Here is a 144,179-nt window from a genome sequence, read left to right on the forward strand (position 1 = left end):
CAATGGGAATTGAAACCCCCATTCTCATTTAATATGGCCATTAAAGAGATTTGTAACCTCCATGAGGTGGCACACACATGTGCTAAACTTGATGATGTGTAACACCATTATTGGCCACTTAATGCCAAGTCACAAATGATGTGGCATAAAGTCAAGTCAAACTTGACTCTTCCTCTTCCTCTCAAGTCAAGTCAAACTTGACTTAATCTCTTTTATGGTTGATCTAATCCAATCATTTAATTAAAGCAAATTTAATATAATAAATCTAATTCATTTAATTAAATTGATTCAATGAGTCATAATCTAAATTAGACACATTGAACACATGAATCAACTTGAGTCCAACTCAATTAGCCCAATCAGGATTACCCTTAATCTAATTTGATTCATCACATTAATCTAATCCTCATGGTTCATCATATGAACCTAATGTCTATCTAATTGTCCTTTGTGTGTGACCCTATAGGTTCTTGTAAAATTGGCAATGCCCCTAAACCCATTTAGGAGCATAGGTAATGAGCGGTATCTAGCAACACATCATTACTACCCAAGTTACAAGAATGTTGAGAACCAACATCACTTTGTGACTACTAATTGTGACTCCTCACAATATATGACAAGTGTCCTTCTATCCTAGACATCTAGATTGATCAATGTGAGGCATAGACTGTATCATCCTCTGACCAATCTAAATCTTTAACACCAAGTAGACTCACTAAATCAAATGAGCTCAATATCTCATATTGACTCATTTGGGCATGGCCATGCACTTCGTGGTCTCACTCTATCAAGAATATCGATGTCTCTCCCGTCATATAGGAGGGATAGATCCCATCTACATCAGTCACATCCCTCTGCATAATTCGTTACATACCCAATAATCGCCTTTATAATCCACCCAGTTACGGGTGACGTTTGACGAAACCAAAGTACATAACTCCTTATTTAGGGAACCATGGTGACTTCAGGTCTAAGGACTAGTAGTCATACTAATAGTCATATGAGAAAGTATATGACACTCATATAATGATCAATGATACTTTCTCATGGCGGGTCATTTAGTATACATTCTCCAATGCATACCCATGTGTCAACTTGATTTCTCTATATCCATGACTAGTGAGATCAAGTCATCGAGTTGACCTACATGCTAGTCTTATTGCATTAACATTGTCCCTGAATGTTAATACTCGACTAGGAATGATTAAGAGTAGTGTTCCCTATATCATCTCACTATCGATTCAACCAATTGACTGATATAGGTAAGAACCCTCTACTCAAGGACGTTATTATACTTAGTTTATTTGGCACCAATACAAGTAAGTATAATAATCAAAAACAAAAACCTTTATTTATATAAGAATATGATACAACAAGTCCATAATACAATCATCAAATGATTGGCTCTAGGGCTCTAACTAACAGAGGGAAGTACAAAACCAGCTTGGCAAGAGTATTAAGATACTTCGATCAGATCGAGTTGAAGAATACCTTAGCCATGAGTTTCGTGACTATCTAGCCGAGTGTGGGATTCTATCCAAGCTCACTCCTGCTGGAACACCATAGTGGAATGGTGTATGCTAAAGGAGGAATCGTATTCTATTAGATATGACACGGTCTATGATGAGTCACACAGATCTTCCAATATCTCATTGGGGCTATGCTCTGGACATAGCAGCCTTCATACTCAACCGTGTTCCATCCAAGGCTGTGATAAAGACACCATATAGGATATGGACTTAGAGATTCCCAGGTGTCTTTTATGAGGATTTGGGGTTGTGAGGCTTATGTTCAACGTCAAGTCTCAAACAAATTGGGACCCAAATCCGATAAATGCTATTTTATAGGATATCCCAAGGAAACGAAGGGATATTACTTCTACATTCCCAGTCAACACAAAGTAGTTGTGGCTAAGACTGGGGTTTTTTTAGAAAGGGACTTTGTTTCTAGAAAAACTAGTGGGAGTACGTTCAATCATGAAAAGTTCAAGATATGGACCTTAGCACTGAAGCCTTGATGGAAATTGAACTGGAACCACAAAGTGTTGTGGATGATGAGATTGTTCCACATGGAGTTGAGGAAAACAACCAGTTCAAGTAGACATACCTCTTTGCAGGTCTGATAGGGTACGTCGTCAGCCTGAGAGATACTCATTTCTCTTATCTAATCATGATGACGCTATGCTCATTGAGAATGAGCCTACCTCTTATCAGGAAGCTATGATGAGACCAAATTCTGAGAAATGGCTAGAGGCCATGAGATCCAAAATGGAATCCATGTACACCAACCAAATATGGACTTTGATTAATCCACCTGAAGGGGTAAAACCCATTGGGTGTAAGTAGGTCTTTAAGAGAAAGACTGACATGGATGGACTTATATATAAGGGTCGTCTGGTAGCTAAAGGTTTCAAGCAAATTCATGGTATTGACTATGATAAAACATTTTCACCAGTAGCGATGTTTAAGTCCATTCGGATCATGCTTCCTATTGTAGCATACCATGATTATGAGATCTAGCAGATGTATGTCCAAATTGCGTTTTTGAATGGAAACCTGCTCGAGGATGTGTACATGACACAACCTGAGGGTTTTGTAGATCTACAACATACTGGCAGAGTATGCAAGTTGCATAAGTCCGTTTATGGACTAAAGCAAGCTTCTCGGAGCTGGAATCTTCGATTCGATGATGCAATCATATAGTTTGGTTCCATCAAGAATGAAGATGAACCCTGTATCTACAAGAAGGTTGTAGGGAACATAGTTGTCTTCCTTATATTGTATGTGGATGACATACTACTTATTGGAAACGACATCCCTTTGCTGAAGTCTATAAAAACTTGGCTAGGGAATTGTTTCTCAATGGAGGACTTAGGTGAAGTAACCCGTATTCTAGGCATACAGATCTATAGAGATAGATCTAAGAGATTTCTAGGCCTAAGTCAGAGTACATATATTGACACGGTATTACTACAGTTTGCCATGCAAATCTCCAAGAAGGGATTTCTGCCGATGTCACATGGTGTGAGTCTTTCGAACACTCAAAGTCCCTCTTCTAGAGAAGAGAGAGACCGCATGGATCAGATTCCTTATGCTTCAGCTATAGGATCTATCATGTACGCCATGCTATGTACTAGTCAAGATGTCTTGTATGCTTTGAGCATAATGAGCAGATACCAGTCAGATCCAGGTGAAAGTCACTGGATTACGGTAGAATATTCTTAAGTACTTGAGAAGGACTAAAGAATATTTCTTGATATATGGAGGCGATGATGAGCTAACTGTAAAGGGTTATAGTGATTCCAGCTTCAAAACTGACCAAGATGAATATAGATCGCAGTCTGGGTTCATGTTTTGCTTGAATGGTGGTGCTGTGATCCGTAAGTTCATTACTGAGCTTGGGGTGGTTCCTAGCATAGCCGATCCAATAGAACTCTATTATGATAACAATAGAGCATTACACAGGCTAAGGAACCTCGCTCACACCAGCGGACCAAACACATACTGCGTCGCTTCCATCTCATTCGAAATATCATCGATAGAGGAGATGTGAAGATTTGTAGAGTACCCATAGAGGCTAACATTGCTGATCCCTTAACCAAGGCTTTGCCACAGGGAAAGCATGATGGTCACACTAGGTCATTGGGCCTTAGAACCTACACTGATTGGCACTAGTGCTAGTGGGAGATTGTTAGTTGGAGCCCTAGAGCCAATCATATGATGATTGTTGTTTGGACTCATTGTATCATATTCCTATGTATATAAAGGCATTTGTTTTGGTTATTATACTTACTTGTATTGGTGCCAAATAACTAAGTATAATAGCGTTCTTGAGTAGAAGGTTCTTACCTATATCAATTGATTGGTTGAATCGATAGTGAGATGATATAGAGAACACTACTCTTAATCATTACTAGTTAAGTATTAACATTCAGGGACAATGTTAATGCGACGAGACCTGCATGTAGGTCAACTCGATGACTTGATCTCATAAGTCATGGATATAGAGATATCAAGTTGACACATGAGTATGCATTGGAGAATGTATACTGAATGACTGGCCATGAGAAAGTATCATGGATCGTTATATGAGTGTCATATACTTTCTCATGTGGCTATTAGTATGACTATTAGTCCTTGGACCTGAAGTCACCATGGTTCCCTACATAAGGAGTTGCATACTTTGGCTTCGTCAAACGCCACCCGTAACTGGGTGGACTATAAAGGCGATTACTGGGTATGTAACAAATTATGTGGAGGGATGTGAGTGATGTAGATGGGATCTATCCCTCCTATATAACGGGAGTGACATCATTATTATTGATAAATTGAGACCACTAAGTGCCTGACCATGCCCAAATGAGTCAATATTAGATATTGAGCTCATTTGTTTATAGTGAGTCTACTTGGAGTTCAAGATTTAGATTGATTAGAGGATGACACGGTCTATGCCTCACATTGATCAATCTAGGTTTCAAGGATAGAAGGCCACTTGTCATATATTGTGAAGGGTCACAATTAGTAGTCACAAGGTGATGTTGGATCTCAACATTCTTGTAACTTGGGTAGTAATGATGTGTTGCTAGATACTACTCATTACTTATGCTTCTAAATGGTTTTAGGAGCATTGCCAACGTTACAAGAACCTATATGGTCACACACAAAGAGCAATTAGATGGAGATTAGGTTCATTTGATGTACCTAGAGGATTAGGTTCATGTGATGAACCAAATTGGATTAAGAGTAATCCAAATCAACCTAATTGAGTTGGACTCAATTTAGTTCATGTGTTAAATGAGTTTAATTTGGACTTGGATTCATTGAGTCAATTTAATTCAATGAATAGAGATTCATTTAATTAAAATTGACTTGAACCAATGGCTAGATTTGATCACCCATGGGAGAGAAGTGGTCAAGTTTGACATGAATTGAGAGGGAAGATGAAAGGTCAAGTTTGACTTGACCATTGCCACCTCATTTGTGAGTTGGCATTAGGTGGGCCAATAATGATGTTGCACATCATCAAGGTTGGCTTATGTGTGTCCCACCTCTTGAGGGAAATCAAGAGTTGTGACTCTTGGAATTCCATGGAGTTTAAAACTCCTCATGAAGTGGCCAGCCACAATTCAATGGTTGTGGGTTTCATTTTGTTTTATAACTCCATCTTCTTCCTCATCTCATCTTCTTCACTCCCTCTCCTCCACCTTGGCCGATACCTTCAAGGGTGCTAGCACACTCTAAGGTTTCTTCTCCACCTTTTTATTCTTGTGGAAACACATAGGGGGTGTTCACTTGACACCCTTGAGATCCGGCGAACCTTGGATGAGCGGGATAAGTAAAGGGCTTCGCATCAAAGGTATAAACTCCTAAACATGTAGATCTAAAGTAGATCTAGGATTAGAAAACTTGTACATGTAAAATTTTAATATTCGCACGGATCCGGTGGCATGGGATTTCGGGGTTTTCGCAATGCAAAAGCGATTTTTGCGGCTCAAAAATCCCAACAGTGGTATCAGCGTTAGGTTCGAAGTGTGTACATGTTTCAGTTTTGTTTTTATGAAAAACATTCAGATCTGTAAGTTTCTGTATATTTACAATTTTTATAGATTTTATGGGTATTTTTCTAGTATAGGCGAAGCAACAAGTGTTTGGACAGTCGTAGGCTTCGACTACCGAGAAAACCTTTTCGAAACGGCAAGATTTCACCCAAATCGTTTTGGGACAAGGGCTTAAGGTGTTGTAAGATCGTCGTAGGACACTCGTGATATTCATTTCACGAGAAGGGGCACTGCCCCTAACCCCGCAAGGGGTATTGTCTCGCTATCGCGCCTGAAAATCGCTAAACGGACCTCCGGAAAATTTTGACTCATAAAATTGTAAAAATAGTAGTAAAAATTACAAAAAGTTAAGGAAAATACATAATTTTGTATTATGTATAATTTTGTGATGGTCATGGCCCAATAACCCCAATTAGATTGGAAAAATTGTGTTGTAATTAATAATATGGTCTGCATGCCATTTTGTATGTTTGTGCGGGTTGTATATGATCGCGACCTGCGCATCGTGCCTTCGTTTATTTATATTCTTATTGTAAATAGTACTCGAGTTTCAAATTTGTAATGTACAAAAATTGAAGCGGTGGAAGGTCCACTCGAGGAGGAGTTACGAGGAAGGTGCGAGCAACACATGGCGGTCAAAGGGAGGAGCTTGGAGAAGCTGTTGACCGTCCGATCTTCCCATTGGCTTGAGAAGATCGTAGTAGGCTCATGACCTAACAAAATTTAATTAATTTCTTGTGTGTGTATGTGATGCATGCTAGTGTAGAGTAATTAATTAGTGCTTTAACGATTAGATTAGATCCTAATCGAGTATATGATGCACCATGATTAGATTAGATCTAAATTGAGTATATGAAACACATCAATGATTAGATTAGATCTAAATCGTGTCAAATCGAAATGCCTACCATACCGTGATACCCATCACTACCTCGATCACATGTTGTTGTTGAATCTGTCAAAGCAGAGCAACCCATATTATCTTGGTAGGGTGCGGAAGGACAATCTTGGTCCCACCTATCAATGCATGGGTGAGTACAAACTCAATTAGATTGAGTAAAACTAGTTAAACTCAATTGGATAGGGTTTAACTATAGGCATTTTCCAATGGTAGGTAGATAGGCCAAAATCACTTTTATATTAACTCTAGGGTGATTTAGCCAAAGCTAACTCAAGTTTTAATATACATGCGGATCTTGATCCTATAAACAAAAGTTGCATAGAGATGTAATTGATAATGAGTTACCTACCCATCATACTAAGTCTTGGGTGATTTAGCTAAAGCTAACTCAAGGCGTAGTATGATGTGGATCTTGTCCCGCAAGAATTATAGCTAGTTGGTTAGAATCTAGAAGGTGTGGTTTGACCACATTCATGACTTGATTCTACAAAAGTTCTATAATTCAGTGGGAGCATCATTTAGTTAAATGCCTAATTAAATGATTAGTGGAATATGATTATTTATTTTCTGCATTTTCTGTTGTAGATTGCCATGTCGTAAAACACGAACACCTTCTCCCTGCGTTCTGTCCTTGATAAGGACAAGCTCAATGGAGCTAACTTCTTGGACTGATATAGGAACCTGAGAATTATTCTCACACAGGTACGAAAACTGTACGTCCTGGAGCAATCCATTCTCGAGGCACCTCCTGCCACTGCCACGCGAGCTGACCGTGATGCTCATAAGAAGCATCAAGATGACGCATTAGATGTGTCCTGTCTCATGCTCGCGACCATGAAATCTAAGCTTCAGAAGCAACATGAGTTGATGGGTGCTTATTATATGGTTGAACATCTTCGTCAACTATATCAAGGACAAGCTAGGCACGAGAGATTCGAGATCTCTAAGGCACTATTTCAGTGCATGATGCAAGACGGGACTCCCGTAGGTTTATATGTACTCAAGATGATATGGTACATAGAAAACCTATAGAGGTTGGGATTCCTCCTTGGCCAAGAGCTGGCCATTGATTTGGTCTTGTAATCCTTGCCAGAGAGCTACAGTCAATTCGTTATGAACTACAACATGAATGAAATTGACATGCCACTGCCTGAGCTTCTGAGTATGTTGAGAACTACTGAGATCAACCTGAAGAAGGTTAAGCCCAACTTAATTTTGTTGGTGCAAAGGCAAAAAGGCAAGGGCAAGCCTAAAGGTAAGGGAAAATCCCAAGCCAAGGGCAAAGGAAAGGCACCGAAACCCAAAGGAGTGGTCGCCAAGGATGCTACCTGCTTCCACTGCGGTTAAACCGGGCACTGGATGAGGAATTGCAAAGTCTACCTAGAAGATCTTAAGAAGAAGAGAAGTGAGACTTCTACTTCAGGTATATATGTTATAGAAGTTAATCTCTCTATTTCTTTATCATGGGTATTAGATACTATTTGCTTCTCACATTTATACTAATGTGCAGGCGTTGAGAAATAGCAGGGTATTGACGAAGGGCGAGGTGGACCTATGAGTAGAAAATGGAGCACGGGTTGCTGCTGTTGCTGTAGGGACTTACTTTCTATCTCTGCCCTTTGGGCTTGTACTAGAACTAGATGAATGTTGTTATGTGTCTGCTCTTACTAAGAACATAATTTCAGTTTCTTGTTTAGACAAGAAATGTTTTTCATTTATAATAAAGAACAAATGTTGTTCAGTTTATTTAAATGATATGTTCTATTGTAGTGCACCTCTGATTAACGGACTCTATATTCTAGACTTAGAGAACCTCATCTATAACATAAATATGAAAAGGTTCGAATCAAATGAAATGAACCAAACCTATCTCTGGCACTGTCGCTTAGGTCATATAAATGACAAACGCTTATCCCAGCTCCATAAAGATGGTTTGCTGGACTCATTTGATTTTGAATCATATGAGATATGCGAGTCATGTCTACTAGGCAAGATGACCAAGACTCCCTTTAGTGGACACAGCGAAAGAGCGACTGACTTGTTAGGACTTATACATTGTGATGTATGCGGCCCTTTCAATGTCGCTGCTAGAGGTGGTTATAGGTACTTCATTACATTTACTGATGACTTCAACAGATATGGTTATGTGTATTTGATGACATATAAGTCAGAATCCTTTGAAAAGTTCAAAGAATTCAAGAGTGAAGTACAAAACCAACTTGGCAAGAGTATTAAGATACTTCGATCAGATAGAGATGGAGAATACCTTAGCCATGAGTTTCGTGACTATCTAGCTGAGTGTGGGATTCTATCCCAGCTCACTCCTCCTGGAACACCATAGTGGAATGGTGTATCCGAAAGGAGGAATCGTACCCTATTAGATATGGTATGGTCTATGATGAGTCACACAGATCTTCCTATATCTCTTTGGGGCTATGCTCTGGACAAAGCAGCCTTCATACTCAACCGTGTTCTATCCAAGGCTGTGTTAAAAACACCATATAGGATATGGACTGAGAGAGATGCCCAGGTGTCTTTTATGAGGATTTGGGGTTGTGAGGCTTACGTTCGACGTCAAGTCTCAAACAAATTGGGACCCAAATCCTATAAATGCTATTTTATAAGATATCCCAAGGAAATGAAGGGATATTACTTCTACATTCCTAGTCAACACAAAGTAGTTGTGGCTAAAATTGGGGTTTTTCTAGAAAGGGACTTTGTTTCTAGAAAAATTAGTGGGAGTACGTTCAATCTTGAAAAAGTTCAAGATATGGACCATAGCACTGAAGCCTTGATGGAAGTTGAACTGGAACCACAAAGTGTTGTGGATGATGAGATTGTTCCACATGGAGTGGAGGAACAACAACCAGTTAAAGTAGACATATCTCTTTGCAGGTCTGATAGGGTACGCCCTCAGCCTGAGAGATACTCATTTGTCTTGTCTGACCATGATGACACTATGCTCATTGAGAATGAGCCTACCTCTAATCAGGAAGCTGTGATGAGACCAGATTCTGAGAAATGGCTTGAGGCCATGAGATCCGAAATGGAATCCATGTACACCAAACAAATATGGACTTTAGTTGATCCACCTGAAGGAGTAAAACCCATTGGGTGTAAGTGGGTTTTTAAGAGAAAGACTGACATGGATGGACATATATATAAGGGTCGTCTGGTAGCTAAAGTTTTCAAGCAAATTCATGCTATTGACTATGATGAAACCTTTTCTCCAGTAGTGATGTTTAAGTTCATTCGGATCATGCTTGCTATTGTAGCATACCATGATTATGAGATATGGCAGATGGATGTCAAAACCGCATTTCTGAATGGAAACCTGCTCGAGGATGTGTACATGACACAACCTGAGGGTTTTGTAGATCCACAGCATACTGGCAGAGTATGCAAGTTGCATAAGTCCATTTATGGACTAAAGCAAGCTTCTCGGAGTTGAAATCTTTGATTTGATGATGCAATCAAACAGTTTGATTTCATAAAGAATGAAGATGAACCCTGTATCTACAAGAAGGTTGTTGGGAACACAGTTGTCTTCCTTATATTGTATGTGGATGATATACTACTCCTTGGGAACGACATCCCTTTGATGCAGTCTATAAAGACTTGGCTAGGGAATTGTTTCTCAATGAAGGACTTAGGTGAAGCAACCCGTATTCTAAGCATACAGATCTATAGAGATAGATCTAAGAGATTGCTATGCCTAAGTCAAATTACTACAGTTTTCCATGCAAAACTCCAATAAGGGATTTCAGCCGATGTCACATGTTGTGAGTCTTTCGAAAACTCAAAGTCCCTCTTCTAGAGAGGAGAGAGACCGCATGGATCAGATCTCTTATGCTTCAGCCATAGGATCTATCATGTATGCCATGCTATGTACTAGTCCAGATGTCTCGTATGCTTTGAGCATGACGATAAGATACCAGTCAGATCCAGGTGAAAGTCACTGGTTTGCTGTCAAGAATATTCTTAAGTATTGAGAAGAACTAAAAAATATTTCTTGACATATGGAGGTGATGATGAGCTAACTGTAAAGGGTTACAGTGATGCCAGCTTCCAAATTGACCAGCATGATTATAGATCATAGTCTGGGTTCGTGTTTTGCTTGAATGGTGGTGCTGTGAGCTGGAAGAGCTCGAAGCAGGACACAGTTGCAGATTCTATAACAGAAGCCAAGTATATTGCTGCATCAGAAGAAGCAAAGGAGGCAGTTTGGATCCGCAAGTTCATTACTGAGCTTGGGGTGGTTCCTAGCATAGCTGATCTGATAGAGCTCTATTGTGACAACAATGGAGCAATTGCGCAGGCTAAGGAACCTCGCTCACACCAGCGAACCAAACAAATACTACGTCGCTTCCATCTCATTCGAGAGATCATCGATAGAGGAGATGTGAAGATTTTCAGAGTACCCACAGAGGCTAACATTGCTGATCCCTTAATCAAGGCTTTGGCATAGAGAAAGCATGATGGTCACACTAGGTCATTGGGCCTTCGAGCCTACACTAATTGGCACTAGTGCTAGTGGGAGATTGTTAGTTAAAGCCCTAGAGTTAATCATATGATGATTGTTGTATGAAATCATTGTATCATATTACTATATATATAAAGGCATTTGTTTTGGTTTTTATACTTACTTGTATTTGTGTCAAATAACTAACTATAATAGCGTCCTTGAGTAGAAGGTTCTTACCTATATCAATCGATTGGTTGAATCGATAGTGAGATGATATAGAGAACACTACTCTTAATCATTCCTAGTCAAGTATTAACATTCAGGGACAATATTAATGCGACGAGACTAGCATGTAGGTCAACTCGATGACTTGATCTCACAAGTCATGGATATAAAGATATCAAGTTGACACATGGGTATGCATTGGAGAATGTATACTGAATGACCCGCCATGAGAAAGTATCATGGATCGTTATATGAGTGTCATATACTTTCTCGTATGGCTATTAGTATGACTATTAGTCCTTGGACCTGAAGTTACCATGGTTCCTACATAAGGAGTTGCATACTTTGGCTTCGTCAAACGTCACTCGTAGCTGGGTGGACTATAAAGGCGATTACTGGGTATGTAACAAATTATGTTGAGGGATGTGAGTAATGTAGATGGGATCTATCACTCCTATATAATGGGAGTGACATCATTATTCTTGATATAGTGAGACCACTAAGTGCATGGTCATGCCCAAATGAGTCAATATGAGATATTGAGCTCATTTGTTTATAGTGAGTCTACTTGGAGTTCAAGATTTAGATTGATTAGAGGATGACACGGTCTATGCCTCACATTGATCAATCTAGGTGTCAAGGATAGAAGGACACTTATCATATATTGTGAAGTCACAATTAGTAGTCACAAGGTGATGTTGGAGCTCAACATTCTTGTAACTTGGGTAGTAATGATTTGTTGATAGATACCGCTCATTACTTATACTTCTAAATGATTTTAGGAGCATTACCAACGTTATAAGAACCTATAGGGTCACAAACAAAGAGGAATTAGATGGATATTAGGTTCATTTGATGTACCTAGAGGATTAGGTTCATGTGATGAACCAAATTGGATTAAGAGTAATACAAATTAAACTAATTGAGTTGGACTCAATTTAGTTCATGTGTTAAATGAGTCTAATTTGGACTTGGATTCATTGAGTCAATTTAATTCAATGAATAGAGATTCATTAAATTAAAATTGACTTGAACCAATGGTTAGATTTGATCAACCATGGGAGAGAAGTGGTCAAGTTTGACTTGACTTGAGGAGGAAGATGAAAGGTCAAGTTTGACTTGACCATTGCCACCTCATTTGTGAGTTGGCATTAGGTGGGCCAATAATGATGTTCCACATCATCAAGGTTGGCTTATGTGTGTGCCACCTCATGAGGGAAATCAAGAGTTGTGACTCTTGGAATTCCATGGAGTTTAAAACTCCTCATGAAGTGGCCGACCGCAATTCAATGGTTGTGAGTTTCATTTTGTTTTGTAACTCCATCTTCTTCCTTATCTCATCTTCTTCTCTCCCTCTCCTCCACCTTGGCCGAAACCTTCATGGGTGCTAACACACTCTAAGGTTTCTTCTCCACCTTTTTGTTCGTGTGGACACACATAGAGGGGTGTTCACTTGACACCCTTGAGATCCGGCGAACCTTGGACGAGCGGGATAAGCAAAGGGCTTTGCATCAAAGGTATGAACTCCTAAACATGTAAATCTAACGTAGATCTAGGATTAGAAAACTTGTACATGTAAAATTTTAATATTCGTACGGATCCGGTGGCATGGGATTTCTGGGTTTCCGCAACGCAAAAGCGGTTTTTACGGCTCGAAAATCCCAACAGTGGTACCAGAGCGAGGTTCGAAGCGTGTACATGTTTCATTTTTGTTTTTATGAAAAACATTCAGATCTGTAAGTTTCTGTATATTTACAATATTTATAGATTTTATGGGTATTTTTCTCATATAGGCGAAGCAACAAGTGTTTGGACACTTGTAGGCTTCGACTACCGAGAAAACTTTCCGAAACGGCAAGATTTCGCCCAAATCGTATTGGGACAGCGGCTCTCTTTTATCCCTCTGTCGTCTTCGTCTGGCTCTCCCTATGTCATTTTCATCTTTGTCATCGCTAACCCCACCTATTGGTGCCATCACTGGAAGGAAGGGTCAACTTCAACCCCTTACGTGTTCTGCCCTAGACCTTCACTGTCGCCTGATGCTATCGCGTGGTTGTTGCCACTATGTCATCTCATCCAACACTAGGCCTCCAATCGGGAGCTGCTAACATCGCGACCATCTCCTTTCTGTGCTCGACGTTGGTCGGCCTTCACCGATCGACTCGAAGCCACGACGTCACCTCCCTTCTTCCATGTGATGCCGATCATCGAAATTTCTCCTGATTTCAATCGAGCTGGAACCGCTTCACTCGATTTCCATGTCTCTCTCCTCTGCCCTGGCCCGACACCACAATAGTCACCGCCGATCCTTCTTCCTCTTCTCTTAATTTCCACTGACCTGATGCCTAGTGTCGTCATCACCCCTCTACTAGTGTCGTCATCACCCCTCTACCCCGGTTCACCACCACAACATTAGACTTCATCAGAGAGGAAGCTACGTGTTTGATTTAGGGTAAAACACGTTTGGTATCAGATTAGTAGAGATCTGTTTGCATTATTTAGTATTGGGATATTTTGCTTAATTGGTTGGTCAACCACTGTAGATCCGGTCATAGTTTTTCGGTTGCAGGTTCTCCTAGCTCTAGCAACTATTTTTCAGCAGCGAGTTTGCTTTGACCGTGAGTCATCACTTGGGCAATCAATTTGGGTGTGGAATGTTAGGTATAAGCGAATTTGATTAGTAGTGAAATGATTATGGTTTTAGATGAATCAAATAATATAGTAATAAGAAGGATTTAATGAGGTTGATCTAATGTTGATTGTGGATGATATTAATTGAAGTTAATCATTAATTAGGATAATTAATGATCATTAGACTAGGGTTACCCTAATTTATTTTGGTGATTTTATTTAGTTATTTAATTCATATGAATTTAGCTAAATAAAATATATTGATGTAGGACCGATATGGGGGTAAGCATCATGACGTGGGATTTATTTTGACACAATCTATATTTAAGGCCGATATTGTTGGGTTCTTCGGGCCGCGAAAACCGCTTTTTTCGCGTCGCGGAAACCCCGAGTCACCCAAAGCCGTAGATCCGTGCAAAGATTCGTAAACAAAAACTTTTTCGAAAAACTTTTTCTTGTACGAGTTTGTAAAACTTTAGATCTACACTAGATGAAAGTTATACCTTCGAAGCGAAGCCCTTCGCGTTCCCGCTCGTCCAAATGATGCCGGATCTCAAGACCGTCAAGTGTCGGTCCTCTAGAAGTATCCACACGGACACACTAGATGGAGGTGACCAAAAAACCAAGGTGTGCTAGCACCTATGTGGTTCGGCCAAAGAAGGAGGAGAGGGAAAGGGAGAGCTTGAGAGGAAGAACACATGGAAGAAGAAGGAAGTACACCACTTAAATGGGAAAATCAATTTACACCCCAAAACCAAGTGGCCGGCCACTTTCCAAAACTCACAAATTAATTGCATTAATTGCAATTAATATGAAACCATTAAGAGAGTGGCTTTGTAACTTCCATGAGGTGGCACCCATGATGATGTGGAACATCATTATTGGTCCACCTAATGCCAACTCACCAATGAGGTGGCAAAAGGTCAAGTCAAAATTGACCTTTGGTCTTCCTTCTCAAGTCAAGTCAAACTTGACACAATCTCTACCATGGTGGATCTAATCCAACCATTTGATTCGAGCCAACTTAATATAATGAATCTAATTCATTAAATTAAATTGATTCAATGAGTCAAAATCTAAATTAGACTCATTTAACACATGAATCAACTTGAGTCAAACTCAAGTTAGCCCAATTAGGATTACTCTTAATCCAATTTGATTCATCAAATGAATCTAATCCTCTTGGTTCATCATATGAACCTAATCCCCATCTAATTGTCCTTAGTGTGTGACCCTATAGGTTCTTGTAACGTTGGCAATGCCCTAAACCCATTTAGGAGCATAAGTAATGAGCGGTATCTAGCAGCACATCATTACTACCCAAGTTACAAGAATGTCGAGATCCGACATCACCTTGTGACAACCAATTGTGACTACTCACAAAATAATGACAAGTGTCTTTCTATCCTAGACATCTAAATTGATCAATGTGAGGCATAGACCGTGTCATCCTCTAATCAATCTAAATCTTGAACTCCAAGTAGACTCACTCGATCAAATGAGCTCAACATCTAATGTTGACTCATTTGGGCATGGCCATGCACTTAGTGGTCTCACTCTATCAAGAATACCGATGTCGCTCCCGTCATATGGGAGGGATAGATCCCATCTACATCACTCACATCCCTCTACATAATTTGTTATATACCCAGTAATCGCCCACCCAGTTACGGGTGACGTTTGACGAAACCAAAGTACATAACTTCTTATGTAGGGATCCATGGTGACTTCAGGTCTAAGGACTAATAGTCATACTAATAGCCACATGAGAAAGTATATGACACTCATATAACGATCCATGATACTTTCTCATGGCGGGTAATTCAGTATACATTCTCTAATGCATACCCATGTGTCAGCTTGATATCTCTATATCCATGACTTATGAGATCAAGTCATCGAGCTGACCTACATGCTAGTCTTATTGTATTAACATTGTCCCAGAATGCTAATACTCGACTAGGAATGATTTAGAGTAGTGTTCCCTATATCATCTCACTATCGATTCAACTAATCGATTGATATAGGTATGAACCTTCTACTCAAGGACGCTATTATACTTAGTCTATTTGGCACTAATATAAATAAGTATAATAACCAAACAAATGCCTTTATTAATATACAAGAATATGATATCCATGAGTCCATACAATCATCAAATGATTGGCTCTAGGGCTCTAACTAACAATCTCCCACTAGCACTAGTGCCAATTAGTATAGGCTCTAAGGCCTAATGACCTAGTGTGACCATCATGCTTCCTCTGTGCCAAAGCCTTGGTCAAGGGATCTGCGATGTTAGCCTCTGTAGGTACTCTGCAAATCTTCACATCTCCTCTATCGATAATCTCTCGAATGAGATGGAAGCGCCGTAGTATGTGCTTGGTCCGCTGGTGTTCCTTTGCTTGTGCTATAGCTCCATTGTTGTCACAATAGAGCTCAACTGGTCAGCGATGCTAGGAACCACCCCAAGTTCAGTGATGAACTTGCGGATCCAAACTGCCTCTGATGCAGCAATATACTCACCTCGTTGTAGAATCAGCTACTGTGTCCTGCTTCGAACTCTTCCAGCTCACAGCACCACCATTTAAGCAAAACACGAACCCTGACTGCGATCGGTAATCATCCTGATCGGTTTGGAAGCTGGCATCACTGTAACCCTTTACAGTTAGCTCATCATTGCCTCCATATATCAAGAAATATTCTTTAGTCCTTCGTAAGTACTTAAGAATATTCTTGACCGCTATCCAGTGACTTTCACCTGGATCTGACTGGTATCTGCTCGTCATGCTCAAAGCATACGAGACATCAGGTCAAGTACATAACATGGCGTACATGATCGATCCTATGGCTGAGGCATAAGGGATCTGATCCATGCGGTCTCTCTCCTCTCTAGAAGAGGGATCTTGAGTCTTCGAAAGACTCACGCCATGTGACATCGGCAGAAATCCCTTCTTGGAGTTCTGCATGGCAAACCGAAGGAGTACCTTGTCAATGTATGTACTCTGACTTAGGCCAAGCAATCTCTTAGATCTATCTCTATAGATCTGTATCCCTAGAATGCGGGATGCCTCACCTAAGTCCTTCATTGAGAAGCAACTCCCTAGCCAGGTCTTGACAGACTGAAGCATAGGGATGTCCTTCCCAATGAGTAGTATGTCATCCACATACAATATGAGGAAGACAACTATGTCCCCTACAACCTTCTTGTAGACACAAGGCTCATCTTCGTTCTTGATGAAACCAAACTGTTTGATTGCATCATCGAATCTATGATTCCAGCTCCGAGAAGCTTGCTTTAGTCCATAAATGGACCTATGCAGCTTGCATACTCTGCTAGTATGCTGTGGATCTACAAAACCCTCAGGTTGTGTCATGTACACATCCTCGAGTAGGTTTCCATTCAGAAACGCGGTTTTGACATCCATCTGCCATATCTCATAGTCATGGTAGGCTGCAATAGCAAGCATGATCCGAATGGACTTAAACATCGCTACTGGAGAAAAGGTTTCATCATAGTCAATACCATGAATCTGCTTGAAACCTTTAGCTATCAAGCGACCCTTATAGATAGGTCCATCCATGTCAGTCTTTCTCTTAAAGACCCACTTACACCCAATGGGTTTTACCCCTTCAGGTGGATCAACCAAAGTCCATACTTGGTTGGTGTACATGATTCCATTTCGGATCTCATGGCTTCTAGCCATTTCTCGGAATCTGGTCTTATCACAGCTTCCTGATAGGTGGTAGGCTCATCCTCTATGAGTACAATGTCGTCATGGTCAGACAAGAGAAATGAGTATCTCTCAGGCTGACGACGTACCCTATCAGACCTGCGAAGAGGTATGTCTACTTGAACCGGTTGTTGTTCCTCAACTCCTTGTGGAACAACATCATCCACAACACTTTGTGGTTCCAGTTCAATTTCCATCGAGACATTAGTGCTACTGTTCGCATCTTAAACTTCTTCAAGATCGAACGCGCTCCCACTAGTCTTTCTAGAAACAAAGTCCCTTTCTAGAAAGACCCCAGTCTTTGCCACAACTACCTTGTGCTGACTGGTAATGTAGAAATAATATCCCTTAGTTTCCTTGGGATATCCGATGAAATAGCACTTGTCGGATTTGGGTCCTAATTTGTCTGAGACTTGACGTCGTACGTAAGCCTCACAACCCCAAATCCTCATGAAAGACACCTGGGCATCTCTCCCAGTCCATATCCTATATGGTGTCTTTATCACGGCCTTTGATTGAACTCGGTTGAGTATGAAAGCTGCCGTGTCTAGAGCATATCCCCATAGATATGTCGGAAGATCTGTGTGACTCATCATAGATCGTACCATATCTAATAAGGTACGATTCCTCCTTTCGGACACACCATTCCACTGTGGTGTTCCAGGAGGAGTGAGTTGGGATAGAATCCCACACTCAGCTAGGTAGTCACGAAACTCATGGCTAAGTTATTCTCCAACTCGATCTGATCGAAGTATCTTAATACTCTTGCCAAGTTGGTTCTGTACTTCATTCTTGAATTCTTTGAACTTTTCAAAGGATTCAGACTTATGTGTCATCAAGTACACATAACCATATCTACTGAAATCATCAGTAAATGTGATGAAGTACCTATAACCGCCTTTAGCAGCAACATTGAAAGGGCCACATACATCACTATGTATGAGTCCTAACAAATCAGTTGCTCTCTCGCTGTGCCCACTAAAGGGAGTCTTGGTCATCTTGCCTCGTAGGCATGACTCGCATATCTCATATGATTCAAAATCAAATGAGTCCAGCAAACCATCCTTATGGAGCTGGGATAAGCGCTTGTCATTTATATGACCTAAGCGACAGTGCCAGAGGTAGGTTTGGTTCATGTCATTTGACTTGAACCTCTTGGTACTAATGTTATAGATAGGGCTCTCAAGGTCTAGAATATAGAGTCCGTTTATTAGTGGTGCACTACAATAGAACATATCTTTTAAATAAACAGAACAACATTTGTCTTTTATTATAAAAGAGTATCCTTTCTTGTCTAAACAAGAAACTGAAACTATGTTCTTAGTAAGAGCAGGCATATAACAACAATCATCTAAATCTAGTACAAGCCCAGAGGGCAGAGATAGCTGATAAGTTCCTACAGCAACAGCAGCAACCCGTGCTCCATTGCCTACTCGTACGTCCACCTCGCCCTTTGCCAATGCTCTGCTATTTCTCAGCGCCTGCACATCAGTACAAATGTGAGAAGCACATCCAGTATCTAATACCCATGATGTAGAAATAGATAGATTGACTTCTATAACATATATACCTGAAGTGGAAGTCTCACTTCGCTTCTTCTTAAGATCCTCCAAGTATACCTTGCAGTTCCTCTTCCAGTGCCCGGTCTGACCGCAGTGGAAGCAGGTAGCATCTTTAGGCTTCAGAGCCTTGCCTTTGCCCTTGGTTTGGGACTTTCCCTTACCTTTGGACTTGCCCTTGCCCTTGTGCTTCTGGACCATCAGAATGGGCTTAACCTTCTTAAGGTTAATCTCAGCAGTTCGTAACATGCTAAGTAGCTCGGGCAGTGACTTGTCAATCTCGTTCATGTTATAGTTGAGAACGAATTGACTATAGCTATCCGGCAAGGACTGCAAGATCAAGTCAGTGGCCAGCTCTTGGCCAAGTGGGAACCCCAGTCTTTGTAGGTTCTCTATGTACCCAATCATCTTGAGTACATAAGGACCTACAGGAGCCCCGTCTGACATCTTGCACTGAAACAGTGCCTTCGAGATCTCAAATCTCTCATGCCTCGCTTCTCCCTGATATAGTTGGCGAAGATGCTCAACCATATCGAAAGCGCCCATCAACTTATGTTGCTTCTGAAGCTCTGAGTTCATGGTCGCGAGCATTAGACAGGACACATCTAATGCGTCGTCTTGATGCTTCTTGTAAGCATCTTTGTCGACTCGCGGGGCATTGGCAGGAGGAGCCTCCGGAATGGGCTGCTCCAGAACGTACAGCTTACGCTCCTGGGTGAGAACTATTCTCAAGTTCCTGTACCAGTCTAGGAAATTCGCTCCGTTGAGCTTGTCCTTCTCAAGGACAGATCGCAGGGAGAAGGAATTCGTGTTCGACGTCATGGTTATCTACAACAGAAAATTTGCAGAAATAAATATCATATTCTTTAAAAATCATTTAATTAGGGCTTTAATTAAATGATGCTCCCACTGAATTCTATAATTCTTGTGGGACAAGATCCACATCATACTAACCCTTGAGTTAGCTTTGGCTAATACGCCCAAGGTTTAGTATGATCGGTAGGTAACGATTACCAATTACATCTCTATGCAACTCTTGTTTATAGAATAAAATCCTCATTTATATTAAAACTCGAGTTAGCTTTGGCTAATACGCCCGAGAGTTAATATAAATGTGATTTTGACCTATCTTTCCAACTATTGGAAGAATGCCTATAGTTAACTCGATCCAACCGAGTAACTATGAATACTCAATCTAATTGAGTTTGTATTCACCCATGCGTTGATAGGCGGGACCAAGATTGTCCCTCCGTACCCTACCAAGATAATATGTATTGCTCTGCTTTGGCAAATTCAACAATACATGTGATCGAGGTAGTGATAGGTATCACGGCACGGTTAGGCATTTTAGAGTTGGTTCGATCTAGATCTAATCTAATCGAGAAGGATGCATCTTGTGCACGACTTAGATTTAATCTAATCGCAAGGGTGCATCATGTGCACGACTTAGATCTAATCTAATCGTTAAGGCACTAATTAATTAATTAATTATTAAACATGCATCAAATACATAACAATTAATTAATTAATCTATTTGTGATTTAGTCATGGCCCTACTACGATCTTCTCAAGCCAATGAGAAGATCGAATGGTCAACCTAGGGTCAACAGCTTCTCCAAGCTCCTCCCTTTGACCACCTTGTGTTGCTCGTGCCCGCCTCGGAACTCCGTCTCGTGTGGACTCCGCTCCAATTTGTACATTACAATTTGAAACTCGAGTTACATTCGAGTCTAAATCTAATTTACAACCAGAATATAAGAGAGAGGCACGACTCGCAGGTCGCGAAAATAAAATAAAATTACAAGCACGCACATCACATAACGGCACGCAGGCCGTATTATGAATTACAACACATTGTCCAATCAAATTGGGTCTTTGGGCCATGACTATCACAAATTTAATATATAATCCAAAATTATATATTTTCATAATTTTCTATAATTTTTAAAATTAATTTTTAAAATTTTTACGAGTAAAATCTCCCGGTCGCGGAACGGATCCCCTTGCGGGGCCCAGGGGCAACGCCCCTACCCGCGATCTAACCATCGCGAGGGTTCCTTTGCGATCCAACAGCGCCTAAACCCGCTGTCCCAAAACGATTTGGGCCGAGACATTGCCGTTTCGGGAAAATCTTCCCGGCGGGTTCGTTTTTAGCGATTTCGGGTGCAATCGCGGAGCAAATCCCCTTGCGGGGTTAGGGGCAGTACCCCTACCCACGATCTAACCATCGTGAGTTGCTCCTTTGCGATCTAATGGCACCCGACCCCGCTGTCCCAAACGAATTTGGGGCAAAACGAAGCCGTTTACAAGAAAAGTTTCCGGTAGCAGAAGCCTACAAGTGCCGAGACACTTGTGCTTCGCTTCTACGGAAAAATTACTCATAAAACTCTAAAAACTCAATTTTTACAGAAAATTACAGAAGGTATATTTTTCATAAAAATACAAACGAACTTGTACAAGTCTTTGCACGTGGCTCTGATACCACTGTTGGGTTCTTCGGGCCGCGAAAACCGCTTTTTTCGCGTCGCGGAAACCCCGAGTCACCCAAAGCCGTAGATCCGTGCAAAGATTCGTAAACAAAAACTTTTTCGAAAAACTTTTTCTTGTACGAGTTTGTAAAACTTTAGATCTACACTAGATGAAAGTTATACCTTCGAAGCGAAGCCCTTCGTGTTCCCGCTAGTCCAAATGATGCCGGATCTCAAGACCGTCAAGTGTCGGTCCTCTAGAAGTATCCACACGGACACACTAGATGGAGGTGACCAAAAAACCAAGGTGTGCTAGCACCTATATGGTTCTGCCAAAGAAGGAGGAGAGGGAAAGGGAGAGCTTGAGAGGAAGAACATAAGGAAGAAGAAGGAAGTACACCACTTGAATGGGAAAATCAATTTACACCCCAAAATCAAGTGGCCGGCCACTTTCAAAAACTCACAAATTAATTGCATTAATTGCAATTAATATGAAACCATTAAGAGAGTGGCTTTGTAACTTCCATGAGGTGGCACCCATGATGATGTGGAACATCATTATTGGTCCACCCAATGCCAACTCACCAATGAGGTTGCAAAAGGTCAAGTCAAAATTGACCTTTGGTCTTCCTTCTCAAGTCAAGTCAAACTTGACTCAATCTCTACCATGGTGGATCTAATCCAACCATTTGATTCGAGCCAACTTAATATAATGAATCTAATTCATTAAATTAAATTGATTCAATGAGTCAAAATCTAAATTAGACTCATTTAACACATGAATCAACTTGAGTCAAACTCAAGTTAGCCCAATTAGGATTACTCTTAATCCAATTTGATTCATCAAATGAATCTAATCCTCTTGGTTCATCATATGAACCTAATCCCCATCTAATTGTCCTTAGTGTGTGACCCTATAGGTTCATGTAACGTTGGCAATGCCCTAAACCCATTTAGGAGCATAAGTAATGAGCGGTATCTAGCAACACATCATTACTACCCAAGTTACAAGAATGTCGAGATCCGACATCACCTTGTGACTACCAATTGTGACTACTCACAAAATAATGACAAGTGTCCTTCTATCCTAGACATCTAGATTGATCAATGTGAGGCATAGACCGTGTCATCCTCTAATCAATCTAAATCTTGAACTCCAAGTAGACTCACTCGATCAAATGAGCTCAACATCTAATGTTGACTCATTTGGGCATGGCCATGCACTTAGTGGTCTCACTCTATCAAGAATACCGATGTCGCTCCCGTCATATGGGAGGGATAGATCCCATCTACATCACTCACATCCCTCTACATAATTTGTTATATACCCAGTAATCGCCTTTATAGTCCACCCAGTTACGGGTGACGTTTGACGAAACCAAAGTACATAACTCCTTATGTAGGGATCCATGGTGACTTCAGGTCTAAGGACTAATAGTCATACTAATAGCCACATGAGAAAGTATATGACACTCATATAACGATCCATGATACTTTCTCATGGCGGGTAATTCAGTATACATTCTCTAATGCATACCCATGTGTCAGCTTGATATCTCTATATCCATGACTTATGAGATCAAGTCATCGAGCTGACCTACATGCTAGTCTTATTGTATTAACATTGTCCCAGAATGCTAATACTCGACTAGGAATGATTTAGAGTAGTGTTCCCTATATCATCTCACTATCGATTCAACTAATCGATTGATATAGGTATGAACCTTCTACTCAAGGACGCTATTATACTTAGTCTATTTGGCACTAATATAAATAAGTATAATAACCAAACAAATGCCTTTATTAATATACAAGAATATGATATCCATGAGTCCATACAATCATCAAATGATTGCCTCTAGGCCTCTAACTAACAGATATTTCTTCCTTGACCTCTTTAGTTCCTTGAACTTAGTGCATGATTGTTATTGGTTGATGGATTAGGTTGCTTTAACTTATATCTATTCATTTTGTTATCTTTCTTGAGACTTACCTACTTGACCTTAGAGATATTCTAGTTATTTCATATATAGTCTTGGCTTTTGGATACCTATACAATATTGTGTAGAATGTGTATGGTAGGGGGGATAATTTGTTGACTACGTTAACTTACTGATTATGCATATGTTGTTGAGCGTACACATGTTGGGTATGAGTTTTAGGAGTTACCTTGTTGTCTGCCCATTTGCATGTTGTGAGTGTACACATATCCAATATTTATTATTGGAGGAACTATGTTGATTGTATCTTTGTTGTATGTACATGTGTATGTTATGTACTATTAGGGGAAATATGTCGATAGTACCTATATTGGTGATCATATGTCTGGTGTGATATTGAAGGTATCATGTTGATTATACCTAATTGTAGGATGCGTATCTGTATCCTGTATACATGTCTTTTGTTACTATTTACTATATTTGATATTTAGTAGACACTTGTTGGATCTACCCATACCCATAGATATAGGTGTTTGATGGATCATGTATTGGAGATATTTATGTTGATTGTGTTATTGCATTGATGATAACTGTTCTGTATCATGATCGTTACATCATGCCCATCATTGCATTGCATGCTGACAATCAAATGTCTCCCTTGTGGTTGAGTGGATTGTCAGTCATTTATAGCTATCCATTCAGTTACGGTGGGAGAGTGGTAGCTAGGAGAAGAGCTAGTCCTATCGTGCTCACTTGGCCGCTCAGTGTTATACTCTGTTCGCCTTGGCCACTCATGAGTAGTGGGTTTGGAGGGTACAGTAGTCAGGGGGCTAGAGATGTGAGTAGTCAGGGACCTTAATGCTATGTAGTTACATAACCACTTAGCGAACTATCGGCCTCGACCGCTTTATAGTAGTATTTGGAGGGTAGTACAGCTGTCACGGACCTAAGCCTCTTGGCCATACAGGGATCATGGTGTCTTGAGAGATAGAAGGGGTGACCATGTGGCATGCATGTGCATTTGATGCAAGGTGTATCTGTGGAGATATATCTACATACATATCTTGTAGTTACTAGGTACATGTGATTGTGATATGTTGCACTTGTTTGAGCTATGATTGTTGCATATGGTTGTCATGCTTCATACATGTCATTTATTATACATGTATATGTTGTCGATTATATTGCTCAAGTGTTATGAGCAAGATCTATTGCTGATCCCCGGTGAGTTTATTGATCATTATACCATATATATCGACTTCTAGATTGGGTATATGCATTTATTTTATCAGTTATGGTTATGTGCATTTATTTTATCATTTACAATCTTGACCTTATGTTTTAGATCCAAATTGGGTATGTATGTTTATTATGTCATGTGTGATCATGATCTTATACGTTAGATCCAGATTATGTGTATTCATTATGCCAGTTATGTTTAGATGCATTGATTGTGTCAGTATGATTATGTTCTTAGTTCCCTACTGAGACTATATACTTTGATCTTCATGTTTTATTTAGACTATATACTATCTTGTCTATTACCCGCTGAGTGACCCACACTCACCACAACATTTGTGTATTATCTTTATCCTCAAGTAGTAGTTAGATAATTGTGGAGTCATTTAGAGTATTCTGTCTGCTGGTCCCATATCACATACAAGGACGGTTTCCGGTTTTGTTTTCTTTTTACTTGCATTACGATTTGTGGTCTTGGTATTGTATAACTTGACTTTATTTTGGTGTTTTGCTATGTGGTGTTTTTGTATTTGTTAGTTGTGTTTAAGCCGTGCCAACATGCATTCTATCTTTTTGGTTTGTGTGGCTTTCCTATGTCTTTTGGTGTATTTTTGGTACAACTGTGTGGGCTGCTTATTATACAACTGCGTGGTTATGTTTCTTTCTATTCCATCCGTGTGGGCTGTGTATATAACTACATGGTTATGTATATTCTAGTCGTGTGGGCTGTTGATAGCTTGTGAGTAGTCTTGTGGCATTGTATACATATTTCATTTGTTACTGTTACAGGGGAAATGTTGTCTCTTTGTCGAGCAAGGACTCCTCTGGAGAGTCACAAAGGATGCCATTAGTCCTATGTTAAGTGTCGAGCAAGAGAACTTCCACGAAGCTATTGCAAAGGCTGACACAACCTTGCTTGGAGCATGGCTAGGTCATGCTAGTTTCATCAACAAGAAAACCAACCATAAAAATCTAGTTTGGAAAATTTGATAAAGAACAGCATCATGCTACAATCCAGGTAGAATGATGAAATCAAATGGTTAGAAGCCTTGAGGAATTGACCTCACATTGCATTAGAGTATCTCCTTCAACCTGAGATAACCCTTGATAAACATTATTATGCCATTGAATTATGGAATAATAGGACCTCGAAGAGCTTTAGGAGAAAGGTAGGGGCAACCATGAAGAAAAGGACAAAAGGGAGCAAGAAGAGCTTAACCCCACCACTCAAGCAAGGGTTCATAAGGCCGGCAATATCATTTCCTCAATAATTGGCCAATATCACTTGAAGAAATAATTCTGTTATGTCTACTGATTTTGTTATATTAAAGATGGATGAAGTTTCTCAAATTCCCAATATTAAAAAAAAGTCTTTCCAAGCCACTATCGAAGCCGTAACTAATGATGAATTCATTTTTGCGATTGGTGAAAGTAAAATTTCATTTGATCTATCTAAGGCTACTAATCAATCTTCTATTGAGGATAATTGTTGCAAGTTACATTGGTTGCAGTAGGTAAAAGTAGAAGAATTTCATGGATGACCTCCTAATGACTCTTTGAAGTTGAGCATATTTGATAAAAGACTAAGAGATTGAGCTAGAAAGTCCCTTGTCCCTCCATGAGCAAGGTTTAAAAGATATTATCACCCTTGGAGGACCAAAGGATGACAACAATAAATTATGGAAGTATCTTGTTCTGACACGAGTAATATTCAAAAGATCCTCCATTAATGGTCCTATTGAGAGAAAAGGGGAGCGCGACTACCTCTAACCATGCTCTCTCGATTGAAACTGACAAGGGGTTAAGCTAATGATCGAAAATAAATGCATCTTGGGAGAAAACCCAAGTTCTATTTCATTTTTATTTGAGTTTTTTTTATCTTACTTTTTTATTTAATTTTAGGGCTAGAGGGATCCATGAGCTATCCGTGGAAACTACCACTGGCATGGGGAGTTTTCCAATGAGTAACATGGGTAGGTTGTGTTAGTCCCTTGCAGCCAACAAGAGGGGGTGAATTGCCTAAAATTGAAATCGTAAACCTTTCTCGATCTTATTGCTTAATTATCACAACCACTGATATCAAAACGAAATAAGAAGCAAATTAATTAAAAGACAAAGACATAGAAATTTACTTAGTTTGTAATAAGAGGATTGCTAATCCAAAGCAAATAAATCTCACTATGACAATCTCATTTGGGTAGAGTAGCATTTTACAATGTTGACAGCTCACATAGTAGTAGAACAGACAAAGAACTTGTTTACAAGTGTTGTTTTGAACTACTAAAATCAGGGTTGTATTTATAGACCTAATCCGGGCGCCTGGATGGGCTCCGAGCGCTTGGACATCAATAAAAGTTTATCCGCGTCATAATTGATTGCGATAGCTTGGCAAGTGATAAGTCTTGTGGTCTGGGCGCTTGAACTAGGTCCGGGCGCCCAGACCGAGCTAAGCTAGCCCTCGACTAGGGCCCAAGCTAGGGGGACCCTGGTTAGCCCCAAGGGTCCGAGCGCTTGGAATAGCTCTGGGCGCCCAGACAAGAGTCAACTCCATGTTGACTTTTTGTCTGATTCTTCCGCTCCAGCTCTACTCACCTGGGTGATTTCAACCATTCGGAATGGGGCTCAGTCAAATTTATTTTCTGGCCTTCTTGAGCAACCTTCCACTCTAGCTTCTCGTCCCTCAAAATCGCCCCGCATTTCCTTCTCGTCGACCAGCATACTCTTTCGCAGCACCTCATCCCTCAGACTCTTCGAGCCCGTTGGCTCTCTTCTATGCTGTCCTTCTCTCTAGTTGCATCTTTCGCTTCACCTCATGTTCTCTTAAGTTCCTGCACACTTAGACACAAGGATCAAACTACAGTAGAACCTAACTTGACTTGGCTGATCACATTAAAACTACCACGGGATACTTACAATCTCTTCCTTTTTGATGTGAGCAAACCAAGTTAAGTTAGGGTAAACAGAAAAAAAAATAACAGCAAAAATAACAAGTACATGATTTGAAATGAAAAAGTTGTACAAAAATTAAAATGTACCCTCCCCCTAGACTTAACCTCTAATTCTCCCCCTTGGATCACATTAAAAATAGGGGTATGCTATGAAAATAACTTGAAGTAATTCAAAATAGAATCTAACGGATAAAATTATAGTCATTATCATCTAGAAAAATCATGAACTTTAAATTTTGAAAATTTAGATTTTTACAATTGATAAACTATTTTTAGAAAAAATAATTTAAAAAATATTTTTAATCATGGGAAAATTATGAAAATATTTATAATGGTTAAACAACCATATCCAAACCAGAAATAAAATTTTCATGAAAATTTGAAATTAATTTGAGTAGCAATAAATTCTTTTCTACATAAAGACATATTTTCTCTAAAAATTACTTTAATAATAATTTTTAAGCTAAAAAAATCTTGAAAATTTTTTTGAATATATATTATAGCAAATAGCTTTGAAAAAAATAGATTTTAAAAAATAAACTTTTGAGAATTTTTAATATTAAAAGGTAGAATTTGGATAAATAATTCATATAAAATTCAATAACGGTCAAAAAATTATAAAAATATTTTCTTGAATAAGAAACATGATAACTTTTCATAGAAAATGAAGTTTGCAAAAAGTACTCTGTGAATTATTTTTAAAATAAAAAATATAATTTTTGTTAAAAAATTCATAAAAAATAATTTAATAGTTAGATATTTTTCTTACAGATAAGTGATGAAATTTTTTTTCTCATAAAAATTAAAAAATAAATTAATTTTCAATAGAAATTATACGAAACAATTTATTTAGATAATTTTAATAAAATAAAAATTAAATTAATTTAAAAATATGACATGCAAAAAAAATTAGTTTAAGATTGATTTTGGAACCCAAAATAGGTTTCTTCTAACTGGATTAATCAAAACTTTCTATGAATATATTTACATGATAATTTTCTTATTTGGCCCTTGTGGTATCTAAATTGCCAATTTAGTTCTTGATGCTTTTTGAAATTTGAAATAGCAACATTCTAACATGCATATTTCTTTAGATTCTCTATTTCTACTTTTAATTTTTAGTTTATCGAAATCTTTCAATTGACAAGATATTGCTAAGGTTCCTTTTAAGTATTATTTTCTTTTAATAATTTTTATTTTTATTTTATAATTGACAGGAAGTTTTAGACAGGATTTTTATAAACTTGTACAATTTGTCAAGAGGTAGAGACCGTACCTGACTTACCTCGTCGATCCCTTTATCTAAAGCTCCCCATGAAGTGCTGCTTCCTTTTGATGTTGCTCCTGTTAGAGTGTATACTAAAAGCCTACCTTTATATAAACATTTATTTAGAAATAAAAGAATCACATTGGTCAATATTTACATTTATTTGTTAAATGTAATTGTTCAATTAATTTATATAGTAGATAACATGGTGTGTGGTGTCACACACAGAATATCATGTTGTCAGTTCTTTATAAATTATAAACAGTTGTTCACGACTAAGATGGAAAGGAACAAACCATTGAAATAGTCGTAGTGTAATTAGGTATTAGTTTATCTTGTCTAATAAATTACACTAGTACACTCTAAGTGTATTGAGTAGGACCATTTAAGGTAAGTTCTTTTTATACTGACTTGATAAAAGAATTAGACCTTAGTTATTATGGAAGTGTGTGCTCTTAATCCTAATATAATAACAAGCACATATATTTAGTATTTATTTCTTTGACTTATCAAAGGGTGAGATTTAGCTTGATAAATTAATAGGCCCGATAAGTTGGGAAATGATATTACTTATAGTGTGTGTTGTTGATTATAGAGTGAAACTATGTCCTAGTTATCTAGGTTGAGAATGTCCCCAAGAGGAGCTCATAAGGATTGTCATGTTAAAGGTTGAGTGGTACTACTCTCAGACTAAGATATTAATTAAGTGAGTTGTCAGTAACTCATTTAATTAGTGGACATTCGACATCTTAAACACAGGGAGACTAACACACTCATAATAAGAAGGAGCCCAAAATGTAATTTGGGATTGATGCGGTAGTTCAATAATAGTTCTTTAGTGAATGAATTATTATTGATGAAATTAAGTTGTGTGTTCGGGGCGAATACGGGAAGCTTAATTTCATCGGGAGACCAAAACCAATTCCTCCTCTCGGTCCCTATCGTAGCCTCTTGTATATAGAGATTTATACCCACCACATACCCACTTCTTACCCACCTTTATACCCATCCTATTGGGATTGGCCAAGCAAGCTTTGAACCTAAGCTTGGGTCGGCTAAGTAAATAGGATGAGTTGAGTTGGTGTGGTCGGCCCTAGCTTGAACCCAAGATTGGTGTGGGCGGCCACATCATATTAAAAAGGGATTTTTATTAAAATTATTTCTTATGTGGATATCATGGTTTTAAAAGAGAGTTTAAAATTAAAATTTTTCCTTTTATAACTTTCTACAAAGGATTAAGAAAAGATTTGAAATCTTTCCTTATTTGTATGTTAAAAGATGGATTTTAATTTTAAGAAAACTTTTCTTTTTTAACCATGTTCATGATTTAAAAGAGAGTTTAAAAATTAAATATTCTCTTTTATAAGTTTCTACAAAAGATTAAGAAAAGATTTGATATCTTTCCTTATTTGTAGATTGAAAGAGATTTTAATTTTTAGAGATAACTTTCTTTTTATCCACATGTTTAAAAGAAAGTTTTAATTTATAAAATTTCCTTTTAATAATCCTCCATGAAGGGAAAATTTATTGGAGAAATTTTTTATAAATTTCCGGAGACAAATTAGGAAGTTTTAATTAATTAAAACTCTCGTTTATAGCTTTAATGTGGTCGTCCATGTAATGTGAGAAGAGAAAATTATTTTTAATTAAATAAATTTTCCTTTTCATGGAAAAAGAATTAATGAAGTTTTTTATTTAAATTTCCTTATTTGCCAAGACTAAGGATTATAAAAGAGGGGGTAGAGGTGCCTTCAGGCTAACGACTCTATTCTATTCTTCCTCTCTTTTCCTCCATGGTGGCCGGCTCTAGCTTCTCCCTCTTCTCTTCTTCTTGTGGCCGGCGGCAACTTCTCTTGGAGCTTGGTTGGTGGCCGGATTTTACTTGAAGAAGAAGAAGAATAAGGAGACTTTGTTTCCTAGCATCCCTTGGAGCTTGGTGGTGGCCGAACCTCATCCTTTCATGGAGCTATTGTGGTGACCGAATATTGCTTGGAGAAGAAGGTGGCTTAGGTGGATTCTCATTTCGGTAGATCGTTACCCACACAACGTCCGGGATAAGAAGAGGAATACGGTAGAAGATCAAAAGGTTATTTGCTTACAAAGAAAGGTATAACTAGTAATTGTTTTCCGCATCATACTGGTTTTCTTTGTATAAGTTATTTTTGGAAATACCAAACATAAGAGGCATATGATTCTATAGTTTTTGGATTTGCTTCGAATTTTTGTTTTCTTTGTTTTTGAATTTGTGATTCGATTGTTCCTTTTGGTTAACCTAGAGTTATTTAAGGAAATTAAATATTAGCTTTCCTTAAAAGGCTTTGTCTAGGCGGTGGTGGTTGCTCCCATATCCAAGAAGGCCATGTTCCTCGCCATGCAGTCCTGGAAGCCAATTTTGGAAATTAATATTTAATGGAATTAATAACATAGGTGGATTTGGATCAATAGTGTTAAGTTCCGCTTGCGATCCAAATCTAAACCATCAAGAACAGATAAGTTAAATTTGGAATCAATGATGTTAAGTTCTGTCTGCGATTCCTAATTTAACTTTTAATGAACACACAATAGGTTATTTAAGGAAAGGTTTGACACTTGTACCAAAAACTTTTTGTACAGTGGAACCAGTACGTTTTTTTAGGACTAACCAACAATTGGTATCAGAGCTAGGGTTTGCCTCTGTGTGTTTGGTTTCCAAATTAAGTTATGCATATATCATACATAATTTAGGCAAGATAATAGTAGGATGTGCTAACTTTATGGTTGTAGTCTCCAACTATTATGACTTATAGATATTGTGTGTGATTGGACCCTTGGACATGTCAAGGGTATTATTTTGTGTGTGCATGATTGTATGTAACTAATACAGCAGGAGCTGTATTAGCCCTAGAATTTTAGAATTTTATTTTCGATCTAGATTACATGTACATTTCCTTGTGGAATATAGGATCGATATATGTAAAATTTTATTTTTGTCGCGGATCATATTCTTACGAGGCGTGGTACTTTTGGAGCACCAGAGGCGCAGCAGAATAAGAAGCAAGATGGATGCGACGACTTGACCCGATGGAGGTGGCTAAAGATGGAAACAGCTAAGGTTGGAGCACACAGAAGACAGTGATGGAAAAAGGCCATAATAGTTGGAAAATAAATTTCCATATTTATTGCTTTTATTTACTGTGATGTGTGTGTATGCATGTGATGTATGCTAGGATAGTTTAAAATTCCTCACTTTAAATAACTAAGTGGGAGAGAGATTTATTTTAATAAATTCCACGGTCTCCATTACTGGTTTGTAAGTGATGCAAACAAACTTGCGCGTTGGCTTTGAGTACCTTCCTCCATATCGGATGAGTTTGTTTGCGGATCACTAGATCAAACCTCCATTTTGGATGACTATAGGAAATTAATTAAGAGCGTGTGATCTTCCCCATCGGAAGGGGCACAATCTTATTAATGGACTTAGTGTCAAGAGGTATACACTTAGGCATGTCTAATAGTATCCTCCCCATCGGAGTCACTACTATTATTTGTGTGACCAAAGAAAACCAACTATTAATTTGTCATAAAGAGAGCTTGACAAGATAATAAAATTAAAAATCCCTCTTACAAATGTTGAGATTTTGTATACATCCACACTATCGTGGCATACAAATATTCATGGTGTATAAGGTAATTTTATTTATCAGTTTGACAAGGAAATAAAATTAATGGGAAAAACCCCTCTAACAAATGTTTGGTTTTGTATACGTCCACACTATCGTGGCATACAAAATTCACGGTGTTTGAGGTAATTTTATTTGTCACAAAAACTTATTGACAAGATAATTAATGGGTAAAACCCTCCTCTAACAAATGTTTGAATTTGTATACGTCCACACTATCGTGGCATGCAAAATTCACGGTGTTTGATGTGTTGGTGAATTTAAATGATATTGTTTTGAGGAATCCATATTATTTAAAATTCAAAGTTTTTGACCAAATATTTGATAGATCAACTATTAATTTTATTTGTCATAAAGTTAGGATGATGAGATAATAAAATTAATGGATAAAATCTCCTCTTTGATTTTGTATACGTCCACTCTATCGTGACATACAAAATTCATGGGGATTTTAAGATGTTGGTCTTGACCAATTTTTTTGTGATTCTTAGGATTTAAAATGTCTGTCAATCCCCTAGTTGTTATACTATAGAATAGACTTAGTAGTCCCAATTGTATTGATTGGAAATAGGACTTGGACATTAAGGTAGACTGTCCTCTTAGAACTAAGAACAATATAGGTTTATTTCATTCATTAGTTAATACATGATTAGTGGAGTTATCTACCGGTACCTGGTGTGTAGATACTGGAGTCACTGATCATGTCTTCAATTCATTGCAAAGGTTCCAGGAAACCCGATAACTATATGAAAGGAAGTCACCGTCTACATGGGCACTGCTGCAAAAGTGGTAGCGTTGCAGTGGGAGATGCTTATTCTCTGATAGGAATAAAATATGGATTTTAAGAAATTATCTTTACGTACCAAGTTTAGAAAGAAATTGATTTCGGTTTCTAAACTATCGAAGAATAGATATTCTATCTATTTTGATAACAAACTTGTTTTCAAGAAAGTAGGAAAGATATCTATTCTGGTACGTTGGTTGATAATTTTTAAATCCAATAACTCCCACAATGCAATAAATGGAAATTAGTAACACATTTTCTAACTTTAATAAGAGAAAGAAACCTTTGGAAATGAATTAATCACATCCTTGGCAGTCTAAGGCTAAGTTATATTAACTTGAGTAGGATTCAAAGGATAAAAACCAATGAACTCTTAGGTTCATTGGTAGTGGAAACCTTTCCAATCCTGCGGGTCTTACTTGGAAGGAAAATTAACCAAGAAGCCTTTAAAGTCTAAGGGGTATAGAGCCGAGGATGCGTTGGAATTGGTTCATTCTGATTTGTGTGGTCCTATGACTATCCAGACAAGAGGTAGGTTCGAATATTTTATCTATTTTATAGTCAACTATTTGAGATATAGATACATTTACTTGATGCACCGCAAGATTAAGTGCTTTGATTAGTTCAAAGAGTACAAGGCTGATGCGGAGAAACGTCAAAGTAAAAGTATCAAGTCACTATGTTATATCATAGTGGCGAGTACCTTTTGGGAGAATTTAGGAGTCACTTATCAGAAGAAGGAAATCAATCCCAACTAACTGCACCTGGTACACCCGAACAGAATGGTGTAGTGGAAAGAAGGTATGAGGCTCTTATGGAATAATTAGATCGATGATGAGTTATTCAGAAAATTACCAAATTCATTTTAAGGATATACACTAGAAACGGAAGTGAACATAGTACCTTCTAAGTCAGAACTCTCTACTCCCATAGAATTACAGAATGGGCGTAAGCCTAGTCTGAAGCATATTCAGATTTGGATGGTCTAGCACATGAGAGACACTGATAAGTTGGGCAAGAGTTCACTTGTTTGTGAGTTATCCTATAGAAACGAAAGGATATTTATAGTCCACAAAATCGGATGGTCATTGTTAGCACCAATGCCCGATTTCAGAAAAGGACTATACAATGAACCACAAGCCCATAAGTAAAATTGTTCTTAAAAAAATGACACGTCTAATCTAGTACCAACTGTACAAGATGTGATATCACAAGAAAACTGCAACACGTAACACAAATGACACACAATTGTAAAAAGTGTCTCGTCGTAGTGGGAGGGTTGTTAGGCAACCTAAAAGATTCATGTTTTGAGAGAGTCTTTGGACTTGATCCCTGGTGGACATGAACCTGATTCCCGGACATATGACGAAGCACTCCAAGATAAAGATACGACATCTTTGCAAAGAGCAATAAATATAGAATTAGAATATATGTATTCTAACAAAGTCTGGGAACTTGTAGAACCACCAAATGGTGTAAAAGCCATTAGGTCTACAATAGAAAAGGAAGGACAGACAGGAAGGTGTATACTTTCAAAGCAAGGCTTGTTGAAAAAGAGAAACTTTTTACCGGTAGTCATGTTAAAGTCTATCTGGATTCCTTTATCTATTGTTGCTCATATGAATTATGAGATTTGGCAAGTGGATATCAAGACAGTTTTCCTTAACGAAAGTCTTGAAGAAAACATCCATATAAAGCAGCCAGAAGGGTTCATTGCAAAGGACAAAGAAACATCTTGTGTGCAAGCTCAATCAGTCTATGGATTGAAGCAAAGCTTTAAGGTCTTGGAACATGCGGTTTAATGAAGTAATCCAGACCTTTGGATTTATTCAGTGTCCGGATGAGTCTTGTGTATATAAGAAGTGTGATGGAAGCGTAGTGGTATTTCTTGTACTATACGTAGATAACATTTTTGGTAGTTGGAAATAATATCAAAGTGTTGTTAGAAGTAGAGGTATGGTTGTCCAAGCAATCCGATATAAAGGACTTAGGAGAATGAGCACACATTCTTGGCATCAAAGTTATAAGGGATCACAAGAAAAGAATGTTGTGCCTATCTCAAACTTCATATATAGATACGATCCTTGCTCCATTTAGCATGCAAGACTCCAAGAAAGGTTTTCTATCTTTTAGGCATAGAGTAGCTTCATCTAAAGAATGTCTCCGAAGACATCAAATGAGATAGAGGTCATGAAGGTAGTTCCTTATGCTTCGGCAGTCGGAAGCCTAATGTATGCTATGTTGTGCACGAGACCGGATATCTATTTTGCCCAAGGCATAGTTAGCAGATATCGAAGTAACTCAGGAACGGGACACTAGGCTGCAGTAAAGCATATATTAAAAGTACCTTAGTGGGACTAGATGTAACGCCCGCCCTTCTTACCCAACCAAAGGCGGCGCTACGTTCTTTATACTACTTACGTACATGCTTTGGTTATACTATAGCAGCGGAAGAAAAAAAAACTTTTAAACTATTCATTTTATTTAAATAAGCATGATATCACAGATAAAATATGCATATATTGATTCTATAACTAATCATATTAATCTGTCCGAATCGTTCTTTGCCGAGCCACCACCACACACATCCTTATCCGCTCCTCCTGTTGCTCCTCTAGTTCATCCAGTTCTTTTATCTGCGGTACAAGGAAAGTAAGCTGTGAGCACTCATGGCTCAGTAAGTTCCTTTCCTACTCACTAAAACCGAAAATCATCGTATATTAATATCATGCGTAATATCATAAGCATATAACATACAAAGGTATCATATTCATATCATCATGGCATCATATCAAATCATTAGCTAATTCAAGCACATATGCAGGCAATGCATCATGAATTTGAAAACTTATACTTGTAAGTACTTGAAATTAATATCATTATCATTTGGGGATCCCGGTTTGTACCACATACATCATACGTAGGTCCAAGGTAGCAAGTCTTGAACCCTACCATACATACATACTAGGCCCGAGTCTTACTCCATCGACCTAGGGCATCAGAAGCCCATTACTGACGAGGCCCGAGTCTTATTCCATCGACCCCGGGGCGTTTACGGAGCCCACCCTTGGTACAAACCATACAAAGTAATTTATCATGCATAACTATCATATCATATCCTTAACAATCTTTCATGCATTTCATTTTTCATTCTTCTCATTATGTATAGCATTTCATATGCTATTACATATCATGGCATTCACATAATTTCATTCTTCTCATTATGTATAGCATTTCATATGCTATCACATATCATGGCATTTACATATATTTCATTCTTCTCATTATGTATAGCATTTCATATGCTATCACATATCATGGCATTACATAAATTTCACATAAAAACATATAAAAAGCCTTGTACCACAGGTGAGGGGAAGCTTACCTTCTTCGCTTAAGTTTCCTAGAATTGAGAACTTGCTTGGACCTTTCTTCTTGCTTGCTAGGTTCGGCACCAATGGAGGGAAAGGAGTGGTTAGGTCTTTTGGTGGAGAGGGGAGGAAGAAGAAGCTTCTCCCTCTTGTGTTGCTCGGCAACAACAAGGAAGAAAGAAGAGGGAGGGAGTGAGGAGGAAGAGGAGCTTCCTTCCTCTTGTGTTGCATGGCAACAAGAAGAAGAAGAGAGGGGGGTCTCGGCACAAGAGGGAGGAGGAGAGGGAGAGGAGTGGAGGATGAATTTGAAGTCACCCCTCCATGCCTATTTATACTAAAATGAGGGGAGGAAATTTGACTTGATTCATCCTCCCTATTTATTCCTCTTCTTTATGATAGGAATATTCTAGAGATATGCCTTGTGAGTTCTCTCTTAATCTCTCTCTTTTCTCTCCTTTAATAAAATTTTCTATCTCTCCTCTTACAATATCCTCTCTTATCCCAATTGGTTAACACATGCATGCATCCACAAGAGAACCAAGGTTCAAAACTTGGTTATGCATATTTTTACTTCTTTTTCTTTTTAAGTAGAAAGAATCCTTTCTTATTCTTAACTACTTAATCCTTCCTCTCTTTACTAATAATTCTCCTATCCCCTTTGGTATCCTATACATGTTCCCTACAAGAGATCCAAGGTTCAATCTCTCTTCTAACATTTTATTTTCTTTTACACATAATAATTCATATATATTATGCATTATGCATAAATATTTCATACATGTACATATTATCTCTTATTTCTTTCTTTTGTCCACATTAATTCCATACATTTTAAATCATGTATAGATGATTATATTCTCAACTTTATTTTTCTTTCATAAAGTTTTAATCATCTAAATCCATCTTAATATTTAACATAGAGTATTTACATCCTCTTTTCATTCGTACTCCCATTACCCTTCTAGGCTTTCTAGGGGTGTTACACTAGAGACTATATGCTAGTTTACAAGGCAGATAATTTGATCCCTATGGGTTACATGGATTTTTGACTTCCAATTAGATAGGGACAATAGTAAGTCGACCTCAGGGTTTTGTGTTTACTTGGAAGTAAAGCCATAACTGTGGAGGAGTGTTAAGCATGTGTGTTTTTCAGACTCCACCATAGAAGCTGAGTATGTGGCAACCTCTGAGGCAGCCACAGAAGTTATATGGCTCAGAAACTTCACGATGGTCTTGGACATGATTTCTGGTTTGCCCAAAATTATTACAATTTATTGTAATAATAGTGGTGCAGTAAGCAAACTCGAATAAACCATAAGTCCATAAGGCAAGTAAACACAAAAGAGCGCAAGTACCACCCAATACGAGAAATCGTATAACGAGAAGAAGTTGTTGCCGCCTAAATTGCATCAAGTGATAACCTGGAAAATCCTTTCACTAAGGCCCTTAAGGTAAGAGCTTTTGATGGACATGGTGAAGGTTTGGGAATCAGATGTATGGTAGGATATATGGCAGCATAGTCTTTTAGTATAAGTGGGAGATTGTTAGAGTGTATACTAAAAGCCTAGCTTTTGTATAAACATTTATTTAGAAATAAAAGAATCACATTGGTCAATATTTACATTTATTTGTTAAATGTAATTGTTCAATTAATTTATATAGTAGATAACATGGTGTGTGGTGTCACACACAGAAGATCATGTTGTCGGTTCTTTATGAAACAGTTGCTCACGACTAAGATGGAAAGGAACAAACCATTGAAATAGTTGTAGTGTAATTAGGTATTAATTTATCTTGACTAATAAATTACACTAGTATACTCTAAGTGTATTGAATAGGACCATTTAAGGTAAGTTCTTTTTATACTGACTTGATAAAAGAACTAGACCTTAGTTATTATGGAAGTATGTGCTCTTAATCCTAATATAATAGCAAGAACATATATTTAGTATTTTTTTTCTTTGACTTATCAAAGGGTGAGATTTAGTTCGATAAATCAATAGGCCCGATAAGTTGGGAAATGATATTACTTATAGTGTGTGTTGTTGATTATAGAGGGAAATTGTGTCCTAGTTACCTAGGTTGAGAATGTCCACAAGAGGAGCTCATAAGGATTGCCATGTTAAACCCTGCAGGTGGACTTAGTCCGACATGACAATAAGGTTGAGTGGTACTACTCTCGGACTAAGATATTAATTGAGTTGTCAGGTGACTTGGCTCCATATGAATCAAATAGATTTAAATGTAGGAGCTTAAGTATTAAGTTGCTTTGGTTTAGGTTTGTTGGTTTGTGAGTTGACTTAGTTTGTTTACCTTGTTGGCAAGCATTATAAACTAAGTTTTCTAAGTTTTTTAGTTTGGGTAAACCTCTAATTAAGCCATTTTGGCTCATTTTTAAAATGAGTTTGATGTGAGTGTGACCCAATCTTCTATGCCTCAACTTAGTTTCCTCTTGTTGTGTTAGAAGATACTTTAGTGAGGAGGTTGGTAGGTTAATTGTGTAAATATTATTTTTCCTAATTTCCTTAAGTGTAATTTCAAGTGTATTCAACATTTCTAATTACATACTCAAAGTTAGAAAAGTTAACTAAATAACCAGATTCACATAGTTGACTTATGCTAAGTAAGTTAAAATTAAATTTATCAACTAATAGGACTTTTCGAATAATAAAATAGAAACTTAATTCTATATTACCTGTTCTGATTACCTTAATTTTTTTGTCATTGCTGAACGCAACTGAACCTAGATTTTTTATTTTTAGCGTGGTGAACATCAATCGATCCCCAGTCATGTGTCTAGAACATCCACTATCTAACATCCATTGGTCCAAATCTTTATGTTCCTACACATAAAGCATTTGATTTGGATCCAATTTAAAATGGATAAGATAGATTGATTGAGTTCAACCCCTTATTTTCCATCTCACCCAATCTAAGTTGTCAATCATGTTATACCTATGGGTGATTGTGAGATGGCTGATTGAGTTTAAATAGGTTAGATTTGAGTTGGTTAGATTTGAGTTTAGTTTTAAGTTAATTGGTTATATAATTAGGTTAAGTTTATTTTTAAGTTAATTGATTAGATTTGAGTTAAGTTTATTTTTAAGTTAATTGGTTATATAATTAGGTTAAGTTTATTTTTAAGTTAATTGATTAGATTTGAGTTAAGTTTATTTTTAAGTTAATTGGTTAGATTTCAGTTAAGTTTATTTTTAAATTAATTGGTTAGATTTGAGTTAAGTTTATTTTTAAGTTAATTGGTTAAGTGATTAAGTGTTATTTTTAAGCTAATTTTTTACCTAATTAGGTCAAGTCCATTTTTAACTTAATTGGTTATCTGTGAGTTAATTTAATCTTTAATTTAAATTTAAATCTCAAGAAAGATTTATATTTGAGCTAACCAAGGTTTGACAGTTAGTTAATTAAATATTCATTTGAATAATTTACTTCAAAGCTGTGGTGAGGCACTAGGCCTTTTTGGGTATTGAATCATCAATTACTTCTAAACAAAGTCTTTTAAAGAAATTAAATATTTAATTTCCTTTCTGAAAATCCTAAGTCTAACTAGTCAAGTATAAATCAAGCCAAAGTCCTTATCTACCCTAATCTAAGCATGAATAACAAAAAATAGTAAAGCAGACATCAAACAAATTTATCTAATGAATATGGTGTTTCAATTGGCTCTCCCTGAATCATAGCCTTGATAGGGGTTATCAAGGTGATGAATTAGACCCTTAGGGATCAAATATTGACCAATTCCAACTTGATTAATCAAGTTAGACTTGGGGACCCATGCTTGGGCTATTTTTCTATTTGTTTAGTTAATAAGTGATATGAGTTAGGTTTTGTAGGTCCCTGGTGAAAAAGAGAAAGGAGATAGCAGAATTAAGAAAATAGATCTATATCGGCCGGGACATACCTTGAGAGAGGTAGGGCACCCTTGCTGGGTAATACCTTGAGATGGATAGGCCAATATCGGCTAGGCAATACCTTGAGAGGGATGGTCTAATATTGACTGGTATATAGCTTAAGAAAGATAGACCAATATCGGATGAGATATACCATGAGAAAGGCAGACCAATCCCGGCCGAGAAATACCGTAAGAAGGATAGACCAATATCGGCTGGGATATAACTTGGGAGAGGTAAGCCAATATCGACCGAGTTTACACGATTAAAATAGGAGAACCAGGATTATTTAAGGTGGCATACATGGACATAGACTATTATTAATTGAGTATACATGATCGCCCGAGTCTGAAAAGATCTAGGGCTTTACAGAATTTATAGTATTTTATTGAACAATTAGTTGAAAGGTACAAATAAACCGACCGGACATGACTTGGGTTCAATTTCGGCCGATATAAAACACAGTATAATATCGGGCGGTCCACAACATAGTGAAGATAGGATAACCAAACAAGGGTGATAAAATACAACTTATAGGACAAGAGGAGAATAAGCATTTTAAGATATTTATGAATGACTTATGAAAATATGTGCTTTATGTAATTATATAGCAGGTTGACTTGCTTGGCGGGAAGAATATTTCTAGACTCTTCTACAGGTACTAGACGACAAAAAAGGTACATCTAGGGTACAAAAGAGATTCCTTAAAAGCCATTCTCTGTAAAGTACGTGGCTTACATCATCTCATAATAAACTCTAACAAACCGGGGTCACTTCATGACTACAGAGGTTATATGAAGTGGTATAAAAGGGGGAATCCTCTTCGTTGGCCAGGTATGCACACATTGTTGCTCGCACTCACAACCCTAATTTTCAACTACTGTTCATCTTCTTCTTCCTTCTTCCACACTAAGAGAGATCACTAACTTGAGTGTAGGAGGGCCTAGCCAGGGATTCCCACCCCAGTCTTAGGTCACTGACGACAGTGTTGGTTGGTCTCTTGTACGCAAGAAGCCTTGGAAGCTATAGATCTCGGCTTTCTTCATTCAAACTCTTCTCTCGTCTTGGGATCTTCGCACGAGAAGGGCATTTTGTGACTTTATTCTTTTAGATCAGCTTTGGGTTTCTCGGATCGATCTTCCACAGGTATTATTCTTCGTCAGCAGTAGGTTTTTCTCCCAGCTTTCCGTTTTGTCTAGCTTCTCAGACAGGATCAAATTTGGTGCCGTCTGTGGGAAGTTCACCTGAATCTGAGGCTACAAGATGGAAGACACTGGAAAATCAAACTTACTCACCATTAGTCATGAAGACTTGGATTTCCTCATCAACACCCATGTACAAAAAGCTTTACAACAGCTACAAGCCCATACTGGAGCTGCTTTGCCAATGGCTCATAATCCGGCGATCTCGACTACTGAGCACCGAAGGGGAAAGGAGCCGAAAGAAGAAGGTCATGCATATTTCCCTCCGGCCATTGCCTCTCCGACCAAACGCCCCCGAGCTTTCCTTCGCACTCCTTTGGAACAAGGAGGACGAAGGCATGTATTTCAGGATTCCTCTGGCTAGGCACCAAACAAAGAGAGGTGCAAAGTTAAGATGATGGTAGCTAGTGACAGATCACCGGAAAGAGTTATCTCTCCATTCTCTCAAAGTGTAATGGATGATCCGCTTCCTAAGCGGTATCAAAATCTTCAGATCGGCGAGTACACTGGAACTACAGATCCAGAGGATCAATTGTTAAAATTTGAGAACGTAACATTATTACAACAATTTTTGGATGGAGTAAAGTGTCGGATGTTTCTTACAACGCTTGGAGGAGCTGCTCAATGCTGGTTTAAGAGATTGCCTGAGAATTCTATTCGAAAATTTAAAGATTTCAAGAAGGTTTTCTTGCATCATTTTTCTAGCAACAAGAGGTATGACAAAACTCCCTGGAGCTTATTTTCAATTAAACAAGCATCTAAGGAGTCCATCAGAGCCTATATTAAAAGATTCAATCAAGTAATTGACATGCCCAATGCTACTACAGAAATATTAGTAAGTGCTTTCTCTCAAGACTTGAATGATAATGATTTCTTTAAATATCTAGTAATAAATCCTCCAGCCAATTTTGACTCCTTAATCGAACGTGCCACTGAATTCATTAATGTTGAAGAAGCTCAAGCTGCCCGCAGAAAAGTAGTTACTACTTCTTCTCCTACCCTTGTTAAGGAGAAGGCTCCTGCTCCTGTTCCTCCACCAAGGGGGCCTCGAGTAGTTCATCCACCCCATCGTCATCCAGAATATCGTCCACAAGTAGTACATCACGTGGAGATGCAGCCAGAGGCACCGAGAAGATGGTGCACTTATCATAAGACCAGCAGTCATCATACAGAGGACTGTTTTGTTTTGAAGAATAAGAGAGCAAACAGGGATCGCTATCAGAGGCAAAACTATTATTGGCAACAATACCCCAGGCAGCAAAGTTGTAACACCCCTAGAAAGCCTAGATAAGAAAGTAAGGATAATGAGAGTTTGAAGGTAGTGAAAAGAAGGTGTAAATATTCTAAGTTGAATATTAAGATGGGAAGGATTTAGATGATTAAAACTTTATGAAAGAAAATAAAGTTGAGAATATAAATCATCTATATTTATAATACATGGAATTAATGTAAACAAAAGGAAGGAATATGAGATAATATATATGTGTATGAAATATTTATGCATAATGCATAATATGGTGATATATGAATTGTTATGTACAAAAGAATATCAATAATATGTTAGAAGAGAAATAGGATTGAACCTTGGACCTCTTGTAAGGAACATGTATAGGATATCAAAGGGGATAGGAGAATTTATTGATAAGGAGAGAAAGGACTAAGTAGTTAAGAATAAGAAAGGATTCTTTTTACTTAAAAGGAAAAGGAAGTAAAAAGAAGTAAAAATATACATAACCAAGTTTTGATCCTTGGTTCTCTTGTGGATGCATGCATATGTTAACCAAGTGTGATAGGAGAGGATATTGTAAGAGGAGAGATAGGAATTTTAATTAAAGGAAAGAAAGAGAGAAATTAAAGGAAAGAAAAGAGAGAACTCAAGAAGCATTTCTCTAGAATATTCTTATCATTAAAGAGGAGAAATAAATAAGGAGGATGAATCAAGTCAAGTTTTTCTCCCCTCATTTTAGTATAAATAGGCATGGAGGGTGGCTTCATCCTCAACTCACTCTCCTCCTCTTCTCCTAGAGGTGCCGAGACACTCCCTCTTTTCTTTCTTTCTTTTTGTTGCCGAGCAACACAAGAGGAAGAAGCCTCCTCTTCTTCCTCCTCCTCTCCACCAAAAGACCTAGCCACTTCTTCCTCCATTGGTGCCGAGCAAAGCAAGCAAGGAAGAAAGGTCCACAAGCAAGTTCTCAACTCTAGGAAACTTAAGCAAAGAAGGTAAGCTTCCCCTCACCTGTGGTACAAGGATTTTATGTGATTTTCGGATTTATAAGGATTAGAAAACCTAGGAAAGAATTTAAGAAAATTCGGCTAAAGAAAAGGTTTTCAAATCTAGGATGATTTAAACAAGACCTCATTTCATGATAAGATTTTCTATGCTATGTAGAAGGATTCTTTTCCATGATTTTATACTGATATGATGTATGATCAGAGGAGTATCTAACCCTAGGATTTAACCAAAAATATTTTAAAGAGGCTAGGAAGATTATTGTCTAACCAAACTAGTGCAAGGTTCCTTCTATGAAATGCTAAGGACCTTTCTATGGTTTTCTTGCTTGGAAATTAATTGGAACCAAAAGAAAACTCACTTGTATGCTTCGGACCAGAAAGGTTAAGGGTTAGAAAGACCTTCAAAAATTTAAATAAACATGCTCCTATGATAGGATATAAAGTTTCTTAAAGGGTGTTCACATTGCTAGAAACTCATGAACTCTTTTTAGGGTTTTTCGGCCATGATAAAAGGGATAGCTTAGATTAGCCTAAACAAAAATATTAATATGCTCAAGACCTCTGTGATATTATGATATGAAAGTTGATTAATGCTCTCATGTTTAATTGGAATGTAGAAAATTAGTTACATGATATAAGACATGTAAGATCACAAGAGTCCTAGCTTGTTTATGATCCAATTTTGTGTATGATGTTCTTAGTAACTTTTGCCATGATATTTACTTAGGCTTTCCATGCTTTAGGCCACTTAAGAAACCTAGCTTAAGGACTGGTAGGTTTCGGCCATGAAGGAAAATAAAAGAAAAAGGGAAAGAAACCTAGGAAATGCTATACATAATGAGAAGAAATGAAATTATGTTATGTAATATGCCATGATATGTTATAGCATAGGAAATGCTATACATAATGAGAAGAAATGAAATTATGTTATGTAATATGCTATGATATGTTATAGCATAGGAAATGCTATACATAATGAGAAGAAATGAAATTATGTTACGTAATATGTCATGATATGTTATAGCATAGGAAATGCTATACATAATGAGAAGAAATGAAATTATGTTACGTAATGATATGTTATAGCATAGGAAATGCTATACATAATGAAAAGAAATGAAAAAGGAAATGCATGAAAGATTGTTAGGGACATGATATGATAGTTATGCATGATAAGTTATTTTTGTATGGTTTGTACCAAGGGTGGGCTCCGTAAACGCCCCGGGGTCGATGGAGTAAGACTCGGGCCTCGTCAGTAATGGGCCTCTGAATGCCCTAGGTCGATGGAGTAAGACTCGGGCCTAGTATGTATGCATGGTAGGGTTCAAGACTTGCTACCTTGGACCTACCTATGAAGCGCGCGCATTATGTATGTGGTACAAACCGGGATCCCCTCTAATGATGATATTAATTTCAAGTACTTATAAGTATAAGTTTTCAAATTCATGATGCATTGCCTACATATGTGCTTGAATTATCTGATGATTAGATATAATGTCATGTGATATTATGATATGAATATGAATATGATACCCTTGTATGTCGTATGCTTATGATACCTCGCATGATATTGATATGCAATGATATGAATTCGGTTTTAGTGAGTAGGAAAGGAACTTATTGAGCCATGAGTGCTCATAGCTTACTTTCCTTGTACCGCAGATATGGGGGACGGATATTCGGAACGACGGAGCAGCAGGAGCAGATAGTGATGTGTGTGGTGGTGGCTCGGCAAGAACGATTCGGACAAATTAATATTTTTAGTTATATGATCAATATATGCACATTCGAACTAATCAGAATATGTGATATCATGCTTATTTAAATAAAAGGAATGATTTAAAATTTTCCACTGTTATAGTATAACTAAAGCATGTACGTAAGTAGTATAAGATCTTAGCGCCGCCCTTGGTTTAGAAGGGTGGGCGTTACAAAAGTCCGCTCAAATTAGAATATCGCCTATCGAGCCTCAACAAGGCGTATTACCAAGCCCGACCGGTACAACTCAGGTGCCTGAGAAGACTCAGCCTGAGGCTATGAATGCCCGACAAAAAGAGAATAGGAGCAATGCCACCCGAGGCAACATTAATATGATCGCGGGTGGGCCCACTGATGGAGACTCTAACTGGGCCAGAAAAGCACACACACGAAGACTCGAGATCCATGCCGTAGGGTGCAGCATGGAAAGAGCAGCCGGTCCAGAAATCAGTTTTGGGCTGAAAGATCTTGAGGGAGTAGAATTACCCCATGATGATGCATTGATAATCAAGGTTGTGATAGCCAATTATACTATTTCTCGTACCTGTATAGATACTGGTAGTTCTATGAATATTATTTTCAAAAAAGCTTTTGATCAGCTGCAGATTGACCCGAGCGAACTTCAACAGATGGTGACTCTTTTATATGGATTCACTAGTAATGAAGTACAACTGCTTGGCCAGATAAAATTGGCCATATCTCTAGGGGAGGAGCCTCTTATGAGAACAAGAAGATCCTACTTTATGTGTAACGACCACCCTTCTCACTACTACTACTACTCTCTAAGAGTGACCGTTACTTAACTACTAACTCTACTTAACCGGTACGCTACTTAACTACAAGAAATCCCTACCGAAAAATTTCGGTGGAGTCTCCCCTGTACCGGTGACCAAATCAGAGCTCATTCGCAAATCAAGACTCGCGGAACTACTCCTACTGCAGGTGAGAAGCAACTCACCTTGCTTCTTTAACTTACAACCGAAGAAGATGAAGGATTCTAGGGTTCGGATAACTTGAGTTTTCGGCTTCTTCTTGTGCCCACAGATCCTCCTCGACGATGGTGGTCGTACACAGTTGAGGGCCCGCCGGAAAAGCCCTTCGCCGGCGCCTGAGAGAGAGCCCTAGGAGGTGCTGCGTTTTCGCCCGAGCAGGAGTCGGCGCCGTCGCGTGAGAAGAGAAGAAAGTTAGGTCACGGGAGAAAATAAACCTCCCTTTATAAATAGGATATTCGACTACTAACTATACCTTAAATATAATCTCGTTCTTTCCTTAATTAACAAAACTCGCTGGTATAGTTGGTTGGCTGCGTTTTGCTTAAGGCGCAGCTCGCGGGTTCGAGTCTCGGCTGCAACCATTTTTCTTCCTATTTATTCCCTAATCATTAACTACTGCTTAACTAGAATATTTCTCCTTTTTTAATAAGAAACGGCCGCTAGCACAGTTGGTTGGCTGGATTTTAATCGAGTCCAGGGTCTCGGCTTCAATCCCTTAGCCACGCCCTTTTTATTTCGATTTATTTAAAATGTTCCAACTACTGTATATATATACATTTCGTTCCATATATATTCACAAAAGACCCGCGGCTCACTTGGTTGCCTCGCTTTGCTTAAGGCTTATGACTTGTCCGAGGTCTATGGGTCGAATCTCGGCTTACACAATTTTTTGTCTAAACTTCTTCGTTTTGTAAAAATACCAAACGACCTCCAAAAATTGTGTAAAAATACTCTAAAAATTTCTAAATATCTCTAGAACATTTTAAAATCATTTCCAAATATTTTTGAGGACATTTAGAACTTGAAATAGGAAAAATTGGGACGTTACAATATCCCATACCTTATAAAAAGTTCGTTCTCGAACTTAGAATAGCTCTGGATACTTCTGTCTCATACTGTCCTCCCGCTCCCAAGTGACCTCCTCGTGCTTCTGGTTCTGCCAGATGACCTTCACTAGTGGTACTTCTTTATTTCTTAGTCTCTTAACTGCTCTGTCTGCTATCTGTGTAGGTCTGCTCTCATAACTAAGATCCTCTTGGATCTGCACTGACTGAGGCTGAATCACTTGGCTAGGGTCGTGGAGACACTTCTTTAGCATGGAGACATGAAATACATTATGTATTACTGACATGTCCTGTGGTAAATCCAGCTTGTAAGCTACTTTCCCAATTCTTTCTGTGATCAGGTAAGGTCCTACATAATGAGGACTTAATTTGCCCTTCTTGCCAAATCTCATCACTCCCTTCATAGGAGCGACCTTGAGAAAGACTGAATCCCCTACTTGGAATTCAAGTGGCCTACGGCGTGTGTCAGCATAACTCTTCTGTCTACTCTAGGAAGTCTCAATTCTCTGTCTGATCTTCTGAATGGCCTGAGTAGTCTCATCTATCAGCTCTGTCTGAATGCCCAGTTCCACTTCCATCTCTCTTCTTTCACCTGCTTCTCACCAGCAAATAGGTGATCTGCACTTCCTGCCATACAACGCCTCATAAGGTGCCATCTTGATGGTGGCCTGATAGCTGTTGTTGTAGGCAAATTCAGCTAAGCACAGGTAGTTGCACCAACTTCCCTTAAAATCTAGTGCACAAGCTCTGAGCATATCTTCTAGAATATGATTTACTCGCTCTGTCTGTCCATCAGTCTGAGGATGGAAGGCTGTGCTGAACTTGAGTTTGGTGCCTAGTGCAGTCTGAACACATTCCCAGAAGTGAGAGGTGAAGCGCCCATCTCTATCAGAAACAATAGATTTAGGAACTCCGTGAAGTCTGATCACCTCTTTAACATACAGCTGTGCCAACTGCTCTATAAAGTGGGACACCTTGATGGCTAGAAAATGAGCAGACTTGGTCAATCTATCCACTATCACCCATATCGCATCATATCCATTTGTGGTTCTTGGGAGACCTGTTATGAAGTCCATGGATATGTCTTCCCACTTCCACTCTGGTATAGGAAGAGGCTGTAAAACTCCTCCTGGTCTCTGGTGCTCTGCTTTGACCCTCTGACATGTCAGGCGGTACTGACATATTTAGCTACATCTCTTTTGAGTCCAGACCACCAGAACCTCTGTTTCACGTCTTGATACATCTTGGTAGAACCAGGATGCATGGAATAAGGTGTACTATGAGCTTCCTCTAAAATTTTCTTTCTTAGCTCTTCATCATTGGGGACACAAAGGCGGCTCCCCTGATAAAGAATCCACTGTCTGATATTCGAAACTCTGAATTTTCTTCTTCTTGTATCCCTTGCTTGATCTTTCGGATTTCTGGATCTTCACTTTGCTTTCTCTGTATATCCTCAAGCAGAGTTGACTCTAAAGTCAATGCAGAGAGTTGCCCATAAATAATTTCCATTCCAAAATTTGAAAACTCCTTCTGCAGTGGTAGGGCTAATGATGACAAAGACATCAGGGATGCACTGGATTTTCTGCTTAGTGCATCTGCCACTTTATTAGCTTTGCCTGGGTGGTAGAGGATTTCATAGTCATAATCTTTGACCAACTCTAGCCACCTACGCTGTCTCATGTTTAAGTCCTTCTGAGTGAAGAAGTACTTAAGACTCTGATAGTCTGTGAAAATTTTGCACTGAACGCCATACAAATAATGTCACCAGAGTTTTAGTGCAAAGACCACAGCTGCCAGCTCAAGATCATGAGTGGGGTAGTTCTTTTCATAATCTTTGAGTTGTCTGGAAGCATAAGCTATCACTTTTCCTTCCTGCATGAGCACAGCTCCTAAGCCCATCTTAGAAGCATCACTGTAGATGTCAAAACTCCTGTCACTTTCTGGAACTGTCAGGATAGGAGCACTGGTCAGTCTCTTTTTGAGCTCTTGGAAACTCTGCTCACAATTATCTGATCATTCAAACTTCCTATTCTTTCTGGTGAGGGTTGTTAGTGGAGAGGCTATTCTGGAAAAGTCCTCCATGAATTTCCTGTAGTACCTAGCTAAACCAAGGAAGCTTCTTATCTCCCTGGCGTTCTTGGGTCTGCTCCAGTTGTTGACTGCTTCTATTTTGGTTGGGTCCACTTAGATGCCTTCTTTAGAAATTATGTGACCTAGAAATGCCACCTAATCTAACCAGAATTCACACTTAGAGAATTTAGCGTAAAGCTGCTTTTGCTGAAGAGTCTGCAGTACTATCCTCAAGTGTGTATCATGCTCCTCTGGGGTTCTGGAATAGATTAGAATGTCGTCGATGAACACAATGACAAATTTGTCAAGGTATTCTCTAAACACTCTGTTCATCAGATCCATGAAAACTGCAGATGCATTAGTCACACCAAAAGGCATGACTACGAACTCGTAGTGTCCGTATCTGGTCCTGAAAGTCGTTCTGGCTATATCCTTTTCCTTCACTTTCAACTGATGGTACCCAGAGCGCAGGTCTATCTTGGAGAACACTGTTGCCCCTCTTAACTGATCAAATAAGTCGTCGATTCTGGATAGTGGATACTTATTCTTGATGATCACTTGATTCAGAGCCCTATAATCTATGCACATCCGCATAGATCCGTCTTTTTTTCTTGACGAACAACACGGGAGCTCCCCATGGTGAATGACTGGGGCGGATGAAGTCTTTGTCAAGCTGCTCCTGAAGTTGTTCTTGTAGTTCTTTCAACTCTGCTGGAGATATGCGGTATGGAGCTTTTGAAATTGGACCGATACCAGGAACCAGTTCAATCTCAAACTCCACTTCTCTGTTGGGAGGTAGTCCAGGTAGCTCTTCTAGAAATACCTCTGGATATTCACAGACTACCCGAACGTTTTCCTGCTTGGGTCTTTCTTGTTATCTTTATCCTTCCAGTTCTGATTACTTGACTGGGGTCTCTATTTCCCCACTGTCTTGTCTTCTATCTTGACTGGCTCGTGTTGCGTTTGTTGTGCCTTGTTGTTGTTCAAATAGTGCTCACTAGTGCCCTGCTGGCTAGCTCTTCACCAATCTATGGTCGGTGAGTTTCACTACTCACATTAGGTGTTATTTCTGGTCTCAGCATTAGGAGCATCAGTCTGACTCGTTCTTTCACTGTACTTACTAACTCTAGGTAAATGTGAGCTAGCCTGTTAAATCTTTTAACCGCTTCTTTTACTGGTAGGTCACCTGGTCTAAATTCTATAAACTCCTCATAATGTTTATTGGTGATCCGTTGGCGGAAGAACTCTTAGTAAAACTCTATCTCTAAGTCAACCCAGCTCATCTGGTTGACTGCTCTTTTACTCTTAACTCGCTCCCACTACATACAAGCATCTCCAGATAGGCAGAAAGAGGCACACTTAATGGTATCAACCTTCTCGACTTCTGGCCAGTCAAGAAGCTCCATTGTGCTCTCAAATGTCTTGAACCAAGCCTGGGCATCCCAGGGCTCAGTCATGCCTGAGAATCTTTCTGGTTTCAGCTTCAGCCACTGGATGAGGTATGCTTCTTGTCTTCTAGGTGTTGTGGCAACTTCTAGGACAACCGATAGGACTTCAGTCACTACTGGGGTCTCCACATTAATGGTTGGGGGAGTGGGAGGAGCTGGTTTCTGATTGACCATTTGATTGGCAATCACTTTCTGCTGCTCGCTACTTGTCTCTGAAGTTGAGTAACAACTTCAGAGAGTATAGGCCCAGGGGTTCTGGGCTCTTCGTTCTCCTGAACTAGGTCCTCAGTACGAACGGTACAAGGACAACCTCTTCTTGACCTCTAATTATGCAGAGGAAAAGGCTTGATAGCTTCTCTAACCCTTCTAATCATACTTATATATGAATATAGAAAAGGGAAACAAAATCTTCTATCTTACTTAAGCATTCAAAAACAAATACTCTATACTTTAGTTAATAATAAGGAAAACAGAATAAAGAAAGAATTTAAATACTTTCTTACTTGAAGACGACAAGGCTGATGCTGATGTGTGTGTGATGCTGGAGAATGGAACACTGCTCTGATACCAACTGTAACGACCACCCTTCTTACTACTACTACTACTCTCTAAGAGTGACCGTTACTTAACTACTAACTCTACTTAACCGGTACGCTACTTAACAACAAGAAATCCCTACCGAAAAATTTCGACGGAGTCTCCCCTGTACCGGTGACCAAATCAGAGCTCATTTGCAAATCAAGACTCGCGGAACTACTCCTACTGCAGGTGAGAAGCAACTCACCTTGCTTCTTTAACTTACAACCGAAGAAGATGAAGGATTCTAGGGTTCGGATAACTTGAGTTTTTGGCTTCTTCTTGTGCCCACAGATCCTCCTCGACGATGGTGGTCGCACACGGTTGAGGACCCGCCGGAAAAGCCCTTCGTCGGCGCCGGAGAGAAAGCCCTAGGAGGTGCTGCGTTTTCGCCCGAGCAGGAGTCGGCGCCGTCGCGTGAGAAGAGAAGAAAGTTAGGTCATGGGAGAAAATAAACCTCCCTTTATAACTAGGATATTTGACTACGAACTATACCTTAAATATAATCTCGTTCTTTCCTTAATTAACAAAACTCGCTGGCACAATTGGTTGGCTGCGTTTTGCTTAAGGAGCAGCTCATGGGTTCGAGTCTCGGCTGCAACCATTTTTCTTCCTATTTATTCCCTAATCATTAACTACTGCTTAACTAGAATATTTCTCTTTTTTTAATAAGAAACGCACGCTAGCACAGTTGGTTGGCTGGGTTTTAACCGAGTCCAGGGTCTCGGCTTCAATCCCTCAGCCACGCCCTTTTTATTTCGATTTATTTAAAATGTTCCAACTACTGTATATATATACATTTCGTTCCATATATATTCACAAAAGACCCGCGGCTCACTTGGTTGCCTCGCTTTGCTTAAGGCTTATGACTTGTCCGAGGTCTACGGGTCGAATCTTGGCTTACACAATTTTTTGTCTAAACTTCTTCGTTTTGTAAAAGTACCAAACGACCTCCAAAAATTATGTAAAAATACTCTAAAAATTTCTAAAAATCTCTAGAACATTTTAAAAGTATTTCCAAATATTTTTGAGGACATTTAGAACTCGAAATAGGGAAAATTGGGTCGTTACATTATGGTGGTGGATGCCCCCTCCTCCTATAATGTGATACTGGGTTGGCGACCTTAAATGAGTTTAGGGCGGTCGTTTCTACCTTTTGTTTGAAGATTAAATTTCCTATTGATGACCAGGTCGGGGAAGTGTGGGGCGATCAGAAGACAACCCGTTAATGTTATGTAGAGATCGTCTGGACCGAAGCCAATGCCGCTCGAAAAATTCAAAGAATGTAGGTCAATGCCATTGAAGAGAAGCCACCTATTCTAGTTTATGAAGAAAAGGAAGAGGTCCAGATACAAACCGGTCGACCTAAAGCTACTACCTATGTCACGGTCGATCTTGATCCCACGTTGAAAACTGAGCTGGTTCAATGCTTGAAGAAGAATAATAATGTCTTTGCTTGGACACCTAGAGAGGTCACGGGCGTTTCTCCTTCAATAATGGAACACTCTCTGTATGTCTTCCTAGATGCTCGTTCTGTCATGCAAAGAAAGAGAAATTTTAGTACTGAGTAAAATCAAATCATCAAGGAAGAAGTGGATAAACTAATGGAAGCCGGCTACATCAGGGAGGTGTTTGTAACACCCCGCCCCTCCTGCTAAGGCCACGGGGGTTACTTTACCATACTTACTTACTTATTACAGCGGAAGTCTTATTCGTAACATTTTATAACCTTTTCATGACTTTAAAATTCACCATGACTAATCATCTAATCACATAAACCACATAGCATACTTAATATTGTTTTCGAGTCATGATACTCAACACAAAGTAAAATGTCATGAAGTTATAAAGTAAATGACATAAAACTAGGCATAATTCTTATTTAGTGGAAGCAGGTATTTTCTTTATCCTTAGCCAGATCACTGCCACACATGTCCTTCTAGCCCCTCCTGCTGCTCCCCTAGTTCATCCATCCCTTGCCCTTATCTATAGTACAAGAAAGTAAGCTGTGAGCACTCATGGCTCAGTAAGTTCCTTTCCTACTCACAAAAACCGTATAGCATATTAAAACACAAGTCATATCACATGTAGATAATTTCTTCATATCATGTAGCATATCATGGCATAATCACAACATAATCAACATACATGTCATAAGCATCATCATAAACATCATGGCATAAACATAAGGTATCATGGCATAGCATAACATAAACATCATACATGTCATAAGCATCATCATAACCATCATGGCATAAACATAAGGTATCATGGTATAGCATAACATAAACATCATACATGTCATAAGCATCATCATAACCATCATGGCATAAACATAAGGTATCATGGCATAGCATAACATGATCATCAAATGCAACTTGACATATCATAACGTTATCATAAATATCATGGCATAATCATAAGGTATATGCAAGGTGTATTCTTAAACATGCATCATGAAAACATATGCAACATGTCTTTTGAAAACTATTAACACACATACTTAAACATAATCTCAACATAAGAGGGGATCCCGGCTTGTACCACGTACATAAATGTGCGCGTCCTAGTAGGTCCAAGGTAGCAAGTCTTGAACCCTACAAGGCATACATATACTAGGCCTGTTTCTTAGTCCATCGACCTAGGGGCACTTAGGAGTCCATCCTTAACGAGGCCGTTTCTTAGTCCATCGACCCCGGGGCGCTTATGGAGCCCACCCTTGGTACAAGCCTTAAAAGTAAAATAGCATGTCATATCTACATAGTCCATATTACTCATGTCATATTCATGTCATGAAGAGTTCTCTTGATCCCACTTATAGGGAAGCAACTCTTTAGGCATAGCTTAAAGCATGTATATTTGAGCACACAGCATATCATGAACTTGAGCACACAGCATATCATGATCACATGCATAATTAAGCACACAAGCTATCATGAATTTGAGCACACAGCATATCATGAATTTGAGCACATAGCATATCATGAGTTTAGGCACATAGCATATCATGAATTTGAGCACATAGCATATCATGAGTTTAAGCATATAGCATATCATGAATTTGAGCACACAGCATATCATGAAGTTAAGCACATAGCATATCATGAAATTGAGCACACAACATATCATGAAATTAAGCTCATAGCATATCATGAATAGGACCTAACATAACAAATAAACATCACAGCATGTCATACTCTTATCATATCATAAAGCATTTCATGTGAAGTTCATGGAAAGAACATAATTAGGTCTCTAACCTTAGTAACAAGTGGTGGCCGAAACATGTAAAGATGGCTTAGGTTAGAAAGCAACAAAAGAGCATGTGAACCCTAAACATTTAACATTTCTTAGAACATAAGGAACATCTTAAGCATGTTTGGTATAGGTTCCAAGCTTTCTAGGTTCTTTTTCATATCATGGTCGAAACCCATTAAGCCTCATTTTTGGGTTATAAGCAACATACAAGCATGAAAAACCCTAACAATGGCCACATCATATTTCATAAGAACAACTTGAGCATGTTTGATTTTGGTTCCAAGTTCTCTAAGCCTTTAACCCTAACATGGCCGAAACCCTAGCAACATGTTTCTAGGTTACAAGTAACATGAAAAGGTTGAACTTCATACCAATATCTCAGTACATATCATGAGAAGCACCATAAGTACTCTTAGTCCAAGTTTCAAGCTTCTCAAGCCCTTTAACCTAATGTGGCCGAACCTTGTTAAGCATGGGGATTAGGTTTCTAGTGGCATAAGAGCATGAAGACCATAAGAACTTTCTTAGTATTCATTACAAGGAATAACATGGACCACTTAGTTTAGAATTTAAGCATCCTAGGTCTTAAAAGCAAGTGTGGCCGAGAGTTATAGAGCAAGAATTCAAGTTTCTATGCAACAAGCAACATAAGAACATCAATTTATTTCATATCTTTTCATCAAGAAGGTCATGAGTATCTTAGACTTGATTTAAACTTTCCTAGGGCTCAAGCCTCAACATGGCCGAATCATCATATGCATAAAAATATAGTTCAACTTAACATAAGATCATGACATAACATATTAGCTTCATATCTTGTCTTATGAGAATCATAGCATGCTTAGGTTTGGGTTTTAAGCCCTTCTAGGCCCTCAACTCTATCATGGCCGAATGTTCATGAAGATGAAAATCAAGTTCAAATCAACATACAAGTGGAAAGAAAACATTAATAACACCTTTTACCCTAAGGTACATATCATAAGGACAAGAGAGCATGCTTGATTTAGGTTTAAAGCTCTCCTAGTTCTTTTGTTCTTGCTTGGCCAAAAATCTAAGTTCATAAACTTATGTTCTAACCAAACATTCTAGCATGAAAATATTAGTTTAGTCCCCTTACCATAAGATACATATCATAACAACCATCATGAACATACCTAGTTGGTTTTTTTTTCAAAGTTCTTTAAACCTTTCTTTTTGCTTTGGCCGAAACCCTCTTGAAACAAACATAGGTTTTTAAGCAATATATTTACATGACAATCATTTAGCTATTGTACCACAGGTGAGGGGAACTTACATCCTTTCGCTTGTGGTTTTTCTTAAGGAGAAAAATATCCTAGGAGCCAAGGAAGGAGATAGCTTCTTCTTCTTGTACCTCTTCTTGTTTTTCTTGCTTGAAAAGGATAGGTCTTGTAGGTGTCCTCTCTAGATTTACTTTCCTTAAAGAGGAACTGAGCTTAGTGTTCGGATCAAGGAGATGGGGGAGTCCTTGGTCTCGGTGGAGAAAGGAAAAGGAGGAAGGAGGAGGAAGAAGGAGAAAATGAGAGATTTCCTTTCTCATTTTCCATTTATTTACCATGAGGGGAATTTATGCCTTCATTAATTCCCTCTCTTAACTCTCCCATGTTTCTTCTCTTGATTCTCACGAAAATGAGAAGAGGGAAAGGTGAGGAAGGCAACTTGCCTTCTTCTTGTTTCTTCTCTTAACCAAGAGGAAGAAGAGGTAGGAAATTTGGTTTTCTCTTGCTCTTTGCTTTATTTTTCTTCTCTCCTTTAACTACCATTTTTATTCCTTCCTATCCATATGTTACTCATTATCCTAGTGGTGATTATATCATTAGTCTTCCTCCATTATTTGTGGGAGGTTCAAGGTTCAATCCTTGGCCTCCACCTCTTACCATTTATTTTTATTTTGTTTCTTAGTCCTCTTTTTCTCTTATTCTTTCTATTTATTTCCATGCTCTAATGAAAATAATACTCATGTATTATAAAAATTTGTGGGTGTTACAGTGTTAGAATGTATACTAAAAGCCTAGCTTTTGGTATAAACATTTATCTAGAAATAAGAATCACATTGGTCAAATGTCTACATTTATGATAAATGTACTTGTTTAATTAATTTATATTGTAGATAACAAGGTGTGTGGCGTCACACACAGAGGATCATGTTATCAGTAACTTATAAATTATAAACAGTAGTTCACGACCAAGATGGAAAGGAACAAACCATTGGAAGGTCGTAGTATAATTAGGTATTAGTTTATCTTTACTATATAATTACACTAGCACACTTATACTGTATTGAGTAGGACCATTAGAGGTCGTTTCTTTTATACTGACTTTATAAAGGAACAAAGACCTCAGTTATTATGGAAGTGTGTGTTCTTAATCCTAATATAATAACATACACATATATTTGATATTTATTTCATTAATTTATCAATGGGTGAGATTTAGTTCAATAAATCAATAAGCCCGATAAGTTGGGAAAATGATATCACTTATAGTGTGTGTTGTTGATTATAGAAGGAATCTGTGTCCTAGTGATCTTGGTTGAGAATGCCCCCAAGAGGAGCTCATAAGGATTGTCATGTTAAACCCTGCAGGTGGACTTAGTCCGACATGATAATAAGGTTGAGTGGTACTACTCTTGGACTAAGATATTAATTAAATGAGTTGTCAGTAACTCACATAATTAGTGGACATTCGACATCTTAAACACAGGGAGACTAACACACTCATAATAAGAAGGAGCCCAAAATGTAATTTGGGATTGGTGCGGTAGTTCAATAATAGTTCTCTAGTGGAATGAATTATTATTGATAAAATTAAGTTGTGTGGTCGGGGCAAACACGGGATGTTTAATTTTATCGGGAGACCAAAATCAATTCCTCCTCTCGGTCCCTATCGTAGTCTCTTAATTATAGAGTACAATACCCACCTATACTCACCTTCTTACCCATCCTATAGGGGCCGGCCATGCTAGCTTAGAGACCAAGCTAGGGCCGGCCATGGCTTGGTTCATGGGTGAATTCATGTGGCCGGCCCTAGCTTGAACTCAAGCTTAGGTGGCCGACCCTATTAAAATAAAAAGGAATTTTAATTTTAAAAATTTTTCTTATGTGGATAACATGATTTAAAAGAGAGTTTAAAAATTTAAATCTTTCCTTTTATAAGATTATACAAAAGATTAAGAGAAGAGCTAAATATCTTTCCTTATTTGTAGATTAAAAGGTTGATTTTAATTTTGGTAAAAACTTTCCTTTTAATCATGTTCATGATTTAAATGGAAGTTTAAAAATTAAAAAATTCTCTTTTACTAGTTTCTACACAAGATTAAGAAAAGATTTAATATCTTTCCTTATTTGTAGATTGAAAGGAGATTTTAATTTTTAGAGATAACTTTCCTTTTTGGAAATTATCCACATGTTTAAAAGAAAGATTTTAATTTATAAAATTTTCTTTTTATTAACCAATCATGAAGGGATAAAAATTATAGGAGAAATTTTTATAAATTTCCGGAAACAAATTAGGAAGTTTTAATTCTTGTTTTAATTAAAACTTTCCTTGTTTTGGGGAGAAAGTGGTCGGCCAAGAAAATTGGAAAAAGAAAATTAATTTTTAATTAATTAATTTTTATTTTTCAAGGAAAAAGAATTAAGGAAGTTTTTATTAAAATTTCCTTATTTGCCAAGGCCAAGGATTATAAAAGAGGGGGTAGAGGTGCCTTCAAAAAGAGACAACAACATCTATTCTTTTTCTTCCTCTCTTTTCTTCCTAGGTGTGCCGGCCCCTAGAGGTTTCCCTTCCCCTTTTCTCTTCTCCTTCTTGTGGCCAAGACTTCATCACCTCTTGGAAACATAGAAGTGTCTGGATCTAGCTTCGAGAAAAGGAGAGAAAGGAGGCTTGTTTCTTGCATCCCTTGGAGCTTGGTTGGTGGAAAAAGTTCTTCATCCTTTGGAAGTTTTTGCTTGGCCGAAACCTGAAGGAAGGAAGAAGAAGGTACCTTGGTGGTTCTCATCTCGGAAGATCATTGCCAACACAATGTCCGAGGTTAGAAGAGGAATACGGTGGAAGATCAAGAGGTCATTGAAAGTTCACAAAGAAAGGTATAACTAGTAATTATTTTCCGCATCATACTAGTTTTATTTCTTTGTAAAAATACCAAATACAAGAGGCATGTGATTCTAGTTTTTCGAATTAGTTTTCGAAGTTGTGTTCTTTTGTTTTTTCTTTTCCTTGTGATTTGATTGTTCTTAGCGGTTAACCTAGGGTTACTATGGGAAGGTTAAATATTTAATTTCCTTAAAAGGCTTTGTCTAGTTGGTGGTGGTTGCTCCCATATCCAAGAAGGCCATGTGCCTCGCCATGCAGTACTGGAAGCCGATTTTGGAAATAGATATTTAATTGTCTTTGTGACCTAGGTGATTTAAATCGAACGTGTTAAATTCCGCAGGAGATCCAAGTCTAAACCTAAAAGAACAAATAAATTAAACTTAGGATCAAACGTGTTAAGTTCCGCAGGCGATCCAAGTTTAATTTAAAAGAACACATGGTAGCTAGGAAAAGGTTCAGACCTTTGTACAAAATTTTTGTACAGTGGAACCGATAGGTTTTCTGAGTAGCAACCATCAATTGGTATCAGAGCTAGGGTTTTGCCTCTGTGTATTTGGTATTAGTTTAATTATACACATGTCATACATAATTTAGGAAGGATAATAGTAGGATGTGCTAACTTTGTGGATGCAGGATCCAACTATTATGGCTTATAGATATTGTGTGTGTGATTGGACCCTTGGACATGTCAAGGGTATTTTATTGTATGTGTATGATTGTATTATAAAATACAGCAGGAGCTGTATTTAGGTTTATTAGGATTTTATTTTTTGATCTAGTTACATGTGCATTCCTTTTAGGGAATATAGGATCGATGGATGTAAATTTTATTTTATGTTCAATCTAGTTTACATGTACATTCCTTCAAGGAATATAGGATCGAAAAAAGTAAAATTCTATTTATGTCACGGATCGAATCTTGCAAGGCGTGGAACCTTTTGAGGACCAGAGGCGCAGCGGAACAAGGAGCAAGATGGATACGACAACTAGACCCGGTGGCGGTGGCCAAAGAAGGCAGCAGCTAGGGTTGGCTACACACGGAGGACAACAATAGATAAAAGTCATAATAGTTGAAAATTAGTTTTTCTATTTATTGCTTTTTATGCTGTGTTGTGTGTGCTTGTTAGTATGCATATTAAGTAAGCTAGCATAGTCAAAATTCCTCACTTTAAATAACTAAGTGGGAGAGGGATTTATTTTTAAATAAATTCCACAGTCTCCGTTACTGGTTTATAAGTGATGCAACAAACTTGCGCGTTGGCACTGAGTGTCTTCCTCCATATCGGATGAGCTTGTTTGCGGATCACTTGATTAAACTTCCATTTTGGATGACTATAGGAAATTAGCTAAGAGCGTGTGATCTTCCCCATCGGATGGGGCACAATCTTATTTGATGGACTAAGTGTCAAGTAATGGTATACACTTAGGCACATTTAATAGTATCCTCCCCATCGGAGTCACTGCTATTATTTGTGTGACAAAAGTAAAACCAACTATTAATTTGTCAAAAAGATAAGTTGACAAGATAATAAAATTAAAACCCCTCTTACAAATGTCTAATTTTGTTTACGTCCACACTATCGTGGCATACAAAGTTTACGGTGTTTGAGGTAATTTTATTTGTCATAAAGTTTTTTGACAAGGTAATTAATGGGTAAACCCCTCCTCTTACAAATGCTTGAATTTGTATACGTCCACACTATTGTGGCATGCAAAATTCACGGTGTTTGAGGTGTTGGTGAATTTAAATAATATTGTTTGAGGAATCAATGTTATTTTAAATTCAAAGTTTTGACCAAAATATTTTATCTAAGAGAGACCAACTATTAATTTTATTTGTCATAAAGATAAGATGATGAGATAATAAAATTAATGAATAAAATCTCCTCTTTGATTTTGTATACGTCCACACTATCGTGGCATACAAAATTCATGGGGATTTTAAGATGTTGGTCTTGACCAAATATTTTTTGTGATTTAAATGATAGTCAATCCCCTAGTTGTTATACTATAGAAAAGACTTAGTAGTCCCAATTATAATGATTGGAAATAGGACTTGGACATTAAGGTAGACTGTCTTCTTAGAACTGAGAGCAATATGGGTGTATTTAATTCATTTGTTGAAACATGTTTAGTGGTGTTATCTACCAGTACCTGGAGTGTAGATACAGATACCACTAATCATGTCTGCAATTCATTGCAGGGTTCCAGGAAACCCGACAACTATATGAAAAGGAAAACACTGTCTGTAGGGGCACTACTGCAAAAGTAGCAGCTGTTGCAGTGGGAGAGGTTTATTCTCTAATAGGAATAAAATATGGATTGTTAGAAATTATCTTTACGTACTAAGTTTAGAAAGAACCTGATTTCAGTTTCTAAACTATTATAGAATAGATATTGTGTCTATTTTGAAAACAAAGCTGTTATGAAGAAAAATAGAGAAGTTATCTAAGCTGGTATGTTGGTTGACAATTTATAATCCAATAACTCACACGATGCAATAAATGGAAATTATAACACATCTTCTAACTTTAATAAGAGAAAGCAACCTTCGGAAATGAACCAATCATATTTTTGGCATCTAAGGCTAGGTTATATTATCTTGAGTAGGATTCAAAGGATAATAACTAATGAACTCTTGGGTTCATTGGTAGTGGAAATCTTTCCAACCGGCGAGTCTTATTTGGAAGTAAAAATAACCAAGAAGCTTTTAAGTTTAAGGGGTAAGGAGCCAAAGATATGTTGGAATTGGTTCATTCTGATTCTGTGTAAACCTTTGACTATCCAGGCAAGAGGTTGTTTCGAATATTTCATCTATTTTATAGATAACTATTCGAGATAAGGATACATTTACTTGACGCACCGCAAGTCTAAGTGTTTTAATTAGTTCAAAGGTTACTAGGCTGATGTGGAGTAAAGGTAAAAGTATCAAGACACTACGGTTAGATCATAGTGGCAAGAACCTCTTAGGAGAGTTTAGGAGTAACTTATCAGAAGACGAGATTTAATCTCAACTAACTGCACCTGGTACACCCCAACAGAATGGTGTAGTAGAAAGAAGGTATAAGGCTCTTATGGAATAATTAGATCGATGATGAGTTATTCAGAAAATTACCAAATTTATTTTAAGGTTATACACTGGAAACGGAAGTGAACATAGTACCTTCTATGTCAGAACTCTCTACTCCCATAGAATTGCAGATTAGGAGTAAGTCTAGTCTGAAGCATATTCGGATTTGGGAGGTCTAACACATGAGAGACACTGATAAAGTTGGATAGGAATTCACTTGTTTGTGGGTTATCCTAGAGAAACAAAATAGGTTTATAGTCTTAAAAATCAGAAGGTCATTGTTAGCATCAATAACCGATATTTAGAAAAGGACTATGTAATAAACCACAAGCCCATAAGTAAATTTGTTCTTAAAGAAATTATAAAGGACATGTCTAATATAGTACCAACTGTACAAGAAGAAATATCACAAGAAACTGCAACACGTATCATAAATGATACACGATTACAGACAGTGGCTCATCGTAGTGGGAGGGTTGTCAAGCAAACCTAAAAGATTCATGTTTTGGGAGAGTTTTTGGACTTGATCCCAAATGAACATGAGCCTAATCCCTGACATATGATGAAGCATTCCAAGATAAAGATGCAGCATCTTGGCAAAGAGCAATGAATACAGAATTAGAATATATGTATTCTAATAAAATCTGGAAGCTTGTAAAACGACCAGATGGTGTAAAAGTCATTGGGTGAAAATAGGTCTATAATAGGAAAAGATGGATAGACAGGAAGGTGGAAACTTTCAAAGCAAGGCTTGATGAAAAAGGAAACTTTTTCACTGGTAGCCATGCTTAAGTCTATTCGGATTCTTTTATCTATTTGGCAAGTAGATGTCAAGACAACATTCCTTAATGGAAGTCTTGAAGAAAGCATCCATATAAAGCAACCAGAAGGGTTCATTGTAAAGGGCAAAGAGCATCTTGTGTGCAAGATCAATCAGTCTATGGACTGAGGCAAAGTTTCAAGGTCTTGGAACATCCGGTTTATCAAAGTAATCCAGACCTATGGATTTATTTAGTAACCAAATAAGTCTTGTGTATACAAAAAGTGTGATGGAAACGTGGTGGTATTTCTTGTACTATACGTAGATAACATTTTTGGTAGTTGGAAACAATATCAAAGTGTTGTCAGAAGTAAGAGTATGGTTGTCCAAACAATTCGATATGAAGGACTTGGGAGAATGTATATATTCTTGGGATCAAAGTAATAAGGGATCGCAAGAAAAGAATATTTTACTTATCCCAAGCTTCATATATCGAAAAAATCCTTGCTCGTTTAAAGCATGCAAAACTCCAAGGAAGGTTTCTTACCTTTTTAGCATGGGGTAACTTTATCTAAAGAGATGTCTCCATAGACATCAAAGGAGATAAAGGAAATGAAGGCAGTTCTTTATGCTTCGGCTGTCGGAAGCCTAATGTATGCTATGCACGAGATCAGAAATCTGTTTTGCCAAGGGCATTGTTAGCAGATATCAAAGTAACCTTTGACAACGACATTGGACTACAGTAAAACATATATTGAAGTACTTTGAGGCACTAGAGATTATATGCTAGCTTACAAGGCAGTTGATTTGGTCCCTGTCGATTGCACGGATTTTGACTTCCAATCGGATAGGGACAATAGTAAGTCAACCTCGGGGTTTTGTGTTTACTTTAGGAGATAAAGTCATAACTGTGGAAGAGTGATAAGCATAGGTGTTTTTCTGGACTCCACCATAGAACTGAGTATATGGCAAGCCTCTGAGATAGCCATAAAAGCTAAATGACTCAATAACCTCAAGATAGACTTAGATATGATTCTGGTTTGTCCAAAGATTATTACAATTTATTGTAATAATAGTGGTGCAGTAGCAAACTCGAAGAAACCATGAGTCTATAAGGCAAGTAAACACAATAGAGCGCAAGTACCACCCAATACGAGAAATCGTATTAATGAGGAGAAGTTGTTGCCGCCTAGATTGCATCAGATGATGACCTATAGATCTTTTCACTAAGGCCCTTAAGGCAAGAGCTTTTGATGGGCATGTTGAAGGGTTGGGAATCAGATGTATGACAACAGATATGGCAGCTTAGTCTTTTAGTATAAGTGGGATATTGTTAGGATGTATACTAAAAGCCTAGCTTTTGGTATAAACATTTATCTAGAAATAAGAATCACATTGGTCAAATGTCTACATATATGATAAATGTAGTTGATCAATTAATTTATATTTTAGATAACATGGTGTGTGGTGTCACACACAGAGGATCATGTTATCAGTACCTTATAAATTATAAACAGTAGCTCACGACCAAGATGGAAAGGAACAAACCATTGGAAGGTCGTAGTGTAATTAGGTATTAGTTTATCTTAACTATATAATTACACTAGTACACTTAGAGTGTTTTGAGTAGGACCATTAGAGGTCGTTTCTTTTATACTGACTTTATAAAGGAACAAAGTGTAACACCCACGAAATTACAAGATAAGTATATATAAGTATTGTTTTCTTTAGAGCATAGAAATAAAAAGAAAAAGAGGAAAAAAAAAGGAAATAGAAATAAATATAGAATAAGAAGAGGTGAGGTCAAGGATTGAACCTTGAACCTCCCACAAATAATGGAGATAAATTGATGCATAATAACCACTAGGATAAGGAATAATATTTGGATAGAAAGGAATGAAAAATTTAGTTAATGGTGAGAAGGAAATAAAAGAAAACTAAACAAAAGAACAAGAGAAAACCAATTGGCTTACCTTCTTTTCCTCTTGGTTAAGAAAAGGAGCAAGCAAAAGATGAATTGCCAACTTCCCTCCCTCTCTCTATTTTCGTGGAAATTAAAGGAATGAGGGAAAAGAGGAGTTGAGGGAATGAATGAAGACATGTTTCATTGGCAAAAGTAATAAATAGATTGGGAGAAGAAAAAAAAGCAAGAGATTAAGTCCTTTTCTTCCTTACTCCTTCCTCCTTCTTCATTCGTCACCGAACCAAGAACCCCTTCCCTCTCCTCATTCCAATAGCTAAGTTAAGTTCTCCTCCAAGAAAAACTAATTTCCGAGAAGAAGCTTTCAAGTTCTATCCCTTCCAATCAAAAAGAAGCAAAAGGAGGTACAAGAAGAATAAGCTTTCTCCTTCCTTGGCACTTAGGATACTTTTCTCCTTAAGAAAAAAAAAACACAAGCGAAAGGAAGTAAGTTTCCCTCACCTGTGATACAATAGCTTTTGGGTGTTCTATAAGATTTGGTTACAAAGAAATCTAAGAAAAACCTCATGAAGAATTTCGGCCAAGATAAGACCAAAAAGAGGGACCTAGGAAATGTAAAGATCTAAGTTTTGACATGCTCAATATATTCCTTGTGACATGTATTTTTATGGTAGGGATTTATTTCATGTTAATATGTTAGAATGTTGATTAAAACTTAGAACCTAACTCAACTATGCTCATGTTGTTCCTTGAAATATTTACTATGGAAGTTGTTTAAGGTTCTCATGCTTTTATGACACTTGAACCCTAGCTTTAAGCCCTACAAGTTTCGGCCACATTATGTTTAAGGGCATAGGAAACTTAGAACCTAACTCAACTATGCTCATGTTGTTCCTTGAAATATTTGCTATGAAAGTTGTTTAAGGTTCTCATGCTTTTATGACACTTGAACCCTAGCTTTAAGCCCTACAAGTTTCGGCCATATCATGCTTAAGGGCCTAGGAAACTTAGAACCTAACTCAACTATGTTCATGTTGTTCTTTGAAATATTTGCTATGAAAGTTGTTTAAGGTTCTCATGCTTTTATGACACTTGAACCCTAGCTTTAAGCCCTACAAGTTTCGGCCACATTATGTTTAAGGGCATAGGAAACTTAGAACCTAACTCAACTATGCTCATGTTGTTCCTTGAAATATTTGCTATGAAAGTTGTTTAAGGTTCTCATGCTTTTATGACACTTGAACCCTAGCTTTAAGCCCTACAAGTTTCGGCCACATTATGTTTAAGGGCCTAGGAAACTTAGAACCTAACTCAACTATGCTCATGTTGTTCCTTGAAATATTTGCTATGAAAGTTATTTAAGGTTATCATGCTTTTATGACACTTGAACCCTAGCTTTAAGCCCTACAAGTTTCGGCCATATCATGCTTAAGGGCCTAGGAAACTTAGAACCTAACTCAACTATGTTCATGTTGTTCCTTGAAATATTTGCTATGAAAGTTGTTTAAGGTTCTCATGCTTTTATGACACTTGAACCTAGCTTTAAGCCCTACAAGTTTCGGCCACATTATGTTTAAGGGCATAGGAAACTTAGAACCTAACTCAACTATGCTCATGTTGTTCCTTGAAATATTTGCTATGAAAGTTGTTTAAGGTTCTCATGCTTTTATGACACTTGAACCCTAGCTTTAAGCCCTACAAGTTTCGGCCACATTATGTTTAAGGGCCTAGGAAACTTAGAACCTAACTCAACTATGCTCATGTTGTTCCTTGAAATATTTGCTATGAAATATGTTTAAGGTTCTCATGCTTTTATTGTAACACCCACGAATTTCTTAAGCTAAGTATGTGAAGATTTTCTCTTAGAATAAAGGAAGATAAGATGGAACCAAAAATATATATATAAAAAAAAATAAAAGTTGGTCAAGGATTGAACCTTGAACCTTCTTAAGCTAAGGATTATGGAATTACCACTAGACCATCATGAGTTATTGTTGAATAGAGAATGGGAATTGTAGATAAAGATAAAACCATGATTAAGAGAAGGAAGCAAGAAAACATCAAGTAGCTTTCTTCCTCTTTCTCTTGATTAAGAAGCAAGACAAATTGTCTTTTCATTCCTCACTCTTTTCCATTTTCATGGAGATTCAAGAGGGAATGAGAGGAGAGGAAGTAAGGGGATGAATGAAGACATTTTCTTCATCATTAAGAGGATAAAGGATGAGTTAAGAAGAGGGGAAAGCAAAGTTCCTTTTTGCTTCTTACTCCCACCTAGCATAAGAGGAAAAACAAAGAAGGGATTTCATTTTTCTTCCCTTCCCTCACCATTGCCGTGACCTAGAGTATCCCCTCTCCTTTTTCCGAAAATCCAACTAGGTTTTCTCCCTAAGAAAACCAAACAACAAGAAGGAATCCTCAAGATCTACCTCTCACAAGCAAGAGAAGCAAAAGGAGCACTAGGAGGAGAAACTCTCTTCTTTCTCTTCACAAGGGGTATCTTCTTTTAGGGAAAAGACCAAACAAAAGGAGGTGAGTATCCCCTCACCTGTGGTACAAGTTGTTATATGATTTTGTTCAAGTTTAGATGGATCAACAACCTAAAGTTTCCTTTAGAAATTTCGGCCATGACATTTGTAAGGTTTATGGAAGTTCAAAACCAAAACCAACATGTTTAAGTTTTTTTTTTTCTCATGATATACTATGAATATGACCTTGATATTTCATGCTTGTATGTGGCTTGGAGTTAGGTAATACCCTACCTTAGGGTTCGGACATGAAAAGATTTAAAACCCTAGGGAAGCTAAATTTAAAAACTAACATGTCTATGATCTCTTCTATGATGTTATATGAATATTGTCTTGATGTTTTCTACTTGTATGTTGCTTAGAACTAGTAGGACCCTACCATAAGGTTTCGGCCATGAAGGGATTAAATACCTTAAGGAGGCTCAACCTTAAATCTAGCTTGCTTATGTTTTACCTTATGGAAAGATATGAAAATAACATAAAGCACTTGAGATTCATGTTGCTTAGGGTTAGGTTTTCACATGATAAACTTTCGGCCAACATGAAATGTAAGTCTTAAGCAAACCTAAATTCAACTCTAACATGTTTTGTTTCTCTCCATGATATGCTATGAAATTCATGAGGTACTCACATGGTTGTAAATTCTAGAAGAAGTATCAAGTATGAAGTTTCCCATAATATGTTATGAATGTTCTCTTGATGTTTTATACTTGTATGTTGCTTAGAACTAGTAGGACCCCATAAGGTTTCGGCCATGAAGGGATTAAATACCTTAAGGAGGCTCAACCTCAAATCTAGCTTGCATATGTTTTACCTTATGGAAAGATATGAAAATAACATAAAGCACTTGAGATTCATGTTGCTTAGGGTTAGGTTTTCACATGATAAACTTTCGGCCAACATGAAATGTAAGGCTTAAGCAAACCTAAATTCAACCCTAACATGTTTATGTTTCTCTCCATGATATGCTATGAAATTCATGAGGTACTCACATGGTTGTAAATTCTAGAAGAAGTATCAAGTATGAAGTTTCCCATAATATGTTATGAATGTTCTCTTGATGTTTTATACTTGTATGTTGCTTCGAACTAGTAGGACCCTACCACAAGGTTTCGGGCATGAAGGGATTAAATACCTTAAGTAGGCTCAACCTCAAATCTAGCTTGCTTATGTTTTACCTTATGAAAAGATATGAAGATATCATAATGCACTTGAGATTTCATGTTGCTTAGGGTTATGTTTTCACATGATGAACATTCGACCAACATGAAATGTAGGGCTTAGGCAAGCCTAAATTCAACCCTAACATGTTTATGTTCCTCTCCATGATATGCTATGAAATTTGTAGGGTACTCACATGCTTAGAACCTATGTTTTGTGGCATTCGGCCACCTATATTTTGTGGACTTAGGAAGCTTGAAACTTTAACCTAATATGCTCATGTGACTGCCTATGATAAATGCATGGAAATTGATTAGGGTTCACATGTTTACATGCTATTTGTAACCAAGTTTGGACCTTGTATGTTTCGGCCAAGGTGGGTTTAAAAACCTAGGAAGCATAGAACCTAAATCAAATATGCTTATGGTGTTCCTTATGTTAAATGTTATAGAAATGAATGTGGGTTCATATGCTTGTATGATTTCATGAAACCTAAATGAGCCTATGCATGTTTCGGCCACCCTTAGTGGGTTGAGAATTTAGAGTAAGTTATGACTCAATATGTACTTTCCTTGCCATGATATGAATTATGAGAAGTTAACTTGTGATCCATGCATGATTATGTTTCCTTTTCCTTCCATGATATATTATATTGCTCGTTTAAGTATGCTTATGAACCATGCATGAGAATGATACCTAAAATGGCTATGTGCCCAAATATGATGGCTATGTGCCCAAGACGTATGATGGCTATGTGCCCAAGTATGCATGGCTATGTGCCCATTTATGCATACCTTATAAACGACATGAATGACATGAAATGCTATGAATGACATGAATGTGATATGCTATGAATGACATGAATATGATATGCTATGAATGACATGAATGTGATATGCTATGAATGACATGAACATGATACGCTATGAATGACATGAACATGATAGGCTAGAAATGACATGAATAAGATATGCTATATGTTATGAGATGATAGAGATATGATATGACATGTATTTTACTTTGAATGGCTTGTACCAAAAGGGTGGGCTCCTTATGCGCCCCTAGGTCGAATTACGGGCCTAGTAAAGGGTGGGCTCCTTACGTGCCCCTAAGCCGAGCTACGGGCCTAGTTTCCTAGTAGGTTCAAGACTAGCTACCTTGGGTCTACTTAGGATGCGCGCATTATGTATGTATGTGATACTAAGCCGGGCCCCTTTCATGTTGAGATTATTTTCAAGTACTATATGATATTGTTTTAAGACATCTCACACATGACATAAACCATGTTTTAAAAGGCATATTGCACATGACATCACTCATGTTTTAAAGAACATCTTGCATCCATGCTTAAGATATGATGTGGAAAAAAATGCTTACAGATATGCTATGATATGATGCTTTGATGTTATGAAAAGAAATGTCATGATGATTTCACTTATGCTCTGATGTACCTCTATGCTATGATATGATCTATACCATGATATGATGATTTCTTATGTTATGATATGATTGATACCATGATATGATTATTTCTTATGCTATGATATGATCCATACCATGATATGATGATTTCTTATGCTATGATATGATCTCTACCATGATGTGATGATTACTTAAGCTATGATATGATTTATGCTATGATATGATATTACTTAGACCATGATAAGATTTATGCCATAATATGTTGTTTACTTTACTTTATGATATTATTGAGATCCATGCCATGATATGATCTGTTTCTAATTATACGGTGATATGAGCGTCATTTATTCAAGAATGTATGATATGATGATGTTACATGATATGCCGATTTTTGTGAGTAGGAAAGGATCTCACTAAGACTTGAGTGCTTACAGATACTTTTCCTTGTACCACAGATAAAGGTAAAGAATGGATAAACTTGAGGAGCAGCAGGAAGGGGCAAGAGATGTGTGATGGTGACTTCGCTAAAGAAATAAAATGACCTGCTTAAGTGAACTTATGAATAATATATTATGTTATGTTGATGTCTTTCATGATTTCGTATGCATGTGTTAGAAATGAAGAATATGACAATTTAAGTTGAACTATGCTATTTCATGCTCATATGCTTAGTATGATTTTATAAAAATATATATATGCTTCCGCTGTATGTATGTTTATGTACGCTAAGTCAAAAAAATAAATAAATAAATAAATAAAAAGAAAGTGACCCCGCCCTCACTGGGCAGGAGTGAGTGGAAAAAGGGGCGGGCGCCACATTTATGACACTTGAACCCTAGCTTTAAGCCCTACAAGTTTCGGCCATATCATGTTTAAGGGCCTAGGAAACTTAGAACCTAACTCAACTATGCTCATGTTGTTCCTTGAAATATTTGCTATGAAAGTTGTTTAAGGTTCTCATGCTTTTATGACACTTGAACCCAAGCTTTAAGCCCTACAAGTTTCGGCCATATCATGTTTAAGGGCCTAGGAAACTTAGAACCTAACTCAACTATGCTCATGTTGTTCCTTGAAATAATTGCTATGAAATTTGTTTAAGGTTCTCATGCTTTTATGACACTTGAACCCTAGCTTTAAGCCCTACAAGTTTCGGCCACATTATGTTTAAGTGCCTAGGAAACTTAGAACCTAACCCAACTATGCTCATGATGTTCCTTGAAATAATTACTAAGAAAGTTGTTTAGGGTTCACAAGCTTGAATGATAATTTTTAACCCAATGTATGCTTGATAAGGTTCGACCATGATAAGTTGTAAGCTTAAGAAACCTAGAACTCTATCTAAACTTGCTCATGGTGTTTTTCTTATGGTATAAGAAATGATACTTGTTTAAGGTTCACATGTTGGTATGGAGTTTTTTCCTAAAACCCAATTTATATGTTTCGGCCACTATAAGACATTAGGGTTAGAAATCTAATTATGTTTCCCATGTATCTTATATGTCATGTTTTATGAGATTGCTATGCTTCTATGTTTAATTATGCACACTTATGATCTATACATGATGGAAATCCTTATGCTATGCTGTGTGTTATTTATGATGAGCTGTGTGCCCAATTTATGCATGATATATATGATGAGATGTGTGCCCAAGTTTGCATGCTATTTATGATGAGCTGTGTGCCCAAACTATGCATGTATTTATGATGTGCTGTGTGCCCAAATTTTACATACCATTATGATGAGCTGTGTGCCCAAAATTCTATATGGTATGATACGATAAGAAATACGATGTGCAAGAAATGATAAGAACCATGATATGTATGACATGCTACTTTACTTTATATGTCTTGTACCAAGGGTGGGCTCCATAAGCGCCCCGGGGTCTATGGACTAAGAAACGGGCCTCGTTAGGGATGGGCTTCTAAGTGCCCCTAGGTCGATAAACTAAGAAACAGGCCTAGTATGTATACCTTGTAGGGTTCAAGACTTGCTACCTTGGACCTACATAGGACGCGCGCATATATATATGTGGTACAAGTCGGGGCCCTAACCATGTTATGTTATGATTATGTTTAAGTATGTAAGTAATAAGTTTTTCAAAGGACATGTTGCATATATTATTGCATGAATCATGTTTTTGAAAGTCATCTTGCATAACACATTATGATTATGTTACGATATACCATGATGTTTATGATTATGTTATGTTATGTTAGGATGAACTTTATGATTATGTTATGATATGTTATGATCATGATTATGTTATGCTAGAATGCACTTTATGACTTTATTAGGATATGTCATGATACCTTACGATTATGTTATAATATGATGCTTCTATATATGATATGATGAGTTGTCTTTATGCTTTATGCCTTGAAGTTTTATTTATGCTATATGATTTTTGTGAGTAGGAAAGGATCTTACTGAGCCTTGAGTGATCACAGCTTACTTTCCTTGTACCACAGATAAGGGCAAAGAATGGATGTACTAAGGGAGCAGCAGGAGGGGGCAAGAAGGTCGTGTGTAGTAGTGACTTGGCTAAAGAGAAAGACCTACTTATAGTGTAAAATATCGGAAAATATGCGAATATTAATAAGGGAATTTTTCGGAATTTTTGGAAATTTTCCGAGAATTTTTCAGAGCTCGTATGGACGAGTTAACGGGGATCGGAACAGGGTCCGAAAAAGCCTATTTAGGCTACCCCATTTAAATGAGGAAAAGTTGAATTTCTAAATTCCTTTTTCTTTATTTATTTTTCTTTTCTTTTCTTTGTCTCGCCGTTCTCTCTTTTCTCCCCGACGCCGCCCGAGCCTTCTCCTTCTCTCTGCCCTAACCGCCGGCCGGCGGTTTCTCTCTTCCGAGCGCCGGCCGCCTCCTCTGTGCCGGTGGCCCCATGCCTTTGCCGAGTTTCCTTCTGCCGTTTCTCCTTTCCCTGCCCTAATCGGCGCCGCAACAGCCGCCGCTGAGACCTTAATTCCTCTGCTGCCATCACAGCGCCACCGTGGACCATTCGGTGCCCTAGCCACCCGGCGCCGCCCGACCACCTTCTTCTCTTCTCCTTTCCTCTGCCCTCGGCTCCGACGCCACTGCCGACCACTGTCTTGTTCCTTGTTTGAGCAGCCGGCGATCGCAGGGATCTTCCTCACCAGTGTCGTGCCCTAGATTATGATCTGTGATTTCAGAGGGTATTCGGTTGCTTCGACGCGAACTTGTAGCAACCTCCATTGGTTTGCAGTAGCCGGCAGCCTGATCCGACAACAAATCCATCCAGCAGTTGCTAAGAAATCAAGGTAAAATACTTGGTTTTTGGTTTTGTTGTGGAGTATTTTTAGTCCAGCAGACATTCTGTGTCCTGCAGCCACGATCCTTGTTGTTGATCAATAGGAGGCAGTGAATTGAGGTGAGGTGTAGAAAATGGATTTCGTAATTAGGTTTATATTATGTGTTAACTAGGGTTTGCCCTATTTTAAGTGTTAAAGATTTTTATTTAGCTATTTCATTTGGATATTAGCTAAATAAAAATGTATCTATTGGTGATACAGGACTTTGATTTGAGACGGTGTCTCGACGGGTATCTCGATTAGCGTATTGGACCATTTCGATTTGGAGGCGGGTACTTTTGACTTATGTCATTTGATATGCTTAGTAATTAAATTAACATGTTGCATTAATTGTGTTTCTTATCTGTTTCGGTTAATCACTACCCAAATCTTACATGCTTGATTGATTGATTGGGTTTTGCATCTCAGGTATATTTTACCTGTTTATACATGCTTATAGGGGTAGTGATATGTCATGCTTGACCATGTTCAGGACCTAGGTTTTATACCTTCTGTATACCTTTGGATTGTTTTGGATTCGTTGACCTTTGATGTATTTATATATATATGTGGATTAGGTCAGGATATTCTTGTGGTTAGTGCCATGCACCATTTGCATGATTGCATGCTGTGCGATAGTCCGCTCCATTATTGTTGAGCACATCGTCAGTTACATGGATCTGCACACACCACCACTCATGGGTTAGTGGTCGATTCAGGATGAGTGTGTTGCAGCAAGGACTCTGTTAGGCACCGTTGGTCCGCTCATGGGTAGTGTGACACAACGTGTTATCCGACAGGGATTCCTCCCCGTCTTTGAGTACCGGGAGTTGAGAGCATTGCGCTCCCCCATCTATGGTTTGGGGTAGGAGGATAGGTGTACTCCGACAGCATCCCGTCCACTCGGTCACTCATCAGGAGTAGTGACGACAGAGTGCACGGTTGTCACAGCCCTACCCACTCGGCCTCACTTTTGTATGAGATGATCGACTGGCGTCAGGGGTGACCAGGACGCATCATTGGCATCATATGCATGATGCATTTATTGTTTGTGTTTGTGTTTGCTGCATTTATATGCTGCATATTGTTTGGATACCTATGTTTGACATGCATACAGGATTTCCTTATCTCTCGGACTGTTTGACCTTATACTCAGGACCTGGTTAGTACAGTATTCTCCTGTTTATTTCAGATGCATTCTTATCTTTCTTATCAGGAGACTGTACGCATGATTAGTGCTAGGTGTTGTTTCTTTACTTTGCATATCAACTGTACCTGCTGAGTGTTGGACTCACCCCGCCTCCATTGTTGTTATTTTCAGGTTGATGCTGTCAGGAGGGAGTTCCAGTCGCTAGTCCCCACTGCACGTAGTGCTACTCCGCTGCTGGTTTTTGAGTTGTTGTTTCATTTTAGCTTTTCGCTATCAGACTTTGTTTTAGTTTTGTTTTGGACTTACATATGGATATTGTATGGAATCTTTCCGTTGGATGGACTTTTAGTATGATTTGGATTTACTCTACTACATGCCTGCCTGGACGGCAGAAGAGGTAAGAAAAATCGGATTTGGGCTTTACGAGTGTAGTTGAGTAGGGTTGATTTCGAGTCAGAGTATTACTATGTTGTTTATTTTATTAACTGCGTGGTTGTGACATACATATATAAACTGCGTGGTGATTGATTTTATTTACTGTTATTATTCCAGCCGCCTGTGGCTGAGGTATTTGTGAGATGTAGAAAAGTTTCAGATTGTCCACCGTACAGGGGAGATGCTGCCGAAATTTTCTCGGACAGGGACTCCTCTGGGGCGTGACAATTTAGTGGTATCAGAGCACAGTTTTACGATCTTTTGTTTCGTATTTTGGATTTTTGAGATTTATCTGATACCAATTTATTTGGTATCAGAGCGGGTTATGATACCTGTTGTTCTGGAGATTTATCGGATACCTGTTGTTGGTATTCTGGATATTTGGGTTAGCCAGGTTTGCGAGTCAAACTGGGCATTATCGGATTTTCGATATGGTTATGTTTCGGATTTCCGTTTCGGATTTATTTGGATTTCCGGCGATATGTACGTTCGGAATTTTGAGGTCAAATTTGGGGACTGGACAGCGACGGAACATCTCCAGACAGCAAATAGGTATGTTGTTATTTTATGTTGGTTATATTGGTATTGATATCTGTAATTTAATTTAACAGATATGAGACGATCTACTCGTATTGCTGCGAGACGTGGTGCTGGACGACCACGTGCGAGGACCACGGGATCTCTGGATATGCCAGAGATGCCCACTGTTAGTGAGCCTGTCAGTCAGGGACAGACTCAGGATGCAGCGGGAGCATCGGGCTCTCAAATCCCGATAGCTCCTGTAGAGATACCTACTTTGGCCACACCGACGGTATCCACGCCTACCCTGTTTACAGTACCATCAGGGGTACCATTGGTGTACCCGACATCTGCTCCAGCGCAGCCTACGACGTATTCAGTGCCACCACCACTTGGATCTACAGTGTATCCTATACCAGTGGCACCTGTACCCCCAGTGCCTACAGTAGCAGCAGCTGCTCCACATCCGGTACCTTTTCCTACCGTACCTCCAGTTGCCACCACTTTTGTTCCCCAGGCAGTACCACCGACGGCTTATGCTCCGGTATATACAGCAGCACCGGGAGTTCGCCAGTTCCTGCAGCCGTCCCGACATAGCTCACTGATATTGTCGCTGCACGAGCTAGGATTCCAGCACTGGCCGAGTCGATGAAGACTCGTTTCACTCTTTTCCGCGGAGATCTCGATCCGAGTATGGCTCTGTCATGGATAGAGACTATGGAGCAGACTTTCTTCTATATGGCTTGCTCCGAGTGGGAGAAAGCAGAGCTGGCTGCTTACCATTTACGAGATGAAGCTAATGCCTGGTGGGTTACTCAGCGTTCTATTATTGGTGAGCGCAACGTCACATGGACCAGGTTCAGAGAGGCTTTTGAGAGCTGTTTCTTTCCACTGTCCTATCAGATGTCTCGCCGACAGGATTTTATGAGTCTGAGGCAGAATAATCGCTCAGTGACCGAGTATAATACTGAATTCCTCCGGTTGGCTCAGTTTTGTCCAGAGTTAGTTGCGGAGGACAGAACTCGCATGATGCAGTTTATACAGGGATTGGATGGTTATCTGCATGTACAGCTTGTCGGATTAGGGATTACATCTTACTCTGATGCATTGAATAGAGCTTTGATGATAGAGTTACCTCGGCAGACAGCATATCCGGACAGGAAAAGGAAGCATACGGGTCAGACATCAGGGCAGGTCCAGCAGACTCAGGCGACAGGACAGCCTCAGAGTAGTCGCAGACAGTCAGGTCAGAGTTCTTCTGGGGCGTCTCGTAGGCCTCAGAAATCAGGGCGGTCTTCTTCAGGACGTTCCCGGTTTTCTCAGCAGAACCGGCAACCCCCTTCCGGTGATACTCATTGTTTCAGATGTGGATCCAGAGATCACCTCACCCCAGCTTGCTCTCTGTGTAACGCCCCGGCCCGGGCGGGCCCCACCCGGACCGAACCAGGAACGACACCAGAATTACCTATCGGTTTGATGACTAGCTCCACAGACCACCAGAGGTCCTTTCAGCGTGCTTTGTCCTCACTCGCACGCACCTTGGAAAACTTCCCAGGAGGTCACCCATCCTCAGATTTCTCCAAGCCAAGCACGCTTAACTTTGGAGTTCTTAAGTTTGGGCTTCCGAAAAGGAAGGTGCACCTTGGTGATATGGATAGTACCATCTAACCTTTTAAGTCATACTTAACCAGAATCTCAGAACTGGGGTATTACAATCACCCCCACTTAAAGACACAACGTCCTCGTTGTGTTACCACAAATCACACCACAAACAAATCCCAGAATCTCCCTCGCTAGGTGGTGCTCTGGGTGCTCCTACCACAGGCGCACTCACGGTCGCAAGGTCGCTCTGATACCACTAAATTGTCACGCCCCCAGAAGAGTCCCTGTCCGAGAAAATTTCGGCAGCATCTCCCCTGTACGGCGGACAATCAAAATTTTCTACAAGCACTAAATACTCAGCCACAGGCGGCTGGAATCATAACAATAATAAAAATCATCACCACACAGTTTATATATATATTCAGCCTCTGGCTGACACAACCACGCAGTAATAATACTCTGACTAAAAAACCACCCTACTCCACTACACTCGTAAAGCTCAAATCCGACGAACTCACCTCTTCTGTCGTCCAAGCAGGCATGTAGTAGAATAAAAAATCAAATCCAAATCCATCGATATAATAAAATCTATACCATGTCCATAAGTAAATAAATCCAGAACATAACAAGTTCAAATAGTCTAGAACAGAAAAGGAAACCAAACGAAAACCAATCACATCCTCGAGGTCTGCAGGGACCAGCAACTGGAACTCTCTCCTGACAGCATCAACCTGAAAATATCAACAATGGAGGCGGGGTGAGTTCAACACTCAGCAGGTACAGTTGATATGCAAAGTAAAGAAATAACACCTAGCACTAATCATGCGTACAGTCTCCTGATAAAGATAAAGGTAACTACAAACCGAAGAAGACAGGAGAGAATCTGTACTAACCAGGACCCGGTAAAAGGACAAACAGTCCGAAAGGTATAGAAGACCTGTATGCATGTCAATCAAGGTATCCAAGCAATGTGTCACCCCTGACGCTAATGTCATGGTCACCCCTGACGCCAGTCAGCCGACTCACAACAACAGTGGGACCGAGTGGGTAGGGCTGTGACAACCGTGCACTCTACAACACTACTCCTGATGAGTGATCGAGTGGACGGGATGCTGTCGGAGTACATACGTACTCCTACCCCAAATCATAAATGGGGGAGCGCAATGCTCTCAACTCCCGGTACGCTGTGACGGGGAGGGATCTCTAACGTGCTACACGCTGCGTCACACTACCCATGAGCGGACCAACGGAGCACCGGAAGAGCCAAACTGACGTGCTACCACGCTGTGTCCCGCTACCCATGAGCGTCACAACGGAGCACCGAACAGTGATGACTGGCAAAGTGCTCGACAATAAAGGAGCAATCAATCACTCAGCATGCAATCATGCGAATGGTGCATGTCACTAAACATGGTAATATACTAAACCAATCTCTGGACATATCATAATGTGCACCAAAGCGAATGAATCATATCAAGGTATCTGATCCTATAAGGTATCAAACCTAGGTCCTGACATGGTAAAATATGGTTATATCACTACCCATGAGCATGTGGAATCAAGTACATATCCATACAAGATGTAAACAAACAATCAATCAACAGGTAGCATGTATTGGGCAGTGATTAACCGAAACAAGTAAGAAACACAATTAATGCATCTTGTTAATTTAATTACTAAGCATATCAGAGACAATAAGTCAAAAGTACCCGCCTCCAAAATAGCTTTCCAATCCAATAATCGAGATACCCGTCTCGCGTCAAAGACCTGTGGTACCAATGTAAATATATTTTATTTAGCTACAATTTCCCATAAATAGCTAAATGAAATCTCTAACCCTAAATTAGGACAAAACCCTAATCAGCATCACATAATCAACTTGCTTTAGGTCTAAACCTAAATAAACTTGATTTCTCCTAAGTAGGCTCATAAGATCGGAACAAATTATACACTTTACCTCAAATCACAGATTTCTATTCTTAATCAGCAGCCAAAGAGGAACTGGCGGAAAGGAGTGTTGCTTTAACAAAGTGAGCTGAAATCAAGAACACCACAGAAGAGAACAGAACAGAATCTCACAACCGCACTTGTTGATCTACAGCACTAAATTTCACCTCACAGTCCTTATCCTTCGATCCACAATCAAGAATCTGCACTACTGGAACCAAAGAGCATCTTCACAATCACAAAACCTCCCTTCCTTCCAGATCACAATTAGGGCACCAAAGTGAGCAGAGCACTATGGTTACTGTGTGAAGGAATCTAGGGCAAAGTGGTCGGCTGCCGGCACTAGGAAATAGCAAGGACAGCAACCAAAAATGGTCGCCGGAGAGATTAAACCGTGGCCGTCGGCTTCAAGCTAGGGCACAGAGGTGGTGGGGTAGAGGAGAAGCCGGCAACAAATTCCGGACGGCGACGGCGCTGTGCAGAGGCGCTCGGCGTCGCTGGCGGCAATGGCGTCGGCAAGTCTCTGCTAGGGCACGACCACGACTGGCTCCGTGCGTCGGGGTAAGGCGTTAGAGTCGGCAGTAGCCGGCGATCTGCGTCGGCGCGCAGGAAAAGAGAAGCCGGCGGTGGTGACTTCGGTGTCGCGGGGTGAGGCGATCGGCGCAAAGAAGATGAGGAGAAGAAGAAAAGGAGGAGTCGAGGGGTTTAAGGCTTCGGCCTCGGAGAAGAGGAAGGAACCGCCGGGCCGGCGGTTAGGGCTCGGCGTCGGGCTTCGGCACGCGCGGGAGAGGAAAGGGAAATGGCACGAGTTCGGCGTCGGGGAAAAAAACCAGAGGAAAAGAAAAAATAAAAGAAAAAGAAAAGGAAAAGGAAAATTAAAACTTTTCCTCATTAAAACAGGGTATCCGAAACAGGCTTTTCCGAGTCCCGTTTTTGTCCCCGTTAACTCGTCCATACGAGCTCCGAAAAATTCCCGAAAAATTTCCAAAAATTCCGGAAAATTTCCTTATTAATATTCGCCTATTTTCCGGTATTTTACATTCTCCCTCACTAATAAAAATTTGGTCCCCCAAATTTCGTTATCTACCATCAGCAAGTACTACAACAGATATAGAAAGTATAAATGCTGAACGGTAAATAAATCACATACCTCAAGTGAAAAGATGGGGATATCAAGCTCGGATCGTATCCTCGAGCTCCCAAGTAGCATCCTCGTCCGAATGATGCTGCCATTCAACTTTAACCAGCCGGATAGTCTTGTTCCGCAACTGACGCTCTTTCCGGTCGAGAAGCCGTACCGGAACCTCCTCATAGGTAATGTCAGGCTGAACTGGAACTGGAATATCTGCCAGCACATGTGTCGGATCAGGCACATATCTCCTCAGCATGGATACATGAAATACATCGTGAACGCCTGACAGGGACGGTGGTAGTGCCAGTCGGTAAGCTACCACTCCGATCCTCTCCAAGATCTCGAAAGGGCCAATGTACCGCGGACCTAGCTTACCTCTGAGGCCAAATCTCTTCACCCCTTTCGTGGGTGAAACTCGCAGAAATACATGGTCGCCCACAGAGAACTCTAGTGGTCTGCGTCTCCGATGAGCATAACTCTTCTGGCGGTCCTGCGCCTCTGACATCCTCCGTCTGATAGTACGGACCAACTCTGCATCCTGCTGAACTCTATGAGGTCCCAACAACTGAGCCTCTCCAACCTCATCCCAAAGGACGGGTGTCCGACAAGGTCTACCATACAACGCCTCAAACGGTGTCATCTGGATAGCCGAATGAAAGCTATTGTTGTAGGCAAACTCTACCAACGGCAGATGGTCCTCCCAGCTGCCTCCGAAATCCATAACACATTATCTCAGCAGGTCCTCTAACGTCTGAATGGTCCGCTCTGACTGTCCATCTGTCTGTGGATGGAAAGCTGTACTAAAACGTGCCCAAGGCCTGCTGCAGACTCTGCCAGAAACGAGACGTAAACCGTGGATCTCTATCCGAAATGATACTCAACGGAACACCATGTAGTCTGATAATCTCCCGACAATACAGATCTGCCAATCGATCCAGGGGATCAGTCCTCCGGATCGCTAAGAAGTGCGCGGATTTGGTTAATCGATCAACGATTACCCAAATCGCGTCATGGCCTCGTCGTGTCCTCGGCAACCCTACCACAAAGTCCATAGTAATGTGATCCCACTTCCACTCAAGAATAGGAATCCGCTGAAGTAACCCTGCAGGTCTCTGGTGCTCAGCCTTCACCTGCTGACAAACAAGACACCTAGCTACGAAATCCGCAATGTCTTTCTTCATGCCGTTCCACCAGTAGGAACGCCTCAAGTCTCGATACATACGGGTTCCGCCTGGATGGATTGCAAATCGAGAACGGTGTGCCTCCTGAAGTAGCTCATGTAAGACCGGATGAGACTGAGGTACGCATAATCTGCCTCGGAAGTATATAACACCCTCCTCGTCTCGTGTGAACTCGGTCTGCTGCCCAGAAGCTATCTGACTGCTAATGAACTGCAAATGCTGATCACCAGCCTGTGCCTCTCGGATCCTCGTCCTGATCGACGACTGAGCAACCATGGTAACAAGAATACCCTGCTCTGTCGGTCCCTGCTCCTCAAGATCTAACTCCGAGAAACTCTGTATCAAATCCGTAACCGAAATCCGGTGGCAAGCCAAAGTCCCTCTGGACTTCCTGCTGAGTGCATCTGCAACCACATTAGCTTTCCCCGGGTGGTAGCTAATGGTACAATCGTAGTCCTTCAGGAACTCCATCCATCTCCTCTGTCGGAGATTAAGCTCCTTCTGAGTAAAAATGTATTTGAGACTCTTATGATCAGTGAGAATCTCAAATGTGATACCATATAAATGATGACGCCAAAGCTTCAGAGCAAAGATGATGGCAGCTAACTCCAAGTCATGAACTGGGTAGTTCTTCTCATGCTCCTTTAGCTGTTGAGAAGCATAAGAGACTACCCTGCCGTGCTGCATCAGAACAGCGCCCAAACCCCTGTAGAGACGCGTCGGTGTAAAGTACAAATCCATCCTCTCCAGAAGGTAAAACCAAAACTGGAGCCGACACTAATCTCCGCTTCAGCTCCTGGAAGCTGGTCTCGCAATCCTCGGACCATATGAACTTCACGCATTTCCGGGTAAGACGTGTCAGTGGCATAGCAATACGCGAGAATCCCTCGACAAAACGTCGGTAATATCCGGCCAATCCCAGAAGACTACGGATCTCCTGAACTGACTTCGGCTGCTCCCAACCAGTGACAGCCTCGATCTTCTGAGGATCAACTGAAATACCTCTGCTAGAAACCACGTGCCCCAGAAAACCGACTGAGGATAGCCAGAATGCACACTTGCTGAACTTCGCGTACAGCTGATGTCGTCGAAGAATCTCCAAGACTGTGCGAAGATGTTGTGCATGCTCCTCCTCGGAACGAGAGTAGACCAATATGTCATCAATGAAAACGATAACAAACTGATCCAGATACTCCAGAAAGATACGGTTCATCAAGTCCATAAACACCGCTGGAGCATTGGTAAGCCCAAATGGCATTACCAAAAACTCATAATGACCGTATCTGGTACGGAAAGCTGTCTTCTGAATATCTGAGTCTCTGACTCTCAGCTGATGATATCCGGATCGCAGATCAATCTTAGAATACACTGATGTACCTCTGAGCTGATCAAACAAATCCTCGATCCGTGGTAAAGGATATTTATTTCTGACGGTCTCAATTGCCTGTAGTCAATACACAACCTCATAGTACCATCCTTTTTCTTGATAAATAGAACTGGAGAACCCCATGGTGAAACACTAGGGCGAATGAATCCTCTGTCTAAAAGCTCCTGGAGTTGAACCTTCAGCTCGTTCAACTCTTTTGGTGCCATACGATACGGAGCTTTCGATGTCGGCGCGGTTCCCGGAATCAGCTCAATAGCGAACTCTCATCGCCTCGGGAGGCAAACCAGCAGCTCCTCGGAAATACATCCAGGTATTCCGGACAGCAGAACGCGTCGGAGCTGCGAACTACTACTCTCTCGATCGATCAACGATAACAGAAAACCATGATACCGGTAGTGAGGCAGCCTGCTGAATCGCCGAAATAATCGAGATGCCGTCGTCTCTAATGCCAGTGAAACTCCACGAGGGTTGGTTCGGAGGCCGGAAGGTGACCACCCTCGTCTGGCAATCAACGGTAGCATGATACACTGACAGCCAATCCATGCCAAGAATGACATCAAACTCGACCATCTCCAATACTAGAAGATCTACCGTAAGTATCATGTTGCCAAAGTCTAACGGGCAACCTCTGATCTCCTGGGTGACGTCTAAAGTATCACCGGACGGTAGGGAGACAGTCAATCGCCGCAACCTAACAGTAGGTAATCTACCAATCTCCCGCATAAAGGTACGGGATATAAAAGAGTGCGAACTACCAGTATCAATCAAAATATCAGCAGTAAATGCATAAATGGAAATCGTACCGCGGAAAACGGATCCGTCGGCTCGCTGCGCATCCTCCCTGGTAATCGCATGAACTCGTCCAGTCTCTGGCGGAGGAGGAGGAGGTAACGCTGCCAGCGGCTGGGCAGAAGCCTGCCACTGAGGCGGTGCTGGATAATGAGCCAGAGAAGACTGAGAGGATGGTGACTGATACTGTGCAGCTGGCTGGGACTGAGTCTGGTACTGCCCCTGAGTCGGATAATAAGATCCTGGAACAAAACTCTGGGGTGCTACAGAAGCACTGGAGTACTCCTGTCCAAGCATGCCAAATGCTGCTGCTGCTGAGGGAGCTGCTCCCTGCTGACGCTGTGAGGGTGTGAATCTCCGCCCTCCTCGTCGAGACACTGACTGACTAGACTGTCCCCTCTGCTCTGACCCTCCGGAAGCCGTGTGCTGAGCCTTCAGCTGACAATCTCGGCTCTGGTGCCCAGGCAGTTTGCAATAAAAGCAAACTGACTGTTCCAGAGTGCAGGCTGAAGTGATGTGGTCTCTGGAACCACATCGGAAACACTGAGTATCACCGGAAGGTGGTTGCCGGTTCTGCTGAGAAAACCGGGAACGTCCTGAAGAAGACCGCCCTGATTTCTGAGGCCTACGAGACGCCCCAGAAGTACCCTGACCTGACCGTCTGTGACTGCTGGACCTGCCCTGAAGTCTGACCCGTATGCTTTCTTTTCCTGTCCGGATATGCTGTCTGCCGAGCTAACTCTATCATCAAAGCTCGATTCAATGCATCAGAGTAAGATGTAATCCCTAATCCGGCAAGCTGTACATGCAGATAACCATCCAATCCCTGTATAAACTGCATCATGCGAGTTCTGTCCTCCGCAACTAACTCTGGACAAAACTGAGCCAACCGGAGGAATTCAGTATTATACTCGGTCACTGAGCGATTATTCTGCCTCAGACTCATAAAATCCTGTCGGCGAGCCATCTGATAGGACAGTGGAAAGAAACGGCTCTCAAAAGCCTCTCTGAACCTGGTCCACGTGACATTGCGCTCACCAATAATAGAACGCTGAGTAACCCACCAGGCATTAGCTTCATCCCGTAAATGATAGGCAGCCAGCTCTGCTTTCTCCCACTCGGAGCAAGCCATATAGAAGAAAGTCTGCTCCATAGTCTCTATCCATGACAGAGCCATACTCGGATCGAGATCTCCGCGGAAAAGAGTGAAACGAGTCTTCATCGACTCAGCCAGTGCGGGAATCCTAGCTCGTGCAGCGACAATATCAGTGAGCTGTGTCGGGACGGCTGCAGGAACTGGCGGAAACACTGGAGCTGATACTACAGGTGGTACCGCGGAATAAACCGGAGGAGGAACTCCCGATGCTGCTGTATATACCGGAGCATAAGCCGTCGGTGGTACTGACTGGGGAACAAAAGTGGTGGCAGCTGGAGGTACGGTAGGTAATGGTACCGGATATGGTGCAGCAGCTGCTACTGTAGGCACTGGGGGCACAGGTGCCACTGGTATAGGATACACCGTAGATCCAAGTGGTGGTGGCACTGAATACGTCGTAGGCTGCGCGGGAGCAAATGTCGGGTACACCAATGGTACCCCTGATGGTACTGTAAACAGGGTAGGCGTGGATACCGTCGGTGTGGCCAAAGTAGGTATCTCTACAGGCTCGATGCTCCCGCTGCATCCTGAGTCTGTCCCTGACTGACAGGCTCACTAACAGTGGGCATCTCTGGCATATCCAGAGATCCCGTGGTCCTCGCACGTGGTCGTCCAGCACCACGTCTCGCAGCAATACGAGTAGATCGTCTCATATCTGTTAAATTAAATTACAGATATCAATACCAATATAACCAACATAAAATAACAACATACCTATTTGCTGTCTGGAGATGTTCCGTCGTTGTCCAGTCCCCAATTTGACCTCAAAATTCCGAACGTACATATCGTCGGAAATCCAAATAAATCCGAAACGGAAATCCGAAACATAACCCTATCGAAAATCCGATAAATCCAAAATAAATGCCCAGTTTGACTCGCAAACCTGGCTAACCAAATACCCAGAATACCAACAACAGGTATCCGATCAATCTCCAGAACACCAAAAACAGGTATCATAACCCGCTCTGATACCAAATAAATTGGTATCAGATAAATCCCAAAAATCCAAAATACGAAACAAAAGATCGTAAAACCTGGCTCTGATACCATCTGTAACGCCCCGGCCCGGGCGGGCCCCACCCGGACCGAACCAGGAACGACACCAGAATTACCTATCGGTTTGATGACTTGCTCCACAGACCACCAGAGGTCCTTTCAGCGTGCTTTGTCCTCACTCGCACGCACCCTGGAAAACTTCCCAGGAGGTCACCCATCCTCAGATTTCTCCAAACCAAGCACGCTTAACTTTGGAGTTCTTAAGTTTGGGCTTCCGAAAAGGAAGGTGCACCTTGGTGATATGGATAGTACCATCTAACCTTTTAAGTCATACTTAACCAGAATCTCAGAACTGGGGTATTACATTCTGGGACAGTCAGTTTGCTTTTATTGCAAACTGCCGGGGCACCAGAGCCGAGATTGTCAGCTGAAGGCTCAGCACACGGCTTCCGGAGGGTCAGGTCAGAGGGGGCAGTCTAGTCAGTCAGGGGCATATCGAGGAGGGCAGAAAGCCCAATCTTCAGTCGAGCAGCCCTCCGCAGCAGATTTGGCATGCTTGGGCAGAGTACTCCATAGCACCCCGCAGTTTTGCTCCGGACCTTATGCTCCGACTCCGATCGAGACTCGATTCTGACCCGCACGATGACGATCACCATCCTCTCGATTTTATATGGCACATAGTCCAAGTGACGCCTCGTTGGCGAGCCCGGCATTTTACCCCTCCTCCGCCAGAGACTGGTCGTGTTCATGCTATTACCAGAGAGGATGCTCAGTGGGCCGACGGATCCGTTTTCCGTGGTACGATTTCCATTTATGCATTTACTGCTGATATTTTGATTGATACTGGTAGTTCGCACTCTTTTATATCCCGTACCTTTATGCGGGAGATTGGTAGATTACCTACTGTTAGGTTGCGGCGATTGACTGTCTCCCTACCGTCCGGTGACCAACCCTCGTGGAGTTTCACTGGCATTAGAGACGACGGCATCTCGATTATTTCGGCGATTCAGGCGCAGAAGCTGCTGTCTCACGGCTGTCATGGTTTTCTGTTGTCGTTGATCAGTACTGAGGACAGTAGTAGTTCGCAGCTCTCCGACGTTCCTGTTGTCCGGGAATACCCAGATGTATTTCCAGAGGAGCTGCCAGGTTTGCCTCCCAGAAGGCCAGTAGAGTTCGCTATTGAGCTGATTCCGGGAACCGCGCCGACATCGAAAGCTCCGTATCGTATGGCACCAAAAGAGTTGAACGAGCTGAAGGTTCAACTCCAGGAGCTTTTAGGCAGAGGATTCATTCGCCCTAGTGTTTCACCATGGGGTTCTCCAGTTCTATTTGTCAAGAAGAAAGACGGCACCATGAGGTTATGTATTGACTACAGGCAGCTGAATTCAGTGACCGTCAGAAATAAATATCCATTACCACGGATTGAGGATTTGTTTGATCAGCTCAGAGGTACATCAGTGTATTCTAAGATTGATTTGCGATCTGGATATCATCAGCTGAGAGTCAGAGACTCAGATATTCAGAAGACAGCTTTCCGTACCAGATACGGTCATTATGAGTTTTTGGTAATGCCATTTGGGCTTACCAATGCTCCAGCGGTGTTTATGGACTTGATGAACCGTATCTTTCTGGAGTATCTGGATCAGTTTGTTATCGTTTTCATTGATGACATATTGGTCTACTCTCGTTCCGAGGAGGAGCATGCACAGCATCATTCGGACGAGGAGGCTACTTGGGAGCTTGAGGATACGATCCGAGCTCGATATCCCCATCTTTTCACTTGAGGTATGTGATTTTGTTTACCGTTCAGCATTTATACTTTTTGTCTGTTGTTAGTACTTGCTGATGGTGGATAACGAAATTTGGAGACCAAATTTTTATTAGTGGGGGAGAATGTAAAATACCGGAAAATATGCGAATATTAATAAGGGAATTTTTCAGAATTTTTGGAAATTTTCTGAGAATTTTTCAGAGCCAGTATGGACGAGTTAACGGGGATCGGAACAGGGTCCGGAAAAGCCTGTTTAGGCTACCCCATTTAAATGAGGAAAAGTTGAATTTCTAAATTCCTTTTTCTTTATTTATTTTTCTTTTCTTTTCTTTGTCTCGCCGTTCTCTCTTTTCTCCCCGACGCCGCCCGAGCCTTCTCCTTCTCTCTGCCCTAACCGCTGGCCGGCGGTTTCTCTCTTCCGAGCACCGGCCGCCTCCTCTGTGCCGGTGGCCCCATGCCTTTGCCGAGTTTCCTTCTGCCGTTTCTCCTTTCCCTGCCCTAATCGGCGCCGCAACAGCCGCCGCTGAGACCTTAATTCCTCTGCTGCCATCACAGCGCCACCGTGGACCATTCGGTGCCCTAGCCACCCGGCGCCGCCCGACCACCTTCTTCTCTTCTCCTTTCCTCTGCCCTCGGCTCCGACGCCACTGCCGACCACTGTCTTGTTCCTTGTTTGAGTAGCCGGCGATCGCAGGGATCTTCCTCACCAGTGTCGTGCCCTAGATTATGATCTGTGATTTCAGAGGGTATTCGGTTGCTTCGACGCGAACTTGTAGCAACCTCCATTGGTTTGCAGTAGCCGGCAGCCTGATCCGACAACAAATCCATCCAGCAGTTGCTAAGAAATCAAGGTAAAATACTTGGTTTTTGGTTTTGTTGTGGAGTATTTTTAGTCCAGCAGACATTCTGTGTCCTGCAGCCACGATCCTTGTTGTTGATCAATAGGAGGCAGTGAATTGAGGTGAGGTGTAGAAAATGGATTTCGTAATTAGGTTTATATTATGTGTTAACTAGGGTTTGCCCTATTTTAAGTGTTAAAGATTTTTATTTAGCTATTTCATTTGGATATTAGCTAAATAAAAATGTATCTATTGGTGATACAGGACTTTGATTTGAGACGGTGTCTCGACGGGTATCTCGATTAGCGTATTGGACCATTTCGATTTGGAGGCGGGTACTTTTGACTTATGTCATTTGATATGCTTAGTAATTAAATTAACATGTTGCATTAATTGTGTTTCTTATCTGTTTCGGTTAATCACTACCCAAATCTTACATGCTTGATTGATTGATTGGGTTTTGCATCTCAGGTATATTTTACCTGTTTATACATGCTTATAGGGGTAGTGATATGTCATGCTTGACCATGTTCAGGACCTAGGTTTTATACCTTCTGTATACCTTTGGATTGTTTTGGATTCGTTGACCTTTGATGTATTTATATATATATGTGGATTAGGTCAGGATATTCTTGTGGTTAGTGCCATGCACCATTTGCATGATTGCATGCTGTGCGATAGTCCGCTCCATTATTGTTGAGCACATCGCCAGTTACATGGATCTGCACACACCACCACTCATGGGTTAGTGGTCGATTCAGGATGAGTGTGTTGCAGCAGGGACTCTGTTAGGCACCGTTGGTCCGCTCATGGGTAGTGTGACACAACTTGTTATCCGACAGGGATTCCTCCCCGTCTTTGAGTACCGGGAGTTGAGAGCATTGCGCTCCCCCATCTATGGTTTGGGGTAGGAGGATAGGTGTACTCAAGATCCCGTCCACTCGGTCACTCATCGGGAGTAGTGACGACAGAGTGCACGGTTGTCACCCTACCCACTCGGCCTCACTTTTGTATGAGATGATCGACTGGCGTCAGGGTGACCAGGACGCATCATTGGCATCATATGCATGATGCATTTATTGCTTGTGTTTGTGTTTGCTGCATTTATATGCTGCATATTGTTTGGATACCTATGTTTGACATGCATACAGGATTTCCTTATCCCTCGGACTGTTTGACCTTATACTCAGGACCTGGTTAGTACAGTATTCTCCTGTTTATTTCAGATGCATTCTTATCTTTCTTATCAGGAGACTGTACGCATGATTAGTGCTAGGTGTTGTTTCTTTACTTTGCATATCAACTGTACCTGCTGAGTGTTGGACTCACCCCGCCTCCATTGTTGTTATTTTCAGGTTGATGCTGTCAGGAGGGAGTTCCAGTCGCTAGTCCCCACTGCACGTAGTGCTACTCCGCTGCTGGTTTTTGAGTTGTTGTTTCATTTTAGCTTTTCGCTATCAGACTTTATTTTAGTTTTGTTTTGGACTTACATATGGATATTGTATGGAATCTTTCCGTTGGATGGACTTTTAGTATGATTTGGATTTACTCTACTACATGCCTGCCTGGACGGCAGAAGAGGTAAGAAAAATCGGATTTGGGCTTTACGAGTGTAGTTGAGTAGGGTTGATTTCGAGTCAGAGTATTACTATGTTGTTTATTTTATTAACTGCGTGGTTGTGACAGCCAGAGGCTGAATACATATATAAACTGCGTGGTGATTGATTTTATTTACTGTTATTATTCCAGCCGCCTGTGGCTGAGGTATTTGTGAGATGTAGAAAAGTTTCAGATTGTCCACCGTACAGGGGAGATGCTGCCGAAATTTTCTCGGACAGGGACTCCTCTGGGGCGTGACATATAGTTAATAAGAATTATGTTCATGTTGTTCTTTTATGACTCTATGATACTTCATCATGCTCTTTAGTATTATGGTTAAAATTTATGTTAAGCATGTTATGTGACTCATATGATAGGTAGTTAGTGATGATGATTTGAAAAGTAAAAAAAAAGTTTAAAGGAAAAAAATATATACTATAGATAAGGCATCCGCTGTTTTAAGAAGAAAAGATAAGTAACCCCCGTCAGCTTAAGCAGGAAGGGGCGGGGCATTACACAAAGACCTCAGTTATTATAAAAGTGTGTGCTCTTAATCCTAATATAACAACAAGTACATATATTTGATATTTATTTCTTTAATTTATCAATGGGTGAGATTTAGTTCGATAAATCAATAAGCCCTATAAGTTGGGAAATGATATCACTTATAGTGTGTGTTGTTGATTATAGAAGGAAACTGTGTCCTAGTGATCTAGGTTGAGAATGTCCCAAGAGGAGCTCATAGGGATTGTCATGTTAAACCCTGCAGGTGGACTTAGTCCGACATGATAATAAGGTTGAGTGGTACTACTCTTGGACTAAGATATTAATTAAATGAGTTGTCAGTAACTCACATAATTAGTGGACATTCGACATCTTAAACACAGGGAGACTAACACACTCATAATAAGAAGGAGCCCAAAATGTAATTTGGGATTGGTGCGGTAGTTCAATAATAGTTCTCTAGTGGAATGAATTATTATTGATAAAATTAAGTTGTGTGGTCGGGGCAAACACGGGATGCTTAATTTTATCGGGAGACCAAAACCAATTCCTCCTCTCGATCCCTATCGTAGTCTCTTAATTATAGAGTACAATACCCACCTATACTCACCTTCTTACCCATCCTATAGGGGCCGGCCATGCTAGCTTAGAGACCAAGCTAGGGCCGGCCATGGCTTGGTTCATGGGTGAATTCATGTGGCCGGCCCTAGCTTGAACTCAAGCTTAGGTGGCCGACCCTATTAAAATAAAAAGGAATTTTAATTTTAAAAATTTTTCTTATGTGGATAACATGATTTAAAAGAGAGTTTAAAAATTTAAATCTTTCCTTTTATAAGATTATACAAAAGATTAAGAGAAGAGCTAAATCTCTTTCCTTATTTGTAGATTAAAAGGTTGATTTTAATTTTGGTAAAAACTTTCCTTTTAATCATGTTCATGATTTAAATGGAAGTTTAAAAATTAAAAAATTCTCTTTTACTAGTTTCTACACAAGATTAAGAAAAGATTTAATATCTTTCTTTATTTGTAGATTGAATGGAGATTTTAATTTTTAGAGATAACTTTCCTTTTTGGAAATTATCCACATGTTTAAAAGAAAGATTTTAATTTATAAAATTTCCTTTTTATTAACCAATCATGAAGGGATAAAAATTATTGGAGAAATTTTTATAAATTTCCGGAAACAAATTAGGAAGTTTTAATTAAAACTTTCCTTGTTTTGGGGAGAAAGTGGCCGGCCAAGAAAATTGATTTTTAATTAATTAATTTTTCTATTTCATGGAAAAAGAATTAAGGAAGTTTTTATTAAAATTTTCTTATTTGCCAAGGCCAAGGATTATAAAAGAGGGCGTAGAGGTGCCTTCAAAATGAGACAACAACCTCTATTCTTTTTCTTCCTCTCTTTTCTTCCTAGGTGTGGCCGGCCCCTAAAGCTTCCCATTCCCCTTTTCTCTTCTCATTCTTGTGGCCGAGACTTCATCACCTCTTGGAGACATAGAAGTGGTCGGATCTAGCTTGGAGAAAAGGAGAGAAAGGAGGCTTGTTTCTTGCATCCCTTGGAGCTTGGTTGGTGGAAAAAGTTCTTCATTTTTTGGAAGTTTTTGCTTGGACGAAACTTGAAGAAAGGAAGAAGAAGATACCTTGGTGGTTCTCATCTCGGAAGATCATTGCCCACACAATGTCCGAGGTTAGAAGAGGAATATGGTAGAAGATCAAGAGGTCATTGGAAGTTCACAAAGAAAGGTATAACTAGTAATTATTTTCCGCATCATACTAGTTTTATTTCTTTGTAAAAATATCAAATACAAGAGGCATGCGATTCTAGTTTTTCGAATTTGTTTTCGAAGTTGTGTTCTTTTATTTTTTCTTTTCCTTGTGATTTGATTGTTCTTAGCGATTAACTTAGGGTTACTATGGGAAGGTTATATATTTAATTTCCTTAAAAGGCTTTGTCTAGTCAGTGGTGGTTGCTCCCATATCCAAGAAGGTCATGTGCCTCGCCATGCAGTACTAGAAGCCGATTTTGGAAATAGATATTTAATTGTCTTTTGTGACCTAGGTGATTTGGATCAAACGTGTTAAGTTCCGCAGGAGATCCAAGTCTAAACCTAAAAGAACAAATAAATTAAACTTAGGATCAAATGTGTTAAGTTCCGCAGACGATCCAAGTTTAATTTAAAAGAACACATGGTAGCTAGGAAAAGGTTCAGACCTTTGTACAAAATTTTTGTACAGTGGAACCGATTGGTTTTCCGAGTAGCAACCAACAGGAGGTGCAATTTCCTAGCTAGTTAGCCAATGTTGTCATGGTCTCTAAACCAGGAAATAAATGGCGGGTATATAATGATTTCCGTGACCTCAACAAGGCTTCCCCGAAAGATTATTATTCTTTGCCCGGATTGATCAATTAGTATATTCTACGGCCGGATGTGAATATATTTCTATGCTGGATGCCTATCAAGGCTATCATCAGGTCCCTCTTGCTAAAGAGGATCATGAGAAGGTCAGTTATACAACATCTGAAGGTACTTATTGTTATAATGTTATGCCGTTTGGACTGAAAAATGCAGGAGCAATTTATTAAAAGCTTATGAATAAGGTATTTCAGAAACAGATTGGGAGAAATATGGAAGTATACGTTGACGATATTTTAATTAAGTCTCTTTGGCTACTAATCTATGTAGGGATGTAGAGGAGAGTTGCAAAACACTGAGGCAATATGGACTCAAGCTGAACCCAAGCAAGTATTTGTTCAGAGCAAAAGGTGGAAAATTCCTTGGGTATATGGTGTCCGAGCGGGGAATAGAGGCCAACCCAAGTAAGGTCAAAGCACTTTAGAACATGGAGCCACCACGCAACATGAGGGAAGCCCAAAGACTCACCGGCTGGATTATCGCCTTGTCTAGATTCATTTCAAGGCCGGCTGATCGTAGCTTCCATTTCTTCAAAATACTCCGGAAGGCTAACAAATTTCAGTGGGATGAAGAATGTGACAAAGCCTTCCAGGAATTAAAAGACTACTTGTCTACCCTTCCTATATTAGCTAAACCTGTAATGGGAGAAGCCCTATGGGTATATCTGTCAGCCAATGAAAATGTTGTAGGCTTAGTGTTAGTTAGACAGGAAGGGAAAGAACAACAACCTGTGTATTTTTCTAGTCATTTATTAAAGGGAGCTGAGTGTAGATATACTACACTCGAAATGTTGGCCTATGCATTAGTGTTAACTGCCCGGAGGTTACGCTCGTATTTTCTAGCACATGCAATTACCATATTAACCAATAGTACTCTCGGGCGGGTATTACTTAACCCAGAGGCATCTGGTCGGTTGATTAAATGGATGATCGAACTTAGTGAATATGACATACAATACCGACCTCGTTCAACCATTAAAGCACAAGATCTAGCAGATTTCATCATAGAAGTTCAAGGTCCTGAAGAAGAAAATACTTGGAAAGTTTATGTAGATGGATCTTCAACCAGACAAGGTAGTGGAATTGATATTCTCCTTATATCTCCAAGGGAAGATAAGCTTCAACTTTCCGTCAGGCTGAATTATAGGGCTACTAATAATGAAACAGAATATGAAGCATTGATAGTAGGGTTGCAAGCCGCTCGACATGTGGGAGCATCCCAGGTGTATATTTACTCTGATTCTCAATTGGCAGCTCAACAATTATCAGGTAACTTTGAAATCAATAATGATAGACTCAAGTTATATGCTGAGGCATTTGATAAATTGAAGGCTCAGTTTCAAGAAGTAATTATACAAAAAATTCCTTGAGTTGAGAATCATGTAGCGGACGAATTAGCTAAATTGGCCTCTGCTATAACAACATGGAGTTTGGATCGACCAGTTGAACAGACATTGTTAGTATCTTGTATTGAGAGATAGGCTGATGTAGAGATACAAGGTGACTGGAGGGCACAAATTATATTGTATTTACAGCAAGGTATTCTTCCAATTGATGCAGAACAAACAAGGATATTTAAGAAGAGGGCTACTCAATATACTATGATAGGGAAACAGTTGTATAAAAGGGCTTTCTCTAGACCTTTACTTAAATGTATTGGGACAGAAGATATACAATACATCTTGCAAGAGGTCCCCCAGGGCTCCTATGGCAGTCAGATAGGTGGAAGGTCCTTGGCTTGCAGAATTTTATTAGCAGGATATTTCTAGCCTACTTTACATGAAGATGCTGCAAAATTTGTAAGAACTTGTATTTCTTGTCAGAAACATCAGAATATTCCACAACATCCTACACAACTATTAAGAAACTCTTTAGTTTCCTGTCCCTTTGATCAATGGGGCATAGATATAGTTGGTCCATTTCCTATGGCAACTGCATAAAGAAGATTTTTATTAGTAGTAGTGGATTATTTCTCTAAATGGGTAGAAGTAGAACCTTTAGCGCGGATTTCTAAAGATGGAGTTATTAAATTCCTATGGAAAAATATTGTATGCAGATTTGGTATTCCTCACAAATTAGTTTATGATAATGGAAGGCAGTTTCAAGGAGACAGAATCCTAGACTGGTGCAAAAGCTACGACATTACTCAAGCATTTACCTCTGTGGCATATCCACAGAGTAATGGGCAAGCAGAAGTAACTAATGGAGAAATTATAAGGGGCCTAAAAACCAAACTGGATCATGTTGGTGGCAGTTGGTTAGATGAGCCGCCTAGTGTTCTTTGGGCATATCATATTAGATCCCGAGAAGCTACAAGGATCACTCATTTCCAACTGGTATATGGGGAAGAAGCTGTCATTCCTATAGAAGTAGGTGTAGAATCTGACAGAAGACAACTATATGATGATGACAATGCGGGTGACGACTTATGGAACTAGATCTGATAGAAGAAATTAGAGACAAAGCTGCAACTTGCCTCACATCATACAGACAAAGAATGAGGTAAAATTATAATAGAAGAGTCATCCCGAGATTTTTTTAAGCGGGAGATTTAGTATGGAAACATGTTAAGCCTGCCGGAGATGTTAGCAAATTAGCACCGCAATGGGGAGGACCTTACAATGTAGTAGAAAAACTTGTATCGAGCTCATATTAACTCCAAGATACAGAAGGAAGAATTCTCGAGCATCCATGGAGCGCAAATCATTTACAACCCTACCGAACTTGACAGGCTTATATCACTCGAGAAATGTAAATATCTCTGAACGAGCGAATCAATTTCTTCTTAGTATGTGCCACTCGCCCAATCACATGAAACTCAGCATATCTCAAGGAGCAGATTGAATTTATTTTAAAACAATTTCCCTCCATTCGGTTCTGTAAAAGATGACAAGTACGCTTGCAATTTATGTACTTCATGTAATTTTGTGAATATAGTGCAGACTAAATATCGCCCGAAAAATAAGCACGGTTTAAACAACATGGCGATTATCGGGCAAACATTCTTATTCCACTCAAATGTTCGTCAATTGGGGGTTCTAGGGAATGGCCGACCAGTCTTCCTTAAAGAATCTCAAAGATATTAAAACCATTACAAGGTTAGTACAAGCATTTTAATTTTATTCAAATAATAGTCGATCGGGAAATCTCATGAAGAAACTCGGATGGGTCTTCATGGGAGGAACCGGAGACTTTAAACTATCGAAAGCATAGTCGATCAGGAAATCACATGAAGCAACCTGGACGGGTCTTCATGGGAGGAACCGGAGATTTTAAACTATTATAAAAGCATAGTCGATCGGGAAATCTCATGAAATAACTCAGACGGGTCTTCATGGGAGGACCGGAGACTTTAAACTATCAAAAGCATAGTCAATCGGGAAATCACATGAAACAACCCGGACAGGTCTTCATGGGAGGAACCAGAGACTTTAAACTATCATAAAAGCATAGTCGATCAGGAAATCTCATGAAGTAACTCAGACAGGTCTTCATGGGAGGAACCAGACACTTTAAACTATCAGAAACACAGTCGATCGGGAAATCACATGAAGTAACCCAGACGGGTCTTCGTGGGAAAAATCGGAGACTTTAAACTATTAGAAAGACAGCCGATCGGGAAATCGCATAAAGTAACCCGGACGGGTCTTCATGGGAAGGACCGGAGACTTTAAACTATCAAAAACATAGTCGATCGGGAAATCACATGAAGTAACCCAGACGGGTCTTCATGGGAAGAACCGGAGACTTTAAACTATCAGCAAGACAGTCGATCAGGAAATTGCATGAAGTAACCCGGATGGGTCTTCATGGGAAGAACCGAAGACTTTAAACTATAAAATAAATAATCTATCGGGAAATCACATGAAGCAACCCAGACGGGTCTTCATGGGAGGAACCAGAGACTTTAAACTATCAAAAACATAGTCGATCAGTTAATCACATGAAGTAACCTAGACGGGTCTTCATGGAAACCGGAGACTTTAAACTATCAATAGCATAGTCAATTGGGAAATCTCTTGAAGTAACTCGGACGAGTCTTCTTGGGAGGAACTGGAGACTTTAAACTATCATTTGCAAGATCATGCAGGATTGAGTATCTGATCAAAATATGATAGAGAACAAGACTCTATTCGGGATTACATGCCCGACTGAAAACTCAAAGGTTGATGAAATTCTTCATATTAAATCGGTCGAGATTATACGCTCGACCAGAGGTTGATGAAATTCTTCATGATTACTGATCGGGACTACACGCCCGACTAAAAAATCAAAGGATGATGAAATTCTTCATATTAAATCAGTCGAGATTATACCTCGACCAGAGGTTGATGAAATTCTACATGATTACCGATCGGGACTACACGCTCGACTGAAAACTAAAGGTTGATGGAATTCTTCATAGTAAACCATTTAGGATTATATACCTGGTCTAGATTCAAAACTATCTGGATTTCTTTATGAAGATCACTCAGAATTATACTTCCGACCAAGATTCAAAGTTCAAAGGTGAATTCTTTATATATACATAATCCTGCAAAATTACATTCTTCGTCAGAGGCCACAATCATATAAAGTTCTTTGTTTAAAATCGCTTGGGATTGTAGACTCAACTGAGATTACATAAATCCTATGGAGTTCTTCATATGAAATTGCTCGGGATTACATATCCCTTGGAAACACGTAGGTCTTCGAAATTCTTTATATGCAGTCATGTTTAACTGAAGTTCAAGGAATTTATGGAAGGCCTCATTGTTCAAAATTATATGCTCTTGGAAGATATCACAAAAAGGATAATTCTTTTTCTTAACTCTCAGGAGCATATCAAAGGAAGCAGGATCAAGCTAACACAAACCAGAAAAAACAGGTAAGTACCAAATTTTCTTTTAAAAATGCAAGTACTTAGCTACAAGTCTTTTTCTTACATGATCATGCTTACTCAAAATTGCTTGTTAAGTTTTTGGGTAGTTCTTGATTAAGTCTGCGACGATTTATAAACTGAGAGGGGAGTTCCCTAGATAAGTAATCACCTTCCCTCAATTGTCGAATAACCCCTGTCACAGAATGATTCAAAGCCCCTATCATACGACGGACAAATTCATTGTTAAAACTCGGAGACCTTAGATATGCCAAGCGCCTGCCTTCCCATTGATCCTCCTCATGCTCCTTATAACTTTGAAATTCAGCCTGTAGTTTAGTAGCTTGGTCTTTGAAGGTGTCTCTTTCTAATTTAAGCCGCTCTATCTCCTTTTGAAGTGAGGATATCTCATCATCCTGAGCCTTTATTTGTTCTTGCTCTTGTAGCAGAGCAAAATCTCTTGATGCTGACTCTTGAGCCTGATTAGAATAAAGACATTGTGAAGCCTCTCCACTTTCTCTAAGACAATATTTTTATGAGAAATATCTGAGAGGGCTTTGTCTTTCAAAGCAGTTTCCACCTGGAGGCTGGAATGTAATCGGTCCACTCATAATTTCAAAGTTCTCCTTTCAAGCTCTTTATTTGCAAATAACTGCTGCTGATGTTGTAGTTCTTTCTTCAGACTCTCTATTTGTTGAGTCTGTGAAGCTATCTTCTCTCGTAATTGAGTGAGCTCAATGTGAGAAGGAGGAAGATTGGCTTTCAATGCCTCCACTTGAGCCTTTAACTTGCCATTTTCCCTTTCCAAGGCAATGACTAACTGGTCCAAATGAAGACTTGAGGCAAGGAACTAAAATAATAATACAATTAGCAGGAGTAATAAGAAGTTAACAATATATAATGAAAAATACATACAATAAAAGCTTGACGACTATGACTGTCGGCACGGCTGGAAATACTGGTGCCTTTTAATAGTTCTTGGCTATGCAAGCAAGATTCAGACAATGAGCCTTGTAGTTGTAAAAAACCGTAACCAGGAGGATCCAAAGTTTGTCCCATTTGAGAGGGAAGACCCATAGCTTGTTTAAATAAAGGTGTGGAGGCAGAAGGAGAAGAGGGTCGTGTGGAAGAAGAAGGAAGAGAAAGGAGGGGGGTAGTAGAACCAAGAAGGACAGATTATGAGCTAGAGGGGTGGAAGATGGTAGAGCAATCAAAGTTGATTCAGTGGTCGAAGCATGGATAGATGATTGCCCAAGAGTCAGAGAAGATCTCTGCAAGGTGTTCTTTTTAGCTCGTAGTCTAGAAGCCAGAGGAGGAAAGGCCAACGAAAGAGGTTGAGAGAAGGTCGAAGTAGTAGTAGCCATCTGAGAAGCAGAAGTAGCTGAAACAATAGCAGAAGGGGAAGGAATAAGTAGACCCGGTCTTATCATTCTAAGAGAAATATTAGAAATAATGTGGGTAGGGGGAATTGGTGCCTTACCTCTCTCAAAAGAAATAGGTGAAGGAGCAATAGGGGGTTGCACAAAAGTACAAAGGTGTCACGAAAAGGAACATCCTCAATAAGCCGGGGTTTCTTGATTACGACAACAAAAGGTTGTTCTTCTTCCTCTTCCATAGCAGCAACAACTTCCGTTGTTTGCTCTTCTTTAGATAATAAACCCAAAATAGAGGAAGTAGGATTGGCTTGACGAGATTGCAGTAATTGCTCTCCAAATTTATTCAAAAAAGACTTGGTCATGGCTATATTCTTGTACATGAAAGCGGGTAGAAGAGCATCAGCTGAAACACAAGAATTGGGCATCATTATAGAAGATGATTAGCAAATAACTGATAAACATAGCTTAGAATGTTTAGACATACCAAAAGAGACATCCAAGGGAGTGTCGATGTTACTTATCCCAAAGGAAAATATCAAACCCTCCACAATCAGGGATGGTAAGCTAAATTTGGCCCCCTTTAGTTTGGATAAAGCAAAAGAAATAGAGGGATCAATGAGGAGATTGTCAGTATTAGGAACTGGAGGGAGATCATATATCCAGTGGATAGGAAAAGGAGAAGAAGAAGGGAGACGCATAAAGAAAAATTTGTGGCGCTATTCCCCTTGAGGAGGAATCCTGTTGAACAAAATAGCCTTAGGGCAAGATTGAAATTTGAAGACACCGATATCTACTTGGCGCGGAATGAAGAAGTGGTGAAAAAGACGAGGGGATAGAGGAAAATCTAGCAGTTTGGACACCCCAACTAAACCCATAAGGATAGAGAAGGACTGGGGAATGAACTAATTAAGGGGAATTTTAAAGTAGATACTGACATCAGCGAAAAAGGGATGAAGAGGGAATCGAAAACCTTGTAAAACTTGATCCCGAAAGATAGATACCCACCCCAGAGGAGGAAGGTGCAGACTATCCTTTGGGGTAGAGCGAACTATATAGGAATGAAAACCATAGTTCACTTATAACTCCACTTCCTCTGGCTCTATAAGGTCAGAAGCGCACAAAAGAAACCACACGGGGGAAGAAGTGGCCATCGCTGAACAGCAAAAGGAAGGCAAACAGGGGAAAGTAGGAGAAAAAGTTGGGAAGCAGAGGAGAGCGTCTTAAACCCTTGCCCTTCCTCTGGGCCTTATACTAAAACTCTTGAACAGACAACGAAGAAGAACTGGGAAAAGAAAGAACCCAAAGCCATAAACGTATCTAAATAATAGGATTAACAATGATTCGTCCAGGACTTAGGTATAAAAGAGGGTAGGAAAGAGTATAAACTCGGAAAAAAAAACATATGGCATCATAATCGTCATAAAGAGGTGATGTCACCGAGGAATGGGAACAAATTCAAAAAGAAAGCTGGATCCCGAGGAAAGGGTGATAGGCGTAGCAATCGTGCTCGGAAAGCGCGACAAGTTTTTGTTAGTTAGAGCTCTAGAGCCAATCATATGATGATTGTTGTATGGACTCATTGTATCATATTCTTATGTATATAAAGGCATTTGTTTTGGTTATTATACTTACTTATATTGGTGTCAAATAACTAAATATAATAGCGTCCTGGAGTAGAAGGTTCTTATCTATATCAATCGATTGGTTGAATCGATAGTGAGATGGTATAGAGAACACTACTCTTAATCATTCCAAGTTAAGTATTAACATTCAGGAACAATGTTAATGCGACGAGACTAACATGTAGGTCAACTCGATGACTTGATATCAGAAGTCATGGATATGGAGATATCAAGTTGACACATGGGTATGCATTGGAGAATGTATACTGAATGACCCGCCATGAGAAAGTATCATGGATCGTTATATGAGTGTCATATACTTTCTCATGTGGCCATTAGTATGACTATTAGTCCTTGGACCTGAAGTCACCATGGTTCCCTACATAAGGAGTTACATACTTTGTCTTCGTCAAACGTCACCCGTAATTGGGTGGATTATAAAGATGATTATTGGGTATTTAACAAATTATGCGGAGGGATGTGAGTGATGTAGTAGGGATCTATCCCTCCTTTATAACGGGAGTGACATCGTTATTCTTGATAAAGTGAGAACAGTAAGTGCATGGCCAATGCCCAAATGAGTCAATATGAGATATTGAGCTCATTTGATTAGAGTGAGTCTACTTGGAGTTCAAGATTTAGATTGATTAGAGGATGACATGGTCTATGCCTCGCATTGATCAATCTAGATGTCAAGGATAGAAGGACATTGTCATATATTGTGAAGAGTCACAATTAGTAGTCACAAGGTGATGTTGGATCTCAAAATTCTTGTAACTTGGGTAGTAATGATGTGTTGCTAAATACCGCTCATTACTTATGCTTATAAATGAGTTTACTAGCATTGCCAACGTTACAAGAACCTATAGGGTCACACACAAAGGATAATTAGATGGAGATTCGGTTCATATGATGAACCAAGAGGATTAGGTTCATGTGATGAACCGAATTGGATTAAGAGTAATCCAAATTAGATTAATTGAGTAAGACTTGATTAAGTTAGACTTGAGTTAAACTCAAGTGAGGCTAGACTTGAGTTAGACTCAAGTGAGGCTAGACTTGAGTTAGACTCAAGTGAGGCTTTATGATGATTTTCATTGAATTTTGAATTCAATGATAAATGGAATTTAATTTGAATTTTAGATTCAAATTAAGAATGAGTTTCAAAATGGTCATTTAATGAAGAATGAATATTCATTAAATATTCATTAAGGCTCATTAATGAGGCTCATTAATGGTGTTAATGAGCATTAAGTATTTTCATTAGATGAAAATACATAAGCCATTTTCTACTCTAATTTTCTTATCGATCATTATTATTCCTCCTTGCTTCTTCTTCTCTCCCTCTCCTCCTCCTTGGCCGAACACCTTTAGAGTGCTAGCACACTCTAAGTGTTTTCTCCATCTCTATTAATCGTGTGGATATGTATAGAGGAGTGTCTACTTGAACATATTCGAGATCCGACAACTTTTGGACGAGCGGGATTCGTGAAGGGCTTTGCTACAAGGGTAATCTCTTAACCATGTAGATCTAATGTAGATCTAGGATAGAAAAACATGTACATGAAATTTTTTGTTGTAAAAATCTTCGTATGGATCCGGTGGCATAGGATTTCAAGGTTTCCGCAACGCAAAAACAGGTTTTTGCGGCTCGAAAATCCCAATAGTGGTATCAGAGCCACGTGCGAAGCGTGTATGCGTTTCATTTTTATTTTTATCAAAAACATTCAGATCTGTAAGTTTCTGTATATTTACAATTTTTATAGATTTTGTGGGTATTTTTCTCATATGGGCGAAGCAACAAGTGTTTGGACACTTGTAGGCTTCGACTGCCGAAAAAACCTTTCCAAAACGGCAAGGTTTCGCCCAAATCATTTTGGGACAGTGGCTTAAGGCGCTGTAAGATCGTCGTAGGACACTCATGATATTAATTTCACTGGAAGGGGTGCTGCCCCTAACCCCACAAGGGGCATTGTCCAGCAATCACACCCGAAAATCGCTAAATTGGACCGCCGGAAAATTTTGACTCAAAAATCATAAAAATTGTAGTAAAATTATATAAATTTATGGAAATTACATAATTTTGAATTATATATCATTTTTGTGATGGTCATGGTCCAAAGACCCAATTTGATTCGACAATTTGTGTTGTAATTCATATTATGGCCTGCGTGCCATTTTGTGTGATTGTGCGTGTTGTATATTTGATACGCGACCAGCGCGTCGTGCCTTTCTATCTTATTTTATGTTGTAAAATAGTTTAGACTCGAATGTAACTCAAGTTTCATCTTTGTAATGTACAAAATGGAGCGTTGGAAGGTCCACTCGAGACGGAGTTACGAGGAGGGTGCGGGCAACACATGGCGGTCAAAGGGAGAAGCTTGAAGAAGCTGTTAACCCTAGGATGACCATCCGATCTTCTCATTGGCTTGAGAAGATCGTAGTAGGGCCATGACTAATCACAATTTAAATTTAATTAATTGCTTGTGTGTGTATGTGATGCATGCTAGTGTAGAATAATTAATTAGTGCCTTGACGATTAGATTAGATCTTAATCGCGTATATGATACACATCAACGATTAGATTAGATCTTAATTGTGTCAACTCAAAATGCCTACCATGCCGTGATACCCATCACTACCTCGATCACATGTTATGGTTGAATCTGCCAAAGCAGAGCAACGCATATTATCTTGGTAGGGTGCGGAGGGACAATCTTGGTCCCGCCTATCAACGCATGGGTGACTACAAACTCAATTATATTGAGTATAACTAGTTAAATCGGATTTAACTGTAAGCATTATCCAATAGTTGGAAGATAGGACAAAATCACATTTATGTTAAATCTTGGGCGATTTAGCCAAAGCTAAGTCAAGTTTTAATATAAATACGGATCTTGATCCTATAAACAAGAGTTGCATAGAGATGTAATTGGTAATTATTTACCTACCAATCATACTGAGTTTTGGGCGATTTAGCCAAAGCTAACTCAAGGCGTGGTATGATGTGGATCTTATCCCACAAGAATTATTGCTAGTTGGTTAGAATCCAGTAGGTGTGGTTTGACCACATCCATGACTTGATTTTACAAAAGTTCTATAATTCAGTGGGAGCATCGTATAATTAAAGACCTAATTAAATGATTAGTGGAATATGATATTTATTTTTCTGCATTTTTTTTTTCTGTTGTAGATTGTCATATCGTCAAACACGAACTCCTTCTCCCTGCGTTCTATCCTTGATAAGGACAAGCTCAATTGAGCTAACTTCCTGGACTGGTACAAGAACCTGAGAATTGTTCTCACACAGGAACAAAAACTGTACGTCCTGGAGCAGCCCATTCCTGAGGCACCTCCTGCCACTGCCACGCGAGCTGACCGAGATGCTTACAAGAAGCATCAAGATGACGCATTAGATGTGTCCTGCCTCGTGCTCGCGACCATGAACTCTGAGCTTCAGAAGCAACACGAGTTGATGGGTGCTTATGATATGGTTGAACATCTTTGTCAACTATATCAAGGACAAGCAAGGCACGATAGATTTGAGATCTCTAAGGCACTGTTTCAGTGCAAGATGAAAGACGAGACTCCCGTAGGTCCATATGTACTCAAGATGATTGGGTACATAGAAATCCTACAGAGGTTGGGATTCCCCCTTGGCCAAGAGCTGGCCACTGATTTGGTCTTGCAATCCTTGCCAGAGAGCTACAGTCAATTCGTCATGAACTACAACATGAATGAAATTGACAAGCCACTGCCTGAGCTTTTGAGTATGTTGAGAACTGCTGAGATCAACCTTAAGAAGGTTAAGCCCAACTCCATTTTGATGGTGCAAAGGCACAAAGGCAAGGCAAGCCTAAAGGTAAGGGAAAGTCATAAGCCAAGGGCAAAGGCAAGGCACTGAAACCCAAAAGAGGGGTCGCCAAGGATGCTACCTGCTTCCACTGCGGTCAGACCGGGCACTGGAAGAGGAACCACAAAGTGTACCTGGAAGATCTTAAGAAGAAGAGAAGTGAGACTTCCACTTTAGGTATATATGTTATAGAAGTCAATCTATCTATTTCTTCATCATGGGTATTAGATACCGGATGTGCTTCTCACATTTGAACTAATGTGCAGGCGCTGAGAAATAGCAGAGCATTGACGAAGGGCGACGTGGACCTACGCGTAGCCAATGGAGCACGGGTTGCTACTGTTGCTGTATGACTTATTTTCTATCTCTACCCTTTGGGCTTGTACTAGAATTAGATGATTATTGTTATGAGCCTACTCTTACTAAGAACATTATATCAGTTTCATGTTTCGACAAGAAAGACTTTTCATTTATAATAAAAAACAAATGTTGTTCAGTTTATTTAAATGATATGTTCTATTGTAGTGCATCTCTAATGAACTGACTCTATATTCTAGATTTAGAGAACCCTATCTATAACATAAGTAACAAGAGGTTCAAGTCAAATGACATGAACCAAACCTAAATCTGGCATTGTCGCTTAGGTCATATAAATGACAAACGCTTATCCCAGCTCCATAAAGATAGTTTGCTGGACACATTTGATTTTGAATCATATGAGACATGCGAGTCATGCCTATTGGGCAAGATGACCAAGACTCCTTTTAGTGGACACAGCGAGAGAGCGACTGACTTGTTAGGACTTATACATAGTGATGCATGTGGCCTTTTCAATGTCGCTACCAGAGGTGGTTACAGGTACTTCATTACATTTACTGATGACTTCAGTAGATATGGTTATGTGTATTTGATGACACTTAAGTCAGAATCCTTTGAAAAGTTCAAAGAATTCAAGAATGAAGTGCAAAACCAACTTGACAAGAGTATTAAGATACTTCAATCAGATCGAGGTGGAGAATACCTTAGCCATGAGTTTTGTGACCATCTAGCTAAGTGTGGGATTCTATCCCAACTCACTCCTCCTGGAACACCACAGTGGAATGGTGTATCCGAAAGGAGGAATCATACCCTATTAGATATGATGCAGTCTATGATGAGTCACACAGATCTTCCTATGTCTCTTTGGGGCTACGCTCTAAACACAGCAGCCTTCATACTCAACCGAGTTCCATCCAAGGCTGTGTTAAAGACACCATATAGGATATGGACTGGGAGAGATGCCCAGGTGTCTTTTTTGAGGATTTGGGGTTATGAGGCTTACGTTTGACGTCAAGTCTCAGACAAACTGGGACCCAAATCCGATAAGTGCTATTTTATTGGATATCCCAAGGAAACGAAGGGATATTACTTCTACATTCCCAGTCAACACAAGGTAGTTGTGGCTAAGATTGGGGTATTTCTAGAAAGAGACTTTATTTCTAGAAAGACTAGTGGGAGTACGTTCGATCTTGAAGAAGTTCAAGATGTGGACCATAGTACTGAGGCTTTGAAGGAAGTTGAACTGGAACCACAAAGTGTTGTGGATGATGTTGTTCCACAAAGAGTTGAGGAACAACAACCAGTTCTAGTAGACCTACCTCTTCGCAGGTCTGATAGGGTACGTCGTCAGCCTGAGAGATATTCATTTCTCTTGTTTGACCATGATGACATTGTGCTCGTTGAGAATGAGCCTACCTCCTATCAGGAAGCTGTGATGAGACCAGATTCTGAGTCATGGCTAGAGACTATGAGATCCGAGATGGAATCCATGTACACCAACCAAGTATGGACTTTGGTTGATCTACCGAAGGCATCAAACCCATTGGGTGTAAGTGGGTCTTTAAGAGAAAGACTGACATGGATGGACTTATTACCTATAAGGGTCGCTTGGTAGCTAAAAGTTTCAAGCAAATTCATGGTATTGACAATGATGAAACCTTTTCTCCAGTAGCGATGTTTAAGTCCATTCGGATCATGCTTGCTATTACAGCATACCACGATTATGAGATCTGGCAGATGGATGTCAAAACTGCGTTTCTAAATGGAAACTTGACGAGGATGTGAACATGAAACAACCTGAGGGTTTTGTAGATCCACTGCATACTGGCAGAGTTTGCAAGCTGCATAAGTCCATTTATGGACTAAAGTAAGCTTCTCAGAGCTGGAATCTTTGATTCGATGATGCGATCAAACAGTTTTGTTTCATCAAGAATGAAGATGAACCCTATGTCTACAAGAAGGTTTTTGGGAACACAGTTGTCTTCCTTGTATTGTATGTGGATGACATACTACTCATTGGCAATGACATCCCTTTGCTGCAGTCTGTAAAGACTTGGCTTGGGAATTCTTTCTCAATGAAGGACTTGTAACACCCACGGACTTGTAACAAATAATAGAGTTAAATTAGTGTATGATAACCACTAGAATAATGAATAATAGATGGATAGAAAGGAATAGAAATTGTAGTTAAAGGTGAGAAGAAAGAACTAAGAAAAAAAAGAGCAAGAGAAAACCAAGTTGCTTACCTTCTCTTCCTCTTTGTTAAGAGTGGGAGCAAGAAAAAGGCAAATTGCCTTCTTTCCTTCTTTCTCTTCTAGTTTTTCATGAGAATCAAAGAGAGAAGAGATAGAGGAGTTAAGGGAAGGATAAATGAAGACATAACTCATTTTCATGAAGAATAAATAGAATTTAGAGGAGAAAAGAGAAAGAGAATTTCTAATTCTTCTTCTTCTTCCTTCTTCCTCCTCCTCCCTTTTCCTTCTCCACCGAAATTTAGAGCTTTTCTCCCTCATTCTCAAAAGCCAAGTTAAGGTTTCCTCTCTAAGAAAACCTTATTTCCAAGAAGGAGTCTCAAGGTTTACCTCTTACAAGAAGAAGAAAACAAAAAGGGAAAAAAAAACTGAGAAGATAAGTTCTTCTTCCTCCTCATAAGGGTATCATTTCCTTAAGGAACAACAAGCGAAAATTATGTAAGTTTCCCTCACCTGTGGTACAATAGCTTATGTGTTTTTCTATGAAGTTAGGTTGCTTAAAAAAAAAAACCTAGGATCTCTTCATGGATTTTTGGCCAAGACAAAAAGAAAAGGAAGACCTAGGCACATTCTAAGACCCAACTAAATATGCACAATATGTTTCTTGTAATATGTATCTTATGGTAGGTGATTAATCTAATGTTTCTATGCTGGAATATTTGGTTAGAACTTAGATTCATGACCCTAGACTCTCGGCCAAGCATGAACAAAAGAACTAGGTAAGTTGAAGACTCAAATTAAACATGCTCCCTTTGTTTATATGATATGTACCTTAGGATAAGAGAGTTGTTAACATTTCTCCTACTTGTATGTTGCTTGGAATTAAGATGACTCCCTTTCAACTTTCGGCCATGATAAGATTAAGGGTCTAGGAGAACCTTAAACCTAATCTAAGCATGCCATGATTCTTCTTATGGTAAGATAGGAAGTAATATGATATGCTCATGCTTATATGTTGATTTAACTTTATTTCATGCTCATGAACATTCGGCCATGGTAGGTTTTAGGGCCTAGGAGAACTTTAAACCTAAACTAAGCATGCCATAATTTTTCCTTAAGACAAGATATGAAGTAAATATGACATGCTCATGCTTGTAGGTTGATTAGAGCTTTATCCATGCTTTATGAACTTTCGGCCACAACTAGTTTAAAGGCCTAGAAAACTAAGAACCCAACCTAACTATGCTCATGATGTTCTTGGTAATAAACACAATGAAATTGTTTAGGGTTTCCATGCTTTCTATGTCACATGAAACCTAGTTACATGATTTACACGTTTCGGCCATAGCAAGTTTACAAGCTTAGGGAACCTAGAACCTAACTAAACATGCTTATAATGTTCCTCATGATAAATGATATGATATTGGTTTAGTGTTCACATGCTTGTATGTAATTTTTAAACCAATGTGATGCTTGATGACATTCGGCCATAACAAGTTTACAAGCTTAGGGAACCTAGTGTTAGGATCGTCGTACTCGGCTAGAGAGGGGGGGTGTGAATAGCTGACCCCAAATTGCTCGTTTCTTCCTACGATTAGGGTTAGCGCAGCGGAAATAACTAAATAGAAATGCAAAAAGGAAAGATCAAACCTCAAACTCGAACTCGACGATGTAACGAGGTTTGGAGATGAAACTCCTACTCCTCGGCGTGTCCGTAAGGTGGACGAAGCCTATCAATCCGTCGGTGGATGAGTCCCCGGAAAATCGGCTAATAAGAACTCCTTCTGGGTGGAGAAACCTCACCACAAACTCTTGCAACAGCAAGATCAGAGTACAAGTACAAGAAGCACAGCAAGATACAAATATAAAGATGAATGTAACAACTCTTGCTTGCCTTCTCGTCGTCGACTGAAATCTGTAGATGAAGCACCAACTTCACAGAATCACAGCAGCAGCTGAAACCAGTCGAAGAAGTCGAGGAAGCTCACGCGAAGCTTCGGAAGCGAGCTTAACAAAGCTCTAGAACAGCAGAAGCAATAACTTGCAGAAGCAAGAAGAAGATCAAGAAGAAGCAGAAGCTTTGGAGAAGAAGAAGAACAAAAACTGTAGCAGCCCTCGATCTCCTTTTATAACCTCTGATATCCTGAGCCAACCTGCAAGCAAAAAGGCCAGAACACAGAAGCCCGAAATAACCTAGCCGTTGAGTCACAACGGCTAGTCCTGGACCAATCAGGCTCCACCCTGATCGATCCAGGGTTCTTCTGATCGGTCATGGAGACCGATCAGGCTCTATGCTGATCGGTCCCTAGACCGATCAGAATGCTTTCACAGAGAGTTGCCCAACTCTCTATGCATACCCTGATCGGTCCCGGGGACCGATCAGGCTTCCTGCTGATCGGTCCCCAGACCGATCAGTAAGCTCACAGAGGCACACTGATCGCTTTCTGATCGGTCTCCAGATCGATCAGGAAACCACAGTATCAGTGGATCGGTGACCAGACCGATCCAGGTCTTGGTTTTGCCCAAACCAAGTCCAAACCAATATCCGGTCAACCTTGACCTCTTGGTACATCATGCTTAGCATCCGGTCACTCCCTTGACCTGCCAAGACTCCCCACCAAGTGTCCGGTCAATCCCTTTGACCCACTTGGACTTTTCTCTTCGTGTCAAGTATCCGGTCACTCCCTTGACCTACTTGACCTTCTCAACACCAGATGTCCGATCACCCTTGATCCATCTGGATTTTCTCTTGCCCGGCTTCACTCACCAGGACTTTCACCTAGCTTCACTCACTAGGATTTTCACCTGGTTTCACTCACCAGGATTTCCAATCTGCCCGGCTTCACTCACCAGGACTTTCCAACTGCCTGGCTTCACTCACCAGGACTTTCCCACTGCCTGGCTTCACTCACGAGGACTTCCCACTGCCTGGCTTCACTCACCAGGACTTATCCGTCTGCCTGGCTTCACTCACCAGGACTTTCCACATCCGGTCAAGAGAACGAGCTACCGAGCCCTCTCTGACCACAGTTCGGGGAACGAGCTACCGAGCCCTCTCCGACTTCCATCCGGTCCAGAGAACGAGCTGCCGAGCCCTCTCTGACCACAGTCCGGAGAACGAGCTACCGAGCCCTCTCCGACTTCCCATGTGCCAAGCTTCCATACTTGGACTTCTCCGTGCCAAGTCTCCATTCTTGGACTTTTCCCGTGCCAAGCTCCCTGCTTGGACTTTTCTCCATGCCAAACTCCCTGCTTGGACTTTTCACCATGCCAAGCTCCCTGCTTGGACTTTTCCCGTGCCAAGCTCCTTGCTTGGACTTTTCCGAGTTAGGTTAACTCACCTCGGGTCAACCAGATCAACCTTGACCACGGGTTGCGCCCACAATCTCCCAAGCTTGTATCCTTGTAAAACATCAAGATACAACTTTTCTGTTCACGTCAAACATTGTCAAACATAACTCGTCAAACATCAAAACACAACTCGAGTCTGTTCAACCAGGTCAACCTTGACCTAAGGTTGCTCCAACACCTAGAACCTAAACTAAACATGCTTAAGATGTTTCTCATGATAAATGATATGATATTGGTTTAGTGTTCACATGCTTGTATGTTGATTTTTAACCAATTGTGATGCTTGATGGTATTCGGCCATAGCAAGTTTACAAGCTTAGGAAACCTAGAACCTAAACTAAACATGCTTATGATATTCCTCATGATAAATGATATGATATTGGCTAAGTGTTCACATGCTTGTGTGTTGCTTTTAACCCAATGTAATGCTTGATAAGATTCGGCCATGACAAGTTTCTAAGCTTAGGAAACCTAGAACCCAAATCAAACATGCTTATGATGTTCCTTATGATATAGGATATGATATTGGTTTAGGGTTCACATGCTTATAGGTTGATGGTTAACCTAAATTACAATCATATGTTTCGGCCACTATATGAAAAATTAGGGTTAGAGACCTAATTATGATCTCCATGTGTCTCACATGCAATGCTTTATGATATGATAAGAACTTGCTATGCTTCTATGTTTATTTACGTATGCTCATGATCTATGCATGTTGATAACCCTTATGATATGCTGTGTGCCCAAACTATGCATATATTTATGATGAGCTGTGTGCCCAAATTTTGCATGTGATTATGATGTGTTGTGTGCCCAAATTTATGCATGCTATTATGATGAGCTGTGTGCCCAAATTATGCATGTTTTATGATATGTTAAGAAATATGATATGCATGAAATGTTAAGAACCATGATATGTATGACATGCTACTTTACTTTATATGGCTTGTACCAAGGGTGGGCTCCATAAGCGCCCCGGGGTCGATGGACTAAGAAAGGGCCTAGTATGTATGCCTTGTAGGGTTCAAGACTTGCTACCCTGGACCTACATAGGACGCGCGCATTTATGTATGTGGTACAAACCGGGGCCCCCCCTTATGTTGAGATTATGTTTAAGTATGTATATAGTAAGTTTTCAAAAGACATGTTGCTTATATATCTGTTCATGATGCATGTTTCGAAAATTCATCTTGCATATACCTTATGATTATGCCATGATATGCCATGATACTTATGATTAGGTTATGATCTACCAGAATGCACTTTATGATTATGTATGCTATGCTACCTTATGATTATGTTACGATATGCCATGATGTGCTTATGACATGATATGATTTGATGCTCTTATGAATATGACATGATATGATAAGATGTTCTATATTTTATGTTTATGAGAGTTATGATATGATGCTTCTATGCATGAACTGATGAGTTTATCTCCATGCTTTATGCCTTGTGATTATACTACGCTATACGGTTTTTGTGAGTATGAAAGGATCTTACTGAGCCTTGTGTGCTCATAGCTTACTTTCCTTGTACCACAGATAAAGGCAAGGAATGGATGAACTAAGAGAGCAGCAGGAGGGGCAAGAAGGATGTGTGTGGTAGTGGCTCGGCTAAAAGAGAAAGACCTACTTTTATTTAATAAGAATTATGCTAGCTTATGTTATTGTTTCATGACTCCATGACATTTAATCATGCTTATTGGTATTATGACTTAAAATCATGTTAAGCATGCTATGTGACCTTTTATATGCTAGGTAGTTAGTAATGGTAATTTGAAAAGAAAAGAATGGTTTTAAAAGAGAAATTTTATAAACAAGACTTCCGCTATTTTAAGTAGAAAAGAATATTGATATGCAAGTAAGTAATATTAATATGTAATAAGTAAGTAAGTAAAAGTAATCCCCCGTCCCTTGAGAAGAAGGGGTGGGGCGTTACAGGTTGGTATCAGAGCCAGGTTTAGCCTTTTCACTACACACATGTCGAGCCTCCATCCTGCCGCTCCAAGTAAGAATCTATATGCTTAATTTAATTCTTTTATGATGCCTTAATATTATGCATGTTGACTTATTCTTTTGATTATGATAAGTCACAGTTCTAGTTTAAATATGCGTGATGGTAGGATAGGAATGATAATAATCTTATGTCAGCTCGAATCGGAATAACGGTAATTTATTGTCATTAATGAAGATAAGCATGGCTAGGAGACGCACTCCCGGAGCAGACAAGACAGCGACTCCACCAGATCTGACCCAGGTAGTCACCGACCTCCAGCGTCAGATCACAGAGCAACAATAGCGGATCACGACTTTAATGGGTCAGCAAGGAAATCCTGCCACCCCGCCAGCAAATCAAAATGCAATGTCCGTCATACCAATAGTTGCACCAGTACCACCGGTAGCCCCTGCCCCAATGGTCTGACAGGAGACCTACTTGATACAGTGGCTGAGGCTGAAGCCGGAAAACTTCTTAGGTACTTGTGAGTCATGGGACGCCCAGGCCTGGTTCAAGACAGTAGAAAGTATAGTGGAATTACTGGACTGGTCCGTACCAGAAAAGATCAAATGCGTGTCCTTCTGCTTTTCCGGCGACGCAAGAATGTGGTGGAAAAGAGTTAAGGCTAAAGAGACAGATCAATCTGATGAACTGGACGGACTTTGAGACGGAGTTCTTCGAAGAGTTCTTCCATATGAAAGTGACGAATAGGTATTACGACGAGTTCACCGAGTTCCGGCAAGGTGACTTATCAGTGAATGAAGCAGTAAAGCGCTTCAACCGTCTGGCACGCCTTTGTCCAGAGTTAGTCCGCACGGAAAGAGAAAGGGTCAGACTAATGCTGAAGATGCTTCGACCCGAGATAGCACTGAATGTGGCCGGCGGAATTAATAGACCGCAGACTACAGAGGAACTGGTCAGCAGTGCCTTAATCACAGAACATTATCAGAAAGCGATGAATGAGAATAAGAATCAGGCACGAACAGAAGGACTAAAACCTTCAGGTACCAGAACAGGCTGGAAAGGAACCTTTATCGGAAAAAGGAAATCATTGGACAATGCTAAAAGTGGTCCAGTGAATAAACAACCGAAATACCCTCAGTGTACTATTTGTGGGAAGCTGCATTCCGGAGTATGCCACAAGGGTACAAGAAAGTACTACAATTACGGTGGGGAAGGACATCTGGCCAGAGACTGCACGACTCGATTTCAGGCACCACCCCAGCAGAATAACTAGAACAGGAGTGTTCCCTCACGGCTACACCAGATGCAAGCTGCTATTGAAGGAACACCGATTAGCCAAGGGAGATTGGAAGCCCCGCCAGCGACAACGAACGCCAGGGTTTTCTCGCTTACCAAAGAAGATATGGCGAGTGCCTCTACTGTCGTCACAGGTCAGTTATCTACTTTTAGTCAATATGCTAAAATTTTATCTAATACTGAAGGCGAACCAGTGTTCGAGTTTATCGGGAAGCCGAGAGACATTCCGCGTCATTGGATCGAAAATATGTCTGGGCAACTCTCTACCCTGAGCATAGCACCCACATTATTCGACAATATATTGGAGAAACAAACCAGTGACCAAAGTCTCCAAAGGATTAAACAAGAGACCTTAGAGGGAAAGAATGATGGATTCCGGATCAAGGACAGTGGAATATTATACCTCAGGGATCGATTATGTATCCCCGGGGATCCAGAGTTGCAAGGGAAAATACTAGAAGAAGCTCATTCAATGCCCTATGTAATGCATCCGGGATCCACCAAAATGTACCAGGATTTGAAGAAGAAATTCTGGTGGTCCGGTATGAAAAGAGATGTGGCTCAGTATGTCAGTACCTGCCTGACCTGTCAGAGGGTTAAAGCAGAACACCAGAGGCCTAGAGGATTACTGCAGCCTGTCCAAATTCCAGAATGGAAATGGGAGGATATCTCTATGGACTTTATTTCAGGATTACCCAAGACAACAAATGGCTATGACGCTATATGGGTAATCGCGGATAGATTAACCAAATCTGCCCATTTTCTAGCAATCAAGATGACTTATTCAATTGAGCAACTGGCTCAATTGTATGTCAAGGAAATTATTAGACTACATGGGATTCCTAAGACCATCATTTCAGACAGAGATGGTCGTTTTGTCTCACGTTTTTGGGAATGTGTCCAGAAGGCTCTCGGTACAAAGCTATTATTCAGTACTGCCTTCCACCCTCAGACCGACGGACAAACAGAGAGGGTTAACCAAGTATTAGAAGACATGTTACAGGCTTGTACATTGGACTTCAAAGGGAGCTGGTGCCGATATTTATGCCTAGCGTAATTCGCATATAACAATAGTTACCAGGCTACTATTGGAATGACGCCCTACGAGGCTCTGTACGGGAGGAAATATAGATCCCCTATATGTTGCTACGAAGGCGGTGAAAAGAAAGAGATGGGATTTCAGACCGAGTTCATCGATAACACCACCCGTGTGTAATACCCACTAAGTTTGTAAGATAAATATATGAATGTAGGATTTTGCCTTAGAAAAATAATTGGAAGTGAGTTGAACCAAAAAGGAAATAAAAAGATATAAAAATAGGGAGAGGTCAAGGATTGAACCTTGAACCTCTTATATTATATTTCATAGAATTAATGGGTAATAACCAGTTGGGATAGGAATAATATGTTGATAGCAAAGGAGGGAAACTTATGATAAAGATGAGAGTAAAAGCTAGCCAAAAGGAAACAAGAAAAGAGCAAGAGAAAGGCAACTTGCCTTCCTCCCTTCCTCTCCCTCTTCCTCTTTGATTTTGCCTAAATGTTTAAAGAGGAATTAAGGGGATTCATTCCCCCTTATTTCACCATGAATGATGAGGATAAATAAATAAATAAAAATAAAAATAAAATATAAAAGAAAAGGCTAAGGGAGAAGGAAAGCAAAAACTAAGTTTGCTACCTCTTCCCCCTTAACATAAAAGAGAATATGTAAAGGGAAAATTCTATTTTCTCTCATTTTTCTCATTCTCTCCTCTCCCTCACCGAAACATCAGTTCCCCTCTCCTCCATTTTCGGCCCGAAGCCAAGGTTTTCTCCTAAGAAAACCTAAGATACAAGGAGGACTTAGCAAGGGAATCAAGGGAAAGGAACTAGAAGAAGAGGCTACTTCTTCTTCACCATACCTTAGATCCACAAACGAAAAGGATGTAAGCTTTCCCCTCACCTGTGGTACAAGGCTTTTATGTGCTTTTCGGATTTTATGAAGATTTTAAAACCTAGAAACAAGTTTGAGAAAATTCGGCCAAGAAGAGCTTTCAAAATCTAATGGTGTTTAAACTAGTCTTCACTACATGATGGATTTTTCTATGCTATGTAAAGGAGTTCTTCTTCATACTTTTATACCTATATGATGCTTGATCAGAGGAGTACTGAACCCTAGAATTTCGGCCAAAAATATTCTTAAGAGGCTAGGGAAAATCTATTGTTTTACCCAACTAGTACAAGGTTCTCCCTATGAAATATTAAGGATCATGTATTAGTTTTCCTTCCTTAGAAGATATTTGAAACTAAGAGAAAACCCACTCATATGATTCGGTCAAGAAAGGGTTTAGAGTTAGGAAGACCTTGAAATTTAAATAACCATGCTCATGTGATAGAATACAAAGATCTTAAAGGACTTGTATGCTTGAATATTGCTAGAATTTCATGAACTCCTTCTTAGGGTTTTTCGGCCATGATGAGATGGATGGCTTAGAAAAGCTTAAACAAAATTTTAATATGCTCAAGACCTCTGTGCTATTTAGATATGAAAGTTGGTTAATGCCCTCATGCTTAATTAGGGTGTAGAAAAAAATTAGTTGCATGACATATAACATGTATGACCACAAGGGGTCCTAGCTTATTCATGAACCAATTTGTATACATGTTTCTTAGTAACTTTTGCCATGAAACTTACTTAGGTTTTTCATGCTTTAGGCCACTTAAAAACCTAGCTAAGGAATGGTAGGTTTCGGCCACGAGAAAAAATAAGAGAAAAAGAGGAAAAGAAACCTAGAAAGCCTAAGACACAATTCATATGTATACTCATTATGCTTGTCCTTATACATGCTATGAAACTTGTATAAATTCTCATTCTTTTAAGCTATTTGAAGCAAGTGCATATTCTATGAGTTTCGGCCAAGTAGGGTTTAAAAGACCTAGAGGCCTTAGAAATGAAACCAAATGTGTTAAAAGTACTTATTATGAAAATAGGATAATGTGTTGATTGTTTCACATGCTTGTATAATTTTTCCATGACCTAAATGAACCCTTGAATGCTTCGGTCATGAAGGAATAGATGCCCTAGAAACCCTAGGACTTAAATTAAATATGCTCATGTCACTCTACATGAAATATGATAAGTAGAAAGCCAAGGTTCAATTGCTATATGTTGTTTTATGACCTAAAATGATGCTAGGGTATGTTTCGGCCATAACTATTGTATGATGCCTTGTATGAATTTATACATAATGTTAGTCCAAGTTCACATGCTTGTATGCTTGTTTGAAGCCCTAATGAGAATTTGTTAAATTTCGGCCATGACATATGTTAAGGGCTTGAAGAACTTAGGAACTAATTCAAATGTGTCAAATGTGCTTACCTTGTTCCTTGGTAAAAATGTTATAAATATGATTTAAAGTTGTCCATGCTTTTATGTCATATGGAACCTTGTTTTACACCTTAAGGTTTCGGCCATATGAAATTAGGGACTTGAGGAACTTAGAAACTAAGTTAATCATGTTTATAATGATTCCTATGAAAATGTTATGATGATAATTTAGGTGCCACATGCTTGGATGTTGTGTTTAACCTAAATTGAGCCCTAAAGGGTTTCGGCCACAAGGGTTTAGGAAGCTTAAAACCAAGATAAATATGATATCATGTTTCCTATGATAGGATAATCACAAGATACACCCTTATGCTTAATATGTATGCTTGTGATTTATGACTTATGATATGATATGCATGCTTTTATGATATGATGCGCTTTGTGTTAAAAATATGCATGCTTATGTTATGATATGTGGTTAAATTATGCATGCTTTAATGCTATGTTGAGTGCTTAAAATATGCATGTTTTTATGATAAGCTATGTGGATAAAATATGCATGCTTTTATGATAAGCTATGTGGATAAAATATGCATGTTTGATGATATGCTTTATGCTTAAGATATGCATGTTTTTATGATCTATGCCTAAGTGATGCATATTGTTATGACATGATGTATGCCTAAGTGATGCATACCTTTATGATATGATGTATGCCTAAGTGATGCATACCTTTATGATATAATGTATGCCTAAGTGATGCATACTTTTATGACATGATGTATGCCTAAGTGATGCATACTTTTATGATGTGTGCCTAAGTGATGCATACTTTTATGATGTGTGCCTAAGTGATGCATGCTTTTATGATACATGATATGTATGACATGTACTTTACTTTATGTGTGAGTGGCTTGTACCAAGGGTGGGCTCCATAAGCGCCCCGGGGACTAAGGACCTCGTTAGGGATGGGCTCCTAAGTGCCCCTAGGACTAAGGGCCTAGTATGTTTGCCTCGTAGGGTTCAAGACTTGCTACCTTGGACCTACAAGGTTGCGTGCAATATGTAAGTGGTACATAGCCGGGATCCCCCTTATGTTGAGATTATTTTCAAGTATATATGTAAAAGAAAATGGTTTTAAAGATCATGAGACATACATGTTTTAAAAGAAAATGGTTTTCGGATACATGTTTTCCAAAATCATATTGCATACACCTTATGATTATGCTATGTTTCATGTTATGCTCTTGATTATGATATGCCATGATAAGGTATGATTATGTTATGTTCATGCTATACCTTATAGACATGTTCGGCCATGGAATTGTTGATGCTTGATATATAGATTTCGGCCATAGATATGATGATGCCTTGATGTACATGTTTCGGCCATGGAATGATGCTTTGATATACATGTTTCGGCCATGCTTTGATATACCATAATACTTGTTTGTTATGCCATGTCTAGCTATGTTTTATGCAATGCACTATGTATATGTTTCGGCCATGGTGATGCTTGATATGCTATGACTAGTTGTGATTATATTATGATGCATGATATGCTTGAATAGAATGCTATGTTATGCCATGATTAGTTGAGATTATGACTTGTTGATGCATTCTTGATTATGTGCTGATTGTTGGTTTTAGTGAGTAGGAAAGGAACTTACTGAGCCATGAGTGCTCATAGCTTACTTTCCTTGTACCACAGATAAAGGAAAAAGCTGGATGAGTTAGAGGAGCAGCAGGAGGGGCAATGAAGATGTGTGTGGCAGTGGCTAGGCAACCAAATAAATAAGAACCTGCTTAAAGTTTCTTTAAAGAACTATGCATTGGTATTTTATGACTTGTGATACCTAAACATGTGTGGCTTGACATTATGATTCCACTAGATTTGATGTTATGATTTTGATGCCATGTGATAGTATAGTTCAAAAGAAATTTAAAAGAAAAGTTTTATTAAAACTATGAAAATTATTTTAAGTCTTCCGCTGTTTTAAAAAGAAAAATTTATACGTAGAGTATCGTAGCCCCGTCCCTTAGGGTAGCAGGGAGGGCGGGCGCTACACCGTGCTATACAGAAAATTCGCCAACGAATAGAAACGTCTCAGAGTCGACAAAAGAATTATGTGGATAAACGACGAAGGCCATTGGAATTCAGTGTCGGAGACTCAATATTTCTCAAGATAGCTCCCAAGAAAGGAGTAATGAGGTTCAGTAAGAAGGGAAAGCTAAGCCCGTGCTATGTGGGACGATATCGAGTTCAGAAAAGAATTGGCAAAGTAGCGTACGAAATAGAGCTGCCTCAAGAGATGTCAGTCATTCACAACGTGTTCCACGTTTCAATGCTAAAGAAATGTATTCCGAGCACAGACCAAGTAATCGAACCACGGGTAGTACAATTGCAAGAAGACCTAACCTACGAAAGCCGACTAGTCCAAATATTGGATCGAGACGTCAAAAGACTAAGGAACAAAGAAGTACCTTTAGTAAAGGTCCTGTGGCAAAATCAACGGTACGAAGAAGCCACATGGGAACGAGAAGATGATATGAAACGGAGGTATCCGTCGCTATTCTAAGTTCGAGGACGAACTTTCTATGAGGTATGGGGTACTGTAACACCCACGGAATTATAAGATATGGGTAGTATATTTCTCATTAGAATATAAAGGTAAGAGGAAGCAAAAGAAATAATAGAGATAAAAATAAAGGGAGGGAAGGTTTGAACCTTGAACCTCCCACAAATAATAGAGTTAAATTAGTGTATGATAACCACTAGAATAATAAATAATAGATGGATACAAAGGAATAGAAATTGTAGTTAAAGGTGAGAAGAAAGAACTAAGAAAAAAAAGAGCAAGAGAAAACCAAGTTGCTTACCTTCTCTTCCTCTTGGTTAAGAGAGGGAGCAAGAAAAAGGCAAATTGCCTTCTTTCCTTCTTTCTCTTCTAGTTTTTCGTGAGAATCAAAGAGAGAAGAGATAGAGGAGTTAAGGGAAGGATAAATGAAGACATAACTCATTTTCATGAAGAATAAATAGAATTTAGAGGAGAAAAGAGAAAGAGAATTTCTAATTCTTCTTCTTCTTCCTTCTTCCTCCTCCTCCCTTTTCCTTCTCCACCGAAATTTAGAGCTTTTCTCCCTCATTCTCAAAAGCCAAGTTAAGGTTTCCTCTCTAAGAAAACCTTATTTCCAAGAAGGAGTCTCAAGGTTTACCTCTTACAAGAAGAAGAAAACAAAAAGGGAAAAAAAACTAAGAAGAGAAGTTCTTCTTCCTCCTCATAAGGGTATCATTTCCTTAAGAAACAACAAGCGAAAATTATGTAAGTTTCCCTCACCTGTGGTACAATAGCTTATGTGTTTTTCTATGAGGTTAGGTTGCCTAAAAAAAAAAACCTAGGATCTCTTCATGGATTTTCGGCCAAGACAAAAAGAAAAGGAAGACCTAGGCACATTCTCAGACCCAACTAAATATGCTCAATATGTTTCTTGTAATATGTATCTTATTGAAGGGGATTTGTAACGCCCGCCCTACCTGCTAACCCTAAGGGACGGGGCTACGCTACTCAACGTACATATTACAGCGGAAGACTTAAAATCATTTTTTTCTTGGTTTAATAAAAACCGAACTACACTAATATGGTTTCCATAACATGATAACAAGTTAAATTAAAACATAACATCAAGTCAACCATGTAGTACTACAATTTATGAAACCAAGGTGTAATTCCTAAGAGTTCTGAAAGCAGGTTCTTATTTGGTTGCCTAGCCACCGCCACACACATATCTTTGCCTCTCCTGCTACTCCTTTAGCTCATCCAGCTTTTTCCTTTATCTGTGGTACAAGGAAAGTAAGCTATGAGCACTCATGGCTCAGTAAGTTCCTTTCCAACTCACTAAAACCAAAAATCATTACATAATCAAAGAATATATCAACATAACATGATCTCAACTAGTCATGGCATAACATATCATACTCTTTAAGCATATCATGCAACATAACAAAATCATAATTAGTCATGGCATATCATCTCTTAATGCATAGCATGAAATATAACATAATCATATCTAATCATGGCATCTCATCTTTTAAAGCATAGCATGAAATATAACATAATCATATCTAATCATGGCATCTCATCTCTTAAAGCATAGCATGAAACATATCATAGTCATATCTAATCATGGCATATCATAAATCATAGCATTATCACAACATGATCATAAAGTATATGCAATATGATTTTGAAAACATGTATCCGAAAAACATGTGTATGTCTCATGATCTTTAAAACCATTTCTTCTTACATATATACTTGAACATAATATCAACATATTCAGGGCCCCGGCTTGTACCATACATACAAACATAAATGCGCACGTCCTATGTATATCCAAGGTAGCAAGTCTTGAATCATACTAGGAACTAGGTCAAGATCACAAAGCATGGCCTAGGGGCATACTTAAAGAGTCCATCCCTTATCAGCCTAGATCACAAAGCAAGGCCTAGGGACGTACTAAGGAGCCCCGATGCCTTATTAGCCTAGATCACAAAGCAAGGCTTAGGGGCGTACTAAGGAGCCCATCCCTTATTAGCCTAGATCACAAAGCAAGGCCTATAGACTGATTAGGAGTCCACCCTTGGTACAAGCCTTACAAAGTAAAGTAGCATGTATAAAAATGCATCATTTAGTCACATAGCATAGCATAAAAGTATGCATCACTTAGGCATACATTATGTCATAAAAGTATGCATCACTTAGGCATACATCATATCATAAAAAGTATGCATCACTTAGGCATACATCATGGCTTGAGAAAGTATGCATCACTTAGGCATACATCATATCATAAAAAGTATGCATCACTTAGGCATACATCATGTCTTGAGAAAGTATGCATCACTTAGGCATACATCATATCATAAAAAGTATGCATCACTTAGGCATACATCATGTCTTAAGAATGCATGCATATTTCTATCCACATAGCATATCATAAAAACAAGCATATTCCAAGCACATAGCATATCATTAAAGCATGCATATTTCTACTCACATAGCACATCATAAAAGTATGCATATTCTAAGCACATAGCATATCATTAAATCATGCATATTTCTAAGCACATAACATATCATTAAAACATGCATATCTCTATCCACATATCATATCATAAAAAGGTATAAATCACAAGCATACATGGTTAAGCATAAGGGTGTATCATGTGATTATACTATCATAAGAAACATGGTAAAATAGTTAACTTGGGTTCTAAGCTTCCTAAACCCTTGGGTTCCTATCATGGCCGAACCCCCTTAGGTCTCAATTTAGGTAAAAACAACCTCCAAGAATGTGAAACCTAAATTATCATTACATGAATTTCATAGGAAACATTATAAGTTTGATTTACTTGGTTTCTAAGTTCTCCAAGTCCTTAAACTCATGTGGCCGAACCCTATCAGTATATAAACAAGGTCCCAAATGTCATGAAAGCATGGAAACCTTAAACCATATTTATAGCATTTTTTTTCAAGTAACATAGTAAGCATATTGAGCTAGTTCCTAAGTCCTTCAAGCCCTTAACATATGTCATAGTCAAACTTTTAACAAGTGTTCATTAGGGCTAAAAACAAACATACAAGCATGTGAACTTGAACTAACATCATGTATAAATTCATAACAAAACATTATACAACATGTATGGCCGAAACTTACCCTGGCCTCAATTAGGTCATTAAACAACATATAGCATGGGAACTTTGTCTTTCTACTTATCATATTCCATGTAAAGTGACATAAGCATATTTAATTCTTGTTCTAGGGTTTCTAGGGCATCTATTCCTTCATGGCCGAAACATACAATGGTCCATTTAGGTCATGGAAAAATTATACAAGCATGTGACACAATCAACACATTATCCTATTTTCATAAGAAGCACTTTTAACACATTTGGTTTCATTTCTAAGGCCTCTAGGTCTTTTAAACCCTACTTGGCCGAAACTCTACAGTATATAAACTTGCTTCAAATAGCCAAAAAGCATAAGAAATCATACAAGTTTCATAGCATGTATAAAGACAAGAATAATAAACATACATGTGAATTGTGTCTTAGGCTTCCTAGGTTTCTTTCCCTTTTTCTTTTATCTTTCCTCATGGCCGAAACCTACCATTCTTTAAACTAGGTTTTAAGTGGCCTAAAGCATGGAAAACCTAAGTAAGTTTCATGGCAAAAATTACTAAGAACATCATATACAAAGTTGGTTCATAAACAAGCTAGGACCCTTGTGATCTTACATGTCATATATCATGTAACTAATTTTCCTATACTCAATTAAAACATAAGAACATTAAACAACTTTCATATCATAATATCACAGAGGTCTTGAGCATATTAGAATTTTGTTTAAGCTTTTCTAAACTATCCATCTTATCATGGCCGAAAATCTAAAATAAGAGTTCATGAATTTCTAGCAATGTTCAACATGCAATTCTTTAAGAAAACTCTATATTCTATCATACAAACATGGTTACTTAAATTTAAAGGTCTTCCTAACCCTAAGCCCTTTTCTTGGCCGAAACATATAAATGGATTTCTTTTGGTTCCAAGTAACTTTTAAGCAACAAAACCAATAAAAGATCCTTAATAGTTCATGGAGAGAATCTTGCATTAGTTTGGTTACACAATATTTTCCCTAACCTCTTTAAAATATTTTTGGCTGAAATTCTAGGGTTAGGTACTCCTCTGATCAAGCATCATTTAGGTATAAAAACATGAAGAAAATCCTTCCTACATAGCATATAAAAAATATCATGAAATAAGGACTTGTTTAAACCTTCCTAGATTTGAAAACCCTTTCTTTGGCCGATTTTTTCTTAAATTCTTTCCTAGGTTTTCTAATCCTTATAAAATCCGAAAATCACATAAAAAGTCTTGTACCACAGGTGAGGGGAAGCTTACATCCTTTTCGCTGTGGATCTAAGGTATGGTGATGAAGAAGTAGCCTTTCCTTCTAGTTCCTTTCCCTTGATTCCCTTGCTAAGTCCTCCTTGTATCTTAGGCTTCTTAGGGGAAAAACCTTGGCTTTGGGGCCGAAGGTGGAGGAGAGGGTGTTGGTGTTCTCAGTGAGGGAGAGGGAGGATGAGAAATTGAGAGAAAAATAACTTTCTCTTTTCTTGCTCCCTTTTATGTTAAGGGGGAAGAGGTAGCAAAATTGATTTTTGCTTTCCTTCTCCCTTAACCTATTTTCTATTTTTCTTTCATTTATTTTATTTTCTTATTTATTCTCACCATTCATGATGAAATAAGGGGGAATGAATCCCTTTAATCCCTTCTTTAAATTTTTGGCAAAATGAAGAAAGAATGAGGGAGAGAAAGGGAGGAAGGCAAGTTGCCTTTCTCTTGCTCCTTTCTTGTTTTCTTTTGGCTAGCTTTTACTCTTACCTTTATCATGAGTTTCCCTCCTTTTCTATCAACATCTTCTCTCTATCCCAATTGGTTTCTACTAATTAATTTTATGAAATATAATATAAGAGGTTCAAGGTTCAATCCTTGACTTCCTCTTCTTTTTATTTCATTTTATTTCTTTTTGCTTCAACTCACTTCCTATTATTTTTCTAAGGAAAAATTCCACATTCATATATTTATCTTACAAGCTTAGTGGGTATTACAGTACCCCGTACCTCATAAAAAGTTCATCCTCGAACTTTAAAATAGTTACATCAGGTGGCACTGAACTTTCGGCTGAGTGCATCGGCCACTTTGTTCGCCTTCCCTGGGTGATAAAGAATCTCGCAGTCGTAATCTTTAACTAACTCGAGCCATCGGCGTTGCCTCATATTTAGGTCTTTTTGTGTGAAGAAATATTTCAGACTCTGATGGTCGGTATAAATCTTACACTGAGCTCCATATTTTTAGAGCGAAGACCACGGCTGCTAGTTCTAAGTCGTGAATGGGATAATTCTTCTCATGTTCTTTAAGTTGTCTAGAAGCGTAGGCAATGACTTTGCCATCTTGCATGAGTACAGCTCCAAGTCCTGTGATCGAAGCATCGCTGTACATATCGAAGCCTCTGTTGGTTTCCGGAAGAGTAAGAATCGGAGCACTGGTCAGTCTCCTTTTTAATTCTACGAAACTCTTCTCGCAAGCTTCTGTCCATTCATACTTTGTATTTTTCTTGGTGAGGGCTGTCATAGGGGCTGCGATTTTGGAGAAATTCTCTATAAATTTCCTGTAATAACCTGCTAGTCCGAGAAAACTCCTGACTTCGCTGGCATTCTTTGGTCGATTCCAGCTATTTACAGCTTCGATTTTACTTGGATCCACCATAACTCCATCTTTGGAGATGACATGACCTAGAAATATTACCCGGTCAAGCCAAAACTTGCATTTGGAGAATTTTGCATATAGTTGTTTCTCTTGAAGGATCTGTAGTACAGTATTCAGGTGTTCGGCATGTTCTTCTGGAGTTCTCGAGTAGATAAGTATATCATCAATGAAGACGATCACAAATTTATCAAGATATGCCGTAAATACTCGATTCATCAGGTCCATAAATACTGCAGGAGCGTTGGTTACTCCGAAAGGCATATCTATGAACTCATAGTGTCCATATCGGGTTTGAAATGCTGTTTTTGGTATATCATCTGGTTTCACCTTCACTTGATGATAATCGGATCGTAGATCTATCTTTGAGAAAACAGTCGCACCCTTCAGTTGATCGAACAGGTCATCGATCCGTGGGAGTGGGTACCGATTCTTGATCGTCACATTATTCAGCGCTCGGTAGTCTATACACATTCGCATAGACCCATCCTTCTTCTTTACGAATAGCACTAGAGCTCCCCATGGTGAGTGACTAGGACGAATAAGTCCCTTGTCGAGTAATTCGGATAACTGTTCCTGAAGTTCCTTTAATTCAGCCGGAGCCATACGATAAGGTGCTTTCGAGATCGGCTGAGTACCAGGAATCAATTCGATTCCGAATTCTATCTCTCTGGCAGGGGCCAACCCTGGTAGTTCATCTGGAAATACTTTTGGATAGTTGCATACTATTCTGACGTCTTCTAACTTCGGGTCTTTGACTTGATTGGTATCAACCACGTGTGCTAGAAACCCCATACATCCTTTATCTAACATCTTTTGTGCTTTAATAGATGACAATAACTTCTCCGTTCCTTCTGATTCTCCGTAAAATTCAAACTCTGGTTCATTTTCGGATCGGAAAATCACTTTTCTTTTGCGGCACTCGATTGAAGCGCCATACTTACTAAGGAAATCCATGCCCAAAATTATGTCATAATCTTGCATGTCAAGTACTATCAGATTGCAGTAGAGTTCTCTGTTTGCGATCCGAATAAGTACTGCTTGCAGCATATGGTCCGATGGCATAATCTCCCAGGATGGTAAGGTTGTTAAGAATGTGTCCTCTAGAGTTCGGAGTGGTATATCTAGCTTCTTCATAAAAGGCGTTGAGACGAACGAGTGTGTTGCCCCGGTATCAAATAATACTACAGCATACTGATTGTAAATAAGTAGCTGACCTATGACAACAGTAGAGGCGTTCGCCACGTCTTCCTGGGTAAGTGAGTAGATTCTGGCATCGGTCATAGTGGGAGGGGCCTCCAATCTTCCTTGGCTGATTGAAGTCCCTTCTATGTCAGTTTGCATCTGGTGAAGCTGTGCGGGGCCACTCCTGTTCTGGAAGTTCTGCGAAGGTGGTGCCTGAGGCTGAGTAGGGCAATCTCTTATCAAATGACCTTCCTTTCCGCAGTTGTAGCACTTTCTGGTGCTCAGACGACATACTCCAGAATGCATCTTCCCACATGTGGCACACTGAGGGTACTTGGTCTGCTTATTGGCCGGACCACCTTTTGTTTTATTCCACTGTTTCCTCTTTCCACCTGAGTTTCCTTTCCAGTCGGTTCTGGTATTGTGCGATTTTTGTGCTCCGGTCAGTGCTTGGTTCTTGCCCTTGTTCATTGCTTCCTGATAGTGCTCGGTAACCAGGGCACTGCTGACTAGCTCCTCTGCAGTCTGCGGTCTATTAACTCCGCCGGCTACATTCAGAGCTATCTCGGGTCGGAGCATCTTTAACATTAACCGGACCCTTTCTTTTTCAGTTCAGACCAGTTCTGGGCACAGTCGGGCTAGGCGGTTGAACCTCTTAACGGCTTCATTAACTGACAGATCACCTTGCCGGAACTCAGTGAACTCGTCATAGTGCTTGTTGGTCACTCGCATATGGAAGAATTCCTCTAAGAACTCTGTCTCAAAATCTGTCCACTGCATTTGGTTTATTTGTCTTTTCGCCTTTACTCTGTCCCACCACATCCGGGCATCTCCGGTAAGACAGAACGACGCGCATTTGACCTTCTCGTGTTCAGGCCAATTCAATAATTCCATTATGTTCTCCACAGTTTTGAGCCAGGCTTGCGCATCCCATGGTTCACAGTTTCCCGAGAATGCTTCCGGCTTAAGCCTTTGCCACTGAATCAGATAGGCCTCTTGTCGGACCATCGGAGTAGGGGCTACCGGGGGCACTGGTGCGGCTGTAGGTACAACAGGTAGTGGATTCACCGGTGGGGTGACTGGGTTGCCTTGCTGACCCATCAAGGTAGTGATCAGCTGCTGTTGCTCTGCGATCTGATGCTGGAGGTCTGCGACTACCTGTGTCAGATCTGGTGGAGTCACTGTTCCTCCGGTTTGAGCATTGCGTGTCCTAACCATGTTTATCTAAATAAGGTCAAACAGACTAGTGTAAGTGGTTATCGTTTTTAGCCAATCTAATCTATTGTTTTGTTTCTATCTATTTGTTCTGGATTTCTAACCTACCGATATGTAATCCTAATCTAATTTATAACTAAAAGTATAGAATAAAGCATCAAACGTAAGCAAGTAGAACATGAAACTAAAGCATAAACAACATAAGGAAAAAAATAAGGAATATAATGACAAACAATGTAACATAAGGAAATAAAGCATAAGCAATGTAGTAAAGAAAATGAAGCATAGGCAATATAACAAGAAAGAAAAAAAAATAAAGCATAAGTCATATAATCATGAAAATTAATCATAAACATGTAACAAGAAAATTAAACATAAGCATATAACAAGTAAATTTAGCATAAACATTCTTACTTGGAGCGACAGGTAGGAGGCTTGATGTGTGTGTAGTGAGCTGGCAATAACATGGCTCTGATACCAACCTGTAACGCCCGCCCTCCCTGCTAACCCTAAGGGACGGGGCTACGCTACTCAACGTACATATTACAGCGGAAGACTTAAAATCATTTTTTTCTTGGTTTAATAAAAACCGAACTACACTAATATGGTTTCCATAACATGATAACAAGTTAAATAAAAACATAACATCAAGTCAACCATGTAGTACTACAATTTATGAAACCAAAGTGTAATTCCTAAAAGTTCTTAAAGCAGGTTTTTATTTGGTTGCCTAGCCACCTCCACACACATCTCTTTGCCTCTCCTGCTACTCCTTTAGCTCATCCAGCTTTTTCCTTTATCTGTGGTACAAGGAAAGTAAGCTATGAGCACTCATGGCTCAGTATGTTCCTTTCCAACTCACTAAAACCAAAAATCATTACATAATCAAAGAATATATCAGCATAACATGATCTCAACTAGTCATGGCATAACATATCATACTCTTTAAGCATATCATGCAACATAACAAAATCATAATTAGTCATGGCATATCATCTCTTAATGCATAGCATGAAATATAACATAATCATATCTAATCATGGCATCTCATATCTTAAAGCATAGCATGAAATATAACATAATCATATCTAATCATGACATCTCATCTCTTAAAGCATAGCATGAAATATATCATAGTCATATCTAATCATGGCATTATCATAAATCATAGCATTATCACAACATGATCATAAAGTATATGCAATATGATTTTGAAAACATGTATCCGAAAAACATGTGTATGTCTCATGATCTTTAAAATCATTTCTTCTTGCATATATACTTGAACATAATATCAACATATTCAGGGCCCCGGCTTGTACCATACATACAAACATAAATGCACGCGTCCTAAGTATATCCAAGGTAGCAAGTCTTGAATCATACTAGGAACTAGGTCAAAATCACAAAGCATGGCCTAGGGGCATACTTAAAGAGTCCATCCCTTATCAGCCTAGATCACAAAGCAATGCCTAGGGACGTACTAAGGAGCCCATCCCTTATTAGCCTAGATCACAAAGCAAGGCTTAGGGGCGTACTAAGGAGCCCATCCCTTATTAGCCTAGATCACAAAGCAAGGCCTATAGACTGATTAGGAGTCCACCCTTGGTACAAGCCTTACAAAGTAAAGTAGCATGTATAAAAATGCATCATTTAGTCACATAGCATAGCATAAAAGTATGCATCACTTAGGGTTTAGGGTTTAGGGTTTAGGGTTTAGGGTTTAGGGTATGACAAAAAGTATGACATACATTATGTCATAAAAGTATGCATCACTTAGGCATACATCATATCATAAAAAGTATGCATCACTTAGGCATACATCATGTCTTGAGAAAGTATGCATCACTTAGGCATACATCATATCATAAAAAGTATGCATCACTTAGGCATACATCATGTCTTGAGAAAGTATGCATCACTTAGGCATACATCATATCATAAAAAGTATGCATCACTTAGGCATACATCATGTCTTAAGAAAGCATGCATATTTCTATCCACATAGCATATCATAAAAACAAGCATATTCCAAGCACATAGCATATCATTAAAGCATGCATATTTCTACTCACATAGCACATCATAAAAGTATGCATATTCTAAGCACATAGCATATCATTAAAGCATGAATATTTCTAAGCACATAACATATTATTAAAACATGCATATCTCTATCCACATATCATATCATAAAAAGGTATAAACACAAGCATACATGGTTAAGCATAAGGGTGTATCATGTGATTATACTATCATAAGAAACATGGTAACATAGTTAACTTGGGTTCTAAGCTTCCTAAACCCTTGGGTTCCTATCATGGCCGAACCCCCTTAGGTCTCAATTTAGGTAAAAACAACCTCCAAGCATGTGAAACCTAAATTATCATTACATGAATTTCATAGGAAGCATTATAAGTATGATTTAGTTGGTTTCTAAGTTCTCCAAGTCCTTAAACTCATGTGGCCGAACCCTATCTGTATATAAACAAGGTCCCAAATGTCATGAAAGCATAGAAACCTTAAACCATATTTATAGCATTTTTTTTCAAGTAACATAGTAAGCATATTGAGCTAGTTCCTAAGTCCTTCAAGCCCTTAACATATGTCATAGTCAAACTTTTAACAAGTGTTCATTAGGGCTAAAAACAAACATACAAGCATGTGAACTTGAACTAACATCATGTATAAATTCATAACAAAACATTATACAACATGTATGACCGAAACTTACCCTAGCCTCAATTAGGTCATTAAACAACATATAGCATGGGAACTTTGTCTTTCTACTTATCATATTCCATGTAAAGTGACATAAGCATATTTAATTCTTGTTCTAGGGTTTCTAGGGCATCTATTCCTTCATGGCCGAAACATACAATGGTCCATTTAGGTCATGGAAAAATTATACAAGCATGTGACACAATCAACACATTATCCTATTTTCATAAGAAGCACTTTTAACACATTTGGTTTCATTTCTAAGGCCTCTAGGTCTTTTAAACCCTACTTGGTCGAAACTCAACAGTATATAAACTTGCTTCAAATAGCCTAAAAGCATAAGAAATCATACAAGTTTCATAGCATGTATAAAGACAAGCATAATAAACATACATGTGAATTGTGTCTTAGGCTTCCTAGGTTTCTTTCCCTTTTTCTTTTATCTTTCCTCATGGCCGAAACCTACCATTCTTTAAACTATGTTTTAAGTGGCCTAAAGCATGGAAAACCTAAGTAAGTTTCATGGCAAAAATTACTAAGAACATCATATACAAAGTTGGTTCATAAACAAGCTAGGACCCTTGTGATCTTACATGTCATATATCATGTAACTAATTTTCCTATACTCAATTAAAACATAAGAACATTAAACAACTTTCATATCATAATATCACAGAGGTCTTGAGCATATTAGAATTTTGTTTAAGCTTTTCTAAACTATCCATCTTATCATGGCCGAAAATCTAAAATAAGAGTTCATGAATTTCTAGCAATGTTCAACATGCAATTCTTTAAGAAAACTCTATATTCTATCATACAAACATGGTTACTTAAATTTAAAGGTCTTCCTAACCCTAAGCCCTTTTCTTGGCCGAAACATATAAATGGATTTCTTTTGGTTCCAAGTAACTTTTAAGCAACAAAACCAATAAAAGATCCTTAATAGTTCATGGAGAGAATCTTGCATTAGTTTGGTTACACAATATTTTCCCTAACCTCTTTAAAATATTTTTGGCTGAAATTCTAGGGTTAGGTACTCCTCTGATCAAGCATCATTTAGGTATAAAAACATGAAGAAAATCCTTCCTACATAGCATATAAAAAATATCATGAAATAAGGACTTGTTTAAACCTTCCTAGATTTGAAAACCCTTTCTTTGGCCGATTTTTTCTTAAATTCTTTCCTAGGTTTTCTAATCCTTATAAAATCCGAAAATCACATAAAAAGTCTTGTACCACAGGTGAGGGGAAGCTTACATCCTTTTCGCCTGTGGATCTAAGGTATGGTGATGAAGAAGTAGCCTTTCCTTCTAGTTCCTTTCCCTTGATTCCCTTGCTAAGTCCTCCTTGTATCTTAGGCTTCTTAGGGGAAAAACCTTGGCTTTGGGGCCGAAGGTGGAGGAGAGGGTGTTGGTGTTCTCAGTGAGGGAGAGGGAGGATGAGAAATTGAGAGAAAAATAACTTTCTCTTTTCTTGCTCCCTTTTATGTTAAGGGGGAAGAGGTAGCAAAATTGATTTTTGCTTTCCTTCTCCCTTAACCTATTTTCTATTTTTCTTTCATTTATTTTATTTTCTTATTTATTCTCACCATTCATGATGAAATAAGGGGGAATGAATCCCTTTAATCCCTTCTTTAAATTTTTGGCAAAATGAAGAAAGAATGAGGGAGAGAAAGGGAGGAAGGCAAGTTGCCTTTCTCTTGCTCCTTTCTTGTTTTCTTTTGGCTAGCTTTTACTCTTACCTTTATCATGAGTTTCCCTCCTTTTCTATCAACATCTTCTCTCTATCCCAATTGGTTTCTACTAATTAATTTTATGAAATATAATATAAGAGGTTCAAGGTTCAATCCTTGACTTCCTCTTCTTTTTATTTCATTTTATTTCTTTTTGCTTCAACTCACTTCCTATTATTTTTCTAAGGAAAAATTCCACATTCATATATTTATCTTACAAGCTTAGTGGGTATTACAGTACCCCGTACCTCATAAAAAGTTCATCCTCGAACTTTAAAATAGTTACATCAGGTGGCACTGAACTTTCGGCTGAGTGCATCGGCCACTTTGTTCGCCTTCCCTGGGTGATAAAGAATCTCGCAGTCGTAATCTTTAACTAACTCGAGCCATCGGCGTTGCCTCATATTTAGGTCTTTTTGTGTGAAGAAATATTTCAGACTCTGATGGTCGGTATAAATCTTACACTGAGCTCCATATTTTTAGAGCGAAGACCACGGCTGCTAGTTCTAAGTCGTGAATGGGATAATTCTTCTCATGTTCTTTAAGTTGTCTAGAAGCGTAGGCAATGACTTTGCCATCTTGCATGAGTACAGCTCCAAGTCCTGTGATGGAAGCATCGCTGTACATATCAAAGCCTCTGTTGGTTTCCGGAAGAGTAAGAATCGGAGCACTGGTCAGTCTCCTTTTTAATTCTGTGAAAATCTTCTCACAAGCTTCTGTCCATTCATACTTTGTATTTTTCTTGGTGAGGGCTGTCATAGGGGCTGCGATTTTGGAGAAATTCTCTACAAATTTCCTGTAATAACCTGCTAGTCCGAGAAAACTCCTGACTTCGCTGGCATTCTTTGGTCGGTTCCAGTTATTTACAGCTTCGATTTTACTTGGATCCACCATAACTCCATCTTTGGAGATGACATGACCTAGAAATATTACCCGGTCAAGCCAAAACTCGCATTTGGAGAATTTTGCATATAGTTGTTTCTCTTGAAGGATCTGTAGTACAGTATTCAGGTGTTCGGCATGTTCTTCTGGAGTTCTCGAGTAGATAAGTATATCATCAATGAAGACGATCACAAATTTATCAAGATATGCCGTAAATACTCGATTCATCAGGTCCATAAATACTGCAGGAGCGTTGGTTACTCCGAAAGGCATAACTATGAACTCATAGTGTCCATATCGGGTTTGAAATGCTGTTTTTGGTATATCATCTAGTTTCACCTTCACTTGATGATAACCGGATCGTAGATCTATCTTTGAGAAAACAGTCGCACCCTTCAGTTGATCGAACAGGTCATCGATCCGTGGGAGTGGGTACCGATTCTTGATCGTCACATTATTCAGCGCTCGGTAGTCTATACACATTCGCATAGACCCATCCTTCTTCTTTACGAATAGTACTGGAGCTCCCCATGGAGAGTGACTAGGACGAATAAGTCCCTTGTCGAGTAATTCGGATAACTGTTCCTGAAGTTCCTTTAATTCAGCCGGAGCCATACGATAAGGTGCTTTCGAGATCGGCTGAGTACCAGGAATCAATTCGATTCCGAATTCTATCTCCCTGTCAGGGGCCAACCCTGGTAGTTCATCAGGAAATACTTTTGGATAGTTGCATACTATTCTGACGTCTTCTAACTTCGGGTCTTTGACTTGATTGGTATCAACCACGTGTGCTAGAAACCCCATACATCCGTTATCTAACATCTTTTGTGCTTTAATAGATGACAATAACTTCTCCGTTCCTTCTGATTCTCCGTAAAATTCAAACTCTGGTTCATTTTCGGGTCGGAAAATCACTTTCTTTTGCGGCACTCGATTGAAGCGCCATACTTACTAAGGAAATCCATGCCCAAAATTATGTCATAATCTTGCATGTCAAGTACTATCAGATTGAAGTAGAGTTCTCTGTTTGCGATCCGAATGAGTACTGCTTGCAGCATATGGTCCGATGGCATAATCTCCCCGGATGGTAAGGTTGTTAAGAACGTGTCCTCTAGAGTTCGGAGTGGTATATCTAGCTTCTTCATAAAAGGCGTTGAGACGAACGAGTGTGTTGCCCCGGTATCAAATAATACTACCGCATACTGATTGTAAATAAGTAGCTGACCTGTGACAACAGTAGAGGCGTTCGCCGCGTCTTCCTGGGTAAGTGAGTAGATTCTGGCATCGGTCATAGTGGGAGGGGCCTCCAATCTTCCTTGGCTGATTGAAGTCCCTTCTATGGCAGCTTGCATCTGGTGAAGCTGTGCGGGGGCACTCCTGTTCTGGAAGTTCTGCGAAGGTGGTGCCTGAGGCTGAGTAGGGCAATCTCTTATCAAATGACCTTCCTTTCTGCAGTTGTAGCACTTTCTGGTGCTCAGACGACATACTCCAGAATGCATCTTCCCACATGTGGCACACTGAGGATACTTGGTCTGCTTATTGGCCGGACCACCTTTCGTTTTATTCCACTGTTTCCTCTTTCCACCTGAGTTTCCTTTCCAGTCGGTTCTGGTATTGTGCGATTTTTGTGCTCCGGTCAGTGCTTGGTTCTTGCCCTTGTTCATTGCTTCCTGATAGTGCTCGGTAACCAGGGCACTGCTGACTAGCTCCACTGCAGTCTGCAGTCTATTAACTCCGCCGGCTACGTTCAGAGCTATCTCGGGTCGGAGCATCTTTAACATTAACCGGACCCTTTCTTTTTCAGTTCGGACCAGTTTTGGGCACAGTCGGGCTAGGCGGTTGAACCTCTTAACGGCTTCATTAACTGACAGATCACCTTGCCGAAACTCAATGAACTCGTCATAGTGCTTGTTGGTCACTCGCATATGGAAGAATTCCTCTAAGAACTCTGTTTCAAAATCTGTCCACTGCATTTGGTTTATTTGTCTTTTCGCCTTTACTCTGTCCCACCACATCCGGGCATCTCCGGTAAGACAGAACGACGCGCATTTGACCTTCTCGTGTTCAGGCCAATCCAATAATTCCATTATGTTCTCCACAGTTTTGAGCCAGGCTTGCGCATCCCATGGTTCAGAGTTTCCCGAGAATGCTTTCGGCTTAAGTCTTTGCCACTGAATCAGATAGGCCTCTTGTCGGACCATCGGAGTAGGGGCTGCCGGGGGCACTGGTGCGGCTGTAGGTACAACAGGTAGTGGATTCACCGGTGGGGTGACTGGGTTGCCTTGCTGACCCATCAAGGTAGTGATCAGCTGCTGTTGCTCTGCGATCTGATGCTGGAGGTCTGCGACTACCTGTGTCAGATCTGGTGGAGTCACTGTTCCTCCGGTTCGGGCATTGCGTGTCCTAACCATGTTTATCTAAATAAGGACAAACAGACTAGTGTAAGTGGTTATCGTTTTTAGCCAATCTAACCTATTATTTTGTTTCTATCTATTTGTTCTGGTATTATTCCTAACCTACCAATATGTAATCCTAATCTAATTTATAACTAAAAGCATAGAATAAAGCATCAAACATAAGCAAGTAGAACATGAAACTAAAGCATAAACAACATAAGGAAAAATAAGGAATATAATGACAAACAATGTAACATAAGGAAATAAAGCATAAGCAATGTAGTAAAGAAAATGAAGCATAGGCAATATAACAAGAAAGAGAAAAAAAAATAAAGCATAAGTCATATAATCATGAAAATTAAGCATAAACATGTAACAAGAAAATTAAACATAAGCATATAACAAGTAAATTTAGCATAAACATTCTTACTTGGAGCGGCAGGTAGGAGGCTTGATGTGTGTGTAGTGAGCTGGCAATAACCTGGCTCTGATACCAACCTGTAACACCCGCCCTCCCTGCTAACCCTAAGGGACGGGGCTACGATACTCAACGTACATATTACAGCAGAAGACTTAAAATCATTTTTCTTGGTTTAATAAAAACCGAACTACACTAATATGGTTTCCATAACATGATAACAAGTTAAATAAAAACATAACATCAAGTCAACCATGTAGTACTACAATTTATGAAACCAAAGTGTAATTCCTAAAAGTTCTTAAATCAGGTTCTTATTTGGTTGCCTAGCCATTGCCACACACATCTCTTTGCCTCTCCTGCTGCTCCTTTAGCTCATCCAGCTTTTTCCTTTATCTGTGGTACAAGGAAAGTAAGATATGAGCACTCATAGCTCAGTAAGTTCCTTTCCAACTCACTAAAACCAAAAATCATTACATAATCAAAGAATATATCAACATAACATGATCTCAACTAGTCATGGCATAACATATCATACTCTTTAAGCATATAACAAAATCATAATTAGTCATGGCATATCATCTCTTAAAGCATAGCATGAAATATAGCATAATCATATCTAATCATGACATCTCACCTCTTAAAGCATAGCATGAAACATATCATAGTCATATCTAATCATGGCATCTCATCTCTTAAAGCATAGCATGAAACATATCATAGTCATATCTAATCATGGCATTATCATAAATCATAGCATTATCACAACATGATCATAAAGTATATGCAATATGATTTTGAAAACATGTATCCGAAAAACATGTGTATGTCTCATGATCTTTAAAATCATTTCTTCTTGCATATATACTTGAACATAATATCAACATATTCAGGGCCCCGGCTTGTACCATACATACAAACATAAATGCACGCGTCCTAAGTATATCCAAGGTAGCAAGTCTTGAATCATACTAGGAACTAGGTCAAAATCACAAAGCATGGCCTAGGGGCATACTTAAAGAGTCCATCCCTTATCAGCCTAGATCACAAAGCAATGCCTAGGGACGTACTAAGGAGCCCATCCCTTATTAGCCTAGATCACAAAGCAAGGCTTAGGGGCGTACTAAGGAGCCCATCCCTTATTAGCCTAGATCACAAAGCAAGGCCTATAGACTGATTAGGAGTCCACCCTTGGTACAAGCCTTACAAAGTAAAGTAGCATGTATAAAAATGCATCATTTAGTCACATAGCATAGCATAAAAGTATGCATCACTTAGGGTTTAGGGTTTAGGGTTTAGGGTTTAGGGTTTAGGGTATGACAAAAGTATGACATACATTATGTCATAAAAGTATGCATCACTTAGGCATACATCATATCATAAAAAGTATGCATCACTTAGGCATACATCATGTCTTGAGAAAGTATGCATCACTTAGGCATACATCATATCATAAAAAGTATGCATCACTTAGGCATACATCATGTCTTGAGAAAGTATGCATCACTTAGGCATACATCATATCATAAAAAGTATGCATCACTTAGGCATACATCATGTCTTAAGAAAGCATGCATATTTCTATCCACATAGCATATCATAAAAACAAGCATATTCCAAGCACATAGCATATCATTAAAGCATGCATATTTCTACTCACATAGCACATCATAAAAGTATGCATATTCTAAGCACATAGCATATCATTAAAGCATGAATATTTCTAAGCACATAACATATTATTAAAACATGCATATCTCTATCCACATATCATATCATAAAAAGGTATAAACACAAGCATACATGGTTAAGCATAAGGGTGTATCATGTGATTATACTATCATAAGAAACATGGTAACATAGTTAACTTGGGTTCTAAGCTTCCTAAACCCTTGGGTTCCTATCATGGCCGAACCCCCTTAGGTCTCAATTTAGGTAAAAACAACCTCCAAGCATGTGAAACCTAAATTATCATTACATGAATTTCATAGGAAGCATTATAAGTATGATTTACTTGGTTTCTAAGTTCTCCAAGTCCTTAAACTCATGTGGCCGAACCCTATCAGTATATAAACAAGGTCCCAAATGTCATGAAAGCATGGAAACCTTAAACCATATTTATAGCATTTTTTTCAAGTAACATAGTAAGCATATTGAGCTAGTTCCTAAGTCCTTCAAGCCCTTAACATATGTCATAGTCAAACTTTTAACAAGTGTTCATTAGGGCTAAAAACAAACATACAAGCATGTGAACTTGAACTAACATCATGTATAAATTCATAACAAAACATTATACAACATGTATGACCGAAACTTACCCTAGCCTCAATTAGGTCATTAAACAACATATAGCATGGGAACTTTGTCTTTCTACTTATCATATTCCATGTAAAGTGACATAAGCATATTTAATTCTTGTTCTAGGGTTTCTAGGGCATCTATTCCTTCATGGCCAAAACATACAATGGTCCATTTAGGTCATGGAAAAATTATACAAGCATGTGACACAATCAACACATTATCCTATTTTCATAAGAAGCACTTTTAACACATTTGGTTTCATTTCTAAGGCCTCTAGGTCTTTTAAACCCTACTTGGTCGAAACTCAACAGTATATAAACTTGCTTCAAATAGCCTAAAAGCATAAGAAATCATACAAGTTTCATAGCATGTATAAAGACAAGCATAATAAACATACATGTGAATTGTGTCTTAGGCTTCCTAGGTTTCTTTCCCTTTTTCTTTTATCTTTCCTCATGGCCGAAACCTACCATTCTTTAAACTATGTTTTAAGTGGCCTAAAGCATGGAAAACCTAAGTAAGTTTCATGGCAAAAATTACTAAGAACATCATATACAAAGTTGGTTCATAAACAAGCTAGGACCCTTGTGATCTTACATGTCATATATCATGTAACTAATTTTCCTATACTCAATTAAAACATAAGAACATTAAACAACTTTCATATCATAATATCACAGAGGTCTTGAGCATATTAGAATTTTGTTTAAGCTTTTCTAAACTATCCATCTTATCATGGCCGAAAATCTAAAATAAGAGTTCATGAATTTCTAGCAATGTTCAACATGCAATTCTTTAAGAAAACTCTATATTCTATCATACAAACATGGTTACTTAAATTTAAAGGTCTTCCTAACCCTAAGCCCTTTTCTTGGCCGAAACATATAAATGGATTTCTTTTGGTTCCAAGTAACTTTTAAGCAACAAAACCAATAAAAGATCCTTAATAGTTCATGGAGAGAATCTTGCATTAGTTTGGTTACACAATATTTTCCCTAACCTCTTTAAAATATTTTTGGCCGAAATTCTAGGGTTAGGTACTCCTCTGATCAAGCATCATTTAGGTATAAAAACATGAAGAAAATCCTTCCTACATAGCATAGAAAAAAATATCATGAAATAAGGACTTGTTTAAACCTTCCTAGATTTGAAAACCCTTTCTTTGGCCGAATTTTTATTAAATTCTTTCCTAGGTTTTCTAATCCTTATAAAATCCAAAAATCACATAAAAAGCCTTGTACCACAGGTGAGGGGAAGCTTACATCCTTTTCGCTTGTGGATCTAAGGTATGGTGATGAAGAAGTAGCCTTTCCTTCTAGTTCCTTTCCCTTGATTCCCTTGCTAAGTCCTCCTTGTATCTTAGGCTTCTTAGGGGAAAAACCTTGGCTTTGGGGCCGAAGGTGGAGGAGAGGGTGTTGGTGTTCTCGGTGAGGGAGAGGGAGGATGAGAAAATGAGAGAAAAATAACTTTCTCTTTTCTTGCTCCCTTTTATGTTAAGGGGGAAGAGGTAGCAAAATTGATTTTTGCTTTCCTTCTCCCTTAACCTATTTTCTATTTTTCTTTCATTTATTTTATTTTCTAATTTATTCTCACCATTCATGATGAAATAAGGGGGAATGAATCCCTTTAATCCCTTCTTTAAATTTTCGGCAAAATGAAGAAAGAGAAAGGGAGGAAGGCAAGTTGCCTTTCTCTTGCTCCTTTCTTGTTTTCTTTTGGCTAGCTTTTACTCTTACCTTTATCATGAGTTTCCCTCCTTTGCTATCAACATCTTCTCTCTATCCAAATTGGTTTCTACTAATTAATTCTATGAAATATAATATAAGAGGTTCAAGGTTCAATCCTTGACTTCCTCTTCTTTTTATTTCATTTTATTTCTTTTTGCTTCAACTCACTTCCTATTATTTTTCTAAGGAAAAATCCCACATTCATATATTTATCTTACAAGCTTAGTGGGTATTACAGGATTAATCTAATATTTCTATGCTGGAATGTTTGGTTAGAACTTAGATTCATGACCCTAGACTCTCGGCCAAGCATGAACAAAAGAACTAGGTAAGTTTAAGATTCAAATTAAACATGCTCCCTTTGTTTATATGATATATACCTTAGGATAAGAGAGTTGTTAATATTTCTCCCACTTGTATGTTGCTTGGAATTAGGATGACTCCCTTTCAACTTTCGGCCATGATAAGATTAATGGTCTAGGAGAACCTTAAACCTAATCTAAGCATGCCATGATTCTTCTTAAGATAAGATAGGAAGTAATATGATATGCTCATGCTTATATGTTGATTTAACTTTATTTCATGCTCAAGAACATTCGGCCATGGTAACTTTTAGGGCCTAGGAGAACTTTAAACCTAAACTAAGCATGCCATGATTTTTCCTTAAGGCAAGATAAGAAGTAAATATGACATGCTCATGCTTGTCGGTTGATTAGAACTTTATCCATGCTTTATGAACTTTCGGCCACAACTAGTTTAAAGGCCTAGAAAACTAAGAACCCAACCTAACTATGCTCATGATGTTCTTGGTAATAAACACTATGAAATTGTTTAGGGTTTCCATGCTTTCTATGTCATATGAAACCTAGTTACATGATTTACAAGTTTCGGCCATAACAAGTTTACAAGCTTAGGGAACCTAGAACCTAAACTAAACATGCTTAAGATGTTTCTAATGATAAATGATATGATAGATGTTCACATCCTCCTGCTGCTCCCCTAGTACATCCTGCAGTTTTAATATAACTGCCGATAATGATCCTATAAACAAGAGTTGCATAGAGATGTAATTGGTAAATCGTTACCTACCAATCATACTAAATCTTGGGCGTATTAGCCAAAGCTAACTCAAGGGTTAGTATGATGTGGATCTTGTCCCACATGAATTATAGAATTCAGTGGGAGCATCATTTAGTTAAAGACCTAATTAAATGATTTAAAAGAATATGACATTTATTTTCTGCATTTTTCTGTTGTAGAATTGCCATAACGTTAAACACGAACATCTTCTCTCTGCGTTCTGTCCTTAAGAAGGACAAGCTCAATGGAGCAAATTTCCTAGACTGGTACAGGAATCTGAGAATTGTTCTTACTCAGAAACGTAAACTGTACGTTCTGGAGCAGCCCATTCCGGAGGCACCTCCTACCACTGCCACGCAAGCTGACAAAGATGCTTATAAGAAACATCAAGATGACGCATTAGATGTTTCCTATCTTATGCTCACGACCATGAACTCTGAGCTTCAGAAGCAATATGAGTTGATGAGTGCTTATGATATAGTTGCACATCTTTGTCACCTATATCAAGGACAAGCAAGGCATTGGAAGAGGAACTCTAAAGAATACCTGGAAGATCTTAAGAAGAAGAGAAATAAGATTTCTAATTCAGGTACACATGTTATAGAAGTCAACCTCTCTATTTCTTCATCGTGGGTATTAGATACCGGATGTGCTTCGCACATTTGTACTAATGTACAAGCGCTGAGAAATAGCAGGGCATTGACGAAGGGTGAGATAGAACTACGAGTAGGCAATGGAGCACGGGTTGCTGTAGGAACTTATTATCTATCTCTGCCCTCTGGGTTTGTACTAGAATTAGATGATTGTTGTTATGCGCCTGCATTAACTAAGAACATTATATCAGTTTCTTGTTTGGACAAGAAAGGTTTCTCGTTTACAATAAAGAACAAATGTTGTTCCGTCTATTTAAACAATATGTTCTATTGTAGTGCACCTCTGATAAACGGACTCTATATTCTAGATCTAGAAAGCCCTATCTATAACATAAATACCAAGAGGTTCAACTCAAATGACCTGAACCAAACCTATCTCTGGCACTGTCGCTTAGGTCATATAAATGACAAGCGCATATCCCAGCTCTATAAGGATGGTTTGCTGAACTCATTTGATTTTGAATCTTATGAGACGTGCGAGTCATGCCTACTAGGCAAGATGACCAAGACTTCCTTTAGTGGGCACAGAGAAAGAGAGACTGATTTGTTAGGACTCATACATAGTGATGTATGTGGCCCTTTCAATGTCGTTGCTAGAGGCGGTTATAGGTACTTCATCACATTTACTGATGACTTCAGTAGATATGGTTATGTGTACTTGATGACACATAAGTCAGAATCATTTGAAAATTTCAAAGAATTCAAGAATGAAGTACAGAACCAGCTTGGCAAGAGTATTAAGATATTTCGATCAGATCGAGGTGGAGAATACCTTAGCCATAAGTTTCGTGACTACCTAGCTGAGTGTGGGATTCTATCCCAACTCACTTCTCCTGGAACACCACAGTGGAATGGTGTATCCGAAAGGAGAAATCGTACCCTATTAGATATAGTATGATCTATGATGAGTCACACAGATCTTCCGACATACCTTTGGGGCTATGCTCTAGACACGACAGCTTTTATACTCAACCGAGTTCCATCCAAGGCCGTGATAAAGACACCATATAGGATATGGACTGGGAGAGATGCCCAGGTGTCTTTCATGAGGATTTGGGGTTGTGAGGCTTACGTTCGACGTTAAGTCTCAGACAAGTTAAGACCCAAATCCGACAAGTGCTACTTTATTGGATATCTCAAGGAAACTAAGGGATATTACTTCTACATTCCCAGGCAGCACAAGGTAGTTGTGGCAAAGACTGGGGTCTTTCCAGAAAGGGATTTTGTTTCTAGAAAGACTAGTGGGAGCACGTTCGATCTTGAAGAAGTTCAAGATGCGAACAATAGTACTGAAGCCTTGATGGAAGTTGAACTGGAACCACAAAGTGTTGTGGATGATGTTGTTCCACAAAGAGTTGAGAAACAACCAGTTCAAGTAGACATACCTCTTCGCAGGTCTGATAGAGTACGTCGTCAGCCTGAGAGATACTCATATTTCTTGTCTGACCATGATGACGTTATGCTCATAGAGGATGAGCCTACCACCGATCAGGAAGCTGTGATGAGACCAGATTCCGAGAAATGGCTAGAAGCCATGAGATCCGAAATGGATTCCATGTACACCAACCAAGTATGGACTTTGGTTGATCCACCTGAAGGGTAAAACCCATAGGGTGTAAGTGGGTCTTTAAGTGAAAGATTGACATGGCTAGACTTATCTATAAGGGTCGCTTGTTAGCTAAAGGTTTCAAGCAGATTCATGATATTGACTATGATGAGACCTTTTCTCCAGTAGCGTTGTTTATGTCCATTCGGATCATGCTTGCTATTGCAGCTTACCATGATTACGAGATCTGGCAGATGGACGTCAAAACCACGTTTCTGAATGGAAACCTACTCGAGGATGTGTACATGACACAACTTAAGGGTTTTGTAGATCCACAGCATACTAGCAGAGTATGCAGGCTGCATAGGTCCATTTATGGACTAAAGCAAGCTTCTCGGAGCTCGAATCTTCGATTCGATGATGCAATCAAACAGTTTGGTTTCATCAAGAACGAAGATGAGCCTTGTGTCTACAAGAAGGTTGTAGGGGACATAGTTGCCTTCCTCATATTGTATGTGGATGACATACTGCTCATTGGGAAAGACATCCCTTTGCTACATTCTGTCAAGACTTGGCTAGGGACATGTTTCTCAATGAAGGACTTAGGTGAAGCATCCTGCATTCTGGGGATACAAATCTATAGAGATAGATCTAAGAGATTCCTTAGCCTAAGTCAGAGTACATATATTGACAAGGTACTCCTTCGGTTTGCCATGCAGAACTCCAAGAAGGGATTTCTGTCGATGTCATATGGCATGAGTCTTTCGAAGACTCAAGGTCCCTCTTCTAGAGAGGAGAGAGACCGCAAGGATCAGATCCCTTATGCCTCAGCCATAGGATCTATCATGTACGCCTTGCTATGTACTCGACTTGATGTCACGTATGCTTTGAGCATGATGAGCAGATACCAGTCAGATCCAGGTGAAAGTCACTGGATAGCGGTCAAGAATATTCTTAAGTACTTAATAAGGACTAAAGAATATTTCTTGATATATGGAGGCAATGATGTGCTAGCTGTAAAGGGTTACAGTGATGCAAACTTCCAGACTGACTAGGATGATTATCGATCGCAGTCAGGGTTCGTTTTTTGCATTAATGGTGGTGC

Source organism: Zingiber officinale, chromosome 1A (assembly GCF_018446385.1).
Source record: "Zingiber officinale cultivar Zhangliang chromosome 1A, Zo_v1.1, whole genome shotgun sequence".
NCBI classification, from domain to species: domain Eukaryota; kingdom Viridiplantae; phylum Streptophyta; class Magnoliopsida; order Zingiberales; family Zingiberaceae; genus Zingiber; species Zingiber officinale.